Source organism: Bufo bufo, chromosome 1 (assembly GCF_905171765.1).
Source record: "Bufo bufo chromosome 1, aBufBuf1.1, whole genome shotgun sequence".
Lineage (NCBI taxonomy): Eukaryota > Metazoa > Chordata > Amphibia > Anura > Bufonidae > Bufo > Bufo bufo.
Window position 1 is genome coordinate 75,108,301 of NC_053389.1, and position 144,179 is coordinate 75,252,479.

At 43.5% G+C, this 144,179-nt stretch overlaps 1 protein-coding gene across 1 annotated transcript; it reads left to right on the plus strand.

The window, feature by feature from the left end:
- The first annotated feature begins 719 nt into the window (after positions 1-719).
- On the plus strand, positions 720-103,075 carry C1H11orf53 (chromosome 1 C11orf53 homolog). Its single transcript, XM_040426245.1, has 5 exons — positions 720-796; positions 70,529-70,638; positions 95,094-95,136; positions 98,245-98,543; positions 102,677-103,075. Exons 1-5 carry the CDS (start codon positions 787-789, stop codon positions 103,073-103,075), a joined length of 861 nt encoding a protein of 286 aa, XP_040282179.1. The 5' UTR covers positions 720-786.
- The last annotated feature ends 41,104 nt before the right edge of the window (positions 103,076-144,179 follow it).

Here is a 144,179-nt window from a genome sequence, read left to right on the forward strand (position 1 = left end):
CGCCAACATGTTGGTTTCATAACCACTGTACATAGGTATTGGGTTCACCTACTCTATTCTCACATAGTCCAGTTGATCCCAGTTGCTTTTTCTTCCCAATTTTCAGAATGCTATAATCATGCATACATGTATGTATTGTCCATTCCAGATCTGTACATTGAGAAATGCATTCCAGTTTATGCCGTAGATTTATAACCAGCTATTTATTAATACACAACATATTTTAATCCACAGTTAGTTCTGGAAACCAAAACCAGGAGTGAATTCAAAAGAAAGAAGTCGTATCTGTCTTTTATACATTCTCTCCTTTTATGATCGTCTCCTGATTTTGGCTTCCAAAACTGCATCTGGAAATCTGACCGTGTGGCCGTACCCTGAGACTAATAGAAGTGTCATAATATCTAAGGTTAGTCTGGAGGAAAACTAAAAATTCTTAAAAATACAGTTTACAAATAAAGCACAATGACACAGATAAACTATTGTCCCGTGTGTAATGCATGGCTTGTTAAGGCACATATACATGGCAGCTCCGCATCCCAGTCTACTCTGACAATGCAAATCATGGAGACATACAAGCAAAAAAGGATTTGCATGTAAACAAATAAGGGGAAAAGTCATTTTGGACTCCCAACAAGTGAAGAAAATGTCTCTTTCTCTCCACCTTTGTACTTAGCAATGTGATCATCACATTATATCCACATTTAGTTCTCTTCTGGGCTGTTGAGAGGACTCATGCTGACGGCTGACTCCGCACTGTGGCAGCAGGACTAGTAGCTGGTTGCAAAAATGGAGACAGGTTAGTATGCGATGCCTGCAGTAAATGATTATTACACAGAGTATGAAGCATGTGTCTACACTGAGATGCCTCCGCGCATTGAATAGATGCCTGGGTATTGCGGTTCTTTAAGAAATCAAGCATTATTTCTATAGAGGGGAATATTTTTATCAAATGTATACCTGTCAAGTCAGTGGGTATGATTTGTTGGAACGCAGTATTTACTGTACATAACAAACATATGTGGGTTAGGGCTCATGCACGCGGCCGTAAGTGTATTACAGTCTGCAAATCACGGGTCTGCAAAAAACTTTTTAACTTTTGTAAAAATGTCTTAAGCTTGTCTGTAAAATGGGCAATAATAGGACATGTTCTATTTTTTTTGCTGGGCCTCGGAAAGGGATGCGGGCAGCACACGGCAAAAAACACGGCTCGGATGCGGACTGAAACGACGGCTGTGTGCATGAGCCCTTAGAGCAAAACTCTGGCAACACCTGTAACTGCAGGGCATGTCGGATCTGACTGGCAGCGAATGACAGCATTACCTTAGAGCTGGTCAGATTCTACCTCTCCCCAGCCCAATTCCTTTAGAAAGTATATAGAGAATTCAGAGGCAGCCTACTACTACTGCGACAGAAATCCCTGATCACTTTGATAGCTGGTAATCTACTATACTATTAGGCACAGCACTTTTTATAAAGTATGGTTTTTTTTTACTGCTTACTACAAAAATAGGAAAGCAACTGTAAGGGTACCTGCACACGGGGCAGAACATCTGCAAGAAAACTGGACCAAAACCACACAAAAAAAATGTACATAAATCCGCACTATTGATCGCGGTTTTGGTGCTTTTTTTTTGCAGTTTTTGGTGTGGATTTTTGTGCGTTTTTTTTGTTTATGTAAATAACCCCGTTGCATTCTATCGGAAAAACGACTGTAAAGGTTCATGCACACAAACGTATGTATTTTGTAGTCCAAAAAACACGGAGGATCCGCCAAAAAAAAAAAAAAGGATGCAACATTAATGTCGCACAGATGTCATCAGTTTTTTTGGGCGGATCCTTCATGTTGTAATAATGCCTGTCCTTGTCCACAAAACGGACAAAAATAAGACATATTCAGACAGAAACGGAATTCACACGGAGTAATTTACGTTTGTTTTTTTTAACCCATTGAAATGAATGGTTCTGCATCTGGGCTGCAAAAAAAATGGAACGGTCGTGAAAAAATAATACGGTCGTGTGCATGAGCCCTAAAGAAGGTACAGAATCTCACTAACAATTGACATGCTGCAGATTTAACAGGTCAAATAAAGAAACAAAAGGGAAAAGTGTACATGAGATTTGTCAGATCTACGGTGCTGATGAGGAGTCTGGGAGGCAGGAAGGTAAAAAATAACAGTCGCTGTTTATTTGATAAATTCAATAATGAATGATTAAAACAATTGACGCAGTGATTGGGGAGGGGAAAGCAGTTTTCCCCCTTAATCCACCTCAGAGCATGAGGTATATTTGCAATGTAGACCCCCTGAATATTAATACTAGTGTTGAGCATTTCGGCTGCTTCACCGAATTTTACGAAAAATTACATCGTCACAAAGTGCAATGACAGGGAACAGCGATTGTACTCCTCAGATGCCACGTTTACCATTGATCTCAGCATCTGAATTTTAATTAAATTTAAAAATAAAAATAAAATCATACTTGCCTCATCCATTTTATATGGCAGAGCCGCCAATATCATCTTGATTGAAGATCCTTTCGCAAAACCTCATGCGGCCCATGATAACGTCACCGCGCACGGTTTTTCGCATGGGACCTTTAATCAAGATGGCAGCCGCAGGCTCTTATTTTTAACTAGGGTTGAGTGCATCGAAGTTCACAAAGTGGACTTCGATCCAAATTTCAGGGAAAATCGATTCGTTATCACGAAGCATGAGCTTCGCAGCGAATCAAATTTTCCCAGAAATTTGGATCGAACTTCGATTCACTCAACCCTAATTAATACACTGACTGAAAAATATATATATAGTAAGAAACAGTTGTAGGTATAGGTGAAACTTTGTATTTGAACCTAATGATGATATATGTAAGAGGTTACAATATTAGAGGGAAAGGAGAAGTTTATTGGGAAAACTGTACAATTGAACGGAGGCACTAGGACCTTGTTGGGCGCCTCTAGTCTGGATACAAGATGAGATATGGTTGGGCATGGAGGCCTACATGTATGGTATCCTGCGGCCCATTCGCCCACAGATGTTACAGCCTGTAGATCTTGCACACTCGTAGGCTGCTGAAGTTGGCCTCACAGCTGGTCCCATGAATGCTCGGTTGGCGACAAATCTGGCAGCTGGTCAGCCCAAGGAAGTGTTGTAACTTGTTGGAGACATTCCTGGGAAACCATTGCTGTGTGTGGGTGAGCATTATCCTGCTGAAAAATGCCAGTTGGAAGCCCTGCCATGCAGTGGTGTTATGTTGGGGGGGCCAGGGGGGCGGTTGCCCCGAGGGCTAAACTGCAAAGGGGGCACCCAGCTGTTACATACAATGCCACTCACTCTCACAGGCAGTGACTCACGGAATTGCGCTGCTGGGATACACACAGTGCGCTGCCTGTGAGAGTGAGTAGCATTCGCTCTGTCACAGCCAATGCACAGTATGGAAGCTAGATCAGGGCAGCAGCTGCTGTACTCCAGGCTTTGCCCAATGAGATTGCCGGGTGTGCGTGCACTCATCAGTCAACAGAGCGCACACGCGAACCATCAGAACATGCGCAGTTGGCTCTGTTTAGACTGTGCTGCTGCTGCCATTTCGAGGCCTGAACCACAGAGCAAAAGCAGCTAACAGCAGGCCAAGTTTGCTCCAGCATTACATTTTCAATAAGGTACTGGAGGCTGGAAGTAGAACAGACAAGTAACTGGGCACTGTGTGGCTAGCATCATCCCCAGGAGCACTGTTTAGTAGGCACTAGACTTTGGGGCACTGGATGGCTGCCAATATCCCTGGTAAGCACTCAACGGCTGGCACTGTTCCTTAGCATGAAGTATAGCTTGGACTATAGGACTCAGCTAACTATTATATTGCTGCCACTCTGTCTGGCGGGCTCTGTGTGGTGGATGGTATCCCTGGGGGCCCTGTATGTGTATTCCTATGAGCACTAATGTGTAGCACTTTCTTATTGCCGCAGTACGGCATGCTTCCTTTCTGTGACACTATTTATATGAACACAATGGTAATAGTATATATAAATATGAACAGGTAGCATAACGACTATGCATTCTATATTTTTAAGAACACTGTCTGGAAGGTTTAAGGAATATTGACCGACGCATACAAAAATATTTATTTCGGGTCCATATTAATGTGGAGTATGGAAGAAGAACAAATTGATATAGTGCACTATGTACATCATAGCCATACCTTTGTTAGCCAATTAGGGAACCTGTGATCGATTATCTCCGGAACGCCCATAGAAATGAATGGAGCGTGCATGCCCAACTAGACGTTCTGTCACAAAGTTTAAGGTTCCTATTCTCATGATTAGTTGAGGTCCCAGTAGTAGGACCCCCACATGTCGTAGTTTAATTCCGGCCGGAGCGGTAGTCTAGGGGCACGCGTGCACTGGCGGCAGCACGGATCCGACAGGCTGTTCACCCGCCGGAACAGCCTGCCGGAGTTCCTTGCCGCTAGTGTGAAAGTAGCCTTAATAGGCAGTGGGGCTGGCTGGGGGAATGGAGCCTAAATAGGGATGGCTATGGATTATTACTGTGTTGGAGGGCCTTAATGGATTCTGCACAGTAATAATAAGTCCTAGTAAAATTCCAATGAGCTTTCTGTGCAGACTCCACCCCCCCCCCCCCCCCCCCCCCCCAGTAATAATCCTCCTTATTAAGTCATCCCTATTTAGACTCCATGCCTTCAGAGGGGGCTATTTAGGGTATTCCCTAAATCAGAATCGGGAATGGAATTCCTTTGTGACTTCTGATGCAATAGTACGTCAGCGGAGTGCAATACATTTATGTAGCGGAGCTGCTGATCCCACACCATACATAGCTGGAGCAATAAAAGGGAGCGTGTCTGCAGGTTAGGGGGCACAATACTTGGCTTGCCCTGGGCGCCGGCAATGCACACTATGCCACTGCTGTGATTAGAGGAGCACATGTTGTCGCAGTATGTACTGCACATATCACTGAACTGTTAGTGTCCCTTATATCACTACTAGGGGTGACCAACTGTCGTATGTGATGGCTCCCCACATCATGAAACTAGCAGTTGGGGCAGTGTGTTGTTCCACAGCTGGATTGAAGTGCTCACCATGAGGCCTCTATACTCAAAACCGATCGTCGTGGGATCCCAAACAGGACTTGAATTCATTACTAAAGTAGATATGGTTCCAGTCCATAGCAGTCTGGGTTTCTCATTCACAACACCACTGCAGAGAAAAGAGATGGTGACTGGCTGGCAATGGCAGGACAAGTATGGATCCATGACACAAAAGTCCTTCTAACAAGTGCCTGGAAATAATCCCAGTGGATCAAATGATCCTCTCTACTGGTGGTCTGTCTTTTGGCTATGTGTATGCCCTTATGTAACCACTGTTCCCAACCCCTCCTAACAACTAGGTCAGAATGGCCTAGATGGTGGACAATTCACCAAAATGACCATGCTGCTTCTCTCAGTCCAATTATTTGCCCCCTCTCAAAGTCTGTCAACTGGGCCTAATGTCTTTGCGTGCATTGTAGAGGCATGTCTAGCAGTCAAGAAGTACAGTACAATACCCAAAAGTAGCCTCTAAGAGCCTTTTTATAGGGCAGCAGGCTAAGCACTTTTACGCCCTCTTGCAGTGAGGCCCAGTGTCTAATCGGACAACATCTGTAATAACTTACATATCTGTCCAAGACATAACTGCACGCTGAGTTTTACAGCAATCCAACATTTCCATATGGATCTGTTACTTGTTGTTTTTTTTTTTTTTTCTCAATGAGTGTATAATAAGGATTCTAAATTCTTATCTAGTATTGAGAGGTAGGCTTGAGTGAATTGAACTTCAGATCATAGATCCAAAGTCGATTCTTTAGAACACTTTGTTTTAATGCTGTCCAAAGACCTGTCTCCTTACAGCATTAAAATGTAAGGCCTCAGGGGAGGCAAAATCTGTTTCGGCCGAAGTCGCGCAAGACTTCGGTGAATGAATTTGGTACTTATTTCTACATCTTTAAAAACATTTCAAATTCGGAATCCGAAGTCGGGTTTGGTACCGGCTGCTACCTGAGTAGCAAACCCGACAATGGATTACTAACATTTTAAATGTTTTTAAAGATGTACCAAATTCATTCACCGAAGTCTCGTGCGATTACGGGTGAAATGAACCGTGCCTCCACGTAGGCAATACATTTTAATGCTGTACAGATAGAGGTCTCCGTACAGCATTAAAACTAAGTGTTTAAACAAATCGACTTCAGATCTATGATCCAAAGCTCGATTCGCTCAAGACATTTGAGAGGCTTAGTGTCGGTATATGGACAGGTTTATGCTTTGGTAGAGTAGTCAGTCGCCCTGTGGCTTGCTGTATGTAAGCTTTTGTTTTTTTTAGAAATTAATTTATGTATCCAAAATATTTTGTGTCATTGACATTATATAACTTAATGAGGACACATCAACTTTCCTGAAATGTCTGTTTTAGCAAATACCTGTAATCCCCATGAACTAACAATTCTGGAGCATCTTTTCTTTTAACTCTATTTTGTACCATTTCTCTGTTATTCCTTCTAAAAAATTATGAATACATTGACAACTGGGCTCGAAATGTTGGGGTGAGGGTGTCGCTGCATAGTCTAACATTATCTAGTCCATTTTGATAGAGGCAAACTTTGTAGGAACCTACCCTTTTGACAAGGGAAATGGTGATGCCCAGTTATAAATATTCAAGAGGAATAATTTATGGTGCAGATTTGGTGTGGTTTTGCCGCAGATCTCACTCTTCCACTGAAAAGGGTGAAATCCGCACACACAAAAAACACAACAGCAATCTAAAAATTTTTGCTAGTACAGTACTACGCTGTGTCTTTTCCTAACAAAATCCACATGGAAAAACCACTCATAACCCACAACATGTGCGGGTACCCTAAAGGGGTTATCAAGAGTTAGAAAAGGTTTTTTTCTTTTTTTCTTTTTCTTTGAATAGTGCTGAATTGCCAGGGGGAAAAAGTATAATTTTGAAATATTAAATACAAATGTTTCCAAAACGAATTAAATACAAATTAAATATGAATAATTCCAAAAATATAGGCGGTTTTTTGTCATTTACATTGGTTTACCTGTTAACCACATAGCTCAACCCATGCGATCACTTATTGTTTTATATTATTTATGTCAGCACCATTTTAGATGAAAATGAATGAGACGTTGTCACCACCACATCCTTGAACGTAATATCACTGAATAGGAGCCTGCTTCATTCTTCAGTGTCATTTAACATTCTATAACTCAAAATCTCCCATGAATGTGCACGTGCGTCCCCCATGGCCTCTATTGCGTCCCAGGTGCAGTAGGGATGCCGTTTGATGTAGTGTGGCCTAAATGTCTCTTTATGTGTCATGGTGCTCCTACCTAGATACTGCTGGACCCCAGGCTTTGGCTCCCAAGCAAAATAAAAAGGGGAATAATTGAGGGATGAAGGAAAAATAACTTGAGTCCAGACCTTTTGGTGAAATTTAATGGCAGCTTTACTTGAATAAATGTTCATCCAAACGATTTGCAGGCTTTGTCTTGGTTCCAGCAGGCTTTAGCATAAACTGGCAGGCAAACTCAACTCTTCTTACTTTCTCTGCTGTACTGACAGCCTTGCTTAAATAACTGTGTTTTCTTTCTTTAAGCTGCACTAAACTCTGCTTACGGTGGCCGAAGAACTATTCCTCTTTTGTTCATGCCTGAGCATGTCCCACCTTGCTCCTCTCCTGTCTAGCTTAGAACTAGAACTAGAACTAACTGGAAACTTCTGTCCCACCCTTCCAGCAGGAATCAGGACTGGCCCACTTCTGCCCAGAGGGGGGAGAATGGAATGGTAAGTTCCATTCTGACTAACTATAACTCTGCCATATACACTGCCACCTGCTGGTGAACCAGGCACCTTACACGTAATAAACAGTTGCCTAACAAGAATAGGAATGCACAGTGTAGAGGACCTGGACAGAAATACACAGATGACATTTATTTTAGACCATTTAAGATAGTAGCTGGGTGTAGGAGTGGTAATACCACTCCGGGGTTTTGCAAATGCTTATGTAAATAGTAACTGTATAACGGTATATGGTTACACAGAGATTAGCAGCACTACATAGGGACTGGTAATCTGTTGCTGGCATTGGGTGGTATTGTGGTGACATTTATTGATAAACTGTGGCTAACTCTGTAGCAGTGTGAACTTGTGCTGACACTGGGTTGAGACAGTGTGGCTAGCACTTTACGGGACCACTATGTCTACCCCTGTATGCGGCCAGTATGGTTACCCCTGTATGGGACCGCTATGGCTGGCACTGTATGAGATCTTTATGACTGGCATTGTATGGGACCACTATAGGTAGCACTATATAGAACCACTATGGCTTTCACTGTATGGTGCCACTGTGACTGCCACTGTATGGGACCACTATGGCTAGCACTGTATGGGACCACTATTACCAGCCCTAGATAATAGCATTGCATGGGACTACTATGGATGGGACTGTATGGGACAACTATGGGTGGCACTTTATGGGATTGCTATAGCTGACACTGTATGGGACTGCCATGGCTGGCACTGTAAGGGACTTCTATGGATATCCCTGTATTGGACCACTTTGGCTGGCATTGTATGGGGCCACTATGACTGGTACTGCATGGGACCACTATTGCCAGCCATTATAGTACCATGGCATTGTATGGGACTGCTCTGGCTGGCACAGTATGGGACTACCATGGCTAGCACTGTATGTAACCTCTATGGCTAGTTCTGTATGGGACCACTATGGCTGGAACTGTACAACAAACCTCAAATACTGCAGATATCACTTGATAGAAGAATCAGGCCTATTTAAAGCCAAGACAAAAATCATCATTTTTGTCTTAACTAGAAAAAGGCCGCAGGAGGCCAAAACATTGCTGCTTTGTCATTTTTTAAAAGTATTTTTTTTTAAATTGGGAATCTCTCATTGTCTACATACTAATGGTACGTTGTTCCACGTAAAGTATAGAAGAGTTGGAGCAGTGTCGGAGAATCCCCTTGTGTATTTTACACTCAACACTGTAGGGTTTATAAGTTGTACTTGAGGGACCTGTGTCTTTTTTCACCTTTACCAACTATAGTCATGGCCAAAAGTTTTGAAACTGACACAAATTTTGTTTTTTTTTACAAAGTTTGCTGCTTCAGTTTTTATGGATGCAATTTGCATTAACTCAAGAGCGATATGAAGAGGGATCAGATAAATTGCAAGTATTTGTAAAGTCATTCCTTACCATGAAAATGAACTTAATCACAAAATTTCCATTTATATTGCATTTTAGTCCTGTGTTAAATTGACCTACTGACATCATTTCAGTGATTTTCTCATTAGCTCAGGAGAAAGTGTTAAAGGGGTTGTCCGGGTTCAGAGCTGAACCAGGACATACATTTATTTTCACCCAGGCAGCCCCGCTGAGGCTAGCATCGGAGCATCTCATGCTCCGATGTGCTCCCTTTCCCTGCGTTAGATCGCACAGGGCAAGGGTTCTTTTGTTTTCAATAACACACTGCCGGGCAGAAACTTCCGCCCGGCAGTGTGTTCGGTGACGTCACCGGCTCTGATGGGCGGGCTTTAGCGCTGCCCTAGCCGTTTTACTGGCTAGGGCAGCACTAAATCCCGCCCATCAGTACCGGTGACGTCACCAGGCTTCCTGGCAGCCCCATGGAGAGCCCCGGTACGTCACCGGATCTCCAAAAATAGCCTTTGCCCTGCGTGATTTAGCGCAGGGCAAAGGAGAGCATAGGAGCATGAACTGTCAGGGGGGCTGCCGGGGTGAAAATGAAATGGAGGTATGTCCGGGTTCAGCTCTGAACCCAGACAACCCCTTTAAGGAGGACAAGGCAGCTGATATGACTCTGTCATGCTGATTGAATTAGAAGAGCAGACTAGTTGCTTATAAAGGGTGGTGGTGCTTGAAATCATTGTCGTCTTATGTTAACTATAGTTACCTCCAAGGAAACACGTGTAGCCATCATTGTTTTGCATCAAAAGGGCGTCACAAGCAAGGACAATGCTGCTTGTAAGATTACACCTGAATCATCCATTTATTGAATCATCAAGAACTTCAAGGAGAGAAGTTGAATTGCTTCGAAGAAGGCTTCCAGATGCCCAAGAAAATCAAGCAAGTGCCAGGAACATTTCCTAAAGAGGATTCAGCTACAGGATTGGTTCACCAGAGCTTGCTCAGGAATGGCGGCAGGCAGGTTTGAATACATCCACATGCACAGTGAGGTGAAGGCTTTTGGAGGATGGCCTGGCGTCAAAGAGGGCAGCAAAGCAAGAAAAATATTAACATTCTGCAGAAAATACAGGGATTGGACTGCAGAGGACTGGGATAAAGTTATTTTCTCTGATGAAGCCCCCTTAAGACTGTTTGAGACATCTGGAAAACTGATTGCCTGTAGAAGAAAAGGTGAGAGCTACCCTGAGTCCTGGGTAGTAAAGCATCCTTAGAACACTCATGTGTGGAGTTGATTCTCATCCATGGGAGTGGGCTTGCCATGAATAAAGAAAGGGATCAAAACATCCTCCAAGAGCAACTTCTCTCAAAGATCCAAGAGCGATTAGGTGATGTGCAATGCTTTTCCCAGCATGATATCATAAGGCAAAAGTGATAACCAAGTCGTTCGGTGAATAAAACATTAACATTTTTGGTCCATGGCCAGAAAACTCCCCAGATCTTAATCCCATTTAGAACCTGTGGCCAGTCCTCAAAAAGCGGGAGGACAACCAAAAACACAGAAATTGTCATAAACTCCAAGCACTGATTAGGCAAGAATGAGTTGTCAGGATTTGTCTCAGAAGCTGATATCCAGCATGCCAGGGCAAACTACATAAAGCCTCCTGCACACGACCGTATGACTATTTCAGTGTTCTGTGGGCCGTTTTTCCTTTTTTTTTTTCAGCATTGTTTCCGGTTCCGTTACGTTATTCTGTTCCGTTTTTCCATATGGCATATACAGTATACAGTAATTACATAGAAACAATTGGGCTGGGCATAACATTTTCAATAGATGGTTTCACACAAACGGAACGGATATGGAAGATATACGGAATGCATTCCGTATGTGTTCTGTTTTTTTGCGGACCCATTGACTTGAATGGAGCCACGGAACGTGATTTGTGGGCAATAATAGGACATGTTCTATATTTTAACGGAACGGAAAAATGGAAATACGGAAACGGAATGCATACGGAACACATTCTGTTTTTTTTGCTGGACCATTGAAATGAATTATTCCGTATACGGTTCGTATACGGAACACAAAAAAACGTAAAGGAAACGGAAAAAAAAATGGTCATGTGCAGGAGGCCTAAGTCTTTAAGAAGGAGGGGCAACACTGGCAATATTGAGTCTTTGCATAAACTTGATGTATTGGTCAATAAAAGTAACAAATGTATGAAATGCGTATAATTGTACTTCACTACACCATAGAATAATCTGAAAAAAATATTGAAAAGCACTAAAGCAGCAAAGTTTGTATAAACCAAAATTTATGTCAGTATCAAAACTTTTGGCTATGAGGGTATTTTACATTGTATAATATTTATATTGTATGTATTATACAATGTAAAATACCCTCATAGCCAAAAGTTTTGATACTGACATAAATTTTGTTTTTTACAAACTTTGCTGCTTTAGTGCTTTTCAATATTTTTTTCAGATTATTCTATGGTGTAGTGAAGTACAATTATACGCATTTCATACATTTTTTACTTTTATTGCATAGTCTTAAATCATGTACAGTATTTTGTATTGGAATCTGCAGAGAGATTATTGACAGACACCCTGTTTTCTGTTTAGGGTACTTTCAGACTAGAGTTTTTGTTTTCCGGTATTGAGTTCCGTCACAGGAGCTCAATACCGGAAAAAAACTGATCAGTTTTATCCTAATGCATTCTGAATGGAGAGCATTTCGTTCAGAATGCATCAGGATGCATCAGTTCAGTCCCTTTTACGTTTTTTGGACGGAGAAAATACCGGAGCATGCTGCAGTTTTCTCTCCGGCCAAAAATACTGATCACTTGCTGGAATGCCGGGTACGGCATTAATTTACATTGAAGTGTATTAGTGCTGGATCCGGCATTAAGTGTTCAGGCAAAACGGATCCGGCTTTTCGGTCTGCGCATGCGCGGGCCTTTAAAAATGCAAAAAAAATTAATACCGGATCCGTTTTTCCATATGACACCGGAGAGACAGATCCGGTATTTCAATTCATTTGACAAATGCCATCAGTTTGCGCCCGGATTGCCGAATCCTCTACCGCCAGTGTGAAAGTACCCTTAGCTGATCTCCTATATTGCAAAGTTTTCCTGCACTGCATTCTGGGAGGGTTTTTTTCTTCAACAGATTATTGTTCGATGTGTAAAGGCTACACATTTCCAAATATAATTCACTTAAAAGAACTTTAACAGACAGTGAACAAGCAGGGAATGGTAGGAAACAAATTCCATGCATTCAAGCCAAAAATATTTACACACTACAGATGGTCTTATAAAGTTTTAAGTGCCCCTTTTAGCATGATCAACCCTATTAAACCTGGCATACAGCCTGGCACGGTTGATCACACTGATAAAAACAATGCTTTTATTATTAATTGACCCAATTGCTGAGAAAAACGCATTTGTATTTATGTGCTAATTACCTAACTGGAGCACCAAAGGGCTAGCCAAAGCCCTCAGAGCACCAATTTGTTACACTCCTTCACCTTCAGTCCCTCTCCCTTTCCCCTGGATTGACACTAGACATTGGCCATAGCCATGTCTTCTTGTGCCAGTGCCTGCTCTCCAAGTCTCAGCGCTTGTTCTGTGTTCTCCTGCTGCTCCCCAGGCACTGAGACCTGTCATCTGTGTCCTGCTATATCTCCTGCTCAAGCGTCAAGATTGGGAGATACAGCACAGGCACAGATGACAGGCCTCAGGGCTTGTTATGTGTTCTCCTGCTGCTCTCCAAGTGCAGAGAGTTGTCACCTGTGTTTATGCTGTATCTCCCGGTCTTGGTCCTTGATCGTTGTATCTCTGTCAACTCAGGAGAAAAGGGAAGGGACTGAAGGTAAAGGGGTGTAACAAACTAGTGCTCCAAGAACTTTGGCCAGCTCCTCGATGCTCCAGTTCGGACATTAACCTATAAATAAAAATTAGTTTTTCTCAGCAATGGTGCCATGGATATTCATAATAAAAGTTTGATCTTTATCAGCATGGTCAACCCTATCACAGTATAACCCTTTAATGATTGCTGATACGGGATTCTAGGGTGGTCATTAATGGGCTTTATTGCTAGACTACAGGCTTTCTATGGAGGTCAGAAATAAGCGCTGCATGGATCTCCCATGCAGCAGCTTGCACATGAGAGCCAGGATCCTGCTTTAATAGCCTGTATCGGCACTCCTGCAAGGACGACATCTTTCATCAGCAGTACATGAATAAAATTGTCAGGTGCTGATGTCTATGCATAGCAGGCCTGGAGCTAGTGAAGGCCCAGGCATCTCAGCAGTATATTCCTAGCAAGCTATGTCTCTCTGGTGCAGCCTACTGGTGACTGCTAGTATAGCACTAACAGTCAAATACAATTGTACAGCATTAGCAATAGAAATGTATTATAGAAGCGATCAAAAGATCGCCTATTGGGCTAGAGCTACGCGGCAACACTGGTTGCGTGGCACCTGTTGCGGCCAGGATCGCTGAGCAATGTTGATCCCATAGAAATGAATGGGATGGCCGAGGCATTCGCAAGAAATCTAGCCGTGGAAATGCTGTGCTGACCACAGGATCTCAGAGTGCTAAAACCAGAAACCCTGTAGAAGTTGCATGGTTTGCCTCCACTGAAGGTGCGCCACTGGTTTTACATTATGAAATGTTTCTCAGTATATTTAGGCATATGTGTACTGGTGTAAAGAAGAACTGGCTTAGCTGCCCATAGCAACCAATCAGATCCCACCTTTTATTTTCCAAAGGAGCTGTCAAAAATAAAAGGTGGAATCTGACTGGTTGCTATGGTCACCCAAGCCAGTTTTACTTTACACCAGTTTGATAAATGACCCCAATGATGTGTATGTGGCTACATTATTAAGTGTTCTTGCATGGCAAGACCACTTACTGTTATCTCACCTGTATATTCTTATTATTATAGCCAAATTTACCACTCTAACTCCTCCCACAGTTTTTACACTACATAGACAGTAATATACCGAAACGTGCAGATAGTTCCCGATTGGTGTGCTATTACTTTGTGGAATGTTTTGCCAAATAGTTCGCGAAATATCAGCGTTTTTTGTGGCGAAATTGGTCCCATAGGAATTTATGGCGGAATGTTCAAAACTAGAGTGGAAGCTGACAAAAGCTAGAGTGTGAGCTGAAAAATCAGGACATGATTTCTAAACTGCCACCACTCCCTCATTTTCAAGCCCACCTACACAAATCTTATATCAAAACGTTCAGCTATCCCTGCTGCCACTAAAAATGTGAAACTAGCCTTAGAAATGCATAAGTGAGTGTCACATTTAGGCCAGAAATACAGCTTTTTGCTTACTGGGGCATACAGGGGTGAAAAAATACAAACTGAAAAGAATGGTGTGGTATTAAACAAGCAGGAAGTGCTCAAACCCACATCCAGTTGTGCATATATATAGGGGAGCAATTCCTGCACTTGTGGCCCGTTGCTAATGACGATCCCCAGCAAAAATGGATACAGTGGAGGATGCCCGCAGCGAACCACAAGTACCACAATAGACATCCTACACAAGATAGCAATTAGGACATGTCTGAGCCCGAGCACCGCGCCAAGGTTTCTCAAGTAGCTCGGGGACCTAACACTCACCTACCTGAGCCGTATGGGCTATACCAGGAGCCAGTGGGCAAATTACAGGAGCATGAGGCCGACTCACAAACAACTCACCAGTTACCTCCAGCATGTAACCATGCTTGCAATGGGAGGAGGGAGGAGTCTGCGAGTCCCACTCAAGACTGGCTGATATGGCCCAGGCCTCACAGGTGCACCTAAATGTAGCCTGTAGATGGAAAGCAGGCTCATTTAAATTGGAGTTTATACACCTCCAAGCATCTCTATAAATACAAACTGAAAAGAATGGTGTAGTATTAAACAAGCAGGAAGTGCTCAAACCCACATGCAGTTGTGCATATATATAGGGGAGCAAGTCCTGCACTTGTGGCCCGTTGCTAATGACGATCCCCAGCAAAAATGCATACAGTGGAGGATGTCCGCAGCGAACCACAAGTACCACAATAGACATCCTACACAAGATAGCAATTATGTGGATGTGATAATCAATATAGCAATATAACAAAATAATAGCAAAGACAGGTGCACTCTGCGGTCTTACTAAGCCCTCAAACTGATGTTAAAATTGGGAGATTAGCCAACATATCCTACGGTGTAGGACATGTCTGAGCCCGAGCACCGCTCCAAGGTTTCTCAAGTAGCTCAGGGACCTAACACTCAGTTTGTATTTAAAGAGATGCTTGGAGGTGTATAAACTCCAATTTAAATGAGCCTGCTTTCCATCTACAGGCTACATTTAGGTGCATCTGTGAGGCCTGGGCCATATCAGCCAGTCTTGAGTGGGACTCGCAGACTCCTCCCTCCTCCCATTGCAAGCATGGTTACATGCTGGAGGTAACTGGTGAGTTGTTTGCGAGTCGGCCTCATGCTCCTGTAATTTGCCCACTGGCTCCTGGTATAGCCCATATGGCTCAGGTAGGTGAGTGTTAGGTCCCCGAGCTACTTGAGAAACCTTGGCGCGGTGCTCGGGCTCAGACATGTCCTACACAGTAGGATATGTTGGCTAATCTCTCAATTTTAAAATCAGTTTGAGGGTTTAGTAAGACCGCAGAGTGCACCTGTCTTTGTTATTATTTTTTTATATTGCTAGGGGTGAAAAAAAACATCTGTTTCATATAGTGCACATCTATGATTATAGGTGCATAAGTGACTGGGAAATTTAGGCCACAAATACGGCTTTTTGCTTACTGGGGTTAAAAAAAAACCTCTGATATAGTGCACATCTGGGATTAGACGTGCATAAGTGAGTGTCACATTTAGGCCACAAATACGGCTTTTTGCTTACTGGGGTTAAATAAAACCCACTGATATAGTGCACATCTGGGATTAGACGTGCATAAGTGAGTGTCACATTTAGGCCACAAATACATATTTTTGCTTACTGGGGTTAAAAAAAAACCTCTGATATAGTGCACATCTGGGATTAGACGTGCATAAGTGAGTGTCACATTTAGGCCACAAATACGGCTTTTTGCTTACTGGGGTTAAATAAAACCCACTGATATAGTGCACATCTAGGATTAGACATGCATAAGTGAGTGTCACTTTAGGCCACAAATATGGCTTTTTACTTACTGGGGTTAAAAAAAACTCTGATTTACTGCACATCTGGGAATAGACGTGCATGTCCACGGCTAAGCTATAGTCCTGATAGTTTTCACAATATGACCACTTGTTTAAAACTCACGACGCCCATTGACATTCATTGAAACTCCACTCTAACCACCTCAAATTTGAAGGGCAATTTACTGCGACTGTGACTGTGCCTTCATTTTTAATATTTCAGAGACTATGCATCAAAATGTAGGTCTGTGTCTTGTGATTCTCACAATATAAAGCTCTTCGCTGTAGCTATTATAATTTTTAAACTACAACCGTTTAAAGATGGCAACCGCCAGTGAAGTGAGCAAGTTGGAGCAGTTTGTTTTTAACCGCTCTTCTCTGCCCTTGCTGTAGAGTGAGTTGCCATAGGAACTCAGGTGTGTGAGCAGCCAGCAGAGTGACAAAAGCTAGAGTGTGAGCTGAAAAATCAGGACATGATTTCTAAACTGCCAGCACTCCCTCATTTTCAAGCCCACCTACATAAATCGGCTGCTAATGTTTTTATAAATGTATGTTTTATTGTAACTGTGAAGCACTTTGGGCAACAACATTGCAATTAAATGTGCTATAGAAATAAATAAAAGTTGAAATGCATTTCTCACTCTATCAAGCTTGCCATGTGCACTTTTTAAATTTGATCAACCAATTGGTTAGTTTAATGTTTACTATCTTTACTCACTCCAAACACTCCACACAATCACACAATTACTCTGCCCACTCCATAAAGTTACTCTGCCCAGTCCAACCTTTCCACAGTTACTCCAGCCACTCCAACCACACAACAGTTACTCAAGCCACTCCACCCAGTTACTCCACTCATTCCAGTTGTAGACTAGTGGTGGAGGCAAGAACACTTCACACAATTTCCCCAGAAATTGTAGATTTTCTAGTATATAATTATTCTTTATAATAATGCATATTGTATATTCACTTCTTTGTTTTTAATCTTTCTGGGAGTGAATCATGTGATCTTATTCTTTATCGGCGTATATGTTTATATAGTTTTTTTTTTACTTATGTAAAATAGGTATTTAGTCAGAGTCCCTTGTATGTCTTGAATTTTTTGGACCCCTTAAGAACAATCACCATACATGTATGGCGGAAATCCAAGGTTTTAAACATGGCGCCCGCTCAGAAGCTAAGTGGGTTCAATAATAGTTATCGGATTTCTGCTGTTTTAAATAGCACACAAATTACAGATGTACATATAAAGCTAAAATAAGTCAAACAAATAACCTACAATTAATAAAGCCACATTGCTCAGTGCAAGTGAAACAATAATACATTTTTTTGATACATATTGCAAACAGTTAAAACTAATATGCTTGCAGGAAAAGATGGCATCATTGGTATACATTAGCATAGATGATAGATAAAAAGTAATGCTAAACTAGTAAATCCCAATTTATAACAGCATAAAACATTACATAAAAGAGTGTAGAGTTAAAAGCTTGCAACAAGGAGAGTAATTTCCCCAAGAAGTGGTGATGTACTATATGTAACAGTAACCAACACAGCGGTGGAGCAGAGAAACAAGATGTCCTAATCTCACATAAACCCAGCACAGAAAATGTTAACATTTGTAAATAATAATTTAACATACTGTATATTACCAATAACTGATGCTCCAACCAGGATGGCGGCTACCCCGATGTGGGTTTCAACCTGCCTTCGTCCGGGGGTAGTTAAGTTAGTGTGTACAACCTGTCACCTGTGCAGATGCAATCATGTTAAATTACCATGTATTAACCACCTCAGCCCCCAGTGCTTAAACACCCTGAAAGACCAGGCCACTTTTTACACTTCTGACCTACACTACTTTCACCGTTTATTGCTCGGTCATGCAACTTACCACCCAAATGAATTTTACCTCCTTTTCTTCTCACTAATAGAGCTTTCATTTAGTGGTATTTCATTGCTGCTGACATTTTTACTTTTTTTGTTATTAATCGAAATTTAACGATTTTTTTGCAAAAAAATGACATTTTTCACTTTCAGTTGTAAAATTTTGCAAAAAAAACGAGATCCATATAGAAATTTTGCTTTAAATTTATAGTTCTACATGTCTTTGATAAAAAAAAAATGTTTGGGTAAAAAAAAAATGGTTTGGGTAAAAGTTATAGCGTTTACAAACTATGGTACAAAAATGTGAATTTCCGCTTTTTGAAGCCGCTCTGACTTTCTGAGCACCTGTCATGTTTCCTGAGGTTCTACAATGCCCAGACAGTACAAACACCCCACAAATGACCCCATTTCTGAAAGTACACACCCTAAGGTATTCGCTGATGGGCATAGTGAGTTCATAGAACTTTTTATTTTTTGTCACAAGTTAGCGGAAAATGATGATTTTTTTTTTTTTTTTTTTTTTTCTTACAAAGTCTCATATTCCACTAACTTGTGACAAAAAATAAAAAGTTCTATGAACTCACTATGCCCATCAGCGAATACCTTGGGGTCTCTTCTTTCCAAAATGGGGTCACTTGTGGAGTAGTTATACTGCCCTGGCATTCTAGGGGCCCAAATGTGTGGTAAGGAGTTTGAAATCAAATTCAGTAAAAAATGACCTGTGAAATCCGAAAGGTGCTCTTTGGAATATGGGCCCCTTTGCCCACCTAGGCTGCAAAAAAGTGTCACACATCTGGTATCTCCGTACTCAGGAGAAGGTGGGGAATGTGTTTTGGGGTGTCATTTTATATATACCCATGCTGGGTGAGAGAAATATCTTGGCAAAAGACAACTTTTCCCATTTTTTTATACAAAGTTGTCATTTGACCAAGATATTTATCTCACCCAGCATGGGTATATGTAAAAAGACACCCCAAAACACATTCCTCAACTTCTCCTGAGTACGGGGATACCAGATGTGTGACACTTTTTTGCAGCCTAGGTGGGCAAAGGGGCCATATTCCAAAGAGCACCTTTCGGATTTCACTCCTCATTTTTTCCTGAATTTGATTTCAAACTCCTTACCACACATTTGGGCCCCTAGAATACCAGGGCAGTATAACTACCCCACAAGTGACCCCATTTTGGAAATAAGACACCCCAAGGTATTCCGTGAGGGGCATGGCGAGTTCCTAGAATTTTTTATTTTTTGTCACAAGTTAGTGGAAAATGATGATTTTTTTATTTTTTTATTTTTTTCATACAAAGTCTCATATTCCACAAACTTGTGACAAAAAATAAAAAGTTCTATGAACTCACTATGCCCATCAGCGAATACCTTAAGGTCTCTTCTTTCCAAAATGGGGTCACTTGTGGGGTAGTTATACTGCCCTGGCATTCTAGGGGCCCAAATGTGTGGTAAGTAGGTAAATGACCTGTGAAATCCGAAAGGTGCTCTTTGGAATGTGGGCCCCTTTGCCCACCTAGGCTGCAAAAAAGTGTCACACATCTGGTATCTCCGTACTCAGGAGAAGTTGAGGAATGTGTTTTGGGGTGTCTTTTTACATATACCCATGCTGGGTGAGATAAATATCTTGGTCGAATGCCAACTTTGTATAAAAAAATGGGAAAAGTTGTCTTTTGCCAAGATATTTCTCTCACCCAGCATGGGTATATGTAAAATGACACCCCAAAACACATTCCCCAACTTCTCCCGATTACGGAGATACCAGATGTGTGACACTTTTTTGCAGCCTAGGTGGGCAAAGGGGCCCATATTCCAAAGAGCACCTTTCGGATTTCACAGGTCATTTTTTACAGAATTTGATTTCAAACTCCTTACCACACATTTGGGCCCCTAGAATGCCAGGGCAGTATAACTACCCCACAAGTGACCCCATTTTGGAAAGAAGAGACCCCAAGGTATTCGCTGATGGGCATAGTGAGTTCATGGAACTTTTTATTTTTTGTCACAAGTTAGTGGAATATGAGACTTTGTATGAAAAAAAAATAAAAATAAAAAATAAGCATTTTCCACTAACTTGTGACAAAAAATAAAAAATTCTAGGAACTCGCCATGCCCCTCACGGAATACCTTGGGGTGTCTTCTTTCCAAAATGGGGTCACTTGTGGGGTAGTTATACTGCCCTGGCATTTTCCAGGGGCCCTAATGTGTGGTAAGTAGGTAAATGACCTGTGAAATCCTAAAGGTGCTCTTTGGAATATGGGCCCCTTTGCCCACCTAAGATATTTCTCTCACCCAGCATGGGTATATGTAAAATGACACCCCAAAACACATTCCCCAACTTCTCCTGAGTACGGCGATACCAGATGTGTGACACTTTTTTGCAGCCTAGATGCGCAAAGGTGCCCAAATTCCTTTTAGGAGGGCATTTTTAGACATTTGGATACCAGACTTCTTCTCACGCTTTGGGGCCCCTAGAATGCCAGGGCAGTATAAATACCCCACATGTGACCCCATTTTGGAAAGAAGACACCCCAAGGTATTCAATGAGGGGCATGGCGAGTTCATAGAAATTTTTTTTTTTTGGCACAAGTTAGCGGAAATTGATATTTTTTATTTTTTTCTCACAAAGTCTCCCGTTCCGCTAACTTGGGACAAAAATTTCAATCTTTCATGGACTCAATATTCCCCTCACGGAATACCTGGGGGTGTCTTCTTTCCGAAATGGGGTCACATGTGGGGTATTTATACTGCCCTGGCATTCTAGGGGCCCTAAAGCGTGAGAAGAAGTCTGGAATATAAATGTCTAAAAAATTTTACGCATTTGGATTCCGTGAGGGGTATGGGGAGTTCATGTGAGATTTTATTTTTTGACACAAGTTAGTGGAATATGAGACTTTGTAAGAAAAAAAAAAAAAAATTCCGCTAACTTGGGCCCAAAAAATATCTGAATGGAGCCTTACAGAGGGGTGATCAATGACAGGGGGGTGATCAATGACAGGGGGGTGATCAATGACAGGGGGGGTGATCAATGACAGGGGGGTGATCAATGACAGGGGGGTGATCAGGGAGTCTATATGGGGTGATAACCACAGTCATTGATCACGCCCGTGTAAGGCTTCATTCAGACGTCCGGATGCGTTTTGCGGATCCGATCCATCTATCAGTGCATCCGTAAAAATCATGCGGACATCTGAATGGAGCTTTACAGGGGGGTAATCAATGACAGGGGGGTAATCAATGAACGGGGGGTGATCAGGGAGTCTATATGGGGTGATCACCACAGTCATTGATCATGCCCCTGTAAGGCTTCATTCAGACGTCTGGATGCGTTTTGCGGATCCGATCCATCTATCAGTGCATCCGTAAAAATCATGCGGACGTCTGAATGGAGCTTTACAGGGGGGTTATCAATGACAGGGGGGTAATCAATGACAGGGGGGTGATCAGGGAGTCTATATGGGGTGATCACCACAGTCATTGATCATGCCCCTGTAAGGCTTCATTCAGACGTCCGGATGCGTTTTGCGGATCCGATCCATCTATCAGTGCATCCGTAAAAATCATGCGGACGTCTGAATGGAGCTTTACAGGGGGGTAATCAATGACAGGGGGGTAATCAATGACAGGGGGGTGATCAGGGAGTCTATATGGGGTGATCACCACAGTCATTGATCATGCCCCTGTAAGGCTTCATTCAGACGTCCGGATGCGTTTTGCGGATCCGATCCATCTATCAGTGCATCCGTAAAAATCATGCGGACATCTGAATGGAGCTTTACAGGGGGTAATCAATGACAGGGGGGTGATCACCACAGTCATTGATCATGCCCCTGTAAGGCTTCATTCAGACGACCGGATGCGTTTTGCGGATCCGATCCATGTATCAGTGCATCCGTAAAAATCATGCGGACATCTGAATGGAGCTTTACAGGGGGGTGATCAGGGAGTCTATATGGGGTGATCACCACAGTCATTGATCATGCCCCTGTAAGGCTTCATTCAGACGTCCGGATGCGTTTTGCGGATCCGATCCATCTATCAGTGGATCCGTAAAAATCATGCGGACGTCTGAATGGAGCTTTACAGGGGGGTAATCAATGACAGGGGGGTAATCAATGACAGGGGGGTGATCAGGGAGTCTATATGGGGTGATCACCACAGTCATTGATCACGCCCCTGTAAGGCTTCATTCAGACGTCCGGATGCGTTTTGCGGATCCGATCCATCTATCAGTGGATCCGTAAAAATCATGCGGACGTCTGAATGGAGCTTTACAGGGGGTTGATCAATGACAGGGGGGTAATCAATGACAGGGGGGTGATCAGGGAGTCTATATGGGGTGATCAGGGGTGATTAGGGGTGATCAGGGGCTAATAAGGGGTTAATAAGTGACGGGGGGGGGTGTAGTGTAGTGTAGTGGTGCTTGGTGCTACTTTACTGAGCTACCTGTGTCCTCTGGTGGTCGATCCAAACAAAGGGGACCACCAGAGGACCAGGTAGCAGGTATATTAGACGCTGTTATCAAAACAGCGTCTAATATACCTGTTAGGGGTTAAAAAAAACACATCTCCAGCCTGCCAGCGAACGATCGCCGCTGGCAGGCTGGAGATCAACTCTCTTACCTTCCGTTCCTGTGAGCGCGCGCGCCTGTGTGCGCGCGTTCACAGGAAGTCTCGCGTCTCGCGAGATGACGCGTATATGCGTGACTGTGCGCAGCGCTGCCACCTCCGGAACGCGATCCTGTGTTAGGCGGTCCGGAGGTGGTTAAAGGGGTTGTCTAATTCTCAAAACATTTTGTGATATCCAGGAAAATTTGTAAAATAAAGGAAAAAATGATGCCCCATTCCAGTGCCAAGGCTTCCATCCAATCCCTGGCAAACTGGAAGTGATGATGTCCAATTTGTGGCCACTGCATTCATTCTTCGCCTCAGCAGTGATGTGTCCCTAAGTTAAAAAAGGATGTCTTCACTTCCAGTTTGGACATAGTGATGAAGAGATGAACAGAAACCTGAAGACATCCATGAGGAATGTCATATTTAAAAGGTCATTGTACTGTTAACAAGGTTTGCATAAATCAATAGTATAGGTGAATATTGGAAACATTGTAATAAATATTATAGGAGAAAAATGGCTTGTTCTTCCTCTGCTGCTCATTCCTCTCCCATAGGCGATTATGAGCAGCATGTGTGTGTTTCTCCTTGAACTTTCTCCTTCCTCCTCCTCCCTCCCCCTCTATAGACTTCCATGGCCAGAGTGTGTCTGTGTCTCTCTGCACTTCCTTCCTCCTCACCCCATATTCATAGATCTCAATGGGTAGCATGTGTCTGTGTCTCTCTGCACTTCCTTCCTCCTCCTTCTCCCCTCTGTATAGTATTCTATAGGCACCATGTGTCTCCATCATTTTGCACTTCCTTTCTCCTCCTCTTTCCTCTCCATAGACTTTTATAGTCAGAATGTGTATGCATTTCTCTGCACTTCCTCCCACCTCCTCCCCTCTCCCTTCTCCACAGACTTCTGCGGGCAGAATTTGTCCACATCTCCCCACTCCCCTCTCCATAGACTACTACGAGCAGCATACAATCTGATCTTTCAGTGAGATAACACTGCTTATTTCTTAAGAGAGGTTCATCAGAGAATCTTAGTTTAGGAGGGGAGGGGATGAGACAATTTTCTCTAATAAGAAATATTATAAACTTTATTATAGCCATCTGTGCTTTTGATATTATGCAATGTCTGTTAAAGGACAGTGACCATTTAACTCTTGTTACATGACCTGGATATGTCTTCATTTTTAATGCAATACAATACAAAGAGGGAGCCATGTTGACCTCTCTCCTTCACTTGGTTTATATTGAATTGGTGTAAACATTTTGCAGTATGAATACATCTTTGTAACAGTTTTCTGTATTTTTTAATGAAAATGATGTAATCAGTCTGGCTTCTCGGCAGGCAGAATATCACAGAAACCTCTTATTATTCTTACACTGCATTACCCTTCACTCATAGCCCATCCATTTAGAGCACTCTGTTACTTACACTCATATAGTGCCTCCTGAATGCTGCCAAAGTCGACTAATTGTACTCATGGGTAAGGAGAATGTGGGATTTCCTAAATATGAAAGTAATTGGTTTAGTTGCCATTGGAAATATTTAAAGATGACCTCTCTGCTCTCTGGACATGCCTGTTTTAGTATATCATTGTATCCTCCATAAAATAACAATCATGGGGAATTTTTTTTTTTTAACTCTATGTTGTGTCATTCCTCTGTTATTCTTCCTAGACAGTTATGTATACAGGGTGGGCCATTTATATGGATACACCTTAATAAAATGGGAATGGTTGGTGATATTAACTTCCTGTTTGTGGCACATTAGTATATGTGAGGGGGGAAACTTTTCAAGATAGGTGGTGACCATGGCGGCCATTTTGAAGTCAGCCATTTTGAATCCAACTTTTGATTTTTCAATAGGAAGAGGGTCATTTGACACATCAAACTTATTGGGAATTTCACAAGAAAAACAATGGTGTGCTTGGTTTTAACGTAACTTTATTCTTTCATGAGTTATTTACAAGTTTCTGACCACTTACAAAATGTGTTCAATGTGCTGCCCATTGTGTTGGATTGTCAATGCAACCCTTTTCTCCCACTCTTCACACACTGATAGCAACACCGCAGGAGAAATGCTAGCACAGGCTTACAGTATCCGTAGTATCAGGTGCTGCACATCTCGTATCATCTGAAGGCAATCGTCTATGCTGTGAAGATACGAGATGTGCAGCACCTGAAACTACGGATACTGGAAGCCTGTGCTAGCATTTCTCCTGTGGTGTTGCTATCAGTGTGTGAAGAGTGTGAGAAGAGGGTTGCATTGACAATCCAACACAATGGGCAGCACATTGAACACATTTTATAAGTGGTCAGAAACTTGTAAATAACTCATGAAAGAATAAAGTTATGTTAAAACGAAGCACACCATTGTTTTTCTTGTGAAATTCCCAATAAGTTTGATGTGTCACATGACCCTCTTCCTATTGAAAAAACAAAAGTTGGATTCAAAATGGCCGACTTCAAAATGGCCGCCATGGTCACCACCCATCTTGAAAAGTTTCCCCCCTCACATATACTAATGTGCCACAAACAGGAAGTTAATATCACCAACCATTCCCATTTTATTAAGGTGTATCCATATAAATGGCCCACCCTGTAGATTGACACCTCAGTGTGACTAGTTGGGGGGGGTGTCCTTCCAAAGAATGACACTGTCCAATTTCGACAACATTTTTAGTGTTTAGTCTTTGAAAGACAAATTTCTTTTCCACTCTGTAAATAAATGTAAATAATTTTTGTGTTTTTATGGTGATAGATGGAACTTCACATGTTATGTTTAGTTTAATAATTTTATGTTTGTTTTTATTTTTTTACCCAGGATAATGAATTTTTTTTCTCATTTTTAATCTTTTTAATAGCACAAAGTGTGTGGTGTTTTTTTTTTCATTATTTTTTCGTTTTGTGTTTGTTTTTTTATTTATACTTTGTGCCCCCGTAAGTTCATACAAATTAATGTTACATATTTTATTGCTTATTTCTCCTGTAATTGAGGCTGATGTATTAGCACCAGTTACAGGGGGAATACAGCATCTTGCCATTTAAGCAACACTTTTGTTCCTCACTGCAGAGCTGCTATGGGTCTGCTAAGACCCAGCAGCTCACGCAGACTCCTGGCCCTCAGCAATCATATGATCTAGGAACAGAGCAGGAAGAATCATTGCCACTTCCTTTTCTGTGTACAAAGTGCTCACTGACAGAGATGGAGAAGGCAGGGATGGTGAGACAACATCCCTGTCTTCTCTATGGGGAGTCTGGCTGTCGCTGACTGCAAGCTCCCTGTTCCCGTAGCTGCACAATCTCCTTGCAGCTGGTAACTCTGTGAAGACATTCAGAAACATCCTTGAATAGTTAAATGTGGATTGCCCGGCTGTATGTAGTCAACCACTGCGGTCCGCAAGTGATTATAGGACATGGCCTTTTCGCCATTTACATGCAAATTTTTTCTATTTCAGAAGCCATAACTTTTTTTTTCCACTGATGTAGCTATATGAGGACCTTTTTTCTTTAGTGAATAGTATTTTTTCAGTGGCACCATTTTGAGGTACAATAACATAACTTAGTGATTCTGTTTTATTACATTTTTATGGGGTTACGGAAAAACAACAACTCCACCATTGTTTGTTGTTTTCTCTATAAACAGATGCGGACTGGCCATAGACCCTACAGGGAAATTTCCCGGTGAGCCAATGCCCAGTGGCCACCTAGGCCCTCCTCTTTGACAAAATCCAGGTACATAAAGATCTGATGCTCTCAGCATTAATACATTTAGGCAGCATTTTGTGCTGCTCTGTGGTATCTGGTTCTGCTGAGGTAGTATTTTGTGCTGCACTGTGGTATCTGGTTCTGCTGAGGTAGTATTTTGTACTGCACTGTGGTATCTGGGGCCACTTTAAGTTCCCAGTCCGCCCCTGCCTATAAACTTAGTACTCGGGTGCAAATGTTGACCAGCAGTAGGATCATCAAAAGATTTCAAAATGCTTAATTCAAATTTTGTAGTACAATATGTTTTGGGCCTATGAACGCCCAGCAGACAGTTGTCTGTTCTTTTTACCTGATAAGGGAGCTGTACTACAAGATTTGAATCAAACATTTTGGAATCAACCAATGATTCTCCTGATGGTCTACATTTGCACCCTATTACTGTCCTCTTGCGAGTCATTGTAAAGCTAGTCACTTCACTCATTTGTCTTCTTCATCTCCCACATGAGGTGGGCTTCCTCGATCAAAGAAGAGAGGACTCTGGCAGGATTTAGATCTGTATTGCTTTTACAATATAGTTGTTCCTATACTGCTCAGCTTTCTAAGGTGAGCCTCCTGGAGTACCTGGGCAGGTTGCCTCCTGTACTGAACGTACTTACCGTATAGTGCTATTTTTTTCTTACAAGCTATCCTTTATTCATAGGATATAAATAAGTCATCTACAACACATCATGTTTAAAGAATAAGCAATTATAAGTAGAGGAAAAATCCTGGAATCATATTATTTATGCATTTTTGTGTCATGCCGTCCAATATATTTGGCTTATAAAATATAATACTTGTACTTTGCCAGCTATAACAGGTGCAGGGTTGAAGATCTTTGGCTGTAGGCCCTTCTATAGAGGAAGATGTTTAATCAACACTTATCAGGGAATGTGCTCTCTCTGTCCAGACCCTCTCATATCTACAGTGCTTGCCAAAACTACAGAAGTGGCATGTGTCGGGGCAGTGGATGGTATCAATGTATCACCGGCGATCAAGGTAACAGAAAATTTCATCACGCCATGCTACTCTGAGGACCTTATGTACATACTCTGAGGACCTGGCACAAGACCTTGTGGTACATTAGTGTCGTCCATGTCTATATTCCGTAACCCAATATTCTTGGCACAACAAGAGAGCATTTGGCACAAAACCTTGATTATCATAAAATAGAAAAATGAGGAAGCAAATTCTACAGCTGTACACACTTAGCTGGAAAAGCAAGTATTATAACCCTGTAATCTTACCGATATAAAGGGTCATTTCTATTCAGTAAAAATATGGTGCCCTGGGGCCAGGCTCTTATACAATAATTGACCTCTCTGGTCCAGCAGATGACAACGCTATTTGGAGCTGACTATGGAGCCAATCACTTGCCACTAGGGTCCATTTCTTATTGGTTGATTTAAAAATATGTAAAGGCAATAACCCCCCTCCCCTTTTGTGTCTTATTTGCCCTCCTGTCCGGCGAGGATGAAGTCTGCACGGTTCCTATTGTCTCCTCTACCTCTGGCTGTCATAGTGGCTTAGAAGGGCCTCCTCTGAATGTTTTGAGGCCCCCTGACTTTTGGCTGCTGGCAAGCCATAGAGGAGTGCACTACTGGGTAGTGTTGGGGAATGGAGCTTGCAATCATCATAGCAATAGTGCCCTATTACAAAAGGGGGCAGGAGGACGCTTTTCTGATGTGAAAGGATGGAGAAAAGCACCATGTAATAGCAACAGTGGTGTGATTGCATGGAGAGGCAGGTAGACATAAATAGGGGAGAGTGTTCGAGCTTATGGAGTGCGTGTGAAGGTGGAGAAAAGTCTGCAACTGGACTGATATGAAAAATAGCTTTCAATGGGAGCTGTATCATCAAGCCCCCTCCCTGGTAGGGAAGCTCACCACCTATTATGTTCTCAGAGAGACACTGGGCATGCATCAGTCTGCTCTGTATTAAAAGGAAAACTATTTTGTCAAGATATCCACACAGTGTTCTGCATTTAAACTGTTTCTGCAACTGGTCCAGTTCCGAGATGTTTGGACTTAAAGGGGTTGTCCCACAAAAAATATTCTATAGTTTTCAAGCCAGCACCTGGATCTGAATACTTATGTAATTACATGTAATTAAAAATGTTGTATCGCTACTGAGTTATTCAATAAAATGTATCTATATAGCGCCACCTGTTGTTTCTTCTTTTTCTTATTTCTTTGTCTGGCTCACTGAGATGGTCGCACATGCTCAGTTCCATCCTTTAACTGCCTCCTGAGCTGTGATAGGGAGAGCATGGTGGACACACCCCCTGAGCTGTGATAGGGAGAGCATGGACACGCCCCCTGAGCTGCAGCAGAAAAGACACTCCCTTTGAGCTGCAGCTTGATATAAATCTAACAGAGCAATGAATGTGGAAATCTCTGGATCCATGTGAGGTACGGGACTGGTTCTAGCTATGCTACAAATAAACTCTCATGTACTATATGATGTCTGATTTTCATTTTTTATATTAATCATGGGATAATCCCTTTAAAGGGGTTGTCTCACTACAGCACATGGCATTTATCATGCAGATAAAGCTAATACAAGGCACTTACTAATGTACTGTGATTATCCATATTGCCTCCTTTTCTGGCTGGATTCATTTTTTCATCACATTATACACCGCCCGTTTACAGGGGTTATGACCACCCTGCAATCCAGCATTGGTGACCAGGCTTGCACACTATAGGAAAAGGCATCGGCCTCTCTGGTGACTGGGACCGTGTAAGTGTGCATGGCATGCATGTGATGAAAAAATTCATCAAGACAGCAAAGGAGACAATATGGACAATCACAATACATTAGTAAGTGCCTTGTATTAACTTTATGTACATGATAAATGCCATTTGCTGAAATTAGACAACCCTTTTAACCCCTTAGTGACCACGCAAATATTTTTAAAATCGCATTCCAAGAGCTATAACTTTTTTGTTTTCTCATCAATGTACTTGTATGAGGTCTTATTTTTTGCAGGACAAGTTATACTTTTTAGTGCACTGTTTTGGGTACATGTAATGATTGATTAAAGCCAGCTGTTAAGCTAAAAGCCCCTTTGTTTAGATCAGTAAAATGGCGTATTAGTGGTACTGGTGACCCTCTAGCGCTTGGAGAGTTGTTGGTAGACAGCCTTGAGTATGTACTTTGTATGCCTACAAGATGAGTAAAGAAAGTCATTCATTAATCCAAGCCACTGTGTTGGTGCCTGTTCCTCTTTCCAACCGCTTATTGATTCAGATCAAGTGGATGTGCACATGTTCTGTATAGATGGAGGTTGTCCTTCCGAAATATTTCCAATGGTCGCCCCAAGGAATTGTAGTCTAATACTCTGTGGGTACTCCTTGTGCAGCTTTACTGAGCCTCCTACTCAGGGGTGGACATATAGCTTGTTCAGCTGCAGAGGGTCCCAGAGGGAGAAGGGGGCCCACTTTGGATACATTGGGATTGTAAACAATTATCGTGCCTCTGTCACTCACTGCTCACACTCTCTATGCATCTCTCATAGATTACACAGACACTTCATCATCCCCGTCAGCCAGTCTCATAGACTTGATAATTGTCTGAGGTGCACTGTGCTTGGTTGATAGTTGATGATCCAGTATTTGTATTTGAAATCTACAGACCACCAGAGATATCATAATGAAACCCTTCACTGCCCAAGACCACCAGGAATGTTCTCATTTATACTTTCACTGCCCTTATCAGTAACCTCTTCTCTCCCCTAGCCCATAAGGGATGGTACAATGAATAATTTCACTGCTGTAGACCACCAGGCATATTATTCTTAGATGTTCCTTGTACGGTGCTTCTAGAGTATAATATCTCTGTGTACCTCTGTTTGAAAGTAAAGAAATATAGAGGTCCAATATGGGCCCACAACATGTTACGGACACCACATTTGAAATTCACATGCTACAAATCCCGAATATAGCCGTTTCTATGAGGCCTAAGGCAGTAACTATCCATACAGTACATAGCATGGTACAAATTTCACTTAAACCACAAAACAATTTAAGGTGACCATATTTGGACCTTATGTAGTGTAATTAAAGGGGTGGTCCGACAGTTTTTAAAATTCTCAGGGGAGCAGCCAGCTCATAGAGAAGAAAAGAAAAAAGCTTAACTCACCTGCAAAATGTCCCTATGTAGCAGCTCTGCTACAGGGCTTCAATTCTCCTTCAGATGAGAAGTGATGATATCAAGTCTATTGTTGACATGACCGCTCAGCCAATCACTAGCTTCAGTGGTGACGTGTGCATGTAGGGCACATGAGTGCTGAGGTCAGTGACTTGTCTGAGGCCAGAATGTGATGCCATCACTCCTGGTCCAATGTGAATAAGAACCCCCTGGGACTGACCCGCAATGCTGGAACAGGGGACCTTTTGCAGGTGAGTTGAGCTATTATTATTTTTATTTTTGTTCTTCTATAAGCCTGTTGATCCCCTAAGAGTTTTTTTTAAAGTGTTGGACAATCCCTTTGATGAATGAACCCTTTTTGTTGTGAGACCTTGGTACTGTATTTGCAAGGCAAAAATCCTCTCTGGTGCATCTCTGTTCTGGAGAAAGATGTGTTCCCTTGTAGAGCTAAAACAATACAAAAGCAATTGCAAACAAGACATTGTAAACTATGAGCAGATCCTACAAGAAAAGAAAGCAGTTAATGGAGCCGAGCACATGTGCACCGCGCCTGTCCTTAGCCTGAAAACACAACTATCCATATGTTTGTTTTGAACAAAGATACATCAACATATGATTTGAATGCAGAAGCCATAAAGAGACCGAGGCCGAATGAGCAGCTGCTGTGGCTTCAGACATATAAAAGAGGCCTTGCAAAAAATTGTTGTCCTCAGGCAAAGCCCTGACTATGACAAACATGTGGATCATATAAGTAAATACACAGTCTCAGGTAATGGATTCCACTGCTGGCACTGCTGAGTATAGACATTTTAATGGAGAATAATAGTCATTTACCTTACAATAGCGCTATGTAATTCATGGGAAGTAGAAAAATACACATTAAAAAAACGTGCCTAATTTTGAGGCAGAAAAATATGCTTGGATTCAGCGCTGATTTTTTACACATGTATTTTAGAAATCAGCCGTGTGAACTGACAAGGCTGGACGCAAGTATGCCGTAAGAATAAATAACTCACTAATATTGTAAATAAGAGAAAGTTTAGCAAAAGAGCTCAAGAAACTAAAGTTGTTGTTTTTTGGCCAAGACCACATTCCTTGTCCTGCTTACATTATGGATGCTTTTATTAGCTCTTGTCAATGATTGTTAACAAAAGCCAGGTGTGAAAATCTGTTTACCGTCCTGAAAATGAAATATCTGTCATTTTTAAATATAATCAGTGACAATCCATATTGTATTATTTAGTGTCATGTATGAATGGCACAATGGATATAAAAAGAGTTACTCACCATACATTGTGTAGGACACAAAAGGGGAGAGTTATGAAAAGGAAAACAGATTTTAGTTTCAATTTTCAGAGCTCCATATGAAAATTAATCATGTAATCTGGTTTCTAAGGGCAACTAAGCCAATTTTCCTTTACATCAGTTTTGATAAATCTCCCCCTGTGTACAGAGTCCTACCTAGACTTTCCTATACCTATCTACACTCGTTAAAGTGAACCTGCCTAATTGTACACGGTGTCTGAGCTGCAGGCAGCAGGTTAAAGAGCAGGGATGATCAAGCTGCGGCCCTCTAGCTGTTGCAAAACTACAATTCCCAGCATGCCCTAATAGCTGTAGGATATCTAGGCATACTGGGAGTTGTAGTTTTGCAACAGCTGTAAGGGTGCATTCACATCACCATTTAGCTTTCTGCTCTACTGATCCGTCAGAAGAGAGAGAGAGAAAAAAAACGGATCCTGTAAAAAAAACAACTGATAGCTATGCTTCTTTATATATTTATAAATATCAAGGAACAATTATGTTCTGGCTTCCCTAAAGTCTTTTTTAGCATTATTATTCTGTTTCAGCCGCACAGCTAGATGCATTTCACTCACAAGCAGTAGGTGTCTCCCTTCTGTTGAATCTGCCAGTAATTTATGGAGTGACTGCACTTCCCTTACTTCCCACTATGTATGTTTTCTTTTAGGGAGCTCAGAAAGCTGATAAGGAGGGATAAATCACACTTTCAGAAAGGCAGGAGGCTCCTGATGTTCAGAAGCAGTGTAGAAGCATGCTTAGGAGCTCAGCTAGCTCTCACAAACCCCTATTTCTCGTGAGCTGAAATAAATAAGACTCTATGTTTTAAATTGGCTGTTTTGGGAAATACTATAACCTGCTAGTAAGCTAAAAAGCATGTGCAGTTCTTATTGGGTCTGTGGAGAGCGGAAACCCAGTCCTGGTTAGTCCCATGGGTAGTCCCATGGGTAGCCCATCTCCTTTGCTTGTGATGAGGTCTCCTTTCTCCAGAGAAGCCATGCTGTTAACGAGTGTGGAGGTGGAAGGGGAAATAATCACGGGCCCTTTTGTCCTGGGTGATACTGATGTACTTTCTCTTCTGGCATGAAATATATTAAAAGTCTGAAGTATTAAGATAATTGTGGAAAATAAATAGACTACTGCTCATTTCTTGGAGCCATGGCTTCCTTATCTTGCACTGATGAGGCCTAACAAACCGAAACAGCAAGTTTGAAAGACTGTCCGTGCTCTAACCCAGCTCTTCTGTTCTTCCACGTGAATTACTTTATACAGTATATGCCTTGTGAAACTCACTTTATCCACTTCATTGCGGAGAGGCGTCCGCTCCCATCTTCATTGAAGAAAACCCACCAAAGGATCTGCAGCGAGGGTAAAGACTTTAATGAAAAAGAAAAAGATTTCATTATTAAAACACAAGAAAAACTATATAAATGTGGTATCGCTGTATTCATACTGACCCAGAGAATGAAGGTAACAGGTCAGTTTTACGCATAGGCAACACCATAAAAACAAAACCTGCAAAACTGTGGCAGAATTGTGTTTTTTACAGCTTTCCACTACATTGTTTGCAATGTTAAATAATGCCATTAGAAAGTACAACTTGTCAAAATCTAGCAGTCATACTACTAAGGGAAAAATAAAAAAGTTAGGGTTGTATAAAGGCTTCAAACATGGAAACGCAAAAAATAAAAATTCCTCCGGGGCTCAAATGGGTTAATTACTCTTGTCGCAGGTCCTTTGGCAGGTTTTCTTCAATCAAGACAGGAGTGGACAGCCTCTCCGTTATCAAGCGGATGAGGTAAGTATGCTTCCCATGACAGGTCCCTCTGATAGGGGGCATCATTTGAAGCACACTTGGATGTTGGACAACCGCTTTAAGGGGTTACATTGCATTTATTTATTTTATTTAGGGCTCATGCACACGAACGTGTTTTCTTTCCGTGTCCGTTCCATTTTTTTGTGGACCGTATGCGGAACCATTCACTTCAATTGGTCGGCAGAAAAAAAAAAAAAATGAAGTTACTTCGTGTGCATTCCGTTTCCGTACGTCCGCAAAAAATAGAACCTGTCCTATTATTGTCTGCATTACGGACAAGGATAGTACTGTTCTATTAGGGGGCAGCTGTTCCATTCCTCAAAATACAGAATGCACACGGACGTCAAATACCGCAAAATACATACGGTCGTGTGCAGGAGCCCTCACTTTGCCATACTCGTTACTTTGGTCTGGTCTGAATAGTTGACAAATTGCTGATATTCAAACAAAAGTGATCGCAAATCATTAGGCCAAGTCGAAGCTTGCCTGTGGACTCAATGACAAAGCCTATTGTCTGCAGACAATCTGCACAATTGATGGGATCAGGAGACAAGAAAATGACCAGAAAGGGAAGTTATTATCAAAGTAGCATTTCTCATCCATATTTATAGCAGTTTGGCTTTGCATTGTATTAGGGCATGTGCAAACATTCTAGAATCTCCTTTGTTTCCTTGGTAGACAATGATGGAATTTGTGTTTGCTGTCGCTGTAGTATTGTGTCTTTATCCTACTACATAAATGACTAAAGCTGTCGTAAAGCTGCGGAGATACACGTATAATGGAAGGTATACCTAGTGGTGGAGACTTTCTATTATGGAGACAGCTCACTATTCTGTGCCTCGCTGTTCCTGATATGTAGTGAAGCTTGTTAATGTTATTAGAAGTTTATTCACTAGGCAAACTAAAGCTGAAAAGTGATATTGTATTATACGTTATGACCCTCTCACAATAGGTTTATTTGCCTTCATACCCACACACGGCAGCTGCAGCTAGAATACCTCAGCCTTTCTATAAAGGTTACTTATATTACTGTCTGCTATTGTGCATCCTAAAGAAAAGCTACAAAGTGAGACTTATCTTTATAAGTATTGATGATGTGACTTTATACCGCAAATGGTTTTACTGCTATTTGATATTTAATTTGTATGGGGTTTTCATGGCACACTTGTGGATTAACCCTTTCAGTGCCTTGCAGTTTTCAATTTTTGCGTATTTGTTTTTCACTTCCTGCCTTCCCAGAGCCATAACTTTTTTATTTTTCCATTCACAAAGCTGTAAGAGGGATTGTTTTTCTGCGCGCGACAAGTTTTACTTTCTAATGGCACCATTTAATATTGCATAGAACGTAATGAGAAGCTGGAAAAAAATTCCAAATGGGATGGAATTGGAAAAAAAAAAACGCCACCATTTTGTTTCTATGTCATTCCTTATGTGGTAAAATGGGCTAGTTCCCTTCATTCTCTAGGTCACTAAGATTACAATGATACAACATTTATACAGGTTTTTTGTGTTTCAATACTGAAAACAAAATTAAAACGTTGGAAAAAATTTTTTTTTTCTTTGCATCGTCATATTCTGACCCCCATAACGTTTTTATAGTTAGGTCTATGGAGCTGTACGAGATCTCACCCAGGGAAAGGTGGCCTAGGCTGTGATGCTCGCAGCTTCCAGTTTTGAAAGCTCTCAGATGTCATGATCACATTTGTTCACGGCATCTGAGGTGTCAAATGTGTGCGAGCGGCATTATCACTGATCGCAGACATTAGCCCCGCGCCTCTGCTGTTTAAAACAGCTGAAATCTAGGGATGATGGTGCCCACTGCACTTGCGAGCGGCCGCCATCTTTAATGATCATGTAAGTATGATTTCCTCTGCAGGTCCGGCTATCCTGGAGGGTCTGTCCAAAGGGTCCCCAGGGGTGAATTTTTTTTTTATAAAAAATGCTAACAAAACTGCTACAAGACCGCAGCTTCTAGTCCTGCCCCTGGTGACTGTAAATTATATATCCCCCTATCTGAAAAGGACCATCATTTAAAAAAAAATTACATTTTCCCAGGTATAAAAAATAAAATAAAAAAATGCTAACATAAAAATGACATAAAACTAAAGCCCCAGGAGGTGCAAAATTAGTTGCATAACCAAATTGAAAAGAAAAAAAAAGCTATGGCTTTCAAAGATGCATGTACTAAAACCATCATTCTGAACTCAATACCCCATAATGACAAAGTGAAAACAGAATGTTAGAAATCTTTGCTAATTTATTGAAAAGGAAAAACTAAAAAATTGCATTGACAGAAGTATTCAGACCCTTTACTCAGGACTTAGTTGAAGCCCCTTTGGCAGCGATTACAGCCTCCAGTCTACTTGGGTATGATGTCACAAGGTTTGAACATCTGGATTTGGGGATTTTATGCCATTCTTCTTTGCAGATCCTCTCAAGCTCTTTCTGGTTGGATGGGGACCGTCGTTGGAGAGTATTTTCAGGTCTCTCCAGAGATCTTCGATTGGGTGGAAGTCAGAGCTTTGGCGGGGCCACTCAAGGACACTCACAGAGTTGTCCCAAAGCCACTCCTGTGTTGTCTTGGCTGTGTGCTTAGGGTCATTGTCTTGTTGGAAGGTGAACCTTAGGCCGAGTCTGAGGTCAAGAGCACTCTGGATCAGGTTTTCATTAAGAATATCTTTGTACTTTGCTCTATTCAGCTGTCCTTCAACTCTGACCAGCCTCCTTGTCCTAGCTGCTGAAAAACACGGTCACGGCATCATGCTGCCACCACTATGCTTCACTGTAGGGATGGTATTTAGCAGGTAATGAGCTATGCCTCATTTTCTCCAAACATGATACTTAGAATTGAGGCCAAAAAGTTCAATATTGGTTTCGTCAGACCAAATAATCTTGTTTCCCACAATCAAAGAGTCCTTTAGGTGCTTTTTGCAAACTCCAGGCGGGCTTTCATGTGACTGTTACTGAGCCCAGATTAGTGGAATGCTGTAGTATGGTTGACCTTCTGGAAGTTTCTCCCATGTGTGCACAGGATCTTAGGAGCTCAGCCAGAGTGACTATTGTGTTCTTGACCATCTCTGTTACAAAGTCCCTTCTCCGCCCAATTACTTAGGTTGGTGGGGCAAACAGCTCTAGGAGGAGTTCTGTTTGTTCCAAACATCTTACATTTAAGATTTATGGAGGCTGCTGTGTTTTTGGGAACTGTCAGTGCAGCAGAATTTTTTTGTACCCTTCTCCATATCTGTGCCTCCTCACAATCCGGTCTCTGAGCTCAATATGCAGTTCTTTCCTCTTCATGGCTTGGTTTTTGCCCTCATAGGCATAGTCAGCTGTGAGACCAAGGTGTGTATTTCCAAATCCTGTCCACTCAACTGAATTTATTACAGTTGGACACCAACCAAGGTGTACAAACATCTCAGAGATGATCAAGAGAAATGGGAGGCCGTAGTGCAAAATTTCAAATGTCATATCAAAGGGTCTGAATACTTAGGCCCGTGTTTTTATTTTAGCACAAGGCAGCAACCTAACAAAAAAATGAAAGGGTCTCAAGACTTTCTGAATTAATGATAGATAGATAGATAGATAGATAGATAGATAGATAGATAGATATGTGCATATACACATACACTGTACTTATACATAACATACTATTTACATCATGTACCTACAAATACACACACATTTACACTTACCTTCCTGGTAGCATTCCGGATGGTGCTGGGTTAGCACCCGAGAAGGGAAGGGAGCTCTACACTAGAGGCTGTCCGGCCTAGGCAACATCACAGATAGCGAGGGAAAAGCAAGGACTGCTCAGTTAATCATAGGACTATAATAGCTATAGGTAGGATTCACAGCGCCCTCTTAAGGCCAGCTCTGTCAGTGACACCATGCATCTCCATTACAGGTGCAAAGCTGGTGGAGGCCCCTACGTCCTCCTTATCGGTGGAGGACCCTGGGTGCGCTTGCTTTAATTTGGCCCTGCTTTCAGGAAACCATGTGCATGCTATAGCTAGTGATGAGCAGCAGGGGCTATATTCGAATTCGCGATATTTCACAAATATTTTGTAGAATATTATTCATATATTCGCGAATTTTGAGAATTCGAGATTATTTTATTGAATGCAAAAAATCGGCAATGTAAAAATCGCGTAATGCGAATTTGTAACGCGAAATACAGGCGTGGGTCACTTTGGCTACATTTTTCAAGCTGCTAGAGGTTTCATGAGTTTCTCCTGAGACTGGAGAAAATGGTTGGGACAGCAGAACATTAGAATAGCTTTATATGCAGATAGAGTGCTTCAATAAATTTGTCATTGCGCTAATCGGCAGTGATTAGAGTATTTTTTCGCACTACGTGCAACTTTACATTTTAGCAGGTCTGACTACAGATTACTGATTGGTGCACTAAGTATGGTTGCGAACTTGACATTGCTTCCTTCTCATTGGCCCACAAGCAAGAAGCAGAGAGGAATCATGTGTTCAGATGGAATAAAATGCAGAATATTCGATATAAAGAATATATAGCACTATATCCTAAATATTTGCGAATTCTCGAAGTGGCGATATTCGCGATAAATATTCGCTATTTGAATATTCGCGCTCAACACTAGCTATAGCAACAACCTCTTATATAAATGAATGTAAATGACTGTAACAAATCTGCAACATGTCAATATAGTGTACCTTAAAATTTATTTGCAAGAAAGATGGTATGAGACTATTTAGGCTATGCACGGTATTCAGTGTGAATATACCGTTATACGCTGTCAATGTTGTTGGATATACCATTGTCATTACCATATCTGTAAAAGTTTACAATGTGGCCCTGACCTTATACTAGTGCAAAATATACAAACATAGTGCTACATAGGGAAGTTAAGACCTTGAAAGACAATGGGTTTTATAGTAGCTCAGGTTTTTTTCACACGAGAAGAAATGTCATAAATGTGATATTTACAGTGTCAATGAACTTTCAAAAAGCTTTTGATATAACATGGAGACAAATCGAAGATTAGGGTCGTGTGGGTCTGAGTGCTGAGACCCTCATCGAGGAGAGAGAAGCGCTCACATAGCTTGGAATCAAGATGAACTCTGAGACAGTGGGGATCTGAGCACTTAAACCATTACCAATCTAAACCTTTGATATGTTACTAACAAATATCCAGTGACACTTTAAAGGAGTTGTCTAGTAGATGCTTTTTTCTCTCAAAACATCAAAATAAAATATAAAGATATAAAAGCAGCAATAATAACCTCACCCATCTCTCATTGATCCCATATCGATGCTTCCCAGGTTCTACATCTGTCTTTCCTTCCTGGTCCCTCTCAATACACAGATAAAGGCCATTCAGCCAATCAGTGGCCACAGCAGTGACCTGTCTAATCCAGTAATTGGCTGAATAGTCATTTCCTGCATGTTAAGAGGGACATGAAAGGAGAGACAGATGTAGGACCTGAGAAGCATCGTAATGGGTGTGGCACTGGGGAGTAGAGTATGGCTTCTTTTATTTCTTTAACCCATTCTGAGCCTTTTGTAAAATATGTTTTTCTGACGGACAACCCCTTTTAAACGACCCTCCAGTGCAAGAAAAAAAATCACATTAACTGAGGAACAATTAGAACACTTACTGGGTGCTCTCCTTTTCCAGATCTGCCAATTCCCGGGCATCTTTTCTGACATCCAAGATGGCTGTTCATTTGGTAGCTTAAGAGACTTCCTGTTACCCTTGGATTGTCCCGCACTAGTCATGTGAATAGTCCAATCCAAAAGTAGAGCTCGGCAAGTGGAATGTCTTGGGCTACCAAGTAGTGCACCAAGTAGTCTGAGAAGTGGTGCAGCCATCTCGCATGGCAGAAGAGGAGCCTGGGAATTAGCGGATCTACAACTAAATAGATTAAAATGAGGTTACCATGTAAGGCTTGTTTAAGACTGCCGACACAGCCTTCTGGTGGGCTGTTTCGGCATAGAATGCCAGGAATCGGCTGGACAAAAACTGTTGTGTGGCGCTGCATGTCGCTTTGCGGCCAGATATCCTCTGGTCTCCATTATACTTAATGGGACCAGAAGGCATTCTGGCAGCGCCCAACAGTGCTTGATCTGGCAGGCTATTCCTGGCCGAAACAGCCGACAGGATCTGTAAACGCTAGTGTGAAACAAGCCTAAGTGTTCTGTCCATTCCCCAGTTAATGTGAATTTATTTTTTTGAATCTGAGGGTAGACTTAACCATATTTTGACATAGATGAGCAATATTTTTTTTACCAGTGCTGAATTTAATAAATATGAAGCCATTTTAGTGGATTCCCAGTAAAACGTGCAGCAAATTGTTTTTTCTTAGAAATATGCTTCACAAAAAGTTCACTTATTACAGTATAATCTTTGCTATGGAGCTTGAACCTTTCATATACAGCGCAGAATATAGTTTATGTGGCTTTTCGCTTTTGTTTTCATCTTTACTACGCACCATTGTCTTTTAAAAGATCTTGTACTCAAACTAGTAACAAATTTATAGCTAGACAAGAGCAGGGGACACTTAAAACGTAATCCATTACAACACCAGACTGCAATAACAGCTTTATAGAGGTTCTTGGGGTGTTGTGTGGTATACAGCAGTTTTGCACTCTTATGTACAATTAGTAGTCTTGTAAGGGCTAATTCAGATGGTCGTAAGTGTTTTGCAAACGGCAAATTGTGGATCCACAAAACATGGATACTGGCCATGTGCCTTCCGCATTTTGTGGAACGCACAGGGCCAGCGCTATATAGAAATGCCTATTCTTGTGTTCTATATTATTAGCAGGGTTGCAGAACAGAACTACGGATGCGGACAGTAAACTGTATGCTATCCGCATCTTTTGCGGCCCCATTGAAATGAATGGGTCCGCATCCGTACCGCAAAATTGCGAAAAATGATACGGACTCGCACATACGACCGTCTGAATGAGCCCAAAAGGAATTTAAAGTACTGTAGAAAAGTTTAACTTGTGCTCAGTTTCTTAAAGGGTTATTGCCTATCCTCAGGAAAGGCCATCACTATCTGATCAGCGGGGGCCTGACACCCTACACACCCGCTGATCAGCTGTTATAGAGTAGCTCTGACAACTGGAGCTATACATCTATCCATCCATTGTGTATTGGTCAGAGCTGGTAACTGCAGCACTGCTCCCACTGAATTGAATGAGATGCACAATGAATGTAGCTGTGTAGTTCTGGTGACAGTTGATCAACCTCGGTGGTCGGACCACCACTGCTCAGATACTGATGGCCTATCCTGAGGATCGGCCATCAATATCAAAATCCTGGAATACTCTTATAATAACTATCTTGCATACTTTTTTTTTTTGATTCTCACATAACCTACAGAAGTAATTCCCAATCGTATTACCACTGGGAATTCCAAACACCTTTGTTATTCCTTGGTAATTTTGTTCTATTCCTATTTGTACCTCAAGGAAACGATGTAGGGAGAAGAAATGCATATGACATATTCTGGACCAAGACCCCAGAGCCTTAGGAAATCCTTGTTTGGGAAACTCTAGAAGGTAGACACATGTATACCTTGAGACTCCTGTGGCCCCTACACCACCCATCCCCACCCACCTAAAGATGTATCGACCATTATCTTTCTGTGAATTTGATTAAGGACTCCATCCTCATCTCTGGATAACCACATACAGCATATTCCGAAAAAGTCCTGCAAAATCATTTTTTTCTTTCAAAGCTGGTCATCTTCCCACTCGTCTCAGGATATGTTGCGTCAAGTGGAGAGATAAAGACAGACACATTATCTATCATTTCTAATAGTGTTTTTAAAGGGATACTTCCGTGAGGAAAAGATTACCGTATATATTTCATACAAATTAACTATATAATTAAAAATGAAATACAGAATATTGTCCTTCTGTAGCAGTCAGCACAGAGAGATACAACTCCTATATACATAGGTAATCTATTGACAGTTTTCTAAGGTTGTGAGGGGAAGATATTGACTATTATAATAGTAGATGTAGAAATAAGGATGACAGCATGATAGTTCTTTTGTTCTCCTGATAAACCTAGATAAAGATAAAAAAATATTTTATAGAATATTCTCATATAGGCTGTTAATATGTGATAAAAAAAATGATGGTAGTATCCCTTTAAGTGGCACAGGGGCCACAATAAGACATTGGGGCTGATGTGTCAAGTACACCTATGTACCAGAAAATCTACTCGTCAGTGGAATATTAGAAATGTGAATCTTCAAAATTATACTCAACTCTACTAGATAGCAAAGAGAATTAACTCCTTAAGGACCACTCTATGTTTTTTGTCGTCACTTTTTAGTGGGATCTGAGCACTTCTGACAGTTCTCCTGCTCTACAAATGAACTGTAAATAACAGCTCCGCTTTTTAGAGCAGACTTTTGCTCTACAGCCGGGATCGGAGGTAGCGCCATTCCCAACTATTAACCCTTTGATTGCCCTATGATTGGTTCCAGTGATCTGAACAGAGGTTGGGCAAGCCCTCTGCAGTAATCCCTGCAAATCTAGGAAGGAACCCAAGAACTGTGAGTTCAGTAATACTGCTGTTAGGGCACACTAGTATTACTCTAACTGCAGTCTGTGCCATAGAGGTACAGAACAGAATGTATTAGCATGAATGGGTATGCATAATACATTCTAATAAAAAAATAATTGTGTAAAACAGTAACTCCTTAATGGGATTATGAAAAAAAATGTAATAAACATTTTAAATAAGGCCTCGTCCACATCTTCATTCAGAGATCTGTCAGGCTGTTCCTGCACAGAGCAGCATGGTGGATCTTACAAGATCTGGCGTTGCAGGATCCTCCACTTAACTGCTGTATATCCCATTCCCAGTCTGGAGTTCATTTGGCTGATTTTTGCCATAAATGTTGGGTTTTGGACAGACAAAAACAGTTGCATGCAATTATTTTTTTTGTCCGACCAACAGCTGGCATTTACGCCGGATCAGGCAGCCGGATCTCCTAAACGAAGATGTGAACTAGAGATGAGCGAATCGAAGCTGACGAAGTCGAATTAGTTCCAAAATTCAGGGAAAATTTGATTCTGAACGAATGCGTATTTCCTCGCGCTTCATGGTAATGAATTGCAATTTTTTCTAACTTGGCGGCTATCCGGCTACAATGGCGGCTAAAATGGCAGCTACACGTGTGAGGACATCGGGCAAGGAACTCTGGGAAGGCGGATGAACAATAATGCATGCATGCAGCTAATCAGCATCCAGCCAGCCCGGTGATGTCACAGCCCTATAAATACGGCGGCCATCTTAGAGTCTGCCATTCACTATCGTACTTTGTTCAGGGACAGACGTGTATGCAGGCGCTAGGGAGAGTGAAAGAAAAACTAATCGTTAAAAAAAAAAAAAAGGAAAGAAGCGATTTACTAGTGCAGGGAAAGGATAGTGAGAGGAATCATTTCACAGGCAGGGAGAGACGTGTGCAGATGCTAGGGAGAGTCATAGGAAAATCATCATTGTGAAAAAAAGCAATTTACAAGTGCAGGAAAACATTACTTGGGGATCCATATTACCTTCATGTGTCATCTCTGTTTTAGATCCACTCCTGTGTTTTTTTGGAATTACCAATACTGGATTACTGAGCAAATGCTGACCGAGTATTCTCACCAGACAGGATCCGTTTTTTGGGGGTTATTGTTCTGACGGATCAGAGGAAGGGCAAAATAATCAGTGACTTCAACACAAACTTACTGCTAACACCCTATCCACTCTGTCGGGGGGGTCTCTACTTGTATAAGCGTTTAATAGAAAAGGTTCTGTAGACATCTATGCGGAATCAGCTGATGAGGGTGTAAAAGGAGAGCGCTTCTTCTTGACGCTGACATGGACCTGTAAGGCTTAGTTAATACTTGAATTATTTGGTCAGTTTTGGCCCTGTGACTGCCCAAATAAGTGAAGTGTGCAGTGATTCTAATGGTGACGCCTGTCATCTGCATGTCATACTGACTGCACTGCCCCAGCACACTCCCTATGCGTGTTACTGCAAAGCACAGTGTTCTACACCCATATAAAGGCTCTATGCAGCCCGGAAATAGCCGTTTTTTATTGCGATTCGTCGCAAATATATTCAGATCGAAGCAAATTTTTTCTGAAAATTTGGCCAAACGGTCAAATCGAATTTTTTAGAAATTCGCTCATTTCTAATGTGAATGCAGCCTAAAAAAGCTTGCAAAAATAATAATAATTGCATAAAATTTTGCATAATACATTTTATTGTGCATATTTTACAAAAATATATATACATATTAGGTATCCTAACAACCAAAATAACCTGAATAACTCATTTAGCAGGTTATTCAGTGTGAAATATGTAGTGCAAACAAAAAAAAAATAACTATCTCAAAAATCATTTTATATATAACGGCAACACAAAAAAATTTGTATAAATAATGTATATGTATCCAGAAACAGCACAAAAAAATGCAATTTCTCTCACATAAAACTAGACCTTTTACAGCCATGTCATTAAAAAAACTAAAAACTTATGGCTGCTTGAGAGGCAAACTGAAAAAAGTAGTTGGTTAAGTTCTTATAGATTATTTTTTCCTTACTTTGTGGTATGTTATCGGCTGGTGTAGTGACCTTGGTCACCACAGTGTTACTTTTTAAAAGAGAAAGGAAATTATTATAAATTTTCTCTGCCAACAATTTGTTAAATCACAGAAACATTTTGAGGAATGGAGCATAATCCAAAAGTACCCTTTTTCATGCTGTGAAAGTGATATGAGAATGCATGAGGGCTATCCTAGTTATATAAGATCAAGTACTGTGAGGATGATTTGTGCAACCAGCTAGAATGTGAGAAATAGGCATGCTTCTACTCTGAATGGCTGGGTATACAGTAAGAGAATGGCTTGGCTGCCTGCAGTCATCCTCACATATTTGCTCATAAAATTCTCACATTTGAAAATGGAATCATCAAGATAGACTACAGTATTCTTATGCAGCAATTTTTATATTTGGATGTAGATAGTAGCCTTATTTGCAGATCGCACTGAATGCTTACATTTCTATTTGTTCAGCAGTTAGATTGCCTTTGGCTCCTGAGAAAATACCATTATCATAGTCAAGTTCTCTACCTTGGGTGAATGGACATAATAGAGCGTTTCAGCTGTAACTTTGAGTTTTCTGAAATAGAGTAAATAAACATATAAAATCAATACATTAGTCCCTCCAAAACAAAAAAAGCTATTGTGTGAGCAACAAGAATCATTACTTAGCAACCACTCTATACCAACAATTAAAAATTATACAATACTCAATAAGTGTACCACTGTTTTAGTTATGATTATACATTTAGTCTACATTTATGGGGTACCGCAATGGGGTCAAGTCTAGCCCCAAAGTAATACTAATCTTTAATTTCCATTTAGAAAGTTTGTTGAGCAGTAAAACATGGCTGGAAGTTGATCCAAATGATTTACCTGAGGAAAAAAAACATGGAAATGTTATAGCATTTATCAGTCATCTTACTACTTGTCGTGAAATCACTCTGGTACCAATGGAGACTCAGCGTAAACACTTGAAATACACTATTAGAGAGATGTCTTTCTATCCTGCTAAAGTACACAGTGATTAGTTTTTTTTATGTTTTACTCAACTCTTTAATAATGGCTATCACCAACTTACTACCTCAACTGCTGGAAAACAATAGAAAAAAAATACCTTGTTTGAAATAGACCTGAAAGACTAGCTAATTTATAACTGCAAGGTCATCAGCAGTCTAAACTTTTTTGTACACTACACTATTGTGCATTGCTATTCTATGATGTTTTTATGAATATGTGCCAGTTGTCATATATACATGGTGGGCCATTTATATGGATACACCTTAATAATATGGGAATGGTTGGTGATATTAACTTCCTGTTTGTGGCACATTAGTATATGTGAGGGGGGAAACTTTTCAAGATGGGTGGTGACCATGGCAGCCATTTTGAAGTCGGCCATTTTGAATCCAACTTTTGTTTTTTCAATAGGAAGAGGGTCATGTGACACACCAAACATATTGGGAATTTCACAAGAAAAACAATGGTGTGTTTGGTTTTAACGTAACTTTATTCTTTCATGAGTTATTTACAAGTTTCTGACCACTTATAAAATGTGTTCAATGTGCTGCCCATTGTGTTAGATTGTCAATGCAACCCTCTTCTCTCACTCTTCACACACTGATAGCAACACCGCAGGAGAAATGCTAGCACAGGCTTCCAGTATCCGTAGTTTCAGGTGCTGCACATCTCGTATCTTCATAGCATAGACAATTGCCTTCAGATGACCCCAAAGATAAAAGTCTAAGGGGGTCAGATCGGGAGACCTTGGGGGCCATTCAACTGGCCGACGACGACCAATCCACTTTCCAGAAAACTGTTCATCTAGGAATGCTCGGACCTGACACCCATAATGTGGTGGTGCACCATCTTGCTGGAAAAACTCAGGGAACGTGCCAGCTTCAGTGCATAAAGAGGGAAACACATCATCATGTAGCAATTTCGCATATCCAGTGGCCTTGAGGTTTCCATTGATGAAGAATGGCCCCACTATCTTTGTACCCCATATACCACACCATACTTTTTTTTTTGTTCCAACAGTCTTTGAGGGATCTATCCAATGTGGGTTTGTGTCAGACCAATAGCGGTGGTTTTGTTTGTTAACTTCACCATTCACATAAAAGTTTGCCTCATCACTGAACAAAATCTTCTGCGTAAACTGAGGGTCCTGTTCCAATTTTTGTTTTGCCCATTCTGCAAATTCAGCGCGCCGATGTGGGTCATCCTCGTTGAGATGCTGCAGTAGCTGGAGTTTGTAAGGGTGCCATTTGTGAGTAGCTAATATCCGCCGAAGGGATGTTCGACTAATGCCACTCTCCAGTGACATGCGGCGAGTGCTACGCTGTGGGCTCTTGCTGAATGAAGCTAGGACAGCCACTGATGTTTCTTCATTAGAGACAGATTTCATGCGTCCACATTTTGGCAAATCCAACACTGAACCAGTTTCACGAAACTTAGTAGCAGTTTGCTAACTGTAGCATGGGAGATGGGTGGTCTCGTAGGGTGTCTTGCATTGAAATCTGGAAGCATGTATATCGCAGGCCTCAATCAGTATTTGGTGGAAGCTGGCATATCAAACCCCTTGATCAGTATTTTGTGGAAGCAGCTGTATCACAGGCTTTAATCAATATTTGATGGAAGCAGGTATATCAGTCCCCTTAATCAGTATTTTGTGGAAGCAGGTGTATCGCAGGCCTCATTCAATATTTGGTGGAAGCAGGTATATCGCACCCCTCAAACAGTATTTTGTGGAAGCAGGTGTATTGCAGGCCTCAATCAGTATTCGGTGGAAGTGGGTATATCAAACCCCTTAATCAGTATTTTGTGGAAGCAGGTGTATCGCAGGCTTTAATCAATATTTGGTGGAAGCAGGTATATCAATCCCCTTAATCAGTATTTTGTGGAAGCAGGTGTATCACAGACCTCAATTAATGTTTGGTGGAAGCAGGGATATCAATAACCTTAATCAGTATTTTGTGGAAGCAGGTATATCAAACCCCTTATTCAGTATTTTGTGGAAGCAGGCATATCAAACCCCTTAATCAGTATTTTGTGGAACAAGTATATCGCACCCCTCAATCTGTATTTTGTGGAAGCAGGTATATCAAACCCCATTAATCATTATTTTGCGGAAGCAGGTATATTGCACCCCTCAATCAGTATTTTGTGGAAACAGGTATATAGAACCCCTTAATCAATATTTTGTGGAAGCAGGTATATCGCACCCCTCAATCAGTATTTTGTGGAAGCAGGTGTATCGCAGGCCTCAATCAATATTTGGTGGAAGCAGGGATATCAATAACCTTAATCAGTATTTTGTGGAAGTAGGTATATCGCACCCCTCAATCAGTATTTTGTGGAAGCAGGTATATCAAACTCCTTAATCAGTATTTTGTGGAAACAGGTATATCGCACCCCTCAATCTGTATTTTGTGGAAGCGGGTATATCAAACCCCTTAATCATTATTTTGTGGAAGCAGGTATATAAAAAACCCTTAATCAGTATTTTGTGGAAGCAGGTATATCGCACCCTTCAATCTGTATTTTGTGGAAGCAGGAATATAGAACCCCTTAATCAATATTTGTGTCACGATACTGGTGTAACAGAATTGGAATCCGATGGCCAGGACTTGGGAGCAGAGTATATATAGTACGGATGTAGCAGAACCCACGTTGTTGTGCCCCGCACAGATGAGGCAGAGTCTGTAGACGAGAACCGAGGTCAGGATTAGCAGAAGTCAGGGCAGGCGGCAAGCTGGCAGGAAAGGTAGACGACCAGAAGGTCAGGTCAGGCGGCAAGCAAGTACGAAGGTCCAAGGACAGTCCAGGTCGGCAACAGGAGGTAGCAGGGAGAACCGCTAGGGCACAGAACACACGGAGGAGTGAGTTCCAGCAAGAGGATTGCAGACTAAAAGCTGCAATCCTCTAGCAAAGACAGGAAGGTCTGGCCAGTTTAAAAAGGAACAGGAACAGGAAGTGAGATGGCAACCAGGAAACACATAATCCACCATCTTGACTGAGGGCAAACTTGAGGGCAAGGTAAACTATATCAGGGTGGTTTCTGACACAGAAACAGGAAGTAAGATGGCAACCAGGAAACACATAATCCACCATCTTGACTGAGAGCAAGCTTGAGGGCAAAGTAAACTATATCAGGGTGGTTTCTGACAATTTGGTGGAAACAGGTATATCGCACCCCTCAATCAGTATTTTGTGGAAGCAGGTATTTCGCAGGCCTCAACCAATATTTGGTGGAGGCAGGTATATCGCACCCCTCAATCAGTATTTTGTGGAAGCAGGTATATCAAACCCCTTAATCAGTATTTTGCGGAAGCAGGTATATTGCACCCCTCAATCAGTATTTTGTGGAAGCAGGTATATCAAACTCCTTAATCAGTATTTTGTGGAAACAGGTATATCGCACCCCTCAATCTGTATTTTGTGGAAGCGGGTATGTCAAACCCCTTAATCATTATTTTGTGGAAGTGGGTATATCAAACCCCTTAATCATTATTTTGTGGAAGCAGGTATATAAAAACCCCATAATCAGTATTTTGTGGAAGCAGGTATATCGCACCCTTCAATCTGTATTTTGTGGAAGCAGGAATATAGAACCCCTTAATCAATATTTGGTGGAAACAGGTATATCACACCCCTCAATCAGAATTTTGTGGAAGCAGGTATTTCGCAGGCCTCAACCAATATTTGGTGGAGGCAGGTATATCGCACCCCTCAATCAGTATTTTGTGGAAGCAGGTATATCAAACCCCTTAATCAGTATTTTGTGGAAGCAGGTATATTGCACCCCTCAATCAGTTTTTTTGGGGGGCAACAGGTATATCACACCAGTTGCAATTAGTTATTCCAATAGCGTTTGTCCCTCTATATACCTGCGGTATCGCAGGAGAACCACACACAACTGCTGCACAATACAAATGCACTATAATATACTTTCTATGTTAGAAAGTATATAAGTATATCACACGCCTCAGTATAGCACACCTATCGATAGCACACCTATATCAGTCCTTAAAAGGACTTTTGTGGCCATATTAGCTAGCGTTTGGTGTCCTTAACAGTCTCTGTCCCTGCTCCACAAAGCAACCTCTCCCTACACTGGCAAAACACAGAATGTAAAATGGCTGCCAGATCGGGTTCTGTTATATGGTGGGGGTGTGTCCATGTGCGCATGCAAATATCGCCATATGTCCGCATGTTCGGCGAATCGCGAACGAGCAAAGTTCGCCACAAAACGACCGTTGGTCTAACCGCAAGGCCATCTCTATTGTATAGTGTCACCTGATGTTTGTTTATTTTCTTATTTCTCTGTCCACCTCCCTGCGGTGGTCGCACATGCTCAGTTCCATCTTTTTCTAAGCTGCGAGCTTGAACTAAATCTAGCAGAATTACTGGACCATTGAATAGGGGAAACTCAGGATTCATATGCAGCGGTGGTTCTAGCTTTGCTATAAAGAGAATGTCATGCTGTATGTTTTATTTTTTTACATCAATCAAGGGATAACTTCTTTAACTAAATGGTATTCCATGGTAATAACCTGCTGCAGGTGAAAAATATGGCCAGAGGTGAAAGCTCCTAGTGAAAACAGATGAAGCCAAACCAACTCTTATCAGCAGATCACTGTACTAGCTTGCATAGGAAAAGGTAATGTATCCACGAGACCCCCTCTATAAGTCATCAATTCCCATAGTGTACAATAACACATTCAGATCAGCTACATTTGACTTCTCTCTTAGTAAATTGCCTCTGCGCTTTCACTGTATTTTCAGTGATCCCGTGTTACACAAGCTCTGCAGATGTCTCTGGTGGCATAGAGGAATCCTTTTGAAACCTTCAAAGAAGTTATTTGAACAGGAGACAAATGTCAATGTTTCCTATCCCCAGGAGGATGTGTATAATCCCAGTGTTTACTAAGAAAATTAGAAAAAAGTATTTCTGATTATTTGGACAGTGAATCCGAGTTCCATAGAAATGTATTCAAGCACAATGTGCACCTGCCACCACATATTAACATTTTCCCATTCAGCATAGTGTGAGTGGTCCCTCATTGCTGTCTTGTTGGTTTGTGTATTATGAATGTTTTTATCTTTCTCATCCCACCCATACTGTTGTATTTGTATGTTTGCATTCTATAAAGTGTTGTCTCACCTTCAGTGAATGAGCTGTCATACAGGCTATTTCCACTGAATGAGATGTTTACACCTCTAGAAACATTGTTTTGTGTGCAAAATGAAGCAATTACATTCAGATCTTATAGCCTGCACATGTCAGTCTTTCTATAAGAATTCATTGAGATGGCAATAATGTATCAGGTATGCAGTATTTCATTCCTAAATTTCCCCTTTATCCTGTATTTATATCATTGACATGAATCAAGATATATTGGACAATTCCATCCCCTCTTCATTTCTATAGACTACCTATGCACACTGTGCTTTGCTTTGGTCTATGCCCCCTTTCACTGTGACTTAAGGGTCACTTGACTCTGTCACCTATATAGTTTTTCTACAAATTAAAACCAGATACTGATAATGTATTATTGTTCTGATTTGGCTTTAGTTTCTAAAGCCAAATGTACGTTATTGCCTGAGTTGCTGTTAAAGACAGTAATAAGTATGCTTTATAACAGTCATATGAAAAGTAAAATAAATAAATAAATAAATATAGTTTTATGTGTAAGTGTTGTGGGCATGCTCTGTAACCTATGCAGAGGCCATTGTGCAGGGAAGGTGAGCTATGTCCATCACCTATTGTAAATGGTGGATCCTATGTTATCTACAGTATATGTAGGTGTCACGTTCCCTCCTGTGACAGAGGTTAGAAGATCTAAGAGACTGGCTGCACGTTAGGTTATCTGACAGCCTATCTGTTATCACTTGTTGCAGTGTTGTTGTTGGTAATGACCAGACCTCTTTTCTCAGGTGTAGCTTGTGGTCATTACTGCTCTTCTATTTAGTCTGGACTCACACGTCATACCATGCGGTTGATATTATCTGCCTGGAGTTGGAAGAGCTGGTGTGTGGTCCTCATCTGAGTTCCTGCTCATCCATTTTCTATTGACGATAAGTGTACTTCCCTTTGTATTTTGTCGTTCCCATTTTCTCAGTGTTTATTAGGCCTCAGGGAGATGCTGGTTCGTTGATCTTGGAAGGAACCAGTGGTCTCGGACCCTGTCACTACTCTTAGGGCTATTCAGGGTTACAAGGGCCTAGGTTTCCGGTGTATGAATATTCCCAACTTCAGGGTCTATTCATACTGACAGGAGTCAGGGCTAGGTTTAGGGTTTCCTAGGTGGTGTCAGTTTCCCTTTCCCTAGTCGTGAGGCCTAGTTTCTGGTCATTTTCCTTCTGTTGTCATTCTATGTACCTCCCTCTACATTGTGACAGTAGATTTTACCTGTCATTGCAATCCTGCTTGTGTTGATAATAAGATGTGCTCAGTGATTCATTGAGGCACCATATCGAGGTGCACAAAGTGCATAGGGGTCTATAATGCAGAATACTGTTCATGCACATAGTTGTCCGTAATAGAGATGAGCAAATTGGTTCTAAGTGAATTGGCTTCGTCATATATTTCACAAAAATTCTTCTGACAAACTAATCAGATGTTTTGTCAATGTTTTTTTTTTTTTTTGCTTAGGACGAATCATGCAAAACAGTGCCTGACAAGTTACTTTTAAAATTCAGTAATAGCAAGTGAAACAGGGCAGGAAGGATGAAGGTGGAGGATCTCATGTCAGCCTGACAGCCAATTGGGAGGCAGGATATTAGCTGGTCTATCAGGCTCTGCGCTAGCTATGAAGCACGGACAACATTGTGAGCTCAGCCGCTGATGTGAGAGGATGAATCTGCCATGTCTCTGACAGACACCAAATATAGACACAAGCCAGCCATCTTACGGTCTTGCAGAGGCATTGTAAGGATTATGAAAAAAATATATTTATTAGGTAGACTGGATTACTAGGTAGAAAATCAGGTAGAACATTGAGTTTTATCAGTAGATAGGGAATAGGAATAGGAATGTACTGCGACTGGGTGTCTTAGGGTCCATTCACACGTCCGCAAAATGGGTCTGTATCCGTTCCCCAATGTTGCGGAACGGATCCGGACCCATTCATTTTCAATGGGGCCAGAAAAGATGCGGACAGCACATAGTGTGCTGTCTGCATCCGCACTTCCGTTCTGAAAAAAAAATAGAACATGTCCTATTCTTGTCTGCAGACACGGACAAGAAAAGCCATTTCTATTTGAAGTGCCGGCCATGTGTGGTCCACAAAATGAGGAAAACACATGGCCGGTGCCTGTGTTTTGCAGATCCACAATTTGCGGACCGCAAAACACTTGCGGACGTGTGAATGGACCCTTACAGTGAGAATTGCTGGAGCTGTTCATAACTTTATATCTTGCACTGCACAAAGATCATTTAAAGAGAAAATATTCCTTTTCTGTGCATGAGCCAGCCTTATTTTAATGCATCAATACAAGTTCGTAGTGTGTTCTTATCCAGAGGACATGTAATTTGTTCTGTAATTCTTACCCCATAAAAAACTGAATATATAATACAGCTATTCTGCTACTGTGTATAATTGCTCACCTTAGCATATTCAGTGCCTCAATACCAGTTATAGGGAGTCATTTATTAAGACCGGCGTTTAAGGCTAGGTTACTTGGCAACGTCGACACGTTGCACACATCGCATGGCCAAGGGTTGCAGCAATGCAATGCTATATCTCAACCGGTGAAAGTGAATGGGGTTTAATCACACCAAATAATTGCCAAAATCATTCTGGATTTCTTGGATGGTCACTGCAACTTTGTGGGTCACACAGCAACCCCATTCACTTTGACTAGCTGAAATGTAGCATCATTTGTGGTTATCTTTGGCCATCCTCATGTGTCACCGGATATCCTCAGCCTTAGGGCTCATTCACATGACCGTATGGTCGCAGTGCCTGTGTTATGGACCATAAATTGCAGTACGCAATGCATGAGCACCGGCCGTGTGAACTCCATGTGGTGGATGTGGACCCATTGACTTGAATGGGTCCACGTTCTGCAAAATGTGGCAAAAGATAGGACATGTCTTATTTTTTTGCAGTATGGAAGCATAGACCCAAAAGCCAACAAAAGTGTTGCCGAATGTTTCCATGGGCTTCTGATCCATGCCTCTGCTCCGCAAAAGATAGGACATGTCCTATCTTTTGTAGTATTTTGCGGATTGCAGACCCATTCAAGTCAACGGGTCCGCATCCACAGATCACACAGCCAGTGTCCATGTATTGCAGGCTGAAATTTGCAGTCTGCAGTATGGGCACCACGGCCTTACTCTCGTGTGAATAAGCATTAAAGCAACTCTGCTGAGGCAAAGCTTGCCTTGTGTCCACATTTAACATATGCCTGAGCTGCAACATTTTCATGTCCTTTTGTGAAGAATTATGCAAAAGGATATTAAACAATAGCCCCTTCAGGGCCAATGAAGAGACCCCCAATGATCGTGTACAGCGCCAGTCATCATGTACAGCGCCTTGCAAGAAATAGTCACCCCCCCATACACACTGGTGTTTTTGCTGTTTTGTTGTATTATAGCCTGGCATAAAAACATATTTTAATTTTAGATTTGATATAATGGACCTGACACAATAGCCCAAATTGTTACAGTGGAATAAAAATTATCTTATATAAAAAATAAATAAAAACTGAAAAGTTGTGACTGCATATATGTTCACCACTAGAGATGAGCGAATCGAAGCTGATGAAGTGGAATTCGTTTAGAATTTCAGGAAAAATGCGATTTGCAACGAATGCGAATTTCCTGGTGCTTCATGGTAACGAATCGCAATTTTCCTAAAATGGCGGCTACACGTGTGAGGACTAAGGACATGGGGCAAGGAACTCTGGGAAGGCGGGATCACCCAGATTGACATGCCTGCATGCAGCCAATCAGCAGCCGGCCAGCCCTGTGATGTCACAGCCCTATAAATACTTCGGCCATCTTACAGTCAGACATTTTCTAGCGTTCAGAGTGCAGGGACAGATGTGTGAAGGCGCTAGGGACAGCATTTGGAAAAACAATTGTGGAAAAAAAAGACAGAAAAAACTATTTAAAAGTGCAGGAAAAGAATAGGGAGGAATCATTTCACAGCATCTTAGTGCAGGGAGAGACGTCAGAAGGTGCTACATTGATAGAAAAGCAATTGACAAGTGCAGGGAATGAATATTTGGGGATTCAAATAGCCATTAGACAGCTCTGTCATTCCAGTTTTTTTGTTATTGGGCTGCAAGTGTTACGTTGAAAAGCGTTTAGTGGCTTATATCTTAGAATCTTAATCAGTACTACAAGAAAAATATATACATGCTGTTATTTCTGTTGAAAGCATATAGGGGGCGTATTTCGGTAAAAAAAATATATATATACGCACTGCACTGTTGCAGTTATTTCTGGTGAAAGCGTATAGGGACGTATTTCAGTACTACAAGAAAAATATATACCGTATCTTTCGCCCTATAAGACGCACCGGCCCATAAGACGCACCTAGGTTTTTGGGGAGGAAAATAAGAAAAAAAATATTTTTAACCAAAAGGTGTGCTGTGTGTTTGGTGGGTTTGGAACTAATGGTGGTCTGTGGATGGCACTATTACTGGAGATCTGTGGATGACGGACACTGTTATGGGGGGATCTGTGGATGACGGACACTGTTATGAGGGGATCTGTGGATGACGGACACTGTTATGGGGGGATCTGTGAATGACCGACACTGTTATGGGGGGATCTGTGGATGACCGACACTGTTATGGGGGGATCTGTGGATGACGGACACTGTTATGGGGGGATCTGTGGATGACGGACACTGTTATGGGGGGGATCTGTGGATGACGGACACTATTATGGAGGGATCTGTGGATGACGGACACTGTTATGGGGGGGATCTGTGGCTTGCACTCTTACAGGGGGATCTGTGGATGGCACTGTTACAGGGGGGATCTGTGGATGGCACTGTTACAGGGGGGATCTGTGGATGGCACTGTTACAGGGGGGATCTGTGGGTGGCACTGTTAAAGGGGGGATCTGTGGGTGGCACTGTTATATATGTGCCATCCACAGACCCCCCCACCCCATAACAGTTCCATCCACAGACCCCCCCAGCCCATAACTGTGCCATCCACAGACCCCCCCAGCCCATAACTGTGCAATCCACAGATCCCCTTCCCCCCCGCCGCTCCGGTATACTAATATAAGATGTCTTATTCAATTAATAGTTATTAAACATGCCCCCCAACTCCTAATAGTACCTTACATCCTAACCGCTTCTGTACAATGCCGGCAGGCAGGCCGGGTGGCCGGCGCGTCCCTCACTGACGTCACTTGCCTACGCCGCCTGCTTCATTCATAAAGTAGGCACGTGACATCAGGGAGTTACGCTGCCGCCCGGCCTGCCTGCCTTCATTCTACAGAAGCTGCTAGGATGTAAGGTACTATTTGGAGTCAGGGGGCATGTTTAATAACTATTAATTGAATAAGACATCTTATATTAGTATACCGGAGCGGCGGGGCTATACTACACTGACTGCACCGCCCCGCCGCTATTGCCGGCCCCCAGCTCCTCCTCCCAGTCCCTCCCCGAGTCCCCGCTCGCTCGTACATCGCAGCTTGCGATGTAAAACTGCAAGCATTCGCCCCATAAGACGCAGGGGCATTTCCCCCCATTTTGGGGGGAGAAAAAGTGCGTCTTATGGGGCGAAAAATACGGTATGCACTTCACTCTTTAATTGTTTTCTGGTCAAAGCGTATAGTGGCCTATTTCAGTCCAACAAGAAAAATATATTCTCAGGTCACTTCTGCAGTTATTTCTGGTGAAAGCGTATAGGGGTGTATTTTAGTAAAAAATTAAAAATATATATACACTGCACTGTTGCAGTTATTTCTGGTGAAAGCGTACAGGGGCGTATTTTAGTTCCACAAGAAAAATATATTCTCAGTTTAATTCTGTAGGTATTTCTGTTAAAAGCGTAAAGGGGCGTATTTTAGTAAATAAAGAAAAATATATACGCACTGCACTGTTGCAGTTTTTTCTGGTGAAAGTGTACAGGGGCGTATTTCAGTACCACAAGAAAAATATATTCTCAGTTCACTTCTGCAGTTATTTCTGTTGAAAGCGTATAGGGGCGTATTTCAGTAAAAAAAGAAAAATATATATATTTGCACTGCACTGTTGCAGTTATATCTGGTGTAAGTGCATAGGGGTGTATTTCAGTACTACAAGGAAAATATATACGCACGTCACTCTTTAATTGTTTTCTGGTCAAAGCTTTTAGTGGCCTATTTCAGTCCAACAAGAAAAATATATTCTCAGGTCACTTCTGCAGTTATTTCTGGTGAAAGCGTATATGAGCATATTTCAGTACTACAAGAAAAATATATATGCACTGCACTGTTGCAGTTATTTCTGGTGAAAGCATATAGGGGCGTATTTCAGTACTACAAGAAAAATATATTCTCAGTTCACTTCTGCAGTTATTTCTTGTGAAAGCATATAGGGGCATATTTCAGTAAAAAAAGAAAAATATATACGCACTGCACTGTTGCAGTTATTTCTGGTGAAAGCATATAGGGGCGTACTTCAGTACTACAAGAAAAATATATAGTTGTTTTCTAGTCAAAGCATTTAGTGGCCTATTTCAGTCTAACAAGAAAAATATATTCTCAGGTCACTTCAGCAGTTATTTCTGGTGAAAGCGTATAGGAGCATATTTCAGTACTACAAGAAAAATATATATGCACTGCACTGTTGCAGTTATTTCTGGTGAAAACATATAGGGGCGTATTTCAGTACTACAAGAAAAATATATTCTCAGTTCACTTTTGCAGTTAATTCTTGTGAAAGCATATAGGGGCATATTTCAGTAAAAAAAGAAAAATATATACGCACTGCACTGTTGCAGTTATTTCTGGTGAAAGTGTATAGGGGCGTACTTCAGTACTACAAGAAAAATATATATGCACTTCACTCTTTAGTTGTTTTCTGGTCAAAGCATTTAGTGGCCTATTTCAGTGCTACAAGAAAAATATATTCTCAGTTCACTTCTGAAGTTATTTCTTGTGAAAGCGTATAGGGGCGTATTTCAGTACTACAAGAAAAATATATTCTCAGTTCACTTTTGCAGTTAATTCTTGTGAAAGCATATAGGGGCATATTTCAGTAAAAAAAGAAAAATATATACGCACTGCACTGTTGCAGTTATTTCTGGTGAAAGTGTATAGGGGCGTACTTCAGTACTACAAGAAAAATATATATGCACTTCACTCTTTAGTTGTTTTCTGGTCAAAGCATTTAGTGGCCTATTTCAGTGCTACAAGAAAAATATATTCTCAGTTCACTTCTGAAGTTATTTCTTGTGAAAGCGTATAGGGGCGTATTTCAGTACTACAAGAAAAATATATACGCACTGCACTGTTGCAGTTATTTCTGGTGAAAGAATCTAGGGGCATATTTCAGTACCACAAGAAAAATATATTCTCAGTTCACTTCTGCAGTTATTTCTGTTGAAAGCGTATAGGGGCATATTTCAGTAAAAAAATAAAAATATATACGCACTGCACTGTTGCAGTTATTTCTGGTGAAAGCGTATAGGGGCATATTTCAGTCCAAAAAGAGAAATGTATTCGTCGCTTTTAGGGGTGTTTTAATTTCCGTTTAATTTTTTTAGTTCAGCTACAAGTATGTCAGGCAGAGAAGTTCCAGGCCATGCACAGAGCAGTGTCAGAAGCCTAAATGTTTCTGGCGCAAGCAGAGGTCGCAGCAAAGTATGGGGCCGTGGCAACAGGAGCTGCAGCCAGAGGCCTGAGCTCCCGGTGTCATCTAACGGTCGTGTCCTGACCAGCAACCCTGCGGTTCTTGATTGGTTAACTCGGTCATCTACATCATCACAAGTGACATCAGACACCCCCAACCAACCTTCTATGGGTTCGTCAGACACAGCCCTTAGTTGGCATGGCCAGGGAGCAGGCCATGTGCCCTCACCTGTCCTCAACCTGCCTCTGTCCTTTTCTGTTCCCTCAGCCAGAGAAGTTATGTATGCTGTGGGCTCAGCTCCACTATACAGTGAGGACGAGCTACTAGAGGACAGTCAGCAGCTACTACCCAGCCAAGATCTGGAGGAAACATCCGCCGCTTCCTCCGCTAGGTGGGCGAGTAGTGATGAGGACAGTGGCGTGGGAGGGGGTGTTGCGAGCAGTCAGGCTCCTGACCCAGAGACCATTGAGGAGGACATCAGTGACGTGCAAACACTGCTCGATTATGATGAAGCCAATCGCACTTGGGAGCCGGGTGCATAAGGGGCTTCATCAGGAGAAGAAGGTGGCAGATTGCCTGTGAGGTAGCGGCTGAGCCAGCAAGGTGGTAGCCTGGCTGGGAGTCAGCAGGGTGGCAGCAGTTGCAGGTCGGGAGCCAAACGTGCCAAGAGTAGACCATCCGCTTTGCAGCAGCCTACCTGCCCGGAAAGGAGTGGTGCATGGGTTCACGGAAGCAGTAGCGGTAGCAGTCAGCCAGTGAGTAGTGTTGAGGGGAAAATCAGGTACTCGGCAGTGTGGCAGTTTTTTGTGAAGCCGCCGGAGTAGATCAACATGGCCATATGTAGAATTTGTGGGCAGAAGGTGAAGTGTGGCCAGGGTGCCAATATTGGCAACACGGCCCTGCGTCAGCATATGCAGTGTCACCATAAAGTGACCTGGGAGAACCGTGGCTCCGATGTGGTGGTCCAGCACCTGGTTTCAGCCAGTCAAGGCTCCACCACCTCAGCCGAAGGGAGCTGTCTGTCATTCCCTTCTTCTGCTGGTCCAGATGCTCCTGCTCCTACTCCTCATCAGTCATTCTGTCAGCAATCGATCACAGAAGCGATTGCCAAGAGACAACAGTATGGGTGCACGCATCCAATGGCGCAGAAGCTGAACCTGCTCCTGTCCAAGTTGCTGGTGCTTCAGTCCCTCCCTTTCCAAGTGGTGGACTCTGCACTTTTCACAGAACTGATGGCTTGTGCCATGCCGAAGTGGAGAGTCCCAAGCCGTCATTTCTTTGCCAAAAAGTTAGCACCAGCCCTGCACAAACATGTAGAACAGAAGGTGGGCCAGTCCTTGACCCTGTCGGTGTCTTTCAAAGTGCACGGCAGCGCCGGCGTGTGGAGCTGTAACGGTCAGGGACAATACATGTCCTTTACGGCCCACTGGGTGAATGTGGTTCCTGTACAGCCACACCAGCAACTTGGCCATGTCACAAATGAAAATCTGAACCTCGGTGACCTACAACGGGAAGAACATAGTGTCGGTGCTGCGTCAAGGAATGCTGAGCCATGCGCCCTGCATGGCACGCGTGTTCAATCTGGTTGTCAAGGTTCCTGTAGTCTTCCACCCATCTGCAAGACATCCTAAAAATGGCCGGGAAACTTTGCATGAACTTCAGCCACTCGTACACCGCAAAGCACACCCTCCTTGAGCTGCAGTGGCAGAACGGCATCCCCCAACATAGGCTGATATGCGACATTTCCACCCGTTTGAATTCCACCCTCTATATGTTGGACCGACTATGCGAACAGAGAAAGGCCATCAACGATTTCTTAATGATGCAAGCAGATAGGAGTACTTCCCTACTTCGATGTCAGCCAGTGGCAGCTCATGCGTGACACCTGTCGTTTGCTCAGGCCCTTTGAGGATGCCACGTTATTTGTCAGTCGCCAGGACTACGGGCTGAACGACGTCATTCCACTGCTTCATGTCCTGGAACAAATGCTGGTAACAATGGCTGGTCAGGGGACAGGAGACGTGGCGCCTAGATCTCACGACCACATGAGCCTTGTGTGGGCTGAACTGGAAGAAGAGGAGGAGGAGGAGGGGGAGGAGGACATTGGAGCACAGGCAATGTGCAGCAAAATGTGTGGTTTTTCTACTCAGCTGACAGGACAGAAGGAGCAGGAGCAGCTACAGGGCGATGAGGAAGACAAGACAGAGGACCCGGACACACCGTGGCAGTATGCAGTGGAGATTGAGGCAGGGAGTCCCTCCGAGTCACTTGCACAAATGGCCCGATGCATGCTCACTTGCTTGCGTAGTGACAGACAAATTGTCACCATTCGGCAGAGGGATGACTTCTGTCACTCCACCTTGTTGGACCCTTGCTACCGGTCCACAATGGGGACCTTTCTTACACCCACCAAGAGGGAGGACAAACTGAGACATCCTATGTAGTCAGTTGGCCACTGCCTATCGGCGCCATGGTCCATCCTCTCGCAGGTCTGACCAGGGGGGCCCTTTGTGCTCATGTTCCACTGACATGGCTGCTGGGGAGGGATGGGGTGGCAGGAGCAGTACCAGCTCCATCAGCAGCAGCATGAGTCTACAGTCACTGAGCAGTAGCTTTCTTCACCCGCATAGTGAAGAAACTACTCACCAGCAGCAGCAGCAGGTGGACCTGGAGTAGGAGCTGAACCAGCAGGTGGTGGCATACTTGGACAGCACCCACATTGAAGATCCACTGGACTACTGGGTAGCCAAACAGGATTTGTGGCCGCAACTAGCAGAGTTTGCCCTGAAAAAGCTGTCCTGTCCGGCCAGTAGTGTGGCATCTGAGCGGGTGTTTAGTGCGGCGGGGGCCATAGTTACCCCAAGGAGAACTCGCCTGTCCACCCAAAATATGGAGAGACTGACCTTTGTCAAGATGAATCAGGCATGGATCAGCCAGGATTTCCAACCACCAATTCCTGATGCATCAGACTAGAGCATCCATGGTGCCACATGATAAAATAGACCGGTTTCTTCTGACTCCCTCCCTTAGCTACTACTCTGATGCTGCAACCCGCCTGATGCAACACATCTGATGCCAAGGTCTCCTTATTTCACCCACCTTCATCAGCGGGTACTGATATTGCCACCCACTGCCCCACTCTGTTACCGGGTCACTTTGTGGTCTCCTGATGCATCTGCTGCTGCTGCTACAGCCATCTCCACACTATGTCACCTTTCCACTGTGTGGTATCCTGCTGCTGCTGCTGCTGCCATATCTACATTATGTCACTTTGCCATTCTGTGGTATCCTCCTGCTGCTACTGCTGCTGCCATCTCAACACTATGTCACCTTGTCACTGTGTGGTATCCTCCTGCTGCTACTGCTGCTGCCATCTCCACATTATGTCAACTTGCCACTGTGTGGCATCCTCCTGCTGCTGCCATATCCACATTATGTCACCTTGCCACTCTGTGGTATCCTCCTGCTGCTATTGCTGCTGCCATATCCACATTATGTCACTTTGCTACTCTGTGGTATCCTCCTGCTGCTACTGCTGCTGCCATCAACACTATGTCACCTTGCCACTCTGTGGTCTCCTGATGCTGATGCTGCCACTGCCATCTCCACACTATGTCACCTTTTCACTGTGTGGTATCCTGCTGCTGCCATATCCACATTATGTCACTTTGCCACTCTGTGGTATCCTCCTGCTGCTACTGCTGCTGCCATCTCCCCATTATGTCACCTTGCCACTGTGTGGCATCCTCCTGCTGCTGCCATATCCACATTATGTCACCTTGCCTCTCTGTGGTATCCTCCTGCTGCTACTGCTGCTGCCATCTCCACACTATGTCACCTTGCCACTCTGTGGTCTCCTGATGTTGATGCTGCTCTCTCCACACTATGTCACCTTGCCACTCTGTAGTATCCTCCTGATAGTGCTGTGTGGTTTTTGGAAAGTAAATATTGCGGGACTGGTTTATTTATACCATGTCCCATTTTAAGACCCCCTGATGCACCCCTAGAGTAGAAACTCCATAAAAGTGACCCCATCTAAGAAACTACACCCCTCTAGGTATTTTAAACTGATTTTACAAACTTTGTTAACCCTTTAGGTGTTCCACAAGAGTTATTGGCAAATGGAGATGAAATTTAAGAATTTTAATTTTTTGGTCAAATTTTCCATTGTAATCCATTTTTTTCCAGTAACAAAGCAAGTGTTAACAGCCAAACAAAACTCAATATTTATTTCCATGATTCTGTAGTTTTTAGAAACACCTCATATGTGGTCGTAAATTACTGTACGGGCACATGGTAGGACGTAGAAGGAAAGGAGCGCTGTGTGGTTTTTGGAAGGCAGATTTTGCTGGACTGGTTTATTTACACCATGTTCTATTTGAAGCCCCCCTGATGCACACCTAGAGTAGAAACTCCATAAAAGTGACCCCATTTTGTAAACTACGGGATAAGGTGGCAGTTTTGTTAGGACTATTTTTAGGGTACATATGATTTTTGGTTGCTCTATATTACATTTTTGTGAGGCAAGGTTACCAAAAATAGAAATTTTTAAATTTTATCTCCATTTGCCATAAACTGTTGAGGAACACCTAAAGGGTTAATACAGTTAATAACATCAGTTTTGAATACCTTGAGGGGTGTAGTTTCTTAGATGGGGTCAATTTTATGGAGTTTCTACTCTAGGGTGCATCAGGGGTTCTTCAAATGGGACATGGTGCCAAAAAAAAGGCCATCAAAATCTGCCTTCCAGAAATCATATGGCGTTCCTTTCCTTTAGTGCCCTGCCGTTCGGTCATACAGCAGTTTACGACCACATATGGGGTGTTTCTGTAAACTTCAGAATCAGGTTAATAAATATTAAGTTTTGTTTGGCTGTTAACCCTTGCTTTGATACTGGAAAAAATGGATTAAAATGGAAAATTTGCCCAAAAATTGCTGTTTTGGCACCGTTTTTATTTTATTTTTTTGACCGTGTTCATCTGAGGGGTTAGGTCATGGGGTATTGTTATAGAGCAGATGCTTACGGACGCAGCGATTCAGTTTTTTTTTATTTTTAGCCGATTGTCTTAGGTAGGGGCTCATTTTTTGCGGGATGAGAGGACGGTTTTATTGGCACTATTTTGGGGGGCAAGATTTTTTTTTTTTGGGTGTCTCAAGTCTGAGAACCATAGTTTTTTTTTCGATTGTCAGTGGCTAAATGGAATTAAAATTGGGGAAGGGGATTATGAATTTAGTACTCCATGGAAGTGTGGTACTCCCTGAAGCAACCAATAATGCAGAGGCCCAGATGATCGGGGCACGTGTCACACTGAGTGGTGATGTCCTTCCGTATCACCCTCCTGTGACACACTCTTCACTTTTTTGGGGACCGTCCCTTCTTTCCAGTATGGGGGACCACACCTGGAAAGTGTTGGCCAGGGACGATCCAGGCGCCTCCAGTTCCCGAGGTACTCCATCCTGCTCTTTCCTGTTCAGAAAATATCAGGGCCTTGAGGACTGCCTCATAGAACTGGAGGAATTTCCCTGTGTTGCGAGCGCTTCGGGACAGCACAAAAGAGTTGTACAAGGCAACCTGTACCAAGTAGACCGCAACTTTTTTGTACCATGCCCGGGTTTTGCGCATGGCGTTATATGGCTTGAGGACTTGATCAAAGAGATCAACTCCTCCCATATACCGATTGTAGTCGACGATACAATCGGGCTTGAGGACTGTTGCCGCGGTACCTCGCACAGGGACGGGGTGATGCCGTTACCGTTAATTGTGGACAGTACAAGGACATCCCTCTTGTCCTTATATCTGACCAGCAACAGGTTTCCACTGGTAAGGGCACGGCTCTCACCCCTGGGGATAGGCATCTGGAGGGGGTGGGTAGATTTTTCCTCACGGTCCCACAAGCGGACATTGATCTGGCGGCGAGGGACTGGAATAAGGGGATACTAGTATAAAAGTTATCCACTTACAGGTGGTAACCCTTGTCTAGCAGTGGGTGCATAAGGTCCCAAACAAGTTTCCCGCTAACACCCAGAGTGGGGGGACATTCTGGAGGTTCAATACGGGAATCTTGCCCCTCGTACACACGAAACTTGTACCCCGAGGTACTCTCACAAAGTTTTTACAGCTTCACGCCATACCTTGCCCGCTTAGAGGGAACATACTGGCGGAAAATGAGTCTTCCCTTAAGTCTCTCATTGCTTTCAACAACCGCGACCTCCCTTCCAGGTACATAGGCCTCCAAAAATTTGGCCCCAAAGTGATCGATGACCGGCCTGATTTTGTACAGGCGGTCATAGGCAGGATCACCTTGGGGGGTACATGCTGCATTATCTGCATAATGCAGGCATTTCCGAATGGCCTCAAAACGGGAGCGTGTTATGGCCGTACTGTAAAGTGGGGTCTGGTAGAGGACGCCCCCACTCCAGTACAGCCTGACAATGGGTTTTTTGACTAGGCCCATGTGCAGCACGAGGCCCCAAAACGTTCTCATCTCGGCTGCTCTGACCGGAGTCCAGCCACCAGACCTAGCCAAAATAGAGCCTGGGTGTTGAGCAATGAACTGTTAGGCGAACAAGTTCGTTTGCTCCACCATCAGATTCACAAAGTGGTCACTGAAAAAAAAAAAAAAAATCATATTCAATGAAGCACACTGTGGGAATCTGGATTTCTGATTGGCCAACAAAATCAGGAATCACAGGCTCGAAATCCTCTGGGGTACACCATGCAAGTTCACTGGTAGGGGGCTCAGGTGGACTTATCTGGTGAGCCGGAAAACTAGTACGAGCCCCAGAGCTGCTTGTACTTGTGTACCACAGGGTCCCTGGCATGGCGGTCCCCTTGCTTCGCCTGGCGGCGTCTCCGCCGCCTTGGGGGCTCATCATCATCGCTAGATGATGAGGAGGACGCGGATGACAAGAGGAAAGTGGGGTCATCCTCGTCCTCACTGGTGCTCTCAGAGTCGGAGAGACAAGCAAGGCGTATGCCTCCTCAGCTGAAAACGTCTGGCGGGCCATAGGGGAGTGTGTGTGCGTGTGTTGAACACTTTATTTAGTGTGCGTGTGTGTAGGGGCACGGGTGTTTGCATACTTATCCCTAAACCTAATGTGAAAAAAAAATAATTATGATTCAAACTCTATGATCAGCGGTCCGAAGCTGATCAGCGGTGGGGTGGGCGATGCTCTAACAGTGGCTGGACGCTAAGAGTGTCGGCCACAGTCAGCACACACCTGGGGGGGGGGTCTATGGTCACACAGCTGTGTGTGCTGTGGACCCCAGACACCCGATCAGAGTGATGCAAAAATAAAATCGCAGGATGGTGATTGGTGGTGTATTATCACACCACCTATCACCATCCTATTCCGGGTTATCGGGTCACCAGAGACCCGAATAACCCGGAAACGCAGCAAACCGCAGGTCTGAATTTACCTGCGGTTTGCTGCGATCGCCGATACGGGGGGGTCACAGGACCCCCCTCGGTATTGTCCCAGGGTGCCTGGCTGATCAACTCTATGCGACGGAGATGTGTTGAACTGCGTGAGGCAAATGGTGGCCACACCAGATACTGACTGGTTTTCCCCCCCCCCCCCCCCCCCCCCCCTCCCCTCCAGTAAGGAAAAACTGTGCACATTTCAGAGTGGTCTTTTATTGTGGGCAGTCTAAGGTACACCTGTGCAATATTCATGCTGTCTAATCAGCACCTTTACTGGCATATCAAGGAGAAAGGAGAAGTGGTCACTAACACAGATTTAGACAGATTTGTGAACAATATTTGAGAGTAATGGGTCTTTTGTGTATGTAGAAAATCTTTCAGATCTTTGAGTTCAGTTCATGCACAATGAGAGCAAAACCGAAAATGTTGCGTTTATATTTTTGTTCAGTGTATATTATACAGCCTATGGCCTCATGCACACGGCCGTTGTTTGGGTCTGCATCCGAGCCGCCGTTTTTGAGGCTTGGATGTGGACCTATTCACTTCAATGCGGCCACAAAAGATGCGGACAAAGATGGGGCCTCCGTTTTGCGGACAAGAATAGGCATTTCTACAATGGGCCGCTTGTTCCGTTCCGCATATTGCGGAACGCGCACGGACGCCATCCGTGCTTGGTGGATGTGCGATTTGCGGACCGCGAAACACACCACGGTCGTGTGCATGAGGCCTATCTATCACAGTGGCATGGATAGTACATGGTGTTTCCTAGACTAAACTGGATTCAACACACTTGTAGGTATGAAGTTAAATTTCACTTTCAGGTACAAACTTACATATTTTAAGTAATGTGGATCCACTTGAGTTGCATTTTTTTAAATATAGTTTTAGTATAAGTAATGTAAAATACAAAGGGAATTATGAATTATAAATCTCAGTGGTTGAGGAGATTTTCATATTGACAAAAATGGTTCATTATGCAACATGCTAAGGGACTTGCAGATCTCAAAGCTTTTTAAAATAGCAATAGACTGTGCCAAATCAATGTTGGTGGATACCCTCAGGCAAAAACATTTGGTGGAGTGTCAAATAAAATGCCTGGCAAATATAAGTTGACTAAGCACATAATAGTTGAAAGAAGCCATGGATATTAATTGGAATGGCCTGTGTATAGGAATGTACACTCACCTAAAGAATTATTAGGAACACCATACTAATATGGTGTTGGACCCCCTTTTGCCTTCAGAACTGCCTTAATTCTACGTGGCATTGATTTAACAAGGTGCTGATAGCATTCTTTAGAAATGTTGCCCATATTGATAGGATAGCATCTTGCAGTTGATGGAGATTTGAGGGATGCACATCCAGGGCACGAAGCTCCCGTTCCACCACATCCCAAAGATGCTCTATTGGGTTGAGATCTGGTGAATGTGGGGGCCATTTTAGTACAATGAACTCATTGTCATGTTCAAGAAACCAATTTGAAATGATTTAAGCTTTGTGACATGGTGCATTATCCTGCTGGAAGTAGCCCTCAGAGGATGAATACATGTTCTCATTCTGTTTACGCCAAATTCGGACTCTACCATTTGAATGTCTCAACAGAAATCGAGACTCATCAGACCAGGCAACATTTTTCCAGTCTTCAACAGTCCAATTTTGGTGAGCTCGTGCAAATTGTAGCCTCTTTTTCCTATTTGTAGTGGAGATGAGTGGTACCCGGTGGGGTCTTCTGCTGTTGTAGCCCATCCGCCTCAAGGTTGTGCGTGTTGAGGCTTCACAAATGCTTTGCTGCATACCTCGGTTGTAACGAGTGGTTATTTCAGTCAATGTTGCTCTTCTATCAGCTTGAATCAGTCGGCCCATTCTCGTCTGACCTCTAGCATCCACAAGGCATTTTTGCCCACAGGACTGCCGCATACTGGATGTTTTTCCCTTTTCACACCATTCTTTGTAAACCCTAGAAATGGTTGTGCGTGAAAATCCCAGTAACTGAGCAGATTGTGAAATACTCAGACCGGCCCGTCTGGCACCAACAACCATGCCACGCTCAAAATTGCTTAAATCAGCTTTCTTTCCCATTCTGACATTCAGTTTGGAGTTCAGGAGATTGTCTTGACCAGGAGCACACCCCTAAATGCATGGAAGCAACTGCCATGTGATTGGTTGACTAGATAATTGCATTAATAAGAAATAGAACAGGTGTTCCTAATAATTCTTTAGGTGAGTGTATATGTATGGGAACAGCCCAATGACCACTGATATTGGCTGTTTTTGGAGACTCAAAGATTAGTCACATTGAATTTCGATATTCACGATCTTTGCTTCAACCAATGATAAGCAGAGGCAGGGGTAATATGGTATAAAACACCTGTCAAATAATAAAACATTTATTATCTAGATGGTAGAGGTCTCTTTGTTACCAGTTTTGCTCTCCCTATTATTCAGCCGTGGACATGTCTCCACTATAAGTATGTCTATTTCAATTCACCAAATGGGATAAGTGGCCACCAGACATCTATTTTGCTTCTTATATCAAATGGGCTGAAATCCAACCACTCCAATCTAAGTATCCCATGTCACAGGAAGTATACATATTTATTCATTTTCCCACTGCAAATAAGAATTAACTTAAAGGGGTTGACCCATGATAAACGTGTATCACCTATCCACAGGGTCGCTGGCGGCACTGAGATGCTCAGAAGAAGTTTGAATGGACCAGGGTCACATATATGCACATATGGACTATTAAATGTCTATGGGCAGGGCCGTCTTTACCAAGGGGCAAAAGGGGCAGCTACCAAGTCCAGGCATCATGATCGTACTGTGTTAAAGTTGTGATCAGGACCTTAATGACATCATCACCATGTGACCGGTAACCTAGCAATTACTGGTCACATGGCTATGAGGTCAGGCCAGGAGTGTTGTGACAGAAGTTTGGAGCTTTTTTGTGTGAAGATTACATCAGAAAAAGGTGACAGGGGCTGTTATGTTAATATACTGTAAACTACTGTATAGTGGTGGGCTGTATACTGTGTGGGGGCCTGTATACTGTGTGGTGGGCTGTATACTGTGTGGTGTGCTGTATACTGTGTGGTGGGCTGTATACTTTGGGGGGGCTGTATACTGTGTGGTAGGCTGTATACTGTGTGGTGGGCTGTATACTGTGTGGGGGCCTGTATACTGTGGGGGGGCTGTATACTGTGGGGGGTCTGTATACTGTGCGTGACTGTATACTGTGTGGGGGCCTGTATACTGTGTGGTGTGCTGTATACTGTGTGGTGGGCTGTATACTGTGGGGGGGGCTGTATACTGTGTGGTAGGCTGTATACTGTGTGGGGGCCTGTATACTGTGGGGGGGGGCTGTATACTGTGGGGGGTCTGTATATTGTGCGTGACTGTATACTGTGTGGGGGCCTGTATACTGTGGGGGGGCTGTATACTATGGGGGGGGCTGTATACTGTGTGGGGGCCTGTATACTGTGTGGGGGCCTGTATACTGTGGGGGCTGTATACTGTGGGGGCTGTATACTGTGTGGGGGCCTGTATACTGTGTGGGGGCCTGTACTGTGGGGGGCTGTATACTGTGGGGGGCTGTATACTGTGGGAGCTGTATACTGTGTGGTGGGCTGTATACTGTGTGGGGCCTGTATACTGTGTGGGGGCCTGTATAGTGTGGGGGGGTTGTATACTGTGTGGTGGGCTGTATACTGTGTGAGGGGCTGTATACTGTGTGGGGGGCTGTATACTGTGGGAGGGCTGTATACTGTGTGGGACTGTACACTGTGGGGGGCCTGTATACTGTGGGGGGGGCTGTATACTGTGTGGTGGGCTGTATACTGTGTGGGACTGTATACTGTGTGGGGGCCTGTATACTGTGGGGGGTGGGGCTGCATACTGTGTGGTGGGCTGTATACTGTGTGGGGGGCTGTATAGTGTGGGGGGTCTGTATAGTGTGGGGGGCCTGTATACTGTGGGGGCTGTATACTGTGTGGGGGCCTGTATACTGTGGGGGGCCTGTATAGTGTGGGGGGGCTGTATAGTGTGGGGGGGCCTGTATAGTGAGGGGGGCTGTATAGTGTGGCGGGGGCTGTATAGTGTGGGGGGCCTGTATACTGTGGGGGGGCCTGTATAGTGTGGGGGGCCTGTATACTGTGGGGGGGCCTGTATAGTGTGGGGGGTCTGTATAGTGTGGGGGGCCTGTATACTGTGGGGGGGCCTGTATAGTGTGGGGGGCTGTATAGTGTGGGGTGCTATACTGCTCTACTATATACTGTGGGGTACTGTATAGTGTGGGGTGCTATACTGCTCTACTATATACTGTGGGGTACTGTATAGTGTGGGGTGCTGTATACTATAGGGTGCTATACTGCATACTGTGGGGTGCTGGGGTGCACTGTAACACTAGGGTGAGCCGAGCCCTGGTCTCCTTCCTGCAGAGCGGTGCCCACTTCCAGCCTGAGCCCAGTTGCCCAGAGCACTGATCCTGAGCCGCTGGAGTCTTCAGAACTGGAAGTATTTACAGTCATTCACTGTACTCTACCAGATGTGTGGATTTTTTGTGTGTGTGTGTGTTGTGGTGGAGGGCGTGATTGCCTAAGGTGTGGGAAGGCGGGATCCAGGGGGCCCAAGTAAATTTTTGCCCAGGGTCCAATCAATATTAAAGACGGCCCTGTCTATGGGACTCCCATTCAAGTGATTGATGGAAGTCCCAGTGGTGGGACCCTATTGACCATATATTTATCAACTATCCTTTGTTGGCCAACCCCTCTAATTTCAGTTCTTTTTTTCTCTATGTTTTTTTTTTTAGTTCCAAGTGACTTCAACAAGCGAGTCTACCAAGGTGTCCGAGTGAAGCATACAGTCAAGGATCTCCTGGCAGAGAAGAGGTCCAGGCAGACATCGGGATCAAGGTTAAATGTGAGTTCTTACAATGTCACAAATTCAATGTGCTTAGGAGTCAATGATTTGTACAATTTTTCACCAAATTAGAACAAATGATATTTTATTATTATTCAGAAATAAAATATTCTGTCAACATCAGCAGACTGTAGCTCATGAAGGAAGATACGTGTGGTGAGCTGGCTTGGTGGGTATATAAGATGTGCAAATAGCTGCCTGCACATACAGTATATCCTTCTTTCCTGTCATGGGTAAAGGGGGTGATTTATCAGAGTTGCAAAAGGGGCCAAAAGTGTCAGTATTTCTGAAACTGCCCAGTTTGTGAACTGTCCACCTGCTGCTGTGTTGAAAGTATATTGTGAGTGGTCAAATGGCACCATTGTGAATAAATGACATGGAAACTGTGGAGCAACACGTGCCATTAATAGGAGAGGTGAAGATCGGCAACGAAGGTCCTCTAGGGCGGACAGGCACGCTACAATGGAGCAGCTCACCACCAAAATAAACAAGAGAGCTACTAGACTTGTGTCTGAATATGGGAATATGGGGCAGATGGATGGTCACTGCACCTCTGCTGAAGAAGTTGCATCGGCATAAAACACTTCAGTTTCGCAACAGCATTTGAATTGGACCTCCACTGATTAGCAAAGGGTTGTCTTCTCTGATAAGTCACTCCTTCTGCTTCCTCAAACAGATGGACGTTGGCGTTTCAGGCAAGTAACATCCAAGAACAAACACCCTGCAATCATTGCTGGAAGAACACAAGCTGAAAGTGGCAGCGTTATGGTCTGGGGGATATTTTCTTGGAATTCTCTGGGACCACCCATCCATGTGGAAGGCACTCTTAACCAATTTGGGTATAAGTCCATCCTTACAGATCACGTACACTCTTACATGCTTGTTGTCCAACCTTGTTTGAAAGAGCATGACCAAGACTTACAAGTAGTACCTTGGCCTCCAAATTCTCTAGCCTTAAAAGCCATTGAGCATCTGTGGGTCCAGCTCAATCGTCGTGCTCACTCTATGGATCCTCCCCCATGCACCCTCCAGCAGCTGTGGGATGAACTGCAGTCTTCATGGCTCCAGATACCTGTGACAACCTACCAGGACCTTATTGTGTTACTCTCAGGCCCTCTAGCTGCTGTCTATGCTGCACGCGGAGGTTACTCTGGAAATTAGCTGGTGGTCATAATAATGTGACTCAACTGTGTATATTAGCTATAAAAGCCTGCCTATATCAGACCATACAACTGTAATATCTGTGTAACTACAAATAAAAATTGCTCGAACTACCTGAAATACATAAATGCTTATACTGCCTTGTGATGGCCCTATTTCCAGACTGAACACTCCTCCTCTGACCTGAACTTTCTGCCCGACTGCCAGTCCATTGTACTGTACTCACAGTATTATGTGACTACAGTACAGTAGACCTGTGGTCAGGCAGAAAGTTATTATGATTCTGTGAGTTCAGCTCAGAGGAGCAATGTTCTGTCCAGGAAATGTGGCCATCACACAGAGTGTGTTTCCCAGAATAACCATGCTTGTGTAATATTAGCCTTAATGTTTAGCCCGTAGGTAACAGTATTTCCTGTTTAATTTAATTAGTCTATACTTAGCCTATACTCGCCCCACCTAGTGACAGCTGCACCGCTAAGCCATGGGCAAGATGTAGCAACAACGGTGCAGCTCAAAGCCCCAAGTCTATGTAGTTTATAAATGAAACAAGTCTTAAAGGGGTTGTCTGCTTTTTTATTTTGATGACCTGTCCTCAGGAGAGGTCATCAATATCAGATCAGTGGTAGACCGACTACCAGCACCCCTGCCAATCAGCTGTTTAAAGAGAATCCAGTGCTCATATAAACACCGTCGAAATTGCAGTAGCTTCAAACTGCTGATTGTCGAGGGTTTTGGCAGTGGGCCCCCCGCTGATCTGATATTGGGGACCTATGCTGAGCATAGTTCCTATTGAGTTTGAGACAGCACACCAAAGGAGTGGTATTCAAGAGTTCAGTTTTTATTCATTCAGATTTCAACACCAGTGGTACATTTCTTACATTTTTTACAACGTTTCGGGACCAATTTTGGGGCCCTTCTTCAACCTACAAAAAAATAAAGATACACCATCAGAATACATAATCATTATACATAATTTACTTAAAGAAAACTTTGAGATACATTTCATTACAAAAAATAAAAATACATTTTTTACATGATTTGAACAAATAATAATTAACATGATTAATATCTTAGATATTGAATAGGCTACCATAATCAGAAAATTTGGTGCTCTGTTCATCTAGAAATGCTATACATAATTTTATTATAATGATATACACTCACCTAAAAAATTATTAGGAACACCTGTCTTTTTTCTCATTAATGCAATTATCTAGTCAACCAATCACATGGCAGTTGCTTCAATGCATTTAAGGGTGTGATCCTGGTCAAGACAATCTCCTGAACTCCAAACTGAATGTCAGAATGGGAAAGAAAGGTGATTTAAGCAATTTTGAGCGTGGCATGGTTGTTGGTGCCAGACGGGCCGGTCTGAGTATTTCACAATCTGCTCAGTTACTGGGATTTTCACGCACAACCATTTCTAGGGTTTACAAAGAATGGTGTGAAAAGGGAAAAACATCCAGTATGCGGCAGTCCTGTGGGCAAAAATGCCTTGTGGATGCTAGAGGTCAGAGGAGAATGGGCCGACTGATTCAAGCTGATAGAAGAGCAACGTTGACTGAAATAACCACTCGTTACAACCGAGGTATGCAGCAAAGCATTTGTGAAGCCACAACACGCACAACCTTAAGGCGGATGGGCTACAACAGCAGAAGACCCCACCGGGTACCACTCATCTCCACTACAAATAGGAAAAAGAGGCTACAATTTGCACGAGCTCACCAAAATCGGACTGTTGAAGACTGGAAAAATGTTGCCTGGTCTGATGAGTCTCGATTTCTGTTGAGACATTCAAATGGTAGAGTCCGAATTTGGCGTAAACAGAATGAGAACATGTATCCATCCTGTGATGGCTACTTCCAGCAGGATAATGCACCATGTCACAAAGCTCTAATCATTTCAAATTGGTTTCTTGAACATGACAATGAGTTCACTGTACTAAAATGGCCCCCACAGTCACCAGATCTGAAACCCAATAGAGCATCTTTGGGATGTGGTGGAACGGGAGCTTCGTGCCCTGGATGTGCATCCCTCAAATCTCCATCAACTGCAAGATGCTATCCTATCAATATGGGCCAACATTTCTAAAGAATGCTATCAGCACCTTGTGGAATCAATGCCACGTAGAATTAAGGCAGTTCTGAAGGCAAAAGTGGGTCCAACACCGTATTAGTATGGTGTTCCTAATAATTCTTTAGGTGAGTGTATACAGGGAGTGCAGAATTATTAGGCAAGTTGTATTTTTGAGGATTAATTTTATTATTGAACAACAACCATGTTCTCAATGAACCCAAAAAACTCATTAATATCAAAGCTGAATATTTTTGGAAGTAGTTTTTAGTTTTAGCTATTTTAGGGGGATATCTGTGTGTGCAGGTGACTATTACTGTGCATAATTATTAGGCAACTTAACAAAAAACAAATATATACCCATTTCAATTATTTATTTTTACCAGTGAAACCAATATAACATTTCAACATTCACAAATATACATTTCTGACATTCAAAAACAAAACAAAAACAAATCAGTGACCAATATAGCCACCTTTCTTTGCAAGGACACTCAAAAGCCTGCCATCCATGGATTCTGTCAGTGTTTTGATCTGTTCACCATCAACATTGCGTGCAGCAGCAGCCACAGCCTCCCAGACACTGTTCAGAGAGGTGTACTCTTTTCCCTCCTTGTAAATCTCACATTTGATGATGGACCACAGGTTCTCAATGGGGTTCAGATCAGGTGAACAAGGAGGCCATGTCATTAGATTTTCTTCTTTTATACCCTTTCTTGCCAGCCACGCTGTGGAGTACTTGGACGCGTGTGATGGAGCATTGTCCTGCATGAAAATCATGTTTTTCTTGAAGGATGCAGACTTCTTCCTGTACCCCTGCTTGAAGAAGGTGTCTTCCAGAAACTGGCAGTAGGACTGGGAGTTGAACTTGACTCCATCCTCAACCCGAAAAGGCCCCACAAGCTCATCTTTGATGATACCAGCCCAAACCAGTACTCCACCTCCACCTTGCTGGCGTCTGAGTCGGACTGGAGCTCTCTGCCCTTTACCAATCCAGCCACGGGCCCATCCATCTGGCCCATCAAGACTCACTCTCATTTCATCAGTCCATAAAACCTTAGAAAAATCAGTCTTGAGATATTTCTTGGCCCAGTCTTGACGTTTCAGCTTGTGTGTCTTGTTCAGTGGTGGTCGTCTTTCAGCCTTTCTTACCTTGGCCATGTCTCTGAGTATTGCACACCTTGTGCTTTTGGGCACTCCAGTGATGTTGCAGCTCTGAAATATGGCCAAACTGGTGGCAAGTAGCATCTTGGCAGCTGCACGCTTGACTTTTCTCAGTTCATGGGCAGTTATTTTGCGCCTTGGTTTTTCCACACGCTTCTTGCGACCCTGTTGACTATTTTGAATGAAACGCTTGATTGTTCGATGATCACGCTTCAGAAGCTTTGCAATTTTAAGAGTGCTGCATCCCTCTGCAAGATATCTCACTATTTTTGACTTTTCTGAGCCTGTTAAGTCCTTCTTTTGACCCATTTTGCCAAAGGAAAGGAAGTTGCCTAATAATTATGCACACCTGATATAGGGTGTTGATGTCATTAGACCACACCCCTTCTCATTACAGAGATGCACATCACCTAATATGCTTAAATGGTAGTAGGCTTTCGAGCCTATACAGCTTGGAGTAAGACAACATGCATAAAGAGGATGATGTGGTCAAAATACTCATTTGCCTAATAATTCTGTACAGGGTGTATATACATATATATGACTAAGTGCCACAAGATCAACATATCTGAGTACATGTGTATATGCATATATGTCTAATTGTCACAGAATCAGTGTACTTGGGTACATATATAGCTAATTGCCACAGGACCAATATCCTTAAGCACACACACATACACTCATATAGCTACTTGCCACATGTATTTTTGTTTAATTATGTTATAATGCCAATGAATTACATCACACAATCATGTATATCATTATAATAAAATTATGTATAGCATTTCTAGATGAACAGAGCACCAAATTTTCTGATTATGGTAGCCTATTCACTATCTAAGATGTTAATCATGTTAATGATTATTTGTTCAAATCATTTTTTCTTTTTCTTTTTTTGTAATGAAATGTATCTCGAAGTTTTCTTTAAGTAAATTATGTATACTGATTATGTATTCTGATGGTGTATATTTATCTTTTTGTAACTTGAAGAAGGGCACCAAAATTGGGCCCGAAAGTTTGTAATAAATTTAAGAAATGTACGACTGGTGTTGAAATCTGATTGAATAAAAACTGAACTCTTGAATACCACTCCTTTGGTGTGCTGTCTCAAACTCAATAGGAACGATATATATAGATGTCTGTGGTGGAAGGAATCAATCTAGGACGTGCACCCACAAAAGCCATTAGTGGATGAGTGCTGTGGTCTTACCTTGATTTACAAGCTATGCCGAGGATAGGTCATCAATACAAAAAAGCAGGCAACCCCTTTAACTCTTTGCTAATGGCCACACAGTAACTGCACAGCCATTAACAATCCACAGTCCACTATCCACATTATTTATTTGCAAGTGGCATGGATTTGGGGCTTTGGCCATCAACCTCAAAGTAAAGGAGCCAATTTCAATGAGCAGTCACCAGATCCAATTATCGACTATGCTGGGCACAACTGTATCATCCTGTGAGCAGGGAAAGGTCTGTACAGGATTTCAGCCTCTGAACACAATTAAGAATTATTTATTTACTGACAGCAAATATAGACATTGATAAGGGCGGTGACCTAAAGAACAAAGTAGCAAAGGTGGCATTTGGTTGATTATTGTTTGTGTCCTATAAAGTCAGATTGATGCAACTTTTGGTCAAGTACTTTATGTTACTTGACTTTTTATATGACCCTGAAAACATCCTTTAATTGTTTTAAGTATTGTTCACATCTACATCAGGAGTTTCCATTGCAGATTCCATTACATTTAATGGTAAAAATACAGTAGCCTGAAGTTCTATTTTTTTCCAGCAGAACCCTATGACTACTATTATGTCAGTGGAGTCCGCCAGGCCCTGTTGATATTGTGTTACGAATATGACACTCCAGATGTGAACTGAGACTGTATTAAATTTATATACTGCATAAAGTTATGTATCTTCATTTTAGTTACATATATAAAATATCCAAACTAGGGAGGAGCAAATTAATTCTAAATTAAGATTTGTTTTGGTCTTTTCAATTCAGAAAAATCTAAAAAAAATGGTGCAAACACCAAGCAGTCCAAACTATATACAATCAACCACCCAAGTCAATGTAGTGGAGCCTAAAAGACAATCACACAAAAAACCTTTAATAAGTCTACTACACCTAACAGGATGTCCATTAGAAATAAAGTGAGGGGTACCTAATGTCCCAAAGGTGTATTACCTACAGCGGTTCTCATGGGCGGTCTGGTCAAGGTGTTTTCCTCTGTACTGAAAAGAAGTCACGGATTCTCCAGTGCACCAAACGGCATAGTGGATCTTGGGTTGTGCAATATTTCAGGGGGTCTGACGTATGCTTGTAGTGGTCCAAAGGCTAATGCAGAGTTCAGTGCCAGGTCTCCTGTGTGATAAAAGCAGGCTACTGTCCCTACTGTATATATCCCTATCAGTGTTGGGATGGTGGTCCCTAGTAACCTAACCACAGAGAACCCGCCTCTATACAGGTGACCCTGTCCGATACCTTGCTTTAGTAATTGACCTGCACCCTATTAAGTCCCTAGTGTTGCCAGACATGCCACATTTCTTCTCTTATGTACAATTTTCTAGCAATACTCCTCAGGGAACTTCTATATTGGTATAGAAGTCCCCTCACTAGGGAGAGGTTTTGGACAGGGTCGCCGTTATCAGGGCAGGTGCTCCCTGGTTAGGTTACTAGGGACTACTAGCCCTCATCCCAGCACCAATAGAGATATATACAGTAGGGACAGTAACCTGCTTTTACCACATAAGAGACAAGTCCCTGAACACAGCGTTAGACTTTGGACCACTACCAGCATACATTAGATGATCGCTGGAAAAATTGCAAAGACGTACCGCCTCAATGCCCGGGTTCAGTCCTTTCTGGACTCTGGCCTTTCTCCAATGCATGCTGTGTTCCCTTACCCAATGGACTTCTGGGTAGGCCTATTTGAACAGTGGCCCAAACTGTCCTTGTGTGCTCTTGCTGTATAGTCTTGTCCAGCCTCCAGGGTCATCTCAGAAAGGGTTTTCAGCAAGGCAAGTGGTATCATCACACCCAAACTCACAAACCTGTCCTCCATCAGTGTACAAAACATAACATTTGCCAAAATGAATGAGGCATAGAACTGTGAGAATTTTTGCAACCCTCCGGCTGAGGCTAATGAATCGCTCTGCTATTTCTGAGGGTGGCTATTGATTACTGGTCGCATTATGCCACTGCTGTCTGCCTTACTGTCATCATACTCTTTCCCCCTTTTGCCACCACTTTCATTACCCCTACTGCCACTACCGTTACTGCTACACAGCTGCCACTACTAGGACTGCTACAGTACCTTAACACAGCCGCACACACATCTACTGCCTTGTCTGTTCCATGTTCTGCTGCTACAGCTGACACTACTATTGCGGACAGTTATTAGCCCTACACAACTTATCCTTTCCACATTCACACTGTACTGCTGCTGCTCCCAATCAAAAGGGATAATTTATCCAGGCTCATTTAGAACACGCTACCCCTTCTTCTGACAATTAGCACATTGTATGAATATGGGCAGGCATTCTGTGCATAAACAGGAGCAGTGATTTGCCCCCATTACGTTAAGGCATAATTTTTGACACTTGGTCCCAACAAGTCACTGTTTTTTCCCCATAACACTGTGTGTGCTTAAATTCAAATGTTTCTAATATTAATAAGCATCAGTGATGGCCAGTTCACAGTGTTCGCTGACGAATAACATGCGATCTGCTATCTTTATTCCCAAGCCCGGCAATGCAGAGGTAAGTCCTTACCTGTGCCTGCACCGCGAGCCGCTCTCAAACACAAGCCTTCATTGGGCTGTTCTCGGAACTGCCTGCTCCCGGTGACCGCATGTGTTTCAGAGCGGCTCGCGGCGCAGGCACAGGTAAGGACTTACCTCTGCATCGCCGGGCTTGGGAATAAAGATGGCAGATCGCATGTTATTCGTCGGCGAACACTGTGAACTGGCCATCACTGATAAGCATAACACATGCAATGGCACATTGTGTTTTTAAATGCGTTGTTTTTTAACACTCAGCAACACACTTACAGTGTTACTCTGACATTATTTGTTACTGCTATCTTATTAAAGACAGTAAAAGGGGAGGGGGGCAGAAATTTGAATAGAGAAAAAATCTAGGAGTCCTAGGAGACCTCAGAGTGTCATATACCAATTTTGAAGCCAATCGGAGCAAATTCGATTCGGGTAGAACCGATTTGGCCAAAAACTGTTTTTTATTTTTTTATTTGCTGAATCAGACTCAAAACGAATTTCAAGAAGTTCATTCATCTCTAATCCAAACTCTTTTAAAAACAAAGTACTTTAAGAATTTACTCTAAGCCTAAAGGCTCTTTCAGACAAGTATGTCCTGTGCGGAAATTACTCTCCGTGTGTGAGCATGATTACCCATTATAGACACTTCTCGTTTCTCAGGAGCGCACGGCATTATACTAATTTATAATGCTACAGTATGTCTTGATGCATGACCTTAATTTTATCAAATTATATTGACAGTATTATTTCAAGATCATGCAGGGACACACAGCATTATAAATCATTAGAATGCTGTGTGCTCCTCAGAAACCAGCAGGATCCAAAATGAGGATTCATGTTCACATACGGAGCGAGATTTCCGCACAGGACATGCTTGTCTGAAACAGCCTTAAGGATGGCCACACACATCGGACAACAGTTGGTTGAACGCTGTTAGGCTGACAATTACCTCTCCTGACCCCTCCGTACACAGGTACCTCCCTATCCACAGTGTTTCCTGCAGTTGAATACCACTTAGTTGTAGTCTTCCTGTTACATGCTACTCCAGTACTATTAAAATTTTTCCATTGGTGGATCGGCATTTGCGCATGCTCAGTTGTATGTGTCACACAATTAAGCTGCAAATACCGTAGCAACTGCATGGGAGAAAGGGAAAGCATATAGACACAGGGGCAGATGCACTAAGACTGGCCTTACATATATGATATTTGGAATATCTCCATAAAATTTAAATAGGATTAGAAAGACAAAGTTGCTTTCTTCTTCTTTTGAATAGTGTTTAGCGGTCTCACATATCACATGGGCAAGAGTTGTATTGTTTTTAGAAGATGGAAACCTTGGTTTTCTAGTGTTTTTAGAAGATGGCAACCTTGGTGTTCTAGTTAATTACAACCCCTTTAAAGCAATGCTCCATGGGAAAAGTATGCAAAATAGTTCTTCTCTAGAAGTAATAAAATTACCTTGATAGTGCCACCTATTGGAGCTACCCTGGAAGTCAATGTTAGACTCCTTCAAGAAGACCTCTTACCAAGGGCAGGCCCAAGCTACTCTGTGCACCCTTGCTCCTCCTGCTTCCTCTGCCAGCTCCTCCCTCCCTCGATTGAAAGGGCCAGGAGAGATGACTATGCAGGAACCTGACCTGTCAATAAGGATTTCGAGGAGCTAGCAGAGAAAGCAGGAGGAGCAAGGGTGCACAGGGTAGCGTGGGCCTGCCCTGCAGGGCACTTAACTGCTCATTTGAATATAGATTAAACATACTTTTTCTCCGAAATAATGCAACAGATTGCTAAATGAATGGTATCATTACATTCAGCTGAGCTAGCCCCTTCATCTGGGATAAAGAAATCCAGGACACTTCCTTAGCTTTGTATCTACAATAGCCATGGCAGAGTCACTATTGTTGTTGCGCTCCCCATACCTGGAGAATATGCCCTGCGACTGTCACCCCTGTGTACACCCCTGCAGTCATCTATTAATCTATACACTATCCATTGCCAATAACTATATGTTTCTTATGGTATATACACTCCATAAATTCAAGAATTTTCTTATTTTTTACCATCTAGAAAATACAGATTTGCTATCTTAAAATTCAGAAAAAAATCTTTGTACAATATTCTTTTTTTTGCCCTAGTGTAACACCTGTAGATTCTACAGCTGATAAACCATGAAATCATGGATCATTACAGAATTTGAATCAAAAATTCATAATAAATCACAGAACATTCAATCCTGCAACAATTATATAGCAAAAATTTCAAATCATGAGGATATTAAGGCAAGCGTTGGATATTACAAGTGAATAGGAGCTGAGCTGCTGATGGAGTCTTCCGTCCACTATATGCATTCCAGAGCAGTCTGAAACAGCTGGTCGGTGGTGCAGGGCATTGGAGTCCCACCAATCTGATATTGATGACCTTTCCATCAGAAATGTGGATTGTTGCTTGTGGACCTCAAGGTTCCATATGCACCAGAGAAGGTATGAATCTATAGTAAATCTTCCAGTGAAAAATATTTGTCCCACCTAGGAGTTAGGAACCCAATCACAGTATTCTGAAAAACAGCAGAAAAAATTGCTTCCATTGTTTAAAAAAATGTCAATTCCATACTGCCCCACATACCGATTTATGAAATGTACTATTGTGAAGTCAAACATACCAACACAATGACATGAGCTCAATACTGAAGCAAGACAGGCTCCGACTTATTCCATTGCCATTTGTTTACTGTGTGGTGAAGCCGTAGACCAGCTTTATGTAAATCAGTCCGTCATGTTTGTAAGGACTCACCAACCAAGTTCTTTTGTGACCCTAATCCCTTCTTACAAAGTCAATGGATTTATTTTGGATACAATACCTGTAGAAAAGCTAAGGTGCCTTTCCAAAGATGGATTCACGACACACTTCAAAGAATAAATCACAATGATGAGTTTATAGATTGTATCAGTAAGGCCCTCTCACAGTATACACGCTAAAGATATAAGTTGGGAGACAAGACTATTGCCCATTGTGACCATAGACCTTCAGGCACTCTAAAAAAAAATTGGCCCAAACTGACAGAAGGCAGGGCTAACCCAAGTAGGTAGTGCCAGCAATACCATATTGCAGCTCAAAATACTGTACCAGCAGAACCAGCCAACTCTCATCTAATATACAGTACAGACCAAAAGTTTGGACACACCTTCTCATTCAAAGAGTTTTCTTTATTTTCATGACTATGAAGGCATCAAAACTATGAATTAACACATGTGGAATTATATACATAACAAACAAGTGTGAAACAACTGAAAATATGTCATATTCTAGGTTGTTCAAAGTAGCCACCTTTTTCTTTGATTACTGCTTTGCACACTCTTGGCATTCTCTTGATGAGCTTCAAGAGGTAGTCCCCTGAAATGGTCTTCCAACAGTCTTGAAGGAGTTCCCAGAGATGCTTAGCACTTGTTGGCCCTTTTGCCTTCACTCTGCGGTCCAGCTCACCCCAAACCATCTCGATTGGGTTCAGGTCCGGTGACTGTGGAGGCCAGGTCATCTGGCGCAGCACCCCATCACTCTCCTTCATGGTCAAATACCCCTTACTTTCAAAGTTTTCCCAATTTTTCGGCCGACTGACTGACCTTCATTTCTTAAAGTAATGATGGCCACTCGTTTTTCTTTACTTAGCTGCTTTTTTCTTGCCATAATACAAATTCTAACAGTCTATTCAGTAGGACTATCAGCTGTGTATCCACCTGACTTCTCCTCAACGCAACTGATGGTCCCAACCCCATTTATAAGGCAATAAATCCCACTTATTAAACCTGACAGGGCACACCTGTGAAGTGAAAACCATTTCAGGGGACTACCTCTTGAAGCTCATCAAGAGAATGCCAAGAGTGTGCAAAGCAGTAATCAAAGCAAAAGGTGGCTACTTTGAAGAACCTAGAATATGACATATTTTCAGTTGTTTCACACTTGTTTGTTATGTATATAATTCCACATCTGTTATTCATAGTTTTGATGCCTTTAGTGTGAATCTACAATTTTCATAGTCATGAAAATTAAGAAAACTCTTTGAATGAGAAGGTGTGTCCAAACTTTTGGTCTGTACTGTATATGGCCCGCTTTAGATTTTTTTGGTATGCAAACTACTTTCCAGAATGTGTGATCTCCCAGGCATCCACAATAAAGGAAAACTTTAAAAAACCTTTTGAATATATGCTTTTTGTGCAGTACTTTCAGTGAAATAACACAGGGTGAACAGTGCCTATTGCTGAGAAAAAGGTTTCTCTAAAAATGGAGCCACACTTCACATGAGGACATGACTGGAGCAATGTATTGAACTTCTAAGTATAGAAAAGACCCAAGTTGTGCCAAAATTTGAGACTCTTTGCTGTTTTCTGACACCCTTACCATTTTCAGAAAAAAGTGGGTGGTGTTTGGGTGGGCTACAGGTGGGACCTACGCAGCCTGACACATTCACCAATATATGAGCCAGAAAACTGGTGCACAATGGACCAGAAATCTAGGGAAGCTCCCTGCTGGAACAGATTAAATTTTATAAAGAATGGTCCTCCTAAGGATATGCCAAAATTATTAATGTATCCATTAATAATTTTGGCGCAAAATACACAAGCTAATTTTCCTATTAAGACTGACGACAGGGTTAGAAAAAAAAAACATGTCTGTTTTCTTCCCATAGGTCATGCCTAGTATCATAGCTCAGCTCCATAGAAGTAAATAGGGCTGAGCGGGAATACCAGATGGGGCCAGGTGGGGCACTGTTTTTGGAATAAAACAGCAATATTTTTCTACTCCTGCACAATTCCTTACATAAAGACAAAGTTTACAAGCAAACTTTAATCTTCCTGCAGGCTATGTGTGAATTAAGATCTGTGTGGACCAATCATTTTTCTTCTTTTATACTTCGAAGCAAACATTGTATTTACCATCTTAGACAAAGCTAAACACAGCTAAACCCCAGGAATTAGATTGTCCATAATCCTTGAAATGGCTACATGTTCACCTCAAAGAAAACCATAGTTTTAAGAGCGAAGCTTGAATAGTCAGAACCTGGTTGATGTATTATGCAGTTTACGGCTTATCCAAGCGACTCTTGTATTGTGGCAGACAACCCTTGCATTATCTGTCATCGGCTTTATAAGCCTGCCAACTGGTAAACACGCAGCTTTTGAAGCCTCTGCATCCATGCAGGATTTCTTCTCTCTGGACAGCTGCTGCTCTAGAGGAAACCTCGGATGGGCAAATTACATTCAAATTTTAATCTCTGAATTTGTCTGCCATGCGTAGCAGGAACTCGCTGTTTGCTTTATGCAAAAATGACGAAGTTTGTCATCTCCTGTGTCTCAAAAAATAGGTAATTGGTCGTATTTAAGGCTGCTGACGTTGGTGTTTATTTTGTCATTGGTGCTTTTTTTACCATTAGACTATTGACTGGTTTGTGTAGTAAAGTTTATATTGCTGTTTTTATAATTTATCTGGTTGTACTTTAATGATTAAAAATGCAATATCGGTAAATGCATTTGGCATAGTTTACTAGACATCTAATAACTGCAATGAATAATAGAAAGGATATAGATTAGTAAAGGAAATCCTAGAATATATGAATTCGCCTTAAAGGGAACCGGTCACTATGAAAATGCAGTTCAATCTCCAGGCAGCATGTTACAGAGCAGGGGAAGCTGAGTGGATTGATATATAGATTTCTGGAAAAAGATTTAGTATAATCTGTAGTTTACTCATCTAAATCTCTGCTAGAGCTAAGGAGTCCAGTGGGTGGTCCTACTCCGTCAGGAGCCCACTGGACTCCTTAGGCCTCATGCACACGGCTGTTGCCTGGCCGTGGCCGTATTGCGGCCCGCATACAGCGGGTACGCAATACACTGGCACCAGCCGCGTGCACCCCGCATCATGGATGCGGACCCATTCACTTGAATGGGTCTGCAATCCAGGAGATGCGGTGGAGTGCGGAATGTAAGCACGGATCGGAAGCCCGCTGAAGCACTACCGAGCTCTTCCGTGGTGTTTCTGTCCATGCCTCAGCACCGCAAAGAAATAGAACATGTGGATGGATCACGGATGTTGCCCGTGCATTGGGGACCGCAAATTGCGGTCCCCAATGCACGGAACGGCTGCACAACGGCGGTGTGCATGAGGCCTTAGCTGAGAATGAACAAAGATTTACTTGAATAAAATAGCTTATTCCTACAAAGCTAGATATAAATTTGCTCAGCTCTTCTTGTTCTGTAACACTATGCCTGCAGATTGGACTGCACTTTCAAAATAACAGATTCCCTTTAAACTGATATATAATTCAGATTTTTATTTTATTTTCATTAGCTTTTGAGGTTTATTTGTCTGTTGCATCTTTCTCAGGTCAGTCAGTAGTCAAAATGTTTTTTAATGTGCTGGAAGCTGCTTATCAATTTTGGGCATGCTCTCTAAAATCAGTCCAGTGTCTGCAATTCCCTGTGTAATTGCAGTCTCGTAGTATGCAAATTAGCTCTTTCCAAAAAGAAATGAAAGATGAGCCTGTTATGCCACTAGATGTAAGGTAGCTATACTGTAAGTCAATGTTCGACCTTTTAAACAAGCCTTAAGACATAATTTAGGATTATTTTAGCTAAACCAGTGCCAAGCCTTGAGAAATAATTTAGGATGATAACTAAACCAGTGCCTAATCTGTAGACAGTTGCTTCGGGGTGATCGTTCTTCATCAGTGCAAAGCAGAGAGGACTTGCTTAACTGAGTAAGAGGCCTTTGTCATGTTGTGTGGGGTACTACTTCTCCTTTTTGAGAGCATCTTAGCATCTTTGCAACTTTGCACGGTTTGCAACTTTTTTTATGACAAAGAACTATATATCAGAGTCGTGTCCCTGACATAATGTACATTGTATTAAAAGTCAATGAATCAGAGTCTTATATCTGACCTGTCATATATTGCAGCGGTCCCCAACCGCCGGGCCGCGGCCCAGGACCGGGCCCTGAAAGATTGTTTGCCGGGCCACGGCAATACAGAGGAGCAGAGACGCCAGGCGAATGCGGGCCCGATGCGCACATCACAAACAGCGAGCGGCCGTACAGCGGAAAGTAAGGAGAGAGTTCCTTCCTTTCAACTGTGATGCCGGCCAGCCACTGCCACCAATGAGGAGAGAGTGGGCAGAGGAGGGGAGGGAATGTGGCCACTGTGCCACCAATGATAATTAACCAGAGGACCTTTCATGGGTCCGGACTTTTTAACTAAGTAGCAGGACATGTAGAGCAATGCCCAGGGATCTCCCTGCACTTACTATTATTCCTGGGCCCCATTACATTATCCCGCACTGTATGATAATTACTACTATCGGAACATCAGGGAGGAGACATCAGCTTCTCTCCCTGGGCGTTCCTTCCCCCTAGCTGCAGCGCTGTCCAATCACTGCCCAGAGCGTCACAGCCAAGGAGAAAAAAAAACTCGCCTTCTCCCTGGCTGGAACCCTCTGCGCAGTGATTAGACAGCGCTACAGATAGGGGGAAGGAGCGCCCAGGAAGAGAAGCTGATGTCTCCTCCCTGGTGTTTCCATAGTAGTAATTAGCATACAACACGGGAGACGGTAATGGGAGCCACAGCGGGCGAACGGAGCAGTGCCCAGGTATAATAGTAAGTACAGGAAGATCCCTGGGTGCCGCTCTACATGTCCTGCTACTCTTAGTTAATAAAGTATGGACCCATGAAAGGTTCTCTTACAGATGCAGGAGGCGGGTGCGGCACCTGAGAGGTTAACTGCCGCCGATCGCAGCTCTCTATCAGTAGTTGGGTGCCGGCGATGTGATTCTGCCGCACCCGCCTCCTGTATCTGTATTAAAGGTTAATTATCATTGGTGGCGCAGTGCACCCCCCCTAGTATTAAAAACATTGGTGGCGCAGTGCACCACCCAGTATTAAAATCATTGGTGGCAGTGGCCCCAGGGTCCCCTCCCCTCCTCTTCATTGGTGGCAGTGGCAGCTTCTGATCGGAGCCCCAGCAGTGTAATCCCGGGTCTCCGATCAGTTACTATTTCAGCCAGGATGCTACTGAAGCCCTGGCTGCCATGGTAAGCTCCCTGCTGCTGTGTTTACAATGCACAGGGCAGCAGGGACAATGTAAAGGGGGGAAATACTTATTTTAAATAAAAAAATAAAAAAAATGTAAATATTAACCACCTCAGCTCCTCTAGCTTAAACCCCCATTAGGCCTCTTTCAGATGGGCATTGCGGGAAAATGTGCGGGTGCGTTACGGGAACACCCGCGATTTTTCAGCGCGAGTGCAAAACATTGTAATGCGTTTTGCACTCGCGTGAGAAAAATCGTGCATGTTTGGTACCCAAACCCGAACTTCTTCACAGAAGTTCGGGCTTGGGATCGGGGTTGTGTAGATTGAATTATTTTCCCTTATAACATGGTTATAAGGGAAAATAATAGCATTCTGAATACAGAATGCATAGTAAAACATCGCTGGAGGGGTAAAAAAATAAAATAAAAAATTAACTCACCTTAGTCCACTTGATCGCGTAGCCCGGCATCTCTTCTGTCTTCATCTGATCTCTGTGCAGCAACAGGACCTGTGGTGACGTCATTCCGGTCATCACATGATCCATCACCATGGTAAAAGATCATGTGATGGATTATGTGATGACCGAAGTGACGTCACCACAGGTCCTATTGCTGCACAGAGATCAGATGAAGACAGAAGGAGATGCCGGGCTACGCGATCAAGTGGACTAAGGTGAGTTAAACAGCCCCATAGAAATGAATGGGTCGGTATTCAGTGCGGGTGCAATGAGTTCAACTCACGCATCGCATCCGCGCGGAATACTCGCCCGTGTGAAAGGGGCCTTAATGACCAGACAACTTTTTACAATTCTGCATTACACTAATTTCACGGTTTATTGCTCGGTCATACAACTTACCACCCAAATTAATTTTACCTCCTTTTCTTCTAACTAATAGAGCTTTCATTCGGTGGTATTTCATTGCTGCTGACATTTTTACTTTTTTTGATATTAATCGAAATTGACCGAATTTTTTGCAAAAAAAATACATTTTTCACTTTCTGTTTTTCAAATATAACTACATTTCTATATAATTTTTTCTCTAAATTTATTGTTCTACATGTCTTTGATAAAAAAAAAATGCAATAAGTGTATATTTATTGGTTTGGGTAAAAGTTATAGCGTTTACAAACTATGGTGCAAAAATGTGAATTTACGCACTTTGACTTTCTGAGCACCTGTCATGTTTCCTGAGGTTCTACAATGCCCAGACAGTAGAAACACCCCACAAATGACCCCATTTCGGAAAGTAGACACCCTAAGGTATTCGCTGATGAGCATAGTGAATTCATGGAAGTTCTTATTTTTTGTCACAAGTTAGCGGAAAATGTTTTTTTTTTTTTCTTACAAAGTCTCATATTCCACTAACTTGTGACAAAAAATAAAATTTTACATGAACTCACCATACCCCTCACGAAATACCTTGGGGTGTATTTTTACATATACCCATACTGTGTGAGATAAATATATCTCTGTAAAATACAACTTTTCCCATTTTTTTTATACAAAGTTGTCATTTTACAGAGATATTTCTCTCACCCAGCATGGGTATATGTAAAAATACACCCCAAAACACATTGCCCTACTTCTCCTGAGTACGGCGATACCACATGTGTGACACTTTTTTGCAGCCTAGGTGAGCAAAGGGGCCCAAATTCCAATGAGTATCTTTTAGGAGGGCATTTTTAGGCATTTGGATTCCAGACTTCTTCTCATGCTTTAGGGCCCCTAAACATATACCCATGCTGGGTGAGAGAAATATCTCTGTAAATTGACAACTTTGTATAAAAAAAATAAAAAAGTTGTAATTTACAGAGATATTTCTCACACACAGAATGGGTATATGTAAAAATACACCCCAAAACACATTGCCCTACTTCTCCTGAGTACGGCGATACCACGTGTGACACTTTTTTGCAGCCTAGGTGCGCAAAGGGGCCCAAATTCCAATGAGTATCTTTAGGATTTCACAGGGCATTTTTTACGCATTTGGATTCCAAACTACTTCTCATGTTTTAGGACCCCTAAAATACCAGGGCAGTATAAATACCCCACAAGTGACCCCATTTTAGAAAGAAGACACCCCAAGGTATTCTGTGAGGGGCATGGCGAGTTCTTAGAATATATATTTTTTGGCACAAGTTAGCGGAAAATGATTTTTATTTTTTATTTTCTTTTACAAAGTCTCATATTCCACTAACTTGTGACAAAAAAATAAAATTTTACATTAACTCGCCATACCCCTCACGAAATACCTTGGGGTTTTTTCTTTCCAAAATGGGGTCACATGTGGGGTATTTATACTGACCTCGCATTTTAGGGGACCTAAATCGTGAGAAGAAGTCTGGAATATAAATGTCTAAAAATTTTTACGCATTTGGATTCTGTGAGGGGTATGGTGAGTTCATGTGAGATTTTATTTTTTGTCACAAGTTAGTGGAATATAAGACTTTGTAAGAAAGAACAAAAAAACAAAAAAAAAAGCAATTTCCACTAACTTGTGCCAAAAAAAAAAAATCTTCTAGGAACTCGCCATGCCCCTCAAAAGTGATCTTTATAGCGCCGCGGCAATTTTACGGTGTTTTTGCAGTGATCAGAAAAAAAAATTCTGTCACTGCGGTGGGGCGGACTGAACGCAAGTGTGCACACAAGATCAGGCCTGATCGGGTGAACACTGCATTTTTGTAGAGCCTATAGAACATGTCCTATTCTTGTCCGCAATTGCGGTCAAGAAAAGGCATTTTCTATATAGTTCTGGCAATGTGCGGATCCGCAAAATGCGGAAAGCACATTGCCGGTGTCCGTGTTTTGCGGATCCACGGTGTCCGTGTTTTGCGGATCCGTGGATCCGCGGATCCGTGGATCTGCGGATCCGCAAAACACATACGGATGTCTGAATGGAGCCTTACAGGGGGTGATCAATGACAGGGGGGTGATCAAGGGTCAATAAGGGGTTAATAAGTGACAGGGGGGGGTATAGTGTAGTGGTGATTGGTGCTACTTACAGAGCTGCCTGTGTCCTCTGGTGGTCGATCCAAGCAAAAGGGACCACCAGAGGACCAGGTAGCAGGTATATCAGACGCTGTTAACAAAACAGCGTCTGATATACCCTTCAGGGGTTAAAAAAATCGCATCTACAGCCTGCCAGCGACCCATAACCCCCGTCCCCTTTCCCCCCACCTGGTCCCTGGGAAAATTGTCTTGCATGAAACTGGTCCTTAGTGCAAAAAAGGCTGTGGACCACTTATATATTGTACTAGATTGTGTCGAACTGAGAATTTATTTCTAAAAAATACAGGGAGTGCAGAATTATTAGGCAAGTTGTATTTTTGAGGATTAATTTTATTATTGAACAACAACCATGTTCTCAATGAACCCAAAAAACTCAATATCAAAGCTGAATATTTTTGGAAGTAGTTTTTAGTTTGTTTTTAGTTTTAGCTATTTTAGGGGGATATCTGTGTGTGCAGGTGACTATTACTGTGCATAATTATTAGGCAACTTAACAAAAAACAAATATATACCCATTTCAATTATTTATTTTTACCAGTGAAACCAATATAACATCTCAACATTCACAAATATACATTTCTGACATTCAAAAACAAAACAAAAACAAATTAGTGACCAATATAGCCACCTTTCTTTGCAAGGACACTCAAAAGCCTGCCATCCATGGATTCTGACAGTGTTTTGATCTGTTCACCATCAACATTGCGTGCAGCAGCAACCACAGCCTCCCAGACACTGTTCAGAGAGGTGTACTGTTTTCCCTCCTTGTAAATCTCACATTTGATGATGGACCACAGGTTCTCAATGGGGTTCAGATCAGGTGAACAAGGAGGCCATGTCATTAGATTTTCTTCTTTTATACCCTTTCTTGCCAGCCACGCTGTGGAGTACTTGGACGCGTGTGATGGAGCATTGTCCTGCATGAAAATCAGGTTTTTCTTGAAGGATGCAGACTTCTTCCTGTACCACTGCTTGAAGAAGGTGTCTTCCAGAAACTGGCAGTAGGACTGGGAGTTGAGCTTGACTCCATCCTCAACCCGAAAAGGCCCCACAAGCTCATCTTTGATGATACCAGCCCAAACCAGTACTCCACCTCCACCTTGCTGGCGTCTGAGTCGGACTGGAGCTCTCTGCCCTTTACCAATCCAGCCACGGGCCCATCCATCTGGCCCATCAAGACTCACTCTCATTTCATCAGTCCATAAAACCTTAGAAAAATCAGTCTTGAGATATTTCTTGGCCCAGTCTTGACGTTTCAGCTTGTGTGTCTTGTTCAGTGGTGGTCGTCTTTCAGCCTTTCTTACCTTGGCCATGTCTCTGAGTATTGCACACCTTTGGGCACTCCAGTGATGTTGCAGCTCTGAAATATGGCCAAACTGGTGGCAAGTGGCATCTTGGCAGCTGCACGCTTGACTTTTCTCAGTTCATGGGCAGTTATTTTGCGCCTTGGTTTTTCCACACGCTTCTTGCGACCCTGTTGACTATTTTGAATGAAACGCTTGATTGTTCGATGATCACGCTTCAGAAGCTTTGCAATTTTAAGAGTGCTGCATCCCTCTGCAAGCTATCTAACTATTTTTGACTTTTCTGAGCCTGTCAAGTCCTTCTTTTGACCCATTTTGCCAAAGGAAAGGAAGTTGCCTAATAATTATGCACACCTAATATAGGGTGTTGATGTCATTAGACCACACCCCTTCTCATTACAGAGATGCACATCACCTAATATGCTTAATTGGTAGTAGGCTTTCGAGCCTATACAGCTTGGAGTAAGACAACATGCATAAAGAGGATGATGTGGTCAAAATACTCATTTGCCTAATAATTCTGCACGCAGTGTATAGAAAATTGTCATTCTCCAATTGCCTGCATACCAAATCATTGCCATATCATCGCTGTCTGCAATCTCTCTGCAAGCTCGGCAGACAGAGAATAAGACATGTAGATACTATGCGGGTACATGGTAAAATAGATTTATCAGAGTCATGTGACTTAACATACCTTTTTTTGGACCCTCTACGATAGGGAATTTTTTTTCTAGAAAATTGTTTAAAATTGTCTTGTACTCAAATTTACTACAAATTTGCCACTCAAAAATCTGCAATGGCAAATCTAGACTGCAGCTGAAAATTGTCAGCAAGTTTCTTGTCTCCACCAAAACTGATAAAAAATTGTCTTGTCTTTCCAAAAATACATTCTCTCCAGTGTGCCTGCATATACCAAACCATTGCCGTCTGTAAACTCCATTTTACTATATTTTTGTTAGCTTTTTTTTAAACTGAAGAAAATTCCCTGTGATTTTTGTGTCTTCACCAACAGTGTTTAAAATTGTTTTGTCTTGTATTTAAAAAAAAATGAAAATTGTCTTGAAGTTCCTTTTATCCCCAAAATTAATTTAAAAAAACATCTTATCTTTTCTTACAAAAAATCCATTCTCTCCTGTGTGCTTGCATATAGCAAACCATCACTGTCTGCAAGCTCTATTTTTTCCCCCTAAACAGGTCTTGTCCTCCATTATTTCTCCAGAAAAGCTATCCCTTCCTTGTACTCGCACATAGTGGAGAATGTGGGTCGGTCCTTGGCATTGTCACTGTGCGGCAAAGTGCACACAATCGTTAAAACCTGGAACAGCAATTAAGGCTAGGGACAGTACCTGTCTTTAATAGCACACTGGGTCAATGTTTTGCACAGTAGCAATCACATAGCACCACAGCAACGAGGTCCCATCATATTGACAGCTCCATATTTGTGTCAGCCTAGTTCCCACACTATTCGCTTATCCACCTCCTCCTTAATGGACACCCTGCCGTCCCCAACAGAAACATGGCAGAGCATTGCTTTCACTTCAACTTTTTCCTTTCATATTGTAAACTGAAACATCTCCATGCTGTTTTAGAAAGGTGAGCCTGGGCAAGAGAAGCCATGCAGTGGATCATTTGTTAATGTGCATAAAGCAGCAAATTTCCCATTGGATGTCTCCCCGCCAACTAACACATTCTACATGCACGGAGCACATGATAAATTTAGTGGTAAAATGCTTTTAAAAAAAAGTATTGTGGTTTGCAGAAGATGCTGGCCATGGACCTTCAGCAGTTTTTATGTGACTAAGAACGCATTGACAGAATGGTCTGCCTTTGATCAATCATCTTCCAACTCACTGGAATTCCACATTGAATATGCTGGAGCATCTGTACTAGGAGCGTAAAGCGGTCCATGATTATATCATGCATGAGACCACCACAGCATGTTATTTTGAACTCAGGCAGGGTAGTTCATCAGGGATGTGTATCGCATACTGATGACCTTCAAAGAGGCCATCAGATTTGTCAGTAGAGAAAACAGTGGCATCAACTATGTCACCCCATTGATATTTGTATCAGAACAAATATTTACCCTGCTGCAACAAGATATGGTGGAAGAAGAACAGCTTCCACATCTTGCTGACCACACTGTAGCTGTTGAAGACCCAGAAAGATGAAGTCCCATGGAGGAGGAAAAGGCACTACCACTGGAGGAAGAGAGTTGGTGATGCAGGAGGACAAGGCTGATAAGGATGATGACAATGGCCATGACCATTATCTTTGCCACGCTGGAGAGCATGGCAAGAAGCATGCTGGCTACGGGATAGCGATGCTTTTAGACCCTTACTATCAAAGCAAAATGGGGGGATGTTTTCCTGATTTCAAATGGGAGGAAAAGTTGTTGTATTGCCAGAATACACTTTGTGCTCATCTTACTGCAACTTATCTTCAAGCAGATGCCTGCCTCCCACATGTCTGACTAGGAAGAGGCCCTTCTCCCCCCCCAGTTAAGTCACCAACCGTCAGTCTTCTCTGCTACAAGTAGCAGAAGCTTCAGCAGCACTATCAGCAGCCAATTCAGGTTTATGAACATGATATAGAAGTTTTTTTCAAGTGCTGTATGAAGCTGATGCACATTTGCAAACAGATATGCCTGCCTGAACAACCAGGTTCATTCTTACCTGGACTGTACCCTTTCTCCTGCATATACACTATTCCCTGACTCCATGGACTTATGGGAAAGCCGATTTAAATAGTGGCCAGAACTGGCCCAGTTTGCTATAGGTGTTCTGTCTTGTCCAGCCTCCAGTGTACTGTCAGAGAGGGTATTCAGTGTGGCATCATCATAGCCAAGCAGACATAACTGTAGTGTATGTCCATGAGGCTCAGGCCAATGCATAAATATGGCATTGCAGCTATTTATCCCCAGCTCAATAATGTCACTGCTGATGTCTGCCTTTCCTGCTGCTGCCGCCACATCTTCTACTTCCCCTACTGTAACTACTACTACCCTACATCTCCTGCCTTGTGTTGTTACTGCTGTTGGTACAACTACCTCTATGCAGCTGCACATCTCCTGTCCATCATGTTCTATACTATACTGCTGCTGGTCCCCCCAAAAAAAGAAATACTTTTTGGATGCTTGTTCAAAACAAGCCACTGTTTCTTCTGATATTAACATATGTGTGTATAAACAGGAGCAAGATTCTGCCACCATTAAGGCATAATTTTTGTATATTTTGTTCAGAAGAAGCCACTACTTCTTCCAATACCGCTGTGTGTATAGTCAATTTTCAGGCCAATTGGAGCACTTCTGAATTTGGGTAGAATCGATTTGGACCTGAATTGCATTTTCTGACTGAATTGTTAGAATAGGTCCCGAAACGAATTTTGAGAAATTCATCTCTACAATAAATGTAACAATATATGAAAGAATGTATACTTTTAATTTTTTTTTCTTTATATGCCAAAAAATACCCCATCAAAGTCAAGTAGATCAAAACATAATTTTTTTTATGAATTTTGAAAACTAGAAAGTTGTTATGGTTTATGAGTGGGGACACCACTCTCTGTATCCTTATTGGGTCCTATGTACCCCCTATAGCTATGCCCATGGCACGGTAGATAGAGTGCCGTATTCTCTCTTTCCATGGTCACATACTAGTTGAATTGTCTACGCACTGCCATATACTAGAAGAGGCCCATGATGTTGAAGAACCTACACGTTGCTATACTGTATTTTTCCATTTTTAGCTGTATTTTTAGCATATTATTATTTTACATAGTTTCTGCTCCTTGGAATTTGGGAAGGAGCTGATATATTACTTGTTTTAGAATTTTGTTTTAAACTTGGATTGCTGCTGGAATTAAACGTTTGAAACATGTCTTTCATTTACAGGGCAGTACCAATGTTTCTCAGACTCCATTTGTCCAAATGTCAAGTAAGTATTTTCTTCATGAATATAAATCAAAATATGTCTAGTCCCTGGCAAAAAAACGGACCTTGAAATATTCTCTATTTAATTTCATTTTTATGAGTACAATCTTTTTTACTTTTTTAAAGAGTAACTCAACTTTTGATAAACTTTAGTTAAAAATGTTCTAAATGGCCTAAAAATAATGTTTCTGTTATACTTTATTAACTAATTTGTAAGTGAAATACATTATTTAAAGAGTAAAACTTAAAAAAATTAAGAGGGATACTTAAAAGAGTATTCAATTTATTTAAACTTTTTCCTAAAAATAACTTTATTAACTACTTTGTATATGAAATACATTATTTAAAGAGTCAAATCTTAAAAAGTGTAAGAGTTAAAGTTTAAAAGACTATTAAACTTAAATTAAAAAATGTTTTAAATGGCCTAAAAATATTTTTCCTAATATATTTATAGATTTTGCCATTTTACTAAGCAGATAGGTAGTGATGAGCAAATTATTCAAAAAAGTTCGATTCGGCTGCTTCGCCGAATTTTACAAAAAAATTAGCTTTGTGACGAATTACTTCATCATGAAGCGCATTTCTTGCAAGTAGTGGGTGCAATGACAGGGAGCGGCGATTGTGCTGCTCCACGGCATTGTTCCCCTCAGAAGCTGCATTCATACATGATCGCAGCATCTGATAAAATAAAATTTTAAAAATCATATTCCATTTGCTAATGACGGTACGGCAGCCACCATCTTGCTTGAAGATCTGGCGCAAAATTTTGTACGGCCTGAGATTTTGCACATGGGATTTCAGCCGAGATCTTCAAGTGCGATGGCGGCAGCCAGCCCATCGCGAGCAAATGGATCAGATAAGTATGATTTTTTTTGTTCTTAACACTATTTCTGGTTAATTCGCTACCATGAAGCACAAGGAAATTTGGCTTTGTGACAAATTCAATTTATCCTAAAATTTGGATCGAAGTCCACGAAATCAACACTACAGATAGTCACCCAAAGTCCAGGTGCCTGTCTCATTTTAGATTCAGTATATTCGTACATGGCAGACTTGTCAGCGGTGTACGCATTCCACTGTACTGGAGCAAAGGGGACCGCACCAAACGCTGTACAGGCAGGAGCATACTTTGCTGCTCCTGCCTGTGCCCTCTCAGCGTGACTAAATGCTGGCATAGCACATATGCCAGGATTAGCTGAGCGGAGCAGGCTCATGCCTGTGCCCATTCTGCTCAGCTAAAAGCTCACAAGTCAGCGATGTATGAATAAATTGAATCTAAAATCGCAAAAGTAACCTGGACATTTACTTAAAATGGCAAAATAAATTATGCTAGAAAAATGTCCGCAATTTTGCGGAACGGGGGCGGACCGATTAATTTTAATAGGGCCAAAAAAGATGTGGACAGCACACCTTGTGCTGTCCGTATCTGTTGTTCCATTCCGCAGCCCCGCTAAAAATATAGAGAATGTCCTATTCTTCTCCGCCATCGCAGACAAGAATAGACATTTCTATAATGGCCTGCCCGTTCCATTCTGCAAATTTCACAACATACACAGGCAGCATCCGTGTTTTGCGGATCCACGGTCGTGTGAATGCACCATTACACTGTATTTAATATACATAAGGTATAAAATATTATTCATTATTATTAAAGATCTGGCATTGTTTTCCGACACTTCTAAAATAACTGCCATAAAATAGTGATATCTGAGTCATGCTCAGAACAATTTTGAAGCTTCACTCAAACAGTCCTGATCAAAAGTTTAAGACCACTTGAAAAATGGCCAAAAAATCATATTTTACATTGCTGGATCTTAACAAGGTTCCAAGTAGAGCTTCAACATGCAACAAGAAGAAATGAGAGTGAGAGAAAACATTTTTTGAGCATTCAATTAATTGAAAATAACGATTAAACTGAGACAGACGGTTTTTCAGCTGATCCAAATTTTAGGACCACATGCCTTTAAAAGGCCAAATCTGTGCAAAGATGTGGATTCATTGTTATTTTCTGTCGGGTAGTCACACGTTGTGATGGCAAAGGCGAAAAAACTCTCCATTTTTTAATGTGGTCGGGTTGTTGAACTGCATAAGCAGAGTTTCTCACAGCGCGCCATCGCTGCTGAGGTGGGACGCAGTAAGACAGCCATTTGGAATTTCTTAAATGATCCTGAGGGTTATGGAACAAAAAAGTCAAGTGGAAGACCCAAAAAAAGATGTAATTTCCCGTCAAAAAATTACTTGCTGGTTGAATAAAAGTAACTTTAAGTCAAAATTTGCCAGGGGTATGAATAATTATGGGCAGCATTGTATATATATTATTATTTTTTATTTTATTTTTATTCTTAGTGGTTTTCCTTATTTTTAATTTTCCATGCCATTACTACATTAAACAAAAATCTTGAAATCTTGCAGTTTTCACTCCTGCCACAGAGCCTAATAAAAGACTTCCACTTCCTGTTCTATATAGATGAATTCTCAGCGGTCATCTCATTATCATCACAGACAGGATTACCATGAAATAAAAAAATACAAAGGATTTTTTTATTACTCGGATTGAAGAATTGTTATGTTTTATGTGATCTAACACAGTAATGCAATATTGAATTGTCAAAAAAACCTTTGCATTGTCCTGACATGTCTGTTTTAGTAACTACTTGTATTCCCCATATTCTAACAATTCTGGAGCATATAGTTTCTTTCCTTTTTTATTCCTGCTAGAAGTTATGAATGAATTGCTAGCAGTTTCCAATGAATGTCCAGATGGGTGTTACCAGTTTGGGGGGTGGGAGGTGTCTGCACAGTCTGACACTATCCAATCAGTAATGCCAGTCAGAGACTGTGCAGGGACACCCCCCCACCTGGAAACACCCAGCTGGATTTCATTGCAGACTGATAGTAATTCATTCATAATTTCTAGCAGGAATAATAAAGAAATGGAACATATAGTCATAAGAATGGAATCTGGAGGAACTGTTATTACAAGGGGGATGCTACTAGTCGCTAAAACAGACATGTCAGGAGAGTCTACATCTCCTCCTTAATTGTAGTTTACATATGGTATGGTTTTTCCTTTAAATATGGGCTGGAATTAACCGCTGGTAATTTCTACTAGGTTCTCCCGTATTATCTGGATATTATGGAGTAAGAAGATCTTTCCTTCCTGAATCTGAGTTCCATACTGCAAAGCAATACTCAGCCGACATCTACTCGTCACCCTTGGGGTCAAAATCAATAGGATGCGAGCCAGGGTCTATTCAGAGCTACCCACCATTGCTGGATCCCTATTTTTCGGATGTTATAGGTGACTACAGGAGCTCGTCAATATCATCTGCCAGTAGCTCACTGTTCAGCGCTTCATCACTGCCACCTCTTCTACCTCATTTCTCTGGAGACCCATCACATTATTTATTGGTAAGAAATAGCAAATAGTCCTCAATTATACATAATTAGCAATCCTTTGTGTTAGTTATTTTTCCCTGGGCTGACTGTAGGCAGAAAACATTTTTTAATAAACTGAATTTCCCATTTCTACATAAATCATTAGATTACACTAAGGCTGGCCTGAATTTTTTCCTTGGGCTGATAACCAAGCAAGAAAATTTGGAGCAGCTCCTCCATAAAGGTCTCTGTAAAATGAGGTCAGATCCTCCATCCTCTATTCAGTAGGACTATCAGCTGTGTATCCACCTGACTTCTCCTCAACGCAACTGATGGTCCCAACCCCATTTATAAGGCAAGAAATCCCACTTATTAAACCTGACAGGGCACACCTGTGAAGTGAAAACCATTTCAGGGGACTACCTCTTGAAGCTCATCAAGAGAATGCCAAGAGTGTGCAAAGCAGTAATCCAAGCAAAAGGTGGCTACTTTGAAGAACCTAGAATATGACATATTTTCAGTTGTTTCACACTTGTTTGTTATGTATATAATTAATTCATAGTTTTGATGCCTTCAGTGTGAATCTACAATTTTCATAGTCATGAAAATAAAGAAAACTCTTTGAATGAGAAGGTGTGTCCAAACTTTTGGTCTGTACTGTATATGGTACAAGGCAACAGCACACGCATGAGATTTGGAGGAGTATGGTGGTGATTAAAGCAGATGAGAGGAATGTCGTTTAAAGGAGTTATGTCATGACTTACGTAAAAAAATAATAATAATAGACATCATATAGTACATGACAATCTCTTTGTAGCAAAGTTAGAACCAGCCCTGTACATCACATGGATCCAGAGATCTTCTATAACTTCTAACAGAAGATATGGCTGTTGACAGTTGAAGATTTAAACTGAGCATGTGCGACCACCTCAGTGAGATGGACAAGAGATAAGGAAAAGAACAAACAGAAAGAGGAGCTATACAGACTGAATAACTCAGTGGCTATATAACATCTTTAATCATGTGCAATTACAAAAGTATTCAGATCATTTCAGGTGATGGTTTGAAAATATAGAATGTGTTTCATGGCGCAACCCCTTTAAAACTAGAGAGGTAGGGTTGGACATTAGATATCATGAGTCTTCTGAACAGAGTGAAGATCTCCTTAATCCTTCACAGGTTCCTACATACAGCAGTTTAAAAAGAATGCTTTTTTTTCACTAGACATATTTGGAAAGACTGTCAGGTCAACTGTTAAGGTAGAGTAGTGGTTTAGGGAGGTAAAATGATACTGAATGGTTGGCACTCCACTAATTTTGGGCCCGGTACTCTGTGATGGGGTAGTAACCCAATTAAACTATAAGAAACTGGAATTACGGCACTCGGATATTGAATGCAAGTTAATCAGACCTTTTTTTTTTCACCCAATTGTTTTCACTGCAAATGGCCAACGTGTCGATCCGTCCCGGACCTTGTTCACGGCCTATAGTGTAGCAGAGTCATGAAGTCAGACGGCATCTGATGTTTTCCTTTTAAGGCAGATCTACAAATACACAGATAAAGAATTGCATTTTTTTTTATTCTCCCTCACTCTGCACACTGCTGGCTTTTTTTCCCATATAATTCATATCATGAACATTTTTCATAGGCTTACATATGATAGATATCAATTTCTGAAATGTATCTATCACTTTATGAAAGACGTACAATATACAGTCTTGTCATCAGATCACCAGCTATACAGAATTATACATTTCATCCCTTTAATTTTAAGGTTAAAATTTCTGACCAGTCACAGTTATATGAAATAGACTCTGCAGAACATGGCTATAATGACAGGCTACAGAAGCTGGGCCTGCCTTCCGATCCTACAGAACTGCTTAGCAAACACTTGTCTCTAGTCCTTGTGCAGTGGCGCTAGCAGGATACTTCCTATGGTAAAGCATGTCAATGCTCGGCAACTGGCAATGTCCAATCTAAGCCTTTGTAGCTAGTGAGGGGCGTAGTTAGGATGGGCTCAGATCCTTCTCAGCCAGACAATACAGAACTGCATCATATACCAACGTACAGTGCCATGATAACAAGAAGTCAGATATACAGGCCCACTTAGCTTTCAGGTATATAGTATTAAAAAGCATTCAGGTCTAGCATAGTGAAGGTTACTGTCTACATCCCTGGTGGTATAGGATAGTATGGGGTTAATTTCTGCATACTTTGTTGTCTAGAGCAGTAGAGGTAATTCTCTGCATCCCTGGTGTCCTATGGCAGCAAAAAAGTTAATTTCTGTACGTCAGGTGGTCTGGGCAGTGAAGGGGTTAATTCCAGTATCTTTTGTGGACTTGGTCGAATATGAAAAGGTTATTTTAAAGATCCCAAATGATCAAGACCAATAAAAGAGTTAATGTCAGTATACATGGTGGAGTAGAACTATAAAGGGGTTAATGTTAGTATAGTTGGTGATCTAGGGCAGGGAGGATGTCATAGGGCAGTGAACTGTTTAATGTAATGATCCTAGGTGGTCTAAAGCAATTATTGCTGGCATACCTGGTTTTTTACCTGTTAATGTAAGGATCCCTGGTGGTCCATGCTCTCAGGATTTTGCCTACAATGTGTGGGCTCCAAGGAGAATCCAGAGCCAACCCCAAGTAATCCTCAGAACCCATGTCAACCAGCCAAACACTGGCTGAACATTGAAAGAAGCTTCTTGTTTCCTCTCTGCACTGATCATAAAGATGAGTGCAAGGAGGGGATTGAGAGGATTGTGCAGCTATAACTGTACAGCTGCATAGTCCTCTCCATGCATAGTCCTCTCCATGATCAAGAAGAGTGATTCAAGAGCTGGACAGGTAGGAAAAAATAAACTCTTGCAATGGCAAGGGGTGGTTTAACTGCCCCCTTGTGTACCCTTAGGTATTTTTATGTGAGCACAGCATCTGTAATAATAAACACATAGGGGGTCATTTACTTTCCAGAAATACCCCTATATTAGCTGTATGTCTGGAGCAGTTTGTGGCACAAAGGTTATTTGCGCCACAATCTGCGACTTTTCCCTGCTTCGCCAGGTCTAAAAAAAATGGGCATGGCGTGGGCCAGGAATGGTACGGCCCGTCAGGCTCGTCTCATTCATAATTTTCTATGCCTATTTAAGGCGCAGAAAATGGTCTAAATGTAAGCCAGCAAGGGAGCTGTCTTACATTTAGACCGGCGCTGGATACCCCAAAGTTATGTAGAGGTCAGTGCCTCTACATAACTTGGACAGATCCACCACCAGCACAGGGGTTTATTAAGACCAGCGTCTAAAACACTGGACTTAATAAATGACCCCCATAGAATCCAGGATGCATGAGGGGGATGACAGGATCATCTCTGTGTGTCTGGTAGTATCAAAACTTAAGGACAGGTCTATGAGGAGGAAGTGCAGTATACAAATTATATTGTGTGGTCTACAGCTATAGGATACAATCATAAGTGAATATGACACCATTCATAATAAACATTTACATAGTCACTGCTGTACCTAGAATACTAATATACCAACTGTACCAATAGCCAGACCACCTCTAAATGGTACACAGCTAAACACTGTTACACAAGATACTAGTTTTAGTCTTAGCACATACAATATCTTGTAGAAGTATATTTCTAAGGCTACTTTCACACTATCGTTAATATTTTCCGGTATTGAGATCCGTCATAGGGTCTCAATACCGGAAAAAAACGTTTCCGTTTTATCCCCATTCATTGTCAATGGGGACAAAACGTAACTGAACAGAACGGAATGCTCCAAAATGCATTCCGTTCTAATACCGGAGAGCATGCTGCGGTTTGCTTTCCGTCCTGGGATGCAGAGCAAAACAGATCCGTCATGACCCATAATGCAAGTCAATGGGGACGGATCCGTTTTCTCTGACAATAGAAAATGAATCTGTCCCCCATTGACTTTCAGTGGAGTTCATGACGGATCCGTCTTGGCTATGTTAAAGATAATACAACTGGATCTGTTCATAACGGATGCAGACGGTTGTATTATCAGTAACGGAAGCGTTTTTTCTGAACCCTGTCGAATCCAGTAAAAACGCTAGTATGAAAGTAGCCTTAGACTGCATGGTTTGTACATCATTTGCTTTTTTATTTTTTTATTTTTTCATGTCTATTTTGTTCCGTAGAGAGAGTCGTGGGAGCAGACAGTTCCTGACACCATGAACCAGTTGGATACTTTGTGCACAGACACATCACAAACTGTATCATCATCTACAAGTTGCCTGCCCTCTGAAAATGGAGCTGTCCACTACCGAAGTGCAAGTAGAGGGTCTTCCTCAACACAAGGAACACAGTCTTACTCACTGCACTCTCTTGATGATGTGCATTACCCCACCAACTTTCCAACCACTTCTTCATATACATTCCAACCATTTATGACAGTGTCCAATGAACTGACCCCTAAGATGGTTCATCACCTTTCCCCGGAGGACTCAAATGAGACAAATTCTCTGCAAGATAATTCTTGGCCAAAGGATGATGCCAATACAGTATGGGGGCCATATGAACTGAGAAGAAATTACTAAAACTGTATTAGCTACTCCATCACGTAATGTTTTATATCTATTTTAGAGCATACTTTTAGATTAGTATCACTGTCCAAATGTGTTCAAGAGAGGTTTATCGATGTACAAATGATGATTCTTAAAGTCCCGCTAGCAACTTTGAACTATTACATCCATATAAAAATACGGATTAGGGAATAAAACCATTTACTGGATTGCGAATTTTTATTACTTTTTTGGACATTATTTGAAACACACTTGCACATTAATTTATCATTTAAGAGGTTTTTTTATGATCTCAGTGAAAAATATTTCAATAAAGTTCCTATGTATGTATGTAATATATATATATATATATATATATATATATAAAATGGAACACGATGGCGGCACTGGATAGGAAAAGCTGGCGGGTGCTAGGTCCAAGGGTGTAGCTGCTTACCCCGTGAAGATAGATAGGAAAACCGGACAGCACTCAAGGTAAAAGACAAGTTGTAATTTATTCATCCATGTGGTAAGGCAACGTTTCAGCTCATACAAAGAGCCTTTTTCAAGCCCTTTTTCAAGGCTTGAAAAAGGCTCTTTGTATGAGCTGATACGTTGCCTTACCACATGGGTGAATAAATTTCCACTTGTCTTTTACCTGGAGTGATGTCCGGTTTTTATATATATATATATATATATATATATATATATATATATATATATACAGTACAGACCAAAAGTTTGGACACACCTACTCATTCAAAGAGTTTTCTTTATTTTCATGACTATGAAAATTGTAGATTCACACCGAAGGCATCAAAACTATGAATTTACACATGTGGAATTATATACATAACAAACAAGTGTGAAACAACAGAAAATATGTCATATTCTAGGTTCTTCAAAGTAGCCACCTTTTGCTTTGATTACTGCTTTGCACACTCTTGGCATTCTCTTGATGAGCTCCAAGAGGTAGTCATTATGAAACAACTGAAAATATGTCATATTCTAGGTTCTTCAAAGTAGCCACCTTTTGCTTTGATTACTGCTTTGCACACTCTTGGCATTCTCTTGATGAGCTTCAAGAGGTAGTCCCCTGAAATGGTCTTCCAACAGTCTTGAAGGAGTTCCCAGAGATGCTTAGCACTTGTTGGCCCTTTTGCCTTCACTCTGCGGTCCAGCTGACCCCAAACCATCTCGATTAGGTTCAGGTCCGGTGACTGTGAAGGCCAGGTCATCTGGCGCAGCACCCCATCACTCTCCTTCATGGTCAAATAGCCCTTACTTTCAAAGTTTTCCCAATTTAATAATATAATTCAACATGTGTTAATTCATAGTTTTGATGCCTTCAGTGTGAATCTACAATTTTCATAGTCATGAAAATAAAGAAAACTCTTTGAATGAGAAGGTGTGTCCAAACTTTTGGTCTGTACTGTATATCAAGAATGGCATCCCAAAAGTGGTGGAGAGCGCACTGCGCATGCGCAACCACCTTCCATTAATTTTATGGGGACGCCGCAAATAGCTGAGCGCAGGCTCGGCTATTTCCGTTGAGTCCATAGAGGTGAATTGGAGCGGTGGTCGTTGATGCGCAGTGCGATCCCATTTACTTCTATGAGGAGAGCGCTTGGTGGGGGCCGGACCGGAGTCCTCCAGCCACCACTTTGCAGGGCTCTGTTCCAGATATAAGTGCGGGTCCCAGCGGTGTGACCTATAAGACAATGGAGGCATATCCTAGCGATATGCCCCCATTGTCTGAGATGAGACAACCCCTTTAAGTTTATATTGTTTAGTTGTATAGAGGTCAGCTTAGATGAGTTCAGGAAAGCTCACCTGATTGATCTTACATTCAGCAGGATGACATGTATGAGACTACATAGTGGCTGCGGAAGACAAATGGTTGACAATTTTTAATAAAACTGTATTAATAAAAATCTATTTCTAGCCAAAAATATATGCATTTCACGAAAAATTACCCAAAAGTGTCCATAGCCTTTAATCATTTATTAATACATCTACAGGTATATTAGCTGTGTCACAGGGTATAAGTTCACTTATTATTTTGCACCTGTTAGAGGCTGTAATATTTAAATGTGCAAATGTACCAAAGAATGTCAAAACATACCTAATAAAAAATAGTTCTGACTTATCACAATTCACAATTACAACTGCAGGTGAATTGGTTTTTGACAGACAGTATTTCTGAGATATGTATAAAACTGTAAATAATTACGGGTGTATATCTCCCAGAATTACAATATGTAAACAAAGTGAAAAGGTTACTTTTGTTGGAGTTGGCATTCATTCGAATTTGAAAGGTACAGAGGGCTGGATGATCACATCTTGATATTTAGCAGTCAGTTTTGACTCTGACCCCTGCTATATCTGTTTCTTGTAATGCATATTAAATTTAAGGAAATTTATCACACTAATGAAAAAAGTTTGTTTTTAACTATAAAAAGGTTACTATTCTTTTTTTAAGTATATATAGAAATAACTATTGCAGACTGATGTCAAAGATGCTGTTCACACTAAGGCCTGTTTCACACGTCAGTGAATGGTGGATGTGTGTGTCACGAACCAGTGGGTGTGAACCCACTGTGCCACGTGTTCTAACTCCTCTAAGGGCGTTGTCTAAGTGAACCCCTGGATCTTCACAGTACCGCTGATGGTGTGGAAAGACTTTGCCGAGGGGAACACCAGGTCGCTACCTATTGAGGAGGATAGGCACACAAGGCAGCTGGTTCAGGCGGATCAGGAGGTACCTGAGAAAGGTCAGGGCAGGCGGCACAGGTACAGGTCAGGCAATCCGGGTCGGCAACAGGAGTGTCAAGGCAAGCAGGCAGGGATATAACAGGTAGCAGGAACCAGGAATACAAATACGAGTCAGGAACACAAGAAAACAAGCTGAAACCAGGAACCTTAGCAGGACAAAAAGACCCTGACACTGAGGCATCTGGGAAGGGGGCTGAGCCACTTATATATGCATAGGAGGGCTAGGATTGGTTAGTGAGGTCACATGACCTGACCCATAAAGCCCAGGAAGTGACACGCGCCGGCCCTAAAGGAAGAGCTGTAGGGAACAAGTAGCAAGCATGCTGTGGCCAGGGCTGAGAGCTAACTGTGGAGCGAATCCTAGAACAACAGCACTCACACAGACAGAGCCCAGGACTGCAGAGGTGAATGGGAAGCATTGGCCGCAGATCACCGCTGAACACGGTGCCCGGGACCACGGCGGTAAGCAGGGGAACAGCGGCGCACAGCAGCCACTGTTACAGTACCCCTTACGCCCCCTCTTGTTGAGTCTACGACAAGACAGAAACTTTTTAATCAGGCTCCTCTGGTTCCCAAGACCTCGCCTCAGGACCAAAGCCCTACCAGTCCCCAAGATAGTAGTTCTTCTTGCCACACTTCTTGATGTCCAGGATGTCTTGGACCTCAAATGTCTGCCAGAATCTTCAGATACCGGAGTTGGAGTAGAAGGAGCCGTCAAGAAGCGATTAAGGACTACTGGTTTTAGCAAGGACACATGGCAGACGTAACTTATATGTCACTTCAATGATCGTCCTCAATACTTCAAAGGGTTCAAGGAATCTAGGAGCAAACTTGAAACTGGGAACCCTTAAGCAGATTTTTTTAGAAGAGAGTCATACCTTATCTCCAGATGAGAACTGAGGCGGTTTTCTTCTTCTCTTGTCTGCATTCGCTTTCATGCAGGTCACCGCTTTGTTGATGCAGTCCTTGGTGTTACGCCAAATCTTCAAAAAATCCCTACAAGAGGAATCCGTAGCTTGTACCCAAGAAGATGTAGGAACAGGGAGAGGAGTACAAGGGTGTTGTCCATAAACGACAAAGAACGGAGAGGATCCAGTAGACTCACTAGAGTGGGTGTTATAGGAGAATTCAGCCCAAGGTAGCAATTGTACCCAATTGTCATGTTGGGCTGAAACAAAATGCCAGAGATAGTTCTCTAATATTTGATTGACCTGCTCTACTTGCCCGTTGGTCTGGAGATGACAACTGGAAGAGAAGTCCAGCTCAATTTCGAGCAGCCGGCAAAGGGCTCTCCAGAGCTTAGAGGTAAACTGGACTCAAACAATATGCCAAGGTAGACCATGCAAGCGGAATATGTGTCTCGCAAACAGTTTAGCAAGTTCAGCAGCTGAGGGCAGTCCAGCCAAAGGAACGAGACTTTATTCTAAGCACAGATGGTGCAGGCAGGCACATAATCATGCACATCCTTAGACAGTGTGGGCCACCAGTAAAGTTCTGTGGTTTTGCGGCTCCCTGGGTGACCAGCCAGTTTGGAGTTGTGCCCCAAGCTAGAATATGTTTTCGCTTGGCAGATGGCACGAATGTCTTTCTGGGAGGGATGTCTTTTACCAGAACAGGAGCTACTGTGATCAAGCTAGCAGGATCTACAATGTACTGGGGCTCCTCTTGCTGGTCGGAGAAGACAAATGACCGAGACAGAGCATCCGCCTTGATGTTCTTCTCGGCCGGGCGAAAGTGAAGCTCAAAATTAAAACGGGAGAAGAAGAGTGCCCATCTGACTTGGCGAGGGTTCAGACGCTGGGCCGTCTGCAGATATGTAAGGTTCTTGTGGTCGGTGAAGATTATCACTGGATGCTGGGCCCCCTCCAATAGATAATGCCACTCCTCAGAGATGTAAGAGATGAAAAATTTGTGATGAACTGACGATAGAACTGATTGCTTGCATATATTTAAAATAAACAGAATATACGAGAAATTAGCAAATCCAAGGAAGCGCTGCATAGCACGAAGACCCTGTGGACGGGGCCAGTCCATTACTGCATTACATTTTTCAGGATCCATCTGCAACCTGGAATCCGAGATTATGCATCCGAGGAACGGTACGGTAGACTTTTCAAAGATGCATTTCTCGAGTTTGGCATAAAGTCGATTCTCTCTCAACCTCTGTAAAACCAAATGTATATGCTTCCGGTGAGAGGTCAAATCTGGAGAATAAATCAGTATATCGTCCAGGTACACTATCACGCAGACATAGAGCAGGTCCCGGAAGATATAGTTTACCAACTCCTGGAATACTGCAGGAGCATTGCACAGACCGAAGGGCATGACGAGATACTTGTAGTGTCCATCACGAGTGTTGGAAGCAGTTTTCCACTCATCGCCCTTTCGAATGCGGATAAGATTGTATGCAACGCACAGGTCAAATTTTGTAAAAACCTTAGCTCCCCAGATCCTGTCAAAGAGTTCGGAGATTAGCGGAGGAGGGTATCGATTCTTGACTGTGACCTTATTCAGACCTCGATAGTCAATACAGGGCCGTAAGAATACATCTTTCTTCTGCACAAAGAAGAACTCGCCACCGTCTGGTGAATTAGATTTCCGGATAAACCCCCTCTCGAGATTCTCCTTGATGTAATCAGACATCGCTTGGGTCTCAGGAAGTGAGAGTGGGTAGACTCAACCACGAGGAGGAGTGGTACCAGGCAGAAGGTCAATCGGACAAACATATGGACGATGAGGAGGCAGGGTCTCAGCCTCTTTCTTTCTGAAGACATCTGTAAAACTGGCACACTGCTGCGGAAGTCCAGGCAGGTCTACAGGTACAGTAGGCGAGGAAGCAGGTCGGACCTCTGACAAGCAGGTGGACTGGCAGGATGATACCCAAAGAAGAATCTGACCGGAGTGCCAGTCCAGAACTCGAGTGTGCTGTCGCAGCCAGGGAAGACCAAGGATGACCAGATTCACAGATGCCGGCAGCACATAGGAGATCATCTCTAAATGCAGAACCCTTATTTGCAACTTAAGGGGCATAGTAACAGAAAGCACAGGTTCAGGAAGTGGCAGTCCATTAACGGAAGCCACTGACAGAGGACTTTCTAGACAGATGGTAGGAGGCCGGTATTGATGGACCAGAGCTTGCTGAATGAAGTTACCAGCTGACCCAGAGTCCAAGAATGCTGGCACAGACAGTGTGACTCGTGACTCCCTTGTGAGAGAGAGTCACCGGAACTGAACGTTTCGGAGAGGACTTCTCCTTGTCTAGGGCCACCTCTCTAACCAACCCTAGACATTGGAGTTTCCTGGCTTCTCAGGACAATTACGCACAAAGTGGGCCTTGCCTCCACAATACAGACACAGGTTCTCTGCTTTGCGGCGTAAACATTCCTGATCAGACAATCGAAGGCACTCTATTTGCATGGGCTCTTCAGATGGGGTGGATACTAGAGGAAGAACCGGCCTCTGGAAGGATGGAGCCAAACGAGGTGGTCTTCTGGTGCATGTGACCTCTTTAGAACGTTCCCTGAAGAGCATATCTATCCTTGTGGCCAAGGTGATCAGGTCATTTAGAGTAGACGGACAGTCGCGACCAGCTAATTCATCCTTAATCCAGTCAGAAAGGCCCTCCCAGAACACCGCCAGTTGAGCCTCATTGTTCCATGCAAGTTCGGCAGCCAGGGTACAAAACTGGATGGCGTATTGACCCACAGACGAGGAAACCTGTCGTAGACGCAGCAGAGCTGATGCAGCAGAGGACATGCGGCCGGGCTCTTCAAAGACCACCCGGAAGGTAGCCAAGAAAGACTGCAGATTGATGGTCTCTGGACCTCCATGTTCCCAAATAGGATTTGCCCAAGCAAGGGCAGACAGCAGGGACACAATGAAGGCAACCTTGGACCGCTCAGTGGGAAACTTCTGCCCGTGCAACTCAAAGTGGATCAGGCACTGAACAGTTGCACACCAGCAGCACACAAACCGGATTCACCGATGTGGGTATTGTAGGGGTAGCAGCGGCTGGTGACCCTGCAGTAGCTGGAGAAGAGATAGCATCCAGACAAGCAGCAAGATTTTGCATGAACATGACATCCTGACATTCAATCTGATGCCTCACTTCATTTAACAATTCCTGAACAACAGGCTTGGGGTGACCAGCAGGGTCCATGGTCTCAGTGTACTGTCACGAACCAGCGGGTGTGAACCCACCTTGTCACGTGTCCTAAGTCCTCTAAGGGCATTGACTAAGTGAATCCCTCGATCTTCACAGTACCCCTGATGGTGGGGATAGACTTTCCTGAGGGGAACACCAGGTCTCTACCTCTTGAGGAGGATAGGCACACTAGGCAGCTTGTCCAGGCGGACCAGGAGGTACCTGAGAAAGGTACCAGAGGTGCAGGACCGAAGGATGAGGCAGAGGCGTAGTCAGACAGGCAAAAGGTCAGGGCAGACGGCACAGGTACAGGTCAGGCAATCCGGGTCGGCAACAGGAGATTTAAGGCAAGCAGGCAAGGATTTAACAGGTAGCAGAGTCCAGGAATACAGATACGAGTCAGGAACACAGGAACACAAGCTGAAACCAGGAACCTTAGCAGGACACAAGGACCTTGACACTGAGGCATCTGGGAAGGGGGCTGAGCCATGTATATATGCGCAGGAGGGCTAGTATTGGTAAGGAAGGTCACATGACTTAACCCATAAAGCCCAGGAAGTGCTGCAGGGAACAAGCAGCAAGCATGCTGTGGCCAGGGCTGAGAGCAAACAGATCCTAGAACAACAGCACCCACACAGACAGAGCCCAGGACTGCAGCGGTGAATGGGAAGCACTGGCCGCAGATCACCGCTGAACCCTGCTCCCGGAACCGCGGCGGTAAGCAGGAGAACAGCGGCGCACAGCAGCCGCTGTTACAGTGTGCTGTCCGTGGTCTCCATGGACCATTTGTGTATCCATTGACTTTAATGTGTCTATTCACACATCACTGGTTATCCACAGACTGTGGGTCTGTGGTGACACCACAGATGCATGCCCTATTTTATCTGTAATTACAAATGCCTCACACACATATATATCCGCATTCGGTCCATGGTTTTAATGGAACATTGATAGGAGAAGTTATAGAAACAAATTTTCAGTACAATACAGCCGACACATGGAGGGCAAAAATTGGACACATGGACAAAACACAGATTCTTCATGGACATCTTCACGGATGAACCACTGACCATCTTGTCATGCATGTCTTCACAGACACAAAGATGTGAAAATGACCTATCCTGTGTTCTGCTCTGCTGGGTCTCTCTTTCTATTTAGTAACATAGTAACATAGTACATAAGGCCGAAAAAAGACATTTGTCCATCCAGTTCGGCCTGTTATCCTGCAAGTTGATCCAGAGGAGGCAAAAAAACCTGTGAGGTAGAAGCCAATTTTCTCCACTTTAGGGGAATAAAAATTCCTTCCCGACTCCAATCATGCAATCAGAATAACTCCCTGGATCAACGACCCCTCTCTAGTAGCTATAGCCTGTAATATTATTAAGCTCCAGAAATACGTCCAGGCCCCTCTTGAATTCCTTTATTGTACTCACCATCACCACCTCCTCAGGCAGAGAGTTCCATAGTCTCACTGCTCTTACCGTAAAGAATCCTCTTCTATGTTTGTGTACAAACCTTCTTTCCTCCAGACGCAGAGGATGTCCCCTCGTCACAGTCACAGTCCTGGGGATAAATAGATGATGGGATAGATCTCTGTAGTGACCCCTGATATATTTATACATATTAATTAGATCTCCCCTCAGTCGTCTTTTTTCTAAAGTGAAGGCAAGAACAGTATAGTCTGCAGATATTATTTCATTTAAAAAATGGAAACATGTTGGAAGTCTGACTGAGTGATTGGAAGACAAAGCTCTGTTAAAAAGTCACTGTTTCACACAATTTCATTTCATTTAATAGAGAATGGTGTAGCTTGCAAATTTCTAAAACATTTTATTTAAAAGATATGCCTGTATCCGCCTCAAAAAAATCTGAATGGTTATAGCCACTTCCACCTAATTTGCAGTCCACTTCCTGTTGTCAGGCAAGATCCATCCCTGGTAACAGAAACTCAGAAGACAGCTCAATGGGCACATGTTAGAACTTGCTGAGCTTCTGAGACTGGTAAAAGAACTGCTTCTACACAGCTTCTGTATATAACAGGAGCTCCCTAAGTGTTTGTGTGATTTCCCCCTCCTTATCTGTTTTGTGAGCTCCACAGCTAAAAACAAAAATAGTGGGAAGTAAGGAAAAGGACATCACAGCAGTACAGAGCTGGAAGAATTACAGAAGGGATACACTCCCTGCTTCTGAGTGAAATGCATCTAGCTGTGCAGCTGAAACAGGGGATAATAATGCGGAGCAAGACTTAGGAAGCCCAAAAAACAATTGTTCCTTCACAGTTATGATTTTACAATGAGACAAGGTCATTATACAAACATTTTATCAAAACTCATGTATGCTTTAAAGGTTATGTACACCTTAGGAGGCAAAGATGTTATTATAATTGCATGTTACTCATTTTGGGCTAAAAATCTAATCATATTATCAATTGTTTTTTTTTTTAAATATTGAGCTGTTCTGTTACAATGGGTTAACTGTTTGTCTAGCTGTGTGAAAAGTACTTTACTTTCATTAATAACTAATAACCCGTATCTCTAATTTACTAAGAGGAAATAAACACTTATTTAACCCACATTCTTATCAGTAAGATAAGAACTGGGCTATTATGAGTCTTTATAAGGTCAGAGAGCAGAGATAAGGAGCCTGTCAGATTAGCTGGCTGACAGAGCAGAGAGAAGATTTGGATCCTGCTATTAGAGCATCTCAGCCCTGTACAGAAACAAGGGCTCCATATTTGTAATAAAGAGCCTTTAAAAATGGAAGTCATGGCACTGTGAGCAGAGCCATAGATCACAGTTTCTCATTGTTCCTAAACTGTACTCTCTACTCAAATAAATTACAATGCATACCCCTAAGGCTGACATTAGGGTACAGCTATATGGTGACTATTCGTTGCACACTACTTTACAACGTTAACGATAAAACTGACATCTCCGCATGTCAAGAGAAGGATCCAATCTTTGCACATAGGTAATCAGCAGCAAGGATTTTCTCCCAAATTACACAGCTCAGTTCAAAATAAAAATCACTTAGAGGCTATATCCACCTTTGCAAATGAAAACTTAAAGGGGTTCTGCAGTTCATTTAAAATGATGATGTATCCTCTAAATAGATCATCAGCATCTGATCGGCGGGGGGTCCGACACCCAGGACCCCTGCTGATCAGCAGTTTGAGAAGGCAACAGCGCTCCAGGAGCACCGCGGCCTTCTCTCGGTTTCCCTCAGGTCCAGTGACATCACAACTAGTATCACTGCCCTGGGCGGGGCTAAGCTCTGTTCACTTGAATGGAGCTTAGCCGCACCCAGACCAGTGACACTAGTCATGACGTCACTGGGCCTGCGGTAAACAGTGAGAAGGCTGTGGTTCAGGGTGTTGGACCTGTAGCTGGCCAGCTAAGACCTGTCCTAGGTTGCTAACATACCTTATATGTTTATACAGCTAGACCTGCCAATAACCTTAATACAGTTCCTATGTTTGTGTGTTAAAGACAAAAGCAAGTTATTTACAGTGACTTCATGTTTGGATGTCATATAACTGTTATATATTGTGTTCACAGAAGCAGAAAAGATAATATGCCTTTAAGATTCATTATATGGATGTGAGGTAAGCTCAATGACACAGCAGAAATAAAAGAAAGCATAGAGTTAAACTGTTGTTGCTGGGCAGGAGTCTTGACTAATCACAGCCAGCCTCACACACAGCAAGAGTTTTGACCAATCACAGCCAGCCTCACACACAGCCTGTGTGGTAAATTCCCCTAGCAGGAGCTACTGGAATCATTCACCAAAGAGAGGAGCTGAACAGACACACACTCCACTAAGAGCTGTGTTTTATGGAAGCAAGAGGCCACAATAGGTATTTAAAACAGTTATATAATGTTCCTACTGTTAATATACTGATTAGAACTGTATATTGAACTGGTTATATGTATGTTTACTTACAGTTCCACCAATTGCAAACTACAAAGTTCACAATCCAAATTCAAATTCCATATTGCAATCCAAATTGCATACAACCATACCAGATCATACTCAATCAATCTGCAAATAGTTACTGCTAACTACATATTGCAATTTGCGACCAAATTCAGCAAGTGAACTATTAGTTAGACCTCAGATATACATCTCAGAGAGATCATAAAGTGCTTAAAGTGAGTCTACAGATACTCAAGAGAAATATATCCACCATTTTATGTTGAATGACAAGATTGAACAGTTGAACCACCATCTTATGCATACCGCCATTTTATGATACTTTATTCAACACGTGTTTTGTACATGGACTATCTGCTGCAGAGGCGGCAGTGTTATATATGAAGAAAAGTTGAAGTTAATAAAGAAGTTATTTCAAGCATTTGATGTGCTCTTTAAACCTGCTGTTTCCATAGAACGCCGCTAGAGGAATCACAGAGTAATAGACAGTCTGGTTAGACTTAAAGTCAGAGATACCAAAAATCTTCTAATGCCACAGCGCAAAAGGCACTTCATACTGCTGCACCTGCCACAGGACCCCTGCCGATCAGATGCTGATGATTTATCCAGAGGATAGATCATCAGTTTAAAAGAACTGCAGAACCCCTTTAAGCAACTTTGCAATAGAACGTCATAACCAATTTCCTATTATTATGTTTTAACAGCTTGTATGCACACTCTGTATAGTCTAATCATGCAGGCATATTTCCTTCTATCTGTCGCCTACTTTATGCTACCCTATGTTTGGTAGGTTAGCAAAAAGTAAAGGACCAATAGAAGGGAGCATGACTGCAGGGTCAGACTGCACATGGTTTATTTGTTGTCTGTTACCACAGAGACACAGAGGCTTGCATGGAAGCTGTAGAAATAAAATGGTAGGGAATTTTTAATTGAAACCAATTGTAAAGTTGCTGGATTTCTCATTTTAGATTCACTGAGATAATAAGAAATATCAGCTGGGAAGATGGATACAGCCTTTAGTGTGTAGTCAGAGGTACTTAGAAAAAGATTATAAATCTCACAATTGACCACATGGCTAGAATGTTCTTGCTTTACTATTTGTTATGTAAAGAATGGATCATGAACATGTGATGCAAGCCCCGGAGCACTGGAGCGAAGGATGGGTGTGGTAGTGGCTCTGGCTGCAACAGTTATTAACAATGCCAATCCTCACACCAATATTCCCTAGGGCCAGGCAGTGAAAGGGAGGCACACTCTTTCTTTACTCTAGGAACACCCGGATGTTGTGGCTCCTGCCTGATGGTAGTTGGGGTGCCCTTGGTGTTATGGGTGTTTTATGGGTGTAAGGCATGATATGTAGGTGCTGAAGTCAACAGATGGTGCTGGAGTCAGTAACCAGGACAGTTGTAGAAAATAAATGTCTCTCTTCACTAGTGCAGAATTGGAGTTGTAGTACATCCAAATGGTATCAAATTCAGTTCCAAAAAATTGAAAGTGCAAATCTTTCCAGATAGCGTTGTATGGATATAAGCAAGATAAACGTTGTAGCACTCACTTCCTCTATCTCTCCAAAGTCTCTCCCTCTGCAGAATCTAAGGCTAGCAATAAGGCTTTTGCAAACTTGTCCATAATTCCCAGCTGAGGGGTACAGGCCCATGTCAAAATGTGGAAGGGTATATAAGCAAGGTTTCTCTCACTACAGTAAAATCTTTACTACCATTAAGCAGTGAATACCTTACTGACTGACTCCAATGCTCAGCCATGCAGATTCTGGAACTTCTAGTCTTTTTTTCTCTCTCTTTCCTGGAGTACTGTGAAGTGGAGATGAATTTCTTAAGGCAAAGCCCCAAGGAGTAAGCACTAGTGTTGAGCGAGCATGCTCGGCCAAATACCTGCTCGTTTTGAGCATCGCTATGCTCGGCACATGGCAGTACTCGGCCGAGTACTGCATGTGCTCAAGCGCCAAGCTCGAGGCTCCTCCCCGCACGTTTCGCAGCTGCTAAGCAGCCAATAAACGTGCAGGTAAGTACTGCCATCACTGTAATGCCAGTAGCCATATTGGCTACTGGCATTACAGTGATTAGCTGGCAGGAACATGTCATCGGGTGCTTTATAGCACCCGATGACGCGGGTTCGGCTCATTGCGAGTCAGGGAGAGCTGCGCTTAGGAAGGGACAGATAGTGTAGGGATTTTGTGATCGCAATTTATTCAATTTTAAAACGTTTCAAAGACCCAAAAGTCCTTTTAAGGACTATTGTGTGTGGTGGCAGCAATTTAATCTTGCAAAGTCTTCAATATTTTTTTTTCCATACTTTTCCATACTTTTTTTCTATAGAGGGTGTCTGCAGTGACTTGTGACATCTGTACAGCAATACCTTCAGTGTGTTAGAGGCAGAAATAGGAAGAATATTATTGAAAACAATTACATTTTTTCCATAATTTATACACATTTTTCCTTAAAACGGACCCTGCAGTGAATTGTCACATCTGTGCTGCAATAGCATGTGTGTGTCAGGCCCAGATATTGGGAAAAATATTAGCGAAAACAATTATATTTTTTCCATAATTCATCCAAATTTTTCCTATAAACGGTCCCTGCAGTGAATTGTCACATCTGCGCTGCAATAGCGTGTGTGTGTCAGGCACAGATATTGGGAAAAATATTAGTGAAAACAAATATATTTTTTCCATAATTTATCCACACTTTGCCTATAAACGGTGTTTGCAGTATATTGTCAAATCTGCGCTGCAATAGCGTGTGTGTGTCAGGACAAGGGATAGTAAAAATATAAGTAAAATCTATTTTCCTTTTTCCATACTTTTACGTACTGTTTCCATATACTGTGCTTGCTGTGAACTGCGACATCCATGCCACATCTTGTGTGTCAAGCGTGCATATAACATTTAATATGAAGAAGGCGATCATTAAGGGACGGGGAAGTGGCCGTGATGCTGATGGTGCATGCAGAGGCCGTGGCCCTGGGCGCGTTGAAACTGTGCCTGCTGCCAGAGCACAAGAAAAGCAATCATCCAAGATACCTAGCTTCATGTCCCAGTTTGCAGGGCCGCGCAGGAGACCACTCTTGAAGTCAGCCCAGTGCGAGCAAGTGGTCGGTTGGATTGCAGCAGATAGTGCTTCCAGTCGGTTAAGCACCACCCTGTCCTCCACCAAGGCCAGTCTCAGTAGCCAGGTGTCTGTTCCACACAATCCTCACCCTGATCCTTATTCCTCCCACTATTTACAGTCTGGCCAAACAAGTGATCCCACACTTGGATATTCCGAGGACCTCTTTGCATCGCCATTAATTGATTTGGCCCTCTCGCCAAGCACGCTTGAAGAGGGACCTGAGATCTTGTGCCCCGATTCCCAAACTTTTGAGCATCCAGAGTCACAAGAACATGATGCTGGGGAACGGCAATTAGTGTTTAATGAGGTAGATGATGATGAGACACAGTTGCCAATGACTCAACCGCAATTACTGTCTCAAGAGGTTGAGGAAGAGGATGACACACAGTTGTCAATCACTGAGGTTGTGGTTAGGTCAACAAATCAGGAGGATGGTCTGCGTGAGGAAGTGGAAGAGGAGGTGCTGGACGATGAGGTCACTGACCCAACCTTGGAAGGTGGCAACAAGCCGAGCGAGGAGAGCAGTACAGGGGGGGAGGGATCTGCAGCACTGCAGCAGGCTAGAAGAGGCAGTGGGGTGGCAAAAGGTAGAAGGTGCGCACCACCGAACAGGCCCGCAACTGTTTCACGGAGCACCCCCTTGCGTAAATCTCCCTTGCCAAGGGGTAGGTGTTCGGCAGTATGGCGCTTTTTTGAGGAAAGTGCGGATGACAAAAGAATAGTAGTTTGCAACCTGTGCCATACGAAAATAAGCCGTGGAGTGAACACTAGAAACCTCACCACCACCAGCCTGATCCGCCACATGTCATCAAAGCACCCTAATAGGTAAGCCAAACGCCTGGGTCCACAATCTGTGTCCGCGGGTCACACCACTGCCTCCTCTTCCCCTGTGTTACGTGCTGGCCAATCCCCTGTCCAAGACGCAGGCCCGTATACCTCCCGCCCTGCACCTGGACTTTCGCAAGCATCATCAGCAACCACATCCACTTCCCTGTCCCAGAGCAGTTTCCAAATGTCATTACCCCAGGCATTTGAACGCAAGCTCAAATACCCATCCACCCACCCACAGGGCACAGCACTAAATGTGCAGCTTTCCAAATAACTGGCCCTGGAAATGTTGCCATTTAGGCTTGTGGACACGGAGGCCTTCCGCAGCCTGATGTCGGAGGCCGTCCCTCGTTACACAGTCCCCAGCCGCCACTATTTTCGAGGTGTGCCGTGCCAGCCTTACACCAACATGTGTCTCTTAACATCACATGTGCCCTGACCTACGCAGTTACTGGGAAGGTCCACTTAACCACGGACACATGGACAAGTGCTTTCGGCCAGGGACACTACGTTAGTGGCTCCAACCCCCACTTCTCCTCCTCCGCCTATTCCTTTACTTCCACCTCCACCTCACCTTATTCTCTTACAGCACCAGTCAGCCATCAGTCGGTAGCTGGAAGCAGTGTAGCACTGCAGAGGGGAATCGGCAACAGGCCGTGCTGAAACTTATTTGCTTAGGTGACAAATAGCACACCGCCGCAAAGCTGTGGCAGGGGATAAGGGACCAGACTGAGCTGTGGCTCTCGCCCACAACATTTTTTAAATGGTCAGCTCGGCAGCAAGCCCTCATCCACAAAATTTTTAAGATGATCAGCTCGGCAGCAGGCCCTCGTCCACACAATTTTTAAAATGGTCTGCTCACCAGCAGTCTTTCGCGTATAATTTTTTAGAGGGTCAGCTCATCAGCAGGCCCGCAACTTAAATCTTTTACTGGGTCAGCTCAGCTGCAGGCCCGCAACTCAAATGGTTTACAGGGTCAGTTCACCTGCAGGCCCGCACCTAAAATCTTTCACTGGGTCAGCTCACCTGCAAGCCCACAACTCAAATCTTTTACAGGGTCACCTCACATGCAGGCCCTCGCATAGAATTTTTTAGAGGGTCAGCTCAGCTGCAGGCACTCGCATATAATGTTTTACAGGGTCAGCTCACCAGCAGGCCCGCACCTAAAATCTTTTACAGGGTCAGCTCACCTGCAGGCCGCAACTCATGCTGCCTTGCTTTGAAGTAGTAGACGTAGCCGTTTACCAGGCTCCCTCTCCGAAATCGAACAATGATTCCCTGTTACCGGTCACCATGTTAGGCGCATAAAAGAACTTCGAAAGTTGATAGGGAAGATATCAAAATGGATTGTGGACATCAGGGGGTTGTGCGATCAGGCAGAAGTTATCTAGAGTCAACAAAGCGGCAGCAGGGCCTCTCCTGTATAACGTTTCCTCATCCAAAATACTGCAGTGACATTCCCTGTAATTTTTTATTACTCATTCCAATAACACAGCATCATAAGAGTCCGGTATTGTTTTTTATCATCACTACCTCCACGAGTCGGGAGTGAGTGATTTGCGTACCACCCGCTTGCCTTCCTTGGATGTGGTAGCCGTTTCTCAGGCTCCCTCTCCGGAATCAAACACTCATTCCCCGTTACCCATAGTTTACAATGGTTTTGAGCTGACAATTACATCGAAAGTTGATAGGCCAGACATCCGAATGGATCGTTGCCATCACGGGCCATAGGCCCCAGGTTAGCTAGAGTCACCAAAGCGGCAGCAGGCCACCGCCCATAATGTTTTAGATGGTCAGATCAGCAGGCCATCAATCATAATTTTTAAAGGGTGTGTATGATGCCGTCCTTTATGTGTAATAAAGGGTGTATTTGAGTGCCGGTTCCTTGTAATTTTTGGCAGCCCTTTCACTTAGTGAATCAGGACAACGGAGCGAGGCGCAGGCGTAGCGCAGTGATAGTTGACTGAGGGGTAAGTAGCAGACCAGGATAGGGTTAATTTTCATGGGGGGGGGTGGAGCTGGGCCGGGGAGGAGTAAGGGGTGTTGCGTCAGTTTTCGCGGGCCGTTTATATGCTGGGTAGAGGGGGAGGGGCGGCACCGGAGGTCATTATTCGTTTGAGAGTTGCGGTGTGCAGGCGAGCGTGTGGGGCATGGCGAGCTTAGCGTCTTTAGAGGAATTGCTGGTGGCAGTGCGGGCAGCAGCAGAGCGACACGGTTCAGAGTGGCTGGTCAGTAGTTTGCAAGCGGCTGGGGGGACACCTACTGTGCCTCCGGCAGTTGCGGGTAGGAGAGTGAGGGCTAGGCGGTCGGTACCGCCGGAGCGTTTGAGCCCGGAGGTGACCCCTCGAGCTCGGCGTCAACTTAGGAGCCCTGCTAGGAACCCTCCGCTGGCGCCGGCTGCAGCAAGTGCTTCTGCCGGCCGTCGCAGCGGAAGGAATCCGTCGCAGCGTAGAGCGGTCGCATGCGATTTGCGCAGCGGTGGTAGGTCGCGGTCGCCGGTTAGGGTGCCAGTGAGCGGAGTCGGCAGGGCTGTTAGTCGGGGCCCGGTGTGCGCGGCCCGGCGTAGTAGCAGTGCCCAGGTGTCTGGCGGTGGTCGTTTGAGGAGCAGGCGGGAGGACGCGGCTTCACTTACCCCAGGTGAGGGCCGGGCGGCGAATACTTCCATCCGGACGAGGCGGGAGGCATCGCGGCTGGTGCTGGCAGTTGGCGGTGGCGTGGAGGCAGGAAGTGCGGATGTTGCGGCTGTGCGTTCGGCTCGCAGGGGCCCAGCGGCGGTGGAATCAGCCAGAAGGTTGCCGGCAGCGTCACGGTCTCGGTCTTCCGGCCGGAGGCCTGGGTCTACTGCGCAGCTGCAGAGTGTGAGATCGGGACTATCGCCACCTGCTGGTACTTGTGTGCCAGGCAGCAACGTACAGATGAGCACGCTGGCTGGGGGCCTGGGCCTTGCTTCATCCCCAGTGCAGCGGTTAGACACTGTTTCTGAGGGACGTGCATTTGCGGCTCACGGTGGGACATCCGTGGAGCCGGAGTTTAGTGATATGGAAGGGGAAGACGACCAGAGTCTGCGGCCGCCGGGAGGTGGGCCTGCCTGCGGGGAGGTGATCGTGTCGCAGCCACGCCACTTGGACTATGGCGGGGGTTTCGTGGAGGAACAGGCGCTAGAAGACGGAGAAGTCAGCCAGGAGGCGTGGGAGACCGAGGATCAGGCGGGTGATGCAGTCGGCGCATGTCCCTCTACGTCCAGAGTGTCGGTGGAATCATCGCAGAGTGGTGCTACGGTGCGGTCGGCGGCTGCTGGGAGGACGCCCCAGGGACAGCCAGGTGAGAGGACGTCGGGGCGAGATTCTGGAGTGGGGGTGGGGGGGGTGCAGGCTGGTGAGGACGGGTTAGCGCGGGAGTTATTGGCGGGTATGTGGACTTTGTTGTCTCATTGGAAATCTGGGGCTGTGTCGTCTCCGGCTGCAGTATGGGCTGCTGCGCCTGCGGTTGTGGACGGTGAGCGGTTGGTTGCGGCTGGTGTGGGGGGCTCTCCTGCAGTCGGGGGGGGGACGTCGGCGGTAGCAGTTGTCGGGAGTGGAGGTAGTCAAGGTGCTGGGGAGGATGTTAGGCTGGCGGATGCTGCTAAGGGTGAAGTTTATGTGTGCTTTGAGGGGCCGTTGGGGGCTCACTTGAAGGCTGAGGTCAGGGAGAAGATTTGGAAGGACGAGTATGTGGAGATATTTTCGTTGCTTCCGTTGGACAAGTTTCAATTGGATAGGGTGAAGCCAGATGAGAGTAAGAAGGAGGAGGAGGAGAAGCGGAGATATAGGCTGATTCCACGTACCTTTTTGAATTGGTTGCAAGCCTTTGCTATTCTGGCTAGTGTGGTGGGTGAAAAGGCGCCGGAGTATTGTTCGGCTCTTTTTTGCTACATGGACGTGATAGGGGAGGCGTATCGGACGTATGGAGGTGTGGCGTGGCTCAGGTATGATGAGCAGTTTCGTCAGAGGAAGGCGGTCAGGCCTAGCATTCGGTGGGACCATAAGGACATAGGTCTGTGGATGCGTTTGATGACGGCGCCAAAAGGGGTGAGCCAGCCCTTTCGTGGGGCAGCCGGGGGTTCCTCGGCGTCAGAGACAGCAGGAGGAGTCAGGAGAGGTTGTTGCTGGCAGTTCAATGAGGGTCACTGCAAGTACCTGTCGGAATGTCGGTTTAAACATGAGTGCTCCGGTTGTGGCGGTGCCCACAGTTTTGCGCGGTGCTTCAAGCGTGGTAGGGGGAAGGGATTTGAGGCTGCGCAGAAGAGGGGTGACCCCGGTGAGGGTGGACGTGATGGGGCCCTTTCTAGAGACATATCCAAATAGGGAGGCGGCAGCTTTATTGTTGGCGGGGTTTCGGGATGGCTTTAGGATTCCATGTTCGGCAGTAGGAGTGGGGGTTGCGGTGCGTAATTTGTCCTCGGCATTGCAGCGGCCGGAGGTGGTTTCCGAAAAAATTGCGAAGGAGGTGTCAGCCGGGAGGGTGGTGGGCCCTTTTCTCGATTGTCCGTTGCCGGATTTGTGGGTTTCGCCTTTGGGGTTGGTCCCGAAGAAGGAGCCTGGCAAATTTCGGCTTATTCATGATTTGTCTTACCCGGCGGGGTGTTCTGTGAATGATGGGATTGACGATGAGTTATGCTCTGTGTCTTATACGTCATTTGATGAGGCGGTTCGGTGGGTGCGTCGTTTTGGGCAGGGTGCATTGTTAGCAAAGACGGATATCGAGGCGGCGTTTCGCTTGCTACCTATTCACCCGGATAGTTTTCGTTTGCTTGGTTTTAAATGGGATGGGCAGTTTTTTGTGGATTGTTGTTTGCCTATGGGATGTGCGATCTCGTGCTCGTTGTTTGAAACGTTTAGTTCTTTTTTGGAATGGGTAGTGCGGCAGGAGGCGGGATGGAGTTCTGTGCTGCATTACCTTGATGATTTTTTGTTTTTAGGGCCGGCAGGGTCCAGGGTGTGTTCGGTTTTGTTGCATACCATGGAGCGATTGTCTGCGAGTTTTGGGGTTCCGTTGGCGCGTGAGAAAACGGAGGGTCCGGCTACATTGGTGAAGTTCTTGGGTATTGAGATTGACAGCGTGGCTATGGAGTGTCGTTTGCCTTTGGATAAGGTGGAGGACTTACGTTGTGAAGTGGGTTGGCTGCGGAATGCTAGGAAGGCGCAGCTTAGACGGGTACAGTCCGTGTTGGGAAAGTTGAATTTTGCCTGTAGGATTTTGCCTATGGGTCGCGTTTTTTGTAGACGCTTGTCTATGGCCACCGCTGGTGTGAAGGCCCCGTTTCATTTTGTGCGGTTGTCGGCGGAAGTGCGTGCAGATTTGGAGGTATGGGAGAGTTTTTTAAGGGAGTTTAACGGCCGTTCGGTGTGGATGGAGTCGCCCGTTTTTAATGTGGACTTGGAGTTGTTTACGGACGCGTCTGGTTCGTGTGGTTATGGGGCTTTTTGTCAGGGACAGTGGAGTGCGGGGGCTTGGCCTGAGGAGTGGAGGGTTGCTGGTTTCCTTGGGAACTTGGCCTTGTTGGAATTGTTCCCTATCGTTTTGGCTACTGAGTTGTGGGGGGATTTGTTGAGGAATAAGCGGGTGCGTTTTTGTTGTGACAATTTAGGGGTGGTGCAGGCGGTGAATAGTCAGTCGGCAAATTCGCCCCCGGTGGTGCGTTTACTTCGTCATTTGGTTTTGAACGGTCTGAAGTTGAATGCGTGTTTTGTAGCAGTTCATGTACCTGGGGTTGATAATTCCATCGCTGATGCTCTTTCTCGTTTTCAGTGGGATCGTTTTCGCAGCTTGGTTCCGGGCGCGGAGATGACGGGTCTGCGGTGTCCTCAGTGGCTCTGGAGCGTGGCCTTGGGGTCTCGTTAGATCTGGTGCAGCGGTCCGTGAGTAGCAGTACGTGGTCGGCTTATTCTTTGGTGTGGTCGCAGTGGGAACGTTTGATGGAGCAGGTGGGGGGTTGCAGAGGGGTGGAGGATTTTCACTCGTTGCTGGTTTATTTTGTGGGAATGTCGTTTAGCGATGGTTTATCGTTTTCGGTGGCGGCTAAGAGGGTGGCGGCGGTAGCCTTTTGGTTGCGAATGAGGGGTTTGGCGGATGTATCCCGGAGTTTTTTGGTGCGGCAGGCGTTAAAAGGGTATCGTCGCAGTGTGGTGAGGAAGGATTCCCGTCGTCCTGTTTCTTTTCAGATTTTGCAGTTGTTGTGGGATCGGGCGGGGAGCGTGTGTAAGTCTTGGTATGAGGTGTGTTTGTTTAGAGCAGCTTTTTCCTTGGCTTTCTTTGGGGCATTTCGGGTTTCGGAACTGGTGGCTGCTAGTCGTGTGCGGTGGGGTGGCTTGTTGCGGGAGGATGTAAGTGTTTATGAAGGGGGTTTGCGGTGTGTTTTGCGGAAGTCCAAAACGGACCAGGTGGGTAGGGGTGTGTGCATTGTGTTGCGGCCTCTGCCGGGTTCTGTGGTGTGTCCTGTGCGTTGTTTGGAGGATTTTTTGTTGCTTCGGCCGAGTGGGGGGGATGTGTTGCTGGTTCATGCGGATGGCTCGGCTTTGTCGCGTTATCAGTTTGTGGCGGTCTTCCGGAAGTGTTTGACAGCGGCAGGTTATGTGGCGAGTGAGTTTGCGTCACATTCTTTTCGTATTGGCGCGGCGACGGAGGCTGCCAGATGGGGTTTGGGTGAAGATGTCATTATGCGGATTGGCCGGTGGGAGTCTGCGTGTTTTCGTTCTTATATTCGCCCGCACATGTTGTGATATAGGTGTTTTGCGTGGGGGATCTGTGTGTCAGTGAATCATTAATAGCCTGTTGGGTCACTGTTTGTTTCTTTTGTTTGTTTTCAGGTTCGCGTTCTTGTTTGGCGTGGATTTTCGGTCATTCCTATGTATACTGGGGTGCGTTGAGAGCTGATGTGCGGAGGAGCGGTCGGCAGTTAGGTTTCCAGCCGGACGAGTTGCAGGTCCGGTGGATAGGTTTGCGGGGTATGTTGTGGGGGCGCGTGTTGCCTGAATTCCATGCTTTTGCCTCCTTGGACAGGTGCCCGGACATTGTTGTTTTGCATGTGGGTGGGAATGACTTAGGTGTTCGTCGCTCGAGGGATGTCATTAGGGACATCAAATTGGATCTGTTGCGTCTGATGGAGGAGTTCCCGGATTTGTTGGTTGTGTGGTCGGAGGTGGTAGCGAGGAGCGCGTGGCGTTTTGCGAGGTCAGTGGACCGAATCAACAAGGCCCGAGCAAAATTGAATAAGGAAGTGGGGCGCTTCGTTCGGCGGCAGGGTGGTTTTGTGGTTCGGCACAGGGAGTTGGAGGTGGCTTCGCCTCAATTCCTCAGGTCGGATGGGGTGCATCTTAAGGAGATCGGCACGGATTTGTGGGCGCTGGGGCTTCAGGATGGCCTGGAGTCAGCGTACAGGGTGTGGCGGGACGTCCATAGGTGAGGTGTCTCCTATGGTCGTCGATGGCAGGTTAACGGGGGGTCCTGGAAGGCAATACTATGTTTAGTAGGTGCATGACACGTTGGAACATGCATCCATGTGGTTCGGTAAGCTGAAAGCTGGGGGCTCCTGTTGGGCTAAAAAGGCCTACAGGGGTAGTGGAATATATGGTTTTGGAGGATTTGGTGCGAGGGTAAAGGAAAGATGGGTGGAGTGAAGATCGCAGCTTGCTAGGGTTGCCTTCTAGGATCCTTCCGCAGAAGTTAAATGTTTGCACATTGTATTGATATGTTTTGTATTTATTGATTGAAATATATTAATGTATGGTTTTGTAAATGATGTTGATTATTAGTGCTGTTTTAATAAACGGTTGCTATGGCCTTTTCCACCAAGAATTACGGACTATGTGTTTTATTGGGATAGGGGAAAACGGGGTGGTATGGTGGTCTGAGAAGATCTTACCTCCTTAAGTCATCAGGACAACGGAGCGAGGCGCAGGCGTAGCGCAGTGATAGTTGACTGAGGGGTAAGTAGCAGACCAGGATAGGGTTAATTTTCATGGGGGGGGGTGGAGCTGGGCCGGGGAGGAGTAAGGGGTGTTGCGTCAGTTTTCGCGGGCCGTTTATATGCTGGGTAGAGGGGGAGGGGCGGCACCGGAGGTCATTATTCGTTTGAGAGTTGCCCACCCTCCCGCCCTTGTTGTAAGTTATCATGTTTTTCAATTTGTCATAGCATAGGGCAGGTTAACGGGGGGTCCTGGAAGGCAATACTATGTTTAGTAGGTGCATGACACGTTGGAACATGCATCCATGTGGTTCGGTAAGCTGAAAGCTGGGGGCTCCTGTTGGGCTAAAAAGGCCTACAGGGGTAGTGGAATATATGGTTTTGGAGGATTTGGTGCCCTTGGGTCGGCGAGTGCGGCCGAGGGTAAAGGAAAGATGGGTGGAGTGAAGATCGCAGCTTGCTAGGGTTGCCTTCTAGGATCCTTCCGCAGAAGTTAAATGTTTGCACATTGTATTGATATGTTTTGTATTTATTGATTGAAATATATTAATGTATGGTTTTGTAAATGATGTTGATTATTAGTGCTGTTTTAATAAACGGTTGCTATGGCCTTTTCCACCAAGAATTACGGACTATGTGTTTTATTGGGATAGGGGAAAACGGGGTGGTATGGTGGTCTGAGAAGATCTTACCTCCTTAAGTCATAGGCTTTATGAGTGTAGGAGTCCCACTACCTGAACAATTGTACCACAATGTGAATGAGGCCCTTCTTTATGTGAGATACAGGTTGTATCGGAGTGCCTCTTCCTTGTAATTTTGGTAGCACTTGCACTTTATGTACAAGTAAATATTCAGAAAATAATGTTTTCTATCAATTTTTCCTCTAAAATCGTTTTTTTTCCCCCTTGGTTTTGTGCGTATTATTGTCATTATGTAAAAGTGGCGTACTATTCGGACAACATAGTTCCCAGCAGCGACCAGCGAGTCCAAGATGCATCCAGACATCCTCCCCATGCTGTTACAGAACCATTTCGGTGGTGTTACCAACAATTCCTGACATTTTCTTATGAACCAGGCACCCTTCCCTCTTCAGAGCAGGGGGTACCTGGTTTAATGCTCGGTTTCTCCCATTGACTTCCAATATAGGCTACTTTCACACCTGCGTTAGGTGCGGATCCGTCTGGTATCTGCACAGACGGATCCGCACCTATAATGCAAACGATGGTATCCGTTCAGAACAGATCCGTTTGCATTACCATGAACATTTTCATGATAATGCAAACGGATCAGTTTTGACTTACATTGAAAGTCAATGGGAGGCGGATCCGTTTTCAATTGCCCCATATTGTGTCAGTAAAAACGGATCCGTTTGGCTCAGTTTTGTCAGACGGACATCAAAACACTGCAAGCAGCGTTTTGGTGTCCGCCTCCAGAGCGGAATGGAGGCTGAACGGAGGGAAACTGATGCATTCTGAGCGGATCCTTATCCATTCAGAATGCATTGGGGCAGAACTGATCCTTTTTGGGCCACTTGTGAGAGCATTGAAACGGATCTCACAGGCGGACCCAGAAACGGCAGAGTGAAAGTAGCCATACTCGGGTGCTCGGTCGAGCACCCGAATATCACAATGTGTTCGGCCCGAGCACTACGGTGCTCGATCAACTTAGGCTACTTTCACACTAGCGTTCGGAGCGGATCCGTCTGATGTTTCATCAGACGGATCCGCTCCGATAATGCAGACGTTCGCATGCGTTCAGAACGGATCCGTCTGCATTAAAACTTAGAAAATTTTCTAAGTGTGAAAGTAGCCTGAGCGGATCCGTTCAGACTTTACATTGAAAGTCAATGGGGAACGGATCCGCTTGAAGATTGAGCCACATTGTGTCATCTTCAAGCGGATCCGTCCCCATTGACTTACATTGTAAGTGTGGACGGATCCGCTCGCCTCCGCACGGCCAGGCGGACACCCGAACGCTGCAAGCAGCGTTCAGCTGTCCGCCTGGCCGTGCGGAGGCGAGCGGAGCGGAGGCTGAACGCCGCCAGACTGATGCAGTCTGAGCGGATCCGCATCCATTCAGACTGCATCAGGGCTGGACGGAGGCGTTCTGCTCCGCTCGTGAGCCCCTTCAAACGGAGCTCACGAGCGGACAGCAGAATGCTAGTGTGAAAGTAGCCTAACAAACACACTACAGAACAAGGAGCGGAACTAAGTTTAATTTGTGTAGCCCTGAGAAAAGGTTCTAAGGTGGAACATGATTAACTTGTGCAAATATACAAATGGCCCATACAAAAAAATATGGTAAAAAGCTGTTCCATGTAAAAATCCCCTCAAAAGTGGGAGTACTGCCTCCATCTGGAGAAAAAAAAAGTTCAGTTTCTGGAGGTGTCCAAGCTTCTTCACCGTAAAAACTGGAATTCTGTAGAATAGTCTACATCAGGACGTGATCACAACAAGAACAGTGGAAATAATAAAAAATAAAAAAAGGCTTAGCTGAATTCTTAAAATTAAATAACATTAATGCTTATGAAAAGGTGTAGGAGTCTGGGTCTCACTCTCCTTTCCTAAAATTCACATAACAGAAACTTGAAATAATTCACGTTTGGACATGGCTGCAGAAGAGTGGGGCCAAATGGGGCCAAAAATGTGGGGCCAAATATGTCTCAGCGACAAACTTTGCAGTCATCAAAAGTTGTCATCTGGGGGGTCTGGGCCGGATGGAGAAGAAAACATAGGGGGACATGTTTGAAGACCAGTGATTTAGACGCTGGTCTTCATCCTTCCTCCACTGGCGGTTCATTCTGCCTAAGGCCTCATGCACACGACCGTTCCGTTTTTTGCGGTCCGCAAACCGCGGATCCGCAAAAAACGGAAGCCGCCCGTGTGCCTTCCGCAATTTGCGGAACGGAACGGGCGGCCCATTGTAGACATGCCTATTCTTGTCCGCAAAACGGACAAGAATAGGACATGCTATATTTTTTTTGCGGTGCTGTCCGCATCTTTTGCGGCCCCATTGAAGTGAATGGGTCCACACCCGAGCCGCAAAAACTGCGGCTCTAAAGCGGACCCGAACTACGGTCGTGTGCATGAGGCCTAAGGCTACTTTCACACTAGCGTTTTTTGCGGATCCGTCATGGATCTGCAAAAGCACTTACGTTACAATAATACAACCGCATGCATCCGTCATGAACGGATCCGGTTGTATTATGTCTTCTATAGCCATGACGCCATTGAAAGTCAATGGGGGACGGATCCATTTTCTATTGTGTCAGAGAAAACTGATCCGTCCCCATCGACTTACATTGTGTGCCAGGACGGATCGGTCTTGCTCCGCACCACATCGCGGACAGAAAAACGCTGCATGCAGCTTTCCAGAGCGGAATGGTGACTGAACGGAGGCAAACTGATGCATTTTGAATGGAATGCATTGGGGCAAAACGGATCAGTTTTGGACCGCTTGTGAGAGCCCTGAACGGATCTCACAAACGGAAAGCCAAAACGCGAGTGTGAAAGTAGCCTAAGTTATGTAGAGATGCTGGCCTCTACAGTGATGATTATAATCCCATGTGGATCCCTCCATAAGGTCTGGGATCCCTCCCTACTATGAACCTAGTGGTATTTTAAAATTATTAGGGTTAAGACAAGATGACAATGGCAGGAGACCACGCGGGATCAGGGTTTTATAGGGCTGTGACATCACAGGGGATGGCTACTGGCGGATTGGCTGGCTGTACGGCATTATGGGTCATATTGTGTTCCCGGGCTTCTTACTTTCACTCTAACATGTGCAGCTGCCATTTTAGGGAAAAACTATTTGTTACCATGAAGCATAAGGAAATTCGGCTTAGTTGAGAATCAAAGCTTTCCTAAACTTTGGACCTAATTCCGCTTCGATTTGCTCAATACTAGTTGTTACATTATGGCAAGTCAAAACAAAACGGAAGAAAGATTCCTATGTGGAAGTGTAAAGACAGTGAACCTGGGGACCTGAATATCTCCAATATGTGAAAACCCTTTAGAGATACAGCTGCTCTCCAATAAACCCACAGGTAAGAATGTAGTAGTTAACCATTGAACGGGTGTGCAATGTTGTAAAACATGAGCGGAACTGTTAATGTTCCTTTCATTAAAAAATTACAAGGTAATAAATATCACATCCCTATGTGGAAAGAGAAGCTTTACTACAGTAGTTTAAGGAATGTTGACCTGTAACTGTGAAGCATGCTGGTGCAGTGTGCCGCATGATGGCTTATTAGAAAAATAAATAGATAAGGTTTTGCAGGACAACACAAAATATGTTCTTTATGATCTTCACAAGAGAGTATGTATGAGGCTTCTTAAATGGGGGGGGGGGGGGGGGGATGGGGCGCCCTCGTTGTTGGTCCCATCTTTGCTATTAGGGCTCATTTACACAGTTTTCTGCCAGTGGAATTTGGCACCCATGGAGGTGTCACCACGTGTTGCTGCTCTCCGGTGGAGATTGTAAGGCGCAGTGCACCCCAATGGGAAAAAAGTCCAGAGACTCAAGTTCTTTAGTAAATTTAGTAATAGAGTAATGAGCGAGCACTCATACACTTGGCAACCAGATTGACATATGCAGAAAATATTTATTAAATCCCCATAAAATGCAAGTAATAAAATTTATAAGAACAATGTAGCAATAATATACAACATTACAGTCACATATATTGTGGTAGATATGATCAACACTATATTCATATGACTCAATAGTGTCGATAAATTCAATAATATATATCACACCAAAAAACTTCAAGTATATGCTGTTATTTGGGAAAAAGGGGGCGCTATCTTCTAGCGCTCTATCCCAATTTGGGAAACTGAATGTCACTGAAAATGCTGTAGGTGTATTCACTGGGAGCGCAATATGTTCATAAAGTGTCCACAGGAATCCTGATAATATGAAAAGTCTCTTATAGCATATCCTTTTAAGCTCGATATGAGCTTTGGATTGAAGGAAACTTTAAATCGATGTTTGGCTTACCGTCTAGCGTCTGCTGTCTCCCTATTGCTTCAATGGAGCTTTAAATATTTGCCGGCTTATTCAGTCGCTCCATACAGCAAGCTGGTTTAAATTTCGCGGGAGTTCCAAAGATCGCAGGAGTTGCCACTCTGTTCCGCAATTTCCTTTGGTGCAGCTTTCAACGATAAGAATAGTTAATCCTTTACTGTAGAGATTTTGCAAAATATAGTGCAATAACAGTGTGAATGAACAGGATGTATAACAATAAGCATAAAATGCAGTTCCACAATGCAAAAGAGTGCACACAACAGCATAATCACAGTAGTATTGAGTTGATGGCATTGCATAGTAGCAATAGGGGCAAATGTCCATAGTACAAAGTATCCTTGCTCCAGGGTACTACAGATAGAGATTTAGCCCAAGCACCGTGGAATTTGGTGCATGGGGAAGCAAGAAACCTATCCTACGAGGTGCAACTGGCATCAAAGTTGGGGGGCTTGGTTTCATTTTCGTTATGTGGTACTCTCTTTGACTTGCACCACTGGATGTTCACTTATACTACCTCTGTTCCCAAAAGGTAAGATCCTGTGTAATATGCATGGCAATAAGGGACTATTCAAAAATTCACTTTTTTTTTGTCTCCAAAAGCCAAATCACTTGGATGCACTTTGGATCTGGACCTTCAATAAAATAAGTGTGATTCCATTGTCCTTTTTATCTAAAAAGAATTACGAGACTGGATCTCCATATGTGATCATAAAGAAGTCTATGGCTGGATTCATTTACTTGTAGTTTTTGATCTCAAGACAAGACTTCTTTATCTCCGCTCCTGTACTTGCCTAAAAACAATTGTATCAAAAACTGAATGTGTGCATCCACCATGAAGGTGTTTTCTCACATGGGTGATCTATGTATTTGTCCTTTAATATATGTACTAAGAAAGACATTTATCAACCCCCTTATGCCAAAAAACTGATCTAAAAAAAAATTGCAAAGTTTTGTGATTTCTTTTAGCAGCCAGCCCTGCACATTTATTATAATCCACACCAGCTACCTGGCGCTAAAATTGTTGTTTCATCGGTGGCCCAGTTTCGTTGCTGCTTCGCTTCTTCTATTAGGAACATTACTCAATGAATTACTAATACACCCAGGCCAGGCTTCAGCAACCGGCATACTTGGGCAAGTGCCTGGTCCTATTGCTCGACAAAAGGGCCGCTGGAAATGAGCGCTTCCATTGTGGAAGCACTCATCTCTCTACATCCATCTGTATCACCATTCTCAGGTCAGCGATACAGTTGGATGCTGAGGCGGGGCAGGGAGAGGTGTCTCCCTTCCCCATTCCTCTGAGGCTGCAGGCACTAGGCCTGAGGCCTATCAGAGGCAGGCGTAGGCGGTGTGAAGATGTCATCACCGTTGTGCCGACTGAGCCAGGCAACATACAGCACGGGACACGGGCTGGAAGAGGCCTGCATTGCTACCAGAACCATGAAGGTAAGTATTAGTGTTTTTTATTTTTTTTTAGCACAATGTTGTTGGGCGCACTACGGGGGCAAAATATAGGGGCATTTTTTACTGGCGCATTATGGAGAAGGGGGAGGACACTATGGGGCATCTACTGGGGGAACTAACAAGGCGCATTTTACACTGGCACACATTATGGGGGCTCCATGGGGACAGGGGAGAGAAGTTACCAAATTTACCAAAAATTTGCAAATTTCCCAGTTTCAATTTCTCTACTTCGATAATACATAGTAATAACTCCAAAAATAGTTATTACTTTACATTCCCCATATGTCTACTTCATGTTTGGATCGTTTTGGGAATGCCATTTTATTTTTTGGGGATGTTACAAGGCAAATTGTGAAATTTTTTTGAAATTTTCTAAAACCCAATTTTTAAGGACCAGTTCAGGTCTGAAGTCCCTTTGTGAGGCTTACATAATAGAAACTAGCCAAAAATTACCCAATTCTAGAAACTACACCCCTCAAGGTATTCAAAACTGATTTTACAAACGTCATTAACACTTTAGGTGTTCCACAAGAGTTAATGGCAAATGGAGATAAAATTTCTGAATTTCGATTTTTTGGCAAATTATCCATTTTAATACATTTTTTTTTTCCAGTAACAAAGCAAGGGTTAACAGCCAAACAAAATTCAATATTTATTGCCCTGATTCTGTAGTTTGCAGAAACACCCCATATGTGGTTGTAAACTACTGTACGGGCACACGGCAGGGCATAGAGAGAAAGGAGCGCCGTGTGGTTTTTGGAAGGCAAATTTTGCTGGTTTATTTACACCATGTCCCATTTGAAGCCCGCCTGATGCACCCCTAGAGTAGAAACTTCATAAAAGTGAAACTATGGGATAAGGTGGCAGTTTTGATGAGACTATTTTTAAGGTACATATGATTTTTGGTTGCTCTATAATACATTTTTGTGAGGCAAGGTTACCAAAAATAGAAATTCAGAAATTTCATCTCCATTTGCCATAAACTGTTGAGGAACACCTAAAGGGTTAATAAAGTTTGTAAAATCCGTTTTGAATACCTTGAGGGGTGTAGTTTCTTAGATGGGTCACTTTTATGGAGTTTTCTACTCTAGGGGTGCATCAGGAGTTCTTCAAATGGGACCTGGTGCCAAAAAAAAAAGGCCATAAAAATCTGCCTTCCAGAAACCATATGGCATTCCTTTTCTTCTGCGCCCTGCCGTTTGGTCATACAGCAGTTTATGACCACATATGGGGTGTTTCTGTAAACTGCAGAATCGGGATAATAAATATTAAAGTTTTGTTTGGCTGTTAACCCTTGCTTTGCTACTGGAAAAAAATGGATTAAAATTGAAAATTTGGCCAAAAATGTAAGATTACACTTACCGGTAATCACTTTTCCATAAGCCCATGACAGCACCCTTGAGAGACCGCCTCCATCCAGGACAGGAAACAGGAACTTTCGTGGAGAGCTCTTAAGGAGGAGCATGGCCCCAAGACCACCAGTTAACCGCAAGAACTTGTCCTAGAATACACTCTTACAGAAAATACACATTTTTTTTATTTTATTTTTTTAAGAAATTAATATTATCTCCATATAGGGTGGGAATAAACCCCGGGTGCTGTCATGGGCTTATGGAAAAGTGATTACCGGTAAGTGTAATCTTAAATTTCCCTTACGCCTATGACAGCACCCTTGAGAGACGACTAGAATAGAAATTCCTTTTTTAGGGGGGGGGGACTACTGCCTGGAGAACTTTCCTACCAAAAGCTAGCTGTTCTCTGGAACTTAGGTCTAGTCTGTAGTGACGAAAGAAGGTACAGGGTGACTGCCATGTGGCTGCTCTACAAATCTGTCCTAAGGTAGCGTCAGCCCTTTTTGCCCAAGAGGTGGAAACTGAACTAGTGGAATGAGCACCAAAACCCTTCGGGGAAGTCTTTCCAGCTGAAGAATAGGCCAAAGTAATGTCGCTCACAATCCATCTGGAAAGGGATTTAGTAGAGGCTGCGAGACCTTTATTCTTCCCACTAAGTTGAATGAACAGCTTTGAGGTTTTCCTTCACTGACTAGTAACCTCCAGGTAATGAAATAGGCATCTTTTTACATCCAAGCAATGGAGCTTCTTCTCCCTTTCATTGCTCGGATTTTGACACAGGGAAGGAAGTGGAAACTACTTTCTTGGAGAGGCCTCTACTTTCTAGGATTTCCCCCTCAAGAGCCATGCTGTTAAGTGTAACTGCCTCACGCTCGGATGGTTAACAGGTCCTTGAGACAGAAGATCTTGCCTCTCCGGGAGAATCCAAGGGTCTGTCAGGGATAGCTTCCTCAACCAGGTGAACCAGGTTCCTCGAGGCCAGAATGGAGCAATTAGGATCACTCTGGTTCATTCTTGTCTTTTGGAGGAATCTTGGAAGAATTGAGGGATAAGGCATCTATCACCGTTGGTGAATCTCTCGCGCTGAGGGAAAAGAAAAGACGACATTTTCTGTTTTCCCTGGTAGCAATCAAGTCCAGATGTGGGCGACCCCAAAGCTGAATTATTTGATTGAAGACCATTTGATTTAGACACCATCCCCCTGGTCTAGCGTGTTTCTGCTTAGGAAATCTGCCACTTTGTTTTCTGTACCCCTTAGATGTACTGCCATAAGGGACAGAACACAAGGAATTATAAGGGAAAAAATGTTTGCTGCCAACTGCCTAAGATTTTCTGATTTAGTTCCTCCTTGTCTGTTCAAATAGGAGAAAACTGTGGCGTTGTCCAAAAAAATTTTTTAGAGCCTTTCCCTGAAGTAGAGGAAGAAACTCTTCTAAGGCGAGAAAAAAAACGCTCTCAGCTCCCTCATGTTTTGAGAGTCTAGACTCTCCTCTCTTTTCCAAACGCCTTACCTTAGGTACCCTTGGCAACAGGCCCCCCCCCCCAACCGAAAGGACTTGCATCGGTGGTAAGGGTAACAAAATTATGTTGGTTCCAAGGGAGCCCCTGGGACAGGTTTACAGGATTCAGCCACCAGCGAAAAGACTGAAATCACCTGGGGGGTGAGTGTGAGGGGTATATCTAATGGGCGGAGGGTACCTTGCCATTCCTTTAGGATTTGCCACTGAAGGGGTCTGGAGGGAAGTTGGCTCCAACTGACCGCTGGTATAGTGGAAGTCATTCTGCCCAAGACCGCCAATGCTTGCCTGATAGTAGGGTATTTTGTAGACATCAGAGACTGAACCCCCCGTATTAATCTCTGAATCTTGTCTTGGGGGAGGATACAGAGTAGATTTTTCGAGTCCAGAATCATTCCAAGAAAGACACGTACTTGGGAAGGTATTAAATGTGATTTTTTCCCAATTTATTTGCCAGCCGAGATCTTCTAGGATCTGCACTACTTTTTTGATGTGTAACTCGAGAAGGATTTCTGACTCCGCTACTATCAAGAGATCGTCTAGGTAAGGAATTACTAGAATGTCTCTTTCTCTTATATGAGCCATGACCTCTGCTATGACTTTCGTGAATAGTCTGGGAGCCGGAGAAATCCCGAAAGGAAGGGACGTATATTGTAGGTGATGAATGTGACCTCCTATTGAAACAGTGACTGAGAAATTTTTGACAGTCTACATGAATAGGGATGTGATAGTATGCATCTCTTATGTCTATTGTAGCCATAAAACAGCCCCCAAAAAGATGTTTTAAAACTGACTGGATCGACTTCATTCTGAATTTTTTGTAAGAGAGAGACTGATTTAGATCTTTTAAATTTATGATGGTTCTGAATGTTCCATCCGGTTTGGGAACCAGAAAAAAAGGAAGAGTAGAAGCCCCTGCCCGGAGGGTGAGAGACAAACTCTAGGCAAAAACCTTCCCTTATGATGCTTAAAATCCAGGGGTTTGAGGAGATTTTTTCCCAAGCGTGAAGGAAGTAAGTCTGCCGCCCACAGGAGAGAAACCATCATTGCTAAGAGGGTTTAGAGGCTGAGGACAATTGGGAATTTTCCGAACAGGAAACCCTTAAGTCAACGGACAAGGGATTCCCAAACAGTCCCCCAAGCTGGTACTTGCCAAGCCTTAAGCTACTATTTTCTGCGATCTGATGAGTGCAGGTACATTCAGCTTAGAATAACCGTTGACCTTATTTTTTGATCCAGTGTCTCCTGACCACCCTTTGAGCCAAATGGCTCGTCTGGCTGAATTAGAAAGTGCCGCTGACCTAGCGTTTAATTTCAATGCATCCGCTGAGGCGTCAGAAATAAAATCTACCGCTTTAAGAATAGTGGGAAAAACGGCTAATAATTGATCTCTCGTGGTTTTATTCTGAATGTGAGATTCTAATTCCTGTAGCCATAACTTTAAAGACCTAGCAGTGGATGTGGCGGCAATATTCGGCTTAAAAGCTTGAGCTGAGGTCTCCCAAACCTTTTTGAGGTAGACTTCCGCTCGCTTATCTATAGGGTCTTTAAGAGTACCCAAGTCCTCAAACGGTAGAGCCGATTTCGCCTCATCAAAAGGATACTTCCTTTTCACCTTTTTAGGGATAAAAATTTTTTATCAGGTTTTTTCCATTCCTTTTGTTCAAAAATTTTATATTCTCATTCACGGAAAAAAACTCTGGATTTTTTCTGCCCTAGGTCGTCAACATGATATCCTGAACGGACCTCGGGTCTCTGGATTCGTCTACCTTCATGGTAGCACGGACTGCTTTTAGTAAAGCTTCCGTATCATCTGCAGAAAAAAGTGGTCTGGGCTATCTAGGATTTCCCCTGGTTCACTTTCTTCTAATTGATCTGAGTCAGATGTCTTATTAGCCATGCCTGAACTGCCCGAGACTATGGAAGGGAGGCTCTTTTTTTTTTAAATTTTTCAAGGAATCAGAACCTCTGACTTCACCATATCCCTAATATTCTGCAGAAGGGATGGGGCTCTTCCTCTATTACCTTCTCAACACAACGTTGACATAGTAATTTTGACGAAGAGGGTGCAAGTTTCTTTTTACAGACGGCACATTCTTTCCCTCTGGCCCCTTTTTCTTATAGTCTAAAAGGCAAGACAAAGGAAAAAGGAGATTTAGCATGACTAAAGGAAAAAAGTGATGGGGAATGATCCCCCTTACCCCACCAGTCTACTCTCATGACCCTCCTGCTGATCGGTGCGTCGGGCACTCTCCTCCTCCATGGTGTGTGGGATAGAGTGATTTCCCGGATCCAAATCCGGCTTCCTATGAGGCTGGCTGGGCTGCTACTGACCGCGCGCCTCTTGTGGGTGAGAATTCCCTCGGTCGGGTCCTGCTGGAGCTATCCGCGGCCATTAATAGGAAATCTACATCCTACTTTCGGAACGCACGATGTGTGCGTTCCAAATACCGGAAGTCCCGCAGCCGAGATCCGGATCTCGCTTGTCTCGCAAGATTTTGTCCCTCTGTGATGCTGTAGTGAAGAGGGAGGCCCCGGTCCGCCTGAACACTGTCAGGAAGGGCCGGCGTGCCAGACGCACCTCCCAGTGCGGCCCGGACTGCAGAGTAGCGGCAGCGCGGCATAAGCCGGACCCCAGCAGCAAGCACCAGACTTCCGTCGGCGGCTCCTAGAGGAGACTTACGCCGGGACAGGTAACCCCTCTCCAAACCAACTCTCGGGGGCCCTGCAGCCTAAATCCTTTTGCTCTCCACGCGTCCTCTGTCTAGGACAGGAAACAGGAACTGGTGGTCTTGGGGCCATGCTCCTCCTTAAGAGCTCTCCACGAAAGTTCCTGTTTCCTGTCCTGGATGGAGGCGGTCTCTCAAGGGTGCTGTCATGGACGTAAGGGAAATAGGTGTTTTGGCACAGTTTTTATTTTATTTTTTTGACCGTGTTCATCTGAGGGGTTAAGTCATGGGGTATTTTTATAGAGCAGATTCTTACAGACGCAGCGATACCTAATATGTCTACTTTTTTAAAATTTATTTAGGTTTTACACTATATTATCCTTTTTTAAACAAAAAAAAACAAACATTTTAGTATCTCCATAGTCGGAGTCATATTTTTTTAGTTTTTAGCAGATTGTCTTTGGTAGGGGCTAATTTTTTGCGGGATGAGAGGACGGTTTTATTGGCACTATTTTGGGGGGCATGTGACTTTTTGATCGCTTGCTATTACACTTTTTGTGATGTAAGGTGACAAAAAAATACTTTTTTTTTGCACCGTTTTTACTTTATTTTTTTGAATGTGTTCATCTGAGGGGTTAGGTCATGGGGTATTTTTATAGAGCAGATTCTTATGAACGCGGCAATACCTAATATGTCTACTTTTTTATTTATTTTAGTTTTACAAAATATATATTTTTTTTTAAATATTATTTGGGTGTCTCAAGTCTGAGAACCATAGTTTTTTTTCGATTGTCAGTGGCTAAATGGAATAAAAATTGGGGAAGGGGATTATAAATTTAGTACTCCATGGAAATGTGGTACTTCCTAAAGCAACCAATAATGCAAAGGCCCGGATGATCGGGGCACGTGTCACACTGAGTGGTGGTGTCCTTCCATATCCCCCCCCCCTGTGACACACTCTGCACCTTTTTTGGGTCCGTCCCTTCTTTCCAGTATGGGGGACCACACCTGGAAAGTGTTAGCCAGGGACGATCCAGGCGCCTCCAGTTCCCAAGGTACTCCGGCCTGCTCTTTCCTGGTCAGAAAAGATCAGGTCCTTGAGGACTGCCTCATAGAATTGAAGGAATTTCCCTGTGTTGCCAGCGCTCTGGGACAGCACAAAAGAGTTGTACAAGGCAACCTGTACCAAGTAGACCGCAACTTTTTTTTGTACCATGCCCGGGTTTTGCGCATAACGTTATATAGCTTAAGAACTTGATCAGAGAGATCAACTCCTCCCATATACCGATTGTAGTCAATAATACAATCGGGCTTGAGGACTGTTGCCGCGGTACCTCACACAGGGACAGGGGTGATGCCGTTACTGTGAATTGTGGATAGTACAAGAACATCCCTCTTGTCCTTATATCTGACCAGCAACAGGTTTCCACTGGTAAGGGTACGGGTCTCACCCCTGGGGATAGGTACCTGGAGGGGGAGGGTAGGAAGGCTGTGTTGATTTTTCCACATGGTCCCACAAGCGGACGTGGATCTGATGGCGAGGGACTGGAACAAAGGGATACTAGTATAAAAGTTATCCACGTACAGGTGGTAACCCTTATCTAGCAGTGGGTGCATAAGGTCCCACTCAAGTTTCCCGCTAACACCCAGAGTAGTGGGACATTCTGGGGGTTGAATACGGGAATCTCGCCCCTCGTACACACGAAACTTGTAAGTGTACCCTGAGGTACTCTCACAAAGTTTGTACAGCTTCAGGCCATACCTCGCCCGCTTAGAGGGAACATACCGGCGAAAAATGAGTCTCCCCTTGAAAGCAATGAGAGACTCATCAACCGCAACCTCCCTTCCAGGTACATAGGCCTCCAAAAATGTGGCCCTGATTTTGTACAGGCGGTCATAGGCAGGATCACTTTCTGGGGGACATGCTGCATTATCTGCATAATGCAGGCATTTCCGAATGGTCTTAAAACGGGAGTGTGTCATGGCCATACTGTAAAGTGGGGTCTGATAGAGGACGTCCCCACTCCAGTACAGCCTGACACAGTTTTTTTTTTACTAGGCCCATATGCAGCACGAGGCCCCAAAACATCCTCATCTCAGCTGCACTGACCGGAGTCCAGCCACCGGCCCTAGCCAAAAAGGAGCACAGGTGTTGAGCAATGAACTGTTGGGCGAACAAGTTCGTTTGCTCCACCATCAGATTCACAAAGTGGTCACTGAAAAAATAGACTAAAATAGTCATATTCAGTGAAGCCCACTGTGGGAATCAGGATTCCTGGTTGGCCAACAAAATCAGGAATCACAGGCTCAAAATCCTCTGGGGTACACCATGCAAGTTCACCAGTAGGGAGCTCAGGTGGACTTATCTGGTGGGCCGGAAAACTAGTACGAGCCCCAGAGCTGCTCGTACTAGTGTGGGGCACAGGGTCCCTGGCATGGCGGTCCCCTGCCGCCTTAGGGGCTCATCATCATCGCTAGACAATGAGGATGCGGATGACAAGAGGAAAGTGGAGTCATCCTCGTCCTCATTGGGGCTCTCTGAGTCAGAGGCAATCTGGGCGGGCCATAGGGGAGTGTGTGCGTGTTTGTGTGCGTGTGTGCGTGCGTGCGTGCGTGCGTGGAAAACTTTATTTAGTGTGTGTGTGGGGGCACGGGTGTTCGCGGTCTTTGCCCTGAACCTAACAGAAAAAAATTATAATAATAAAAAAAAGAAGTGAAAACCCAAAAAAAAGGCAAAAAAAAAAAAAAAAAAAAAGAAGATTCAAACTCGCTGACCAGCCGTCCGAAGCTGATCAGCGGTGGGGTGGGCGATGCGCTAACAGTGGCCGGACACTAAGAGTCCTGGCCACAGTCAGTGTACGCAAAAAAAAATAAAAAATGCTTGCGCCCAAAAAAAATGTGTGTGGGGGGAGGGGCAGGGGTGCAAGCTGGGGGGTCTAGGGTCACACAGCTGTGCTGTGGACCCCAGACACCCGATCATGGTGATGCAACAGTGAAACTTTCTATTTTTTTTCCCCCTAAACTTTCCCTGAATATACCTGCCTAACCTAACCTTTCCCTAACCTGTCCCGAAAGTACCTTTTAGTGCCAGATGGCACTGTGGAGGCTCAGAAGGGGGGTGCTGGGCAGAGAGGGGGGTGCCACAGAATGGAGGAGGAGATGAGAGCTGGGGTGAGTTAACCCCCGCCTGCCCGCTCAGCTAATAGCAAGCAATCCTGAGAGGTGATGTCACCATCACCTCTCAGGATCGCAGGATGGTGATTGGTGGTGTATTATCACACCACCAATCACCATCCTATTCACCTAGTCACCAGAGACCCGAATAACCCGGAAACACAGCAAACCGCAAGTCTGAATTGACCTGCGGTTTGCCGCGATCGCCGATACGGGGGGGGGGGGGGGCCCCCCCTCGGCATTGTGACAGAGTGCCTGCTAAATTATTTCGGCAGGCACTCTGTTCCAATCACTGCGCGGCGGTGATCGTAAATACACATGACGTACCGGTACCTCATGTGTCCTTAATTACCAGGGCATCATGACGTACCGGTACATTATATGTCCCTAACAGATTAAAGCTACAAGCAAATACTACTACCCAAACAGCAGCAACAGCAAGACCCTCAAGATAATTATGGAAGCAGGATCCTGGGGAAAGAGGATGCTGGCTAGTCTTCCTCTATAACTAGAAATCATCTCAGCCACCTGTTACATCTATAGTTCTGTCAGCCTATTGTATTATGTGCCACTTGTGCAGAGGGTGGGGGACTAGGGTCCACAGGGGGATTCGCCTGTTCCCATGTGGGCCAGTCTGAGCCTAGCTAAGATGTTATTTTCTGTTGTCTGCCCAACCTTTGTTTCTGACCATCATGGGTCAGCTGTCAACAACACCTGTCCTACTCCATGAGGGATTGGTCTTGTGGTTCCATGATGTGAAGTCCTGCTTAAGGATTAAATGGTGAATACCAGGAAGCCACCAGCATAACACCCTTAAGGTTTTGTCAAAAAATATTTTAAAAAAGGGTATATTAAAACCTAACTTTTAATGATATCATAGTTAAAAAGGGGGAGGGGGAGTAAAAATCCACTTTAAAAAACATAAAATATATTGAACAAGTCCTTCTCTTGTTGCATTTTAGAATGTCCATGGTACCCGTGGTGTATATTGTTATTCTGGACTTGGGTCACAGGTGGGTCTCCTGGTTGCCAGAAATAAGATGGCATTGGTAATGGGGGCCTAACCCAGGAAAACCCAACCTGATAAGGGCAACCCAGTCTGGAACCTTACCCTAAAGTGTACCCTTAGCTGCTCCCAACATGCCATGTTTCTGTCCAAATTATATCATCACTCATCACAGGAACTGCTGGCCAAGAAGTAACATGGTAATCAATGCTGGATACAAAAAATAATAAATAAAAACTAGACAAATGCTTGGTACAAATTGATAAAACAATGCAAAACCAGGTATAATGTAACCTGGATTCCGCATAGGGATGGCTAGGATTCAAGTCAGCCAAAAAAGGAAAGGGACTCCAGTATGCAGAGTCCTTTCCGTTTTTGGTTCAAACTATACTGAAAATGCTAGACTTTACATGCCTAGACCAAACAATTTGTGTTTTTTTAAGGCAGATGTCTCTTTAAAGGCGTTTTCCAGGATTCCTATATTGATTACCTATCCTCAAGATAGGTCATCAATATCTAATGGATGGGGGTCCGACTCCCAAAACCCCTGCCGATCATCTGTTTGGAGACGCTGTGGCGCTGCAGCCTCTTCCTAGGCCAGTGACGTCACGCACATTGGTCACACGTCCTAGATGCAGCTCAGTCCCAAGTGAATGGGCCTGATATTGCAATACCAAGCACATCCGCTATACAATGTACAGCACCATGTTTGGTAAGCTGTGAGGGGGCCGCAGCACTCACTGGAGCATTGTGGCCTCTTCAAACAGGAGTTAGACCTCTATCAGATCAGATATTGATAACCTATACTTAGACTAGGTCATCAACATAGAAGTCCTTTAAAACGTTTCTGCCTATTTATTGGATCTGGTCTGGGTCTTTATTTATTTAGAGGATGTGGTCCATTTAGGGAGTCTGTTCTATGTTTAAGGGTCTGGCCTGGGGTCTGCATTAATTTTGGAGTGTGATGAAGTGGGTCATGTGCACTTCTTTAGATTCAAATACCAGGGGTTCAGGGTGTGCTTTGTATAATGGCACAGGTTAAATAAATATTGCAAACCTTCTTGGGATCTCCTTGATGTCACTTCTCAATGATTAGTGCCTGTGCATGCAGGAGGACATTACCACCAAGACTACCAGAGGGAATAACAGCACAAGAAAAACTGCTCCAGAACAGTTATGTTACAGTGGGGCATGAATTTACTGAAACAGACGTGTTAGGAGGAGTAGACAGTCTAAACTGAAGTGTAAAAAGGGTCTAGTCTAATTTGATGTTATAAGGGCTGTGCCATAAACCTCTTTTCATCTGAAGCGTATTTTCAGCAATTACTCTGGTCAGCACTCCTCCTTTGTTTGTTTGTTGTTGTTTTATTTACTTACCTCATTTGCAGTTTTCTCTTACCCCCCATGCTTAAATCCTACTTTCTGGTTTGTCATGTGTCTGCTGTCCCATCATGCCTTAGAGCAGGGATGCTCAACCTTTGGCCATTCAGCTGTTGCAAAACTACAACCCTTAACATGCCTTAATAGCTGTAGGCTATCCAGGCATGCTGGGAGTTGTAGTTTTGCGACAGCTGGAGGGCCGCAGATTGGGCATGCCTGCATTAGAGCAGTGAGATGTGTCCTGACATCAGCAGATCATGAGACACTGGCCATACCCATTTAGGTTTCTTGATGCGATTTCGGAAGCTGAAATCAGGAGCGGATCTTAACGTATAAAAGGACAGATCCAACTTCTGCTCTTTTTTTGAATCCACTCCTGGTTTTTGTTTCCAAAATCTGAACTTGTGGCTGTACCCTAAAAGAGCTGCCATAGCGGTATGTCCTCTACTGTGCCTGGGAACATTGTGGCATCACTTATAGACCAGAATCTTTTTCTACACATGGAGTCCAACTAAGCTTGTGCATGGAGGCCAAGAGCCCCAGAACTAAGGAGCCATACAGCCTCCATGCGCTGCCATCTGCATGAGCTCTTCTGCAGTATGGGTCCATCAATATGGGTCCTATAGACATGAATGGGGTCTGCCAGAACTCATCTTAATTAAAGTGTTGTCCCATTCACATCACTAGTCACTGCCTACTGAAAACCACTTTACACGTAACCCGCACAAAGCCCTAATCTTTTGTGTCAGTAGCCGCTAGAACTTGTACAAAGGTGTGTGCTGAAGCTTGTGAGCGGAGCAGTA

Bases quoted from the DNA above. Each gene is read 5' to 3' on its own strand.
- C1H11orf53 (XM_040426245.1), top strand. The intron at 70,639-95,093 runs GTGAGTTCTTAC...TTTCATTTACAG, and splicing joins CATCGGGATCAAGGTTAAAT to GGCAGTACCAATGTTTCTCA. The intron at 98,544-102,676 runs GTAAGAAATAGC...TTTGTTCCGTAG, and splicing joins ACCCATCACATTATTTATTG to AGAGAGTCGTGGGAGCAGAC.